A 114,247-nucleotide genomic window follows, 5' to 3' on the forward strand; every position below is an offset into this window, starting at 1 on the left:
ATCTAGGTGGGCCTATGAGTGTCTCACATTCATGAGATTGGTTTACACAGAAAAAAAAGTTAAGAACTAGTGGGTGTTTCTCAACCTTTCAACCAAGTTGATCTGATGTTAGGGGCTAATGAATACCTCTGGAGGTCAAAGTGCCCACAATAATAATGAACTTTTTTCTCTCATGCTGAGTGTTAATATAAATTTTAGCTGGGCATGCAGTGCATACCTGTAATACCAGCTATTTCGGGGGTTGAAGCAGGAGGATCTCAAGTTTGGGACCAGCCTGGACAGCTTAGTGAGACCATATCAAAACAAAAATTAAAAAATAAAAGGGCTGGAGATATAACTTAGTGGTAGAGTGCTTTGCCTAGAATGTGAGAGATCCTGGGTTTAATCCCTAGTACCACAAAAAATTTTATATTGTTTAATGTACTTAAAATATTTTAAATTACTCCAAATAGAAGCAATGGGTGGGGTGAAAAAATCAAAACAATTTATATCTTTTAAGCTGTATTAGAGCCTTTAAGGTCTTTAAAATATTTCATAAATGAACAAAAGGTAGATGTAGGGGGAAGAAGGAATGCTCCTAGTATTCCAATTTTCTCTGTGAATATACTTTTACTGTATGACCTGGAAAACCATGTATGTTTTTAAGATAACAAATATGAGATCCATTAAGCATACAACTAATCAAAAAACCCATCTTTCTTTTTTTCCACATCATGTACAACCACAAGAATTGGATCCTAAATAGACTAAGTTGTACTCCATTTATGCATAGTATGTCAAAATGCACTCTATTGTCATGTATATTTAAAAAGATAAAATTTAAAAAAAAATCTTTCTTAAGCTGGCAACTCCCTATACAGAAAAATATTATCTACTGCTGCTGTTAAAAGAATCAGCTAATACTTGGAGTATTATGTGAGAGTATATAATAAAAAATCTGATGATCAAGCTAAAGAATATCAAATGGTAAAAGAGAGGTAGAAAGAAAATTCCCAGGTGGCATGGATTTCTTCTACATGCTATATAACCAAGAGATTCCAAAATTCATATGCCCACAAAAAGTTGTATGTGGATGTGTATACCAGCATTATATATAATGATCAGAAAGTTGGAATAACCTGAGGGTTCATTAACTAATGAATGAATAACCAAACATGCATGTAATGGAATATTATTCAGCAATGAAAAGAAACATTATTGATATATGCTACAATATGAAGGAACCATTATGCTGAGGGGAAAACAGTCACAAAAGACCACATACTGTATGATTCTATTTATATGAAATATACAGAATAGGCAAATGTATTGAGACAGAAGTTGCTCACCAATCACAGAATTGATGATTATGTGGGACTGAATAGGGAAGCAGCCATTGACTGCAAATGGGCACTTTGGAACTTGGAAAAATGGAATCTTCAAAAATCGGATTGTGATAAGAGTCGTGCAACTCTATACATTTGCTAAACACCATCCATATACACATTTATAATGAGTAAATTGTTATGTAGATTACGTGTCAATACAGTTGTTAAAATTTCAACAAGGGCAAAAATGCCCAAAAGAACCCTCATGAAGCTTGAAATAAAATGAACTCTAAGCATATAGGCATTCACATGCCTCTCTGGCATATTGTCACATAAGACATGTGTACATCTGGTTTGAAATCATGGTTCTGAGGTATTCCAAGCACTTATGTATTCTTCCCGTGTTTGACAAAAGAGATACACTTAACTCATTAACAACATCCTAACAATCATACTGCCAAAGAAAAGGTTGCAGGAAAATTTTAAGGTACTAAAAGATCCTTGTCATGGGTAATATAAATTTGGACTGGTATCAAGGTCTTTTTTTCAACATCATATTATGGTCAACTTCATTATTTACTTTGCTAACATCTAAAAATTTATTGTTAGTTCAGTGATATTATAATTACAGCACTTCCTTTCTATGTTATAAAATACATAAATATACATCATACTAAAGTTTTAGTTTTAGGTCATTTACATCCAACTATTTCTTTCCTCTCAAACCCAGGCATATTATATATGAAAAGTTAGCATATGATAGCTAATTAAATGCCAGACACAAACTTTTATTGGAATATTTTATTTACATTTTATATTTAAAGAGAATCAATACAAATTGGGACATATTTACAGCATTTCAAATCAGTGTACAAGAATGCAATGTTTTCATTCTACATTCTGCAAACAAAAATACATGTCTGTTCTATTTTTGTCTAAATTATGCTGAATTTGCACTGGAAACAAAACTAAAAAGATAAGCCACGCAGAATACAAATAAAGTGCATTTTTAAATAGCTCTATTTAACTTTGGTGGATGAAGCTTCAAACTTTATATTAAGGCACCTGGAAGTCCCCCCCCATCAATTCTTTTTCAAACACCAAGAAAATGCATTCACAAAAATTATAGCTATATGGACAGAATTTTTGTTTAATGTAATTTTAGCCCATTTAGGCCAAATGTAAACTCAATTGTCAAAGTCAATATTGTTTGGAAAACATTTTCTATAGATTAATTTTACAGAACATTTTCTGTAGTCTAATTTATGCACAAAAGTCAATTACCAATATTTGTGTGACTTACTCTGTCATTACCATTTTCAAATAATATGGTGGTTTATATACTGTTCTTTTGAAAATGCCATAAGTTTGAGAAATAGTTATGCAATAGTTTTGTAAGAAACCTTTTGTCTATAATCTTGGGTCAACTGGTGTCACAATATACCAATCAATCAATTCAATCCATATTCTCTGATAAACTATGCTTGATACACTCATGAAGTACAATTAGCTTAATTTTAAAAAGAAGAAAAAGTTAAAATGAATATTTTGCTTTAATTTTGCTCTATCAACTTAATGAGTTTAAACAGACATTTCATGAAGTACTAGCCTAAATTTGCATTGCTTTTTACATTACAATTCCAGATCAATATAAGCACCTGGAGGAAAAACCCTGACACATATAGCCCAAGCTAAAGTAGTATTATTTTTAATTAAGATGCTATCATAAAATAAGGTGATTACAGCTACTCCACATTTTAAAAGCAATATATTTTTATAAGAAAATTGTTATAAATGAAAAACATGACTACTTGAAGACAGGTTTGAATGTTTAAAAATGTTGCTATCACTATTGAGAGGAAACTTGCCTATGAAAAACATTATAATGAGTTTGTGGAAAAAAGTTAACAGGTTAAATATTTTAAGCCATTTAACTATAGTATAATATTAGTCATCTCAGCACTTTCAGTATCATTCTTATTTTATTAGGATTATCCAGTTCATTAATAGTAAACTAGGTCCTGTTTGGCAGTCCTGTTATTACTAAAGATTCAGGTTTCTATTTACACAGATTTTATGATTTAATTTCTCGCACAGCAGTCTCTTGATCAGGAGTTTCATCTTCTTCAAAGGTTGGGTTGTCAACATGAGGAACTACATCCACTGCCACAGAACTGGCTTCATGGTTTACAAGCTGTAGATTTTCATCTTTAAAAAGAAATGATAATTTTAGGACAACTTCATCCATCTCTTAAGACAAAATTCAACATTCTTTTGCAAGAAGACTTTCTTATTTAATTCCATTGTACTCTGGTTATTACATTCACTCTCTGTCCCTTTAACATTATTGATCAATGCTATGTTTTACATAAAGCAAGTATAGCATTATTATATCGATCTATAATTACTTTTTTTGATTCATGTATGTGTGCTTAACTTCTATCTAGATTATAGCCTCTTTAAGAGCAAAAGTAACATCTTTTATTTCTTTACTACACTAAATACAACAGTTCTTAAACCTGATTGCATATTTCTATCAACTAAGTAATATTAAAAATTATCAAGGGCTGATGCTGTAGCTCAGTAGCATAGTACTTGCCTAGCATGAGTAAGTCACTGGGTTTGATCCTCAGCACCACATAAAAATAAATAAAATAAAGGTCTTCTGTCCATCTAAAACTACAAAAAAAAATATCAAATCTTTTTTTTGGTGGTGGTAGTGTAAATCAATTCCATGGCCTCACACACATTAAGCAAGATATCTACCTCTGAACTATACCCCCTGCCACCAATATGTCTTTATATACGTGAAGTAATATAAATTTTTAAATCAACCAGTAAATTGGGGGCTGCCAACAATGGAATATAAAAAGTAACAAATGGACCTAATTGTATTACAAATGAAATATAAAACCATCTAAAGTGGGTGGGAAAGAAAATAACTATACCTAACTACTTTGGTAAAGGGTACTTTGACTTCTTCCTATTAGGCTAAAAACGAAAAGTACTATATACAAGTCAGTGAGTTGTTTTACAGAAGGGTGTAGATTAGCAATGCCGAAACTATTTTATTTGTATTCTAGAATTGAACAAATAAGTAAATACATTTTGAATTAGGAAAGGCTGTCTTTAACTGTCAGAGAAAGTTGTTACAAATAAAGAAATGGTCAGGTTACATGAACCCTGAAGTGTTAGAATGGAATCAGATGTATCAGCATGAGCTCATTGTTTCTTAGACAGATGATAGATAGATACATAGATAGATTTGTGTGTGTGTATTTGTGTGAGTAAATACATGTATTTCTTAGCCTTGTTCAAGGGCCAATAAAAATAACACCCTAGTAGCAATAAGCATGCTTAATGCCCAGAACTTGTCTTTGTAATATTGGTCTCCAATAAAAGGCTCCCTGAAGAAATGGCCAATTCTAGGGCTGGGACAGACAGTGCATGAGAATAACTAAGATTCTAGTCTATGGATCAGAAAACTATAGCCCACAAAGCCAAAAACACAGCTAAGAATGACTTTTAAAAAAGATTTCAAGACCATCCAATACCTTTCCCAAAAATACACACAAAGAAGTATATGCAACAGAGATTTATGGCCTTCAAAGCCTAAAATATTTACTATCTAGCCCTTTACAGAAAAAATGTGCCCATCCCAGATCTAGAACATTCAGAAATAGCAAACAGTAAGGAAGTTCAAAGATCAACGAAGCTAGGGACAGTGGGGCATGCCTGTAATTCCAACTTGAGAGGCTAAGGCAGGATGATGACAAGTTTGGGGCGAGCCTTCACAACTTAGTAGGGCTCTCAGCAACTTAGTAAGACCCTGTCTCAAAATAAAAAATAAACAGAACTGGGGGTGTAACTCAATGGTAAAGTAAGACCCCCTGGGTTCAATACCCAATGCCAAAATAAAATAACTAAAAAAGAAAGGACAATGAACCTAACTTAAACAAGTTCCCAAGGACCAAATCTAGGATGATATGGACAATAGACAAATCATGAGAATAATATAGAATGAAAAAATTTCCTATATGACAGTAGCATAAATAGATGGTTGAATAAATAAATAGAAAAAGAGTAACTCTACTTAATTAGAAGGCTAATTAATAAATCTAGAGTGATGATGAAAATAGAAAATCAGTACTTGACAAACACTTCAGTAATAATTATTGCAAGCAAGAAGGATCAATGATTGCTAAAATTAGTAGGTAAAGGAATCATGAGAAAGAGGATATTTGCACAGTTTCCAGGTGTGTCTCCATAAGATATTAAATAATTACAAAGGGAAAAATAGTAACATTAAAGGGAGAAATTTGGCAGACACCACCCTTAAGCAAAGTTAAAATCATTAGTAATAAGACAAAAATACCATGTGCTTTATAATATGGGTCATTGAGAAGGGAACAACATCAATTCTCTGATGTTCTTGCCAGAAATGGACAATGAATTTAATCATCAGGAAATAGCAGACAAGCCTAAATTGATGGACATTCTGCAAAAAAAACTGATAGGTAGTCTGAAAGTGTCAATGTCATCAAAGACAAAAACAAAGAACCATCACAGACTGGAGATTAAGGAGATAGGACAATTAAATGCAATATGGGATCTTGGGACAGAAAAAGGTCATTTATGGGTCAACTGGTGAAATTTGAGTAAGTAAGGTCTGCAGTTTAGTTAACATTTCATCCTTTATTTTTGTGGATTAGATAATAGTATATACTTTTATAAGATGTTATTATTTGGAGAAACTGGGCATATGGGTGTTCTTCATATGATGTTTGAAACCTTTTTCTTTCTCTCAATCTAAAATTATTTCAAAATTAAAATAAAAAAGAAATAAGCCCAGTGCAGTGCACATGCCTGTAATCCCAGGGGCTTGAGAGGCTAAGGCAGGAGGATCATGAGTTCAAAGCCAGCCTCAGCAAAAGCAAGGCACTAAGCAATTCAGTGAGACATTGTCTCTAAATTAAATATAAAATAGGGCTGGGGATGTGGCTTAGTGGTTGAGTGCCCCTGATCTCAATCCCTGGTACCAAATGAAAACAAAAACAAACAACAAAAACACACTTGTGCTTGGGTTCCATCCCTTATAGATTCTGATTTAACTTCTCTGAGGTATAGAGCCTAGGAACTAATAATGTTTAAAATCTCCAAGTGATTCCTCTGTGTAGCCAAGGTTGAAAACTAGGGACCTTATTCCATAATTCCCAAAGTGTGATCCCTGGACCAGCAATATCAGTATCATCTGGAAACATTAGAAATGCACTCTCAAGTCTCACCCCAGGCCCACTGAGTCAGAAATTCTGGTAATGGGATCTCTTTTTTAACGAGCCCTCCAGGTGACTTGATGAGTACTTAAATTTTAAGATCATTACTTCATTTGTTTGTTTGGAAAAGGGGATTAAACACAGAGGTACTAAGTTGCTGAGGCTGGCCTGGAAATTGAGATCCTTCTGCCACAGCCTCGCCTCCCAAAATGCTGGGATTACAGGTGTATACCACCATGCCTGGCTCCTCCTTACTTCATTATTTTAATAGAACTTAGCCCAATGATGTGATACACAGATAGGAATGAATGTACTTACTAAGTTTTACAAATCAACTATCACAAGAATCAATGGCAAAATCCCCAACCTAGTAATGTGTAACTGTAGACATAATTGAATCTGTTTAAAGTGGTCATTTATTCAACAAAAATCTGTGTGTTTACTATTTCAGCAGGCTGTGCTAAGGTGCTGAACAGACAATGGAGAATATAAGACACTTTGCCTACCCAAAGAAACTTTAAAAATTTGTAATAAAATTCTGTGCAATAAATAAAATGACAGAACTTCTATGAAAACAGTAGGGCCTTGCATACAAATCCAAAGAGGATTCTCAAAGAGGGGCATGCCTTAAGGGGAACAGAAGTCACACTGGGTTTCCCTTATTTATTGGGAGAGGAGTACTAGGGATGGGCAAAGATAGTGGTTCAAACTCTGTGGAATTAAGGTTGGAATTTCAGGAAGAGAATGGAGAAAAAGGATATTGAATCAATAGGAAGGGAGAGCAGAAAGAATCTAGGGTATCTTCAATTTCTTGTTTGGGGCACCTGCATGGTTGTTACCATTATTCATCCAGGAAAAGAATACAGGAGGAACATGGATCATTATTTCATTTGCTTTTGAAATTCTCTGCAAAATCTGTTTTGCTTAACCCATCTCCCACCCCTGACTCACAAGAACAGAACACAAAAATGGGGGTTGGAATTTTTTTTTGAACCTCAGTATAGGTGAAATTATTCTGTTTACTCTTTTATCTTCACTGAATTCTATTACCACACAATTACAGGAACACAAGATCATCTGGACTAATAGACTATAATTCTCAATTATAGGTAGAATAATCTATAGATTATTAAGACTCTTATGACTTCCACTCAAAGAAATGTCTAAAGATTAGATTACAAGAAATATAAGCTTTGCTTTTGCATGGCAGTTTTCCTCATGACTTCTTCAGAAATGATATGTATGGCACTGATAAGCCTACGGAGGCCGAGGGTTTGTGTCAGAGGAAGCTGAAAATTTCAAAAGCCATCTTGACAACTAATTTTTTCTACATTTATGCTAAAATTAGATTATCTCAAAATAAGAAATGTGGAAAAACTTTCAAACCAACAGAAAACATGAAAAAGCCTGAGTTTAAACAAATGGAAAATGGTTTTTATAGGTGTTTTTTTCTTTATAGGGAAAAAAGTAACAAAATTCTCTAAGCTTTCTCCATTGGCATAAAAAACTGCTAAGTAACAATACCAATTCGCATGAATTCTGAAAATAATTAAATTTAGTTTCTAAGTTTATTCATTTCACAGTACACAGTCAACAGGTGGCAGCACATACCATCCTTAAACATAGTTTCCTATCTACAAAGGGTGGATTTCTGAAAAGTTGGGTATAAAAAGAGCTTTGGTAAATCAAGTTCCATTTTATCATTTCAGAATTCCTTCATCATACTTTCTGATTTATCTATAATAAGCAATGGCTTCTATTTTTACTTTTGGTATCTGGGATTGAACCCCCAGATCCTTAACTACTGAGCCACATCCCCGGCCCTTTTAATTTTATTTTTTAACTTAGAGACAGGGTCTCATTAAGCTGCTTAGGGTCTTACTAAGTTGCTGAGGCTGGCCTTGAACTTGTGATCCTCCTGCCTCAGTCTCCCAAGTTGTTGGGATTACAGGCATGTGTCACCATGCCCAGAAGACAATGGCTTCTAAAATTTAGTTTCTCCTTAGCCTCAGTAAGTAGTTAATAAGTACATATTTAAATGGGTCACAGGGAAGCTTCCAATAAATCTTTCTTTTGTAAATAATACTCATTCCTGATGCATTTCATCCATTTCAGGTGCTTTTGAATTTGTATATACATTAAGACAGGAGTGCATCCTTCCTTGCACCATTTTAGGAAGAAAAACCTGAAATTTGTTGAATGAAACAAATGTTAAAACATAGAAGCACTCAGATGAACATATGATACAAAGTGGATTATCCATGAGTCACTTGTTGCCCTGCAGTATGGTGCTTACTTGCTGACTGCACATGTTCCTCCAGGGGTGGTTCATCTGTTCCCTGTACCGAAGCATATCCAGATGAGGCAGTCTCACTACGATTATCCTCTTCATGGGGAGAGGCACTATTGGATGCGTCATTGGATACAGGAACTTGTAAAGACACTGATCCATCTTCAACATCCACCTTCGGAAAGTATTGGAACAAGTTAAAAGATTATCAGAGTACATGCTTTTCTTCATATATCATTACAAAATTTCTTCATAAGTGACTCATTAGAACAATGTTTCGTAACCTTTTAAACCTATAATCCCTTTTCATAATTTTGTGGTTTGGATGTGAGGAGTCCCCCAAAAGCTCACATATGAGACAATGTGAGAGGGTTATTAATGTGAGAGGGTAAATAATCCCTGATGGGATTAATTGAGTGGTAATTGAAGGCAGGTGGAGTGTGGCTGAAAGAGATGGGGCATTGGGGGCATGGCTTTGGTGTTTATATTTGTATCTGGCAGGTGGAGATCTCTCTCTCTCTCTTTCTCTCTCTCTCTCTCACTCACTCTCCCTCCCTCCCTCTCTCTCCTTCCTGATCATCATGTGAGCTGTTTCCCTGTACCACATTCTTTCACCATGTTGTTCTGCCTCACCTGGAAATCTAAGGAATAAAGCCAGTTGTCTATGGATTGAGACCTCTGAAACCATGAGCACTCAAATAAATTTTTCCTCCTCCACAGTTGTGCTGGATGGGTCCTTTTAATCACAGCAGCAAAAAAAGCTGACAAAAACAATAATCACAAAAAAACCCACTCTTGGTGGCCCCAGTCAGAGAAGTTACAGTAGCAATTGGGTCCACGAATGGGCTGCACATCCGATGTTCATTTGGATGATCCCATCACCTTTTAACATAATGCCTGATACAAGACAGGCACTCAAAAAATATCTATGTATCTATATCTATATATGTATCATGCTGTCCCCTAGTGGAAATGAGAATTGCTGTCATCCATGTATCTCCACAAGTTATGAAGATTTTATGGAGCTTGACTTTTATTTTACCTTAAAAACAAGATTTTTCACTTATCAAATATGAAAGTATAATTTAATATCTATTGCAAGTTTTTTTTTCAAATTACACATGTTCATTGAACAAGTTTGGTTACTATGCAATAATATATTGGAAACAGAAAGGGTGATACCAAGTTGTTAGTTTATATGGTCATCACTTCAAATTCTGATCAAATAATAAGTCCATTTGCAAACAGGGAGGAAGAAGGAAAATGGAGGTGGTCAAAGATGCAACCTCACTGTCTCCATGATATAAATATGTCTAGTATTAGGTGTAAACTATATGTCTAAAAAATAAGATTGCTATTTTCCTGAATGTTCACACACATAAATAACATACTTGTTAATATAGATAGTAAAGAGTAATGTTTACCTCAATTCCCAAAGCTTTGAGAATGTCACATTTGCACATGGGGCAAGTCCTGTGTTCTAACAGCCATGGATCAACACATGTCTTATGGAAAATATGGCTAATGAAGGAGAAATGCATAATTTATTAATTATAATATAGCAACAACATTTTGCCTAACATTTATTAGCAGGTGACACCACAACTTAGTCTTTGAATGGATGCTTTATTTCTTTTAAAAAATGCACTGTTAATACAAAGAACAAGCCACAGAAATAAAATTTTGAAATTTCATAATATAGTACTTTTAAATGTAAAGCCATTTTGCTTTAGCTTCAAACAAACTATTTTCTGTACTGATTACTTGAAAATGGCTAATATGCTACCTGAGTTGACTGTTCCATATTTCAAATGTTACACAATTGAAATTGTATATTCCTTCATTGTAAAATGGTATAGTCATTCTTGACAACACAGTACAATATACTACTGAGTACAACATGGTACTGATGTTTTAACCAATGTGATACGTTCCAAGAACATTCTATTTAATAGCTAAAAAAAAGAGTGATAAGAGTATTAAGTACAATCTTCAGGAAAAGATAATTAAAAAAACAAGCAAAAACTTTGAGTGAAGACTTCCAAATAGGTGCTTATGAATTTATTTTATTTTCTCAATGGGATTATTAGAATGCATTTAAAACCAAATAATTCAGTATTGCCTTTGTGTGTGTGTGTGTGTGTGTGTGTGTGTGTGTTCTGCTGACTAATTCTCAGTTTTGTATAATATTTATTTAGAATAAATCATATTGGATTGTGGAAACTATACAATTACACTTATACCAATTTCAGTGTTATTTTTTGTGGTACTGGGGACTGAACCCAGGATTGCTCTACCACTGAGTTGCATCCTTATCCCTTTGTTTTATTTATTTATTTATTTATTTATTTATTTTTTCTTTTTTTTGTGTGTGTGTGTGTGTGGTGCTGGGGATTGAACCCAGGGCCTTGTGCATGCAAGGTAAGCACTCTACCAACTGAGCTATATCCCCAGCCCTGTTTTATTTTTTTTATTTTGAGTCAGGGTCTTGCTAAATTGCCCAATGGGCCTCAAACTTATATTCTTTCCACCTCAGCCTCCTGGGTAGGTGTGATTACAGTGTTTTTAATAAAAAGGATTCCTCTACATACAACACTTTCTCCGCATCAGTTTGGAAACATTCAAAATAATTTACCCCTATCACAACCATTTTTTTGAGTCAGCAGTTTTTATTGATATTATAAAAGAAAGTCAAACTTACTTGCAGGTCAAGATGCGCACCAAATCATTTGGTTTATATAATTCAATACACACAGCACAACTATCTCCATCAGGACCAATTTCCTATGAACAAATAGTTACTGTTACTCTGATAGATAAGAAAAAAGTGAGTCAAACTTTGGAGCAAGATTGGACTGTGTATATATATATTTAACTAGCATAACTTCCTATAGAAGTAGAAGCTTCATATCACTAAGTGACTATGTAAAGTTTCCACAGATGATTTAAATTTATTTGGGCTTAAAAAGGTAAAGGGATAAAGTCAACAAAAAAGGGGAACACAACAAATAAGATCATATTCACTGATTTAAACTATTTTTCCTGATTTTAGACTTCATAAAACATCATTTGTATAAGTTCTATAGCTATGTATTCCCATTTTTAAAAATTAAGGTATAATAATTCACATGCACTCTTTTAGTATATAGTTCTTCAAGTTTTGACAAACATGCACAGTCACTTAGTCCCCACCACAATCAAGATAAGAATAGTGCCATTACTCTAACAAATTCCTCCATACCTCTTAGTAATTAATCCTTTCTCTGACTTCTAGTTCCTGGCAACCACTGATATGTTTTTAGTTCCTACAGTTTTGGCTTTTCCAGAATGTCATATGAATGGAATCACATACTAATCTAGTCTTTGAGTCTTGTTGCTTTCACTTAACATAATATTTCTGAGATTCATCCATGTATGTAGCTGTATATATCAGTAGGGTTCCTATATACTTTTTATTGCAAAATGATATTCCATGATATGGATGGGTCACAGTTTATCCATTTACCATTTGAAGGACATTCAGGTTCTTTTTAGTTTTTGGCAATTACAAATAAGGCTATTATGAACAATTGTTTACAGGAGTTTATGTGAATATAGGGGTTTATCTTCTCCTTTTCAGAAAAAAAATATATATTTTGGTACTGGGGATTAACCCAGGGGTGCTTAACCACTGAGTCATAACCTTAGCCCCTTTTTAAAGATTTTATTTAGAGACAGAGTCTTACCAAGCTGCTTAGGGCCTCACTAAATTGCTGAGGCTGGATTTGAACTCATGATCCTCCTGCCTTAACCTCCCAAGTCGCTGAGATTACGGGTGTGCGTCACCATGCCCTGTTGGTAAGTATATTTTTAATATCGAAAGAATTGCCAAACTGTTTTTCAAAGTGGCTATGCCATTTTGTATTCTCACCAGTAAATGAGTGAAAATTCCAGTTGCTCCAAATGTTGGTCATCTTTTGGCATTTCCAGTTGTATTAATTTTAACAATTCTAATGAATGTGTAGTAGTATCTCATTGTACTTTTAAACTTGCAGTTCCCTAATGAGCAATCACATTGAACATCTTTTTATGTGCTTGCCATCCCTATATTTTCTTTGGTGATGTGTCTGTTCTGCTTGCCTATTTTTTGGGGGGCTGTTTTACTTTCTTGAGAATTCTATATATTTTCTGGATACAATCCTTTGAGAAATATGTGATTTGCAAATATTTTCTTCCAGTTTGTACCTTGTATTTTCTTTATTTAAGTCCCTTTTAGAAAGAGTGGACATTATTTATTTTGATAAAGTCAAACTTCTTCATCTTTTTTCTTTTATGGATTTGTTTTTGATGTCATATCTAAGAGATATTTTTGCAACCCACACCACGAAAACATTTTTCTCTAAAGTTTTCTTCTAAAAATTCCATAGTTCTAGGTTTTATATTTACTCTATAATTCATTTTAGTTCATTTTTACATATGAAGAATGGATTGAGATTCATTTTGTTTTCTTATGGATATCCAATTGTTGCATAAGGCTATTCTTTTTCGTTGAATTGCCTTTGTATGTTTATTGAAAGTAAGTTGACCAAATATGTGTTGGTCTATTTCTGGACTCTTTGCTGGTCCATTAATTTAGGTATCCATCATTCCCCCAATACCATACTATCTTTACTGATGTAACTTTGAAATAATTTTGCAAATCAGGTAGTGTTACTCATCCAAGGTTGTTCTTATTTATCAAAATTGTTTAATTTATTCTAATTCTTTGAATATTCCATGTAAAGTTAAAATCAGTCTCCTAATTTTTACAAAAGATTCCACTAAGCCTTTTTTTTTTTTTTTTGTACTAGGGATTGAACTCAGGGGCACTTGACCACTGAGCCACATCCTCAGTCCTATTTTGTATCTTATTTAGAGTCAGGGTCTCACTGAGTTGTTTAGTGCCTCACTTTTGCTGAGGCTGGCTTTGAACTCATGATCCTTCTGCCTAGCCTCTGGGGCCACTGGGGTAATCCCAATAAGGCATTTATTGAAGCTGCATTGAATCAGTTTGGGCAGAACTACACCTCAGTAAAAGTGAGATTTCTAACCAATGAGCATAATATATCTCTCCATTTCTTTAGATTTTCTTTGATTTCTTTTTTTCATTAGTGCTTTGCAGTTTTTAGTGTATTCTACTTGTACATATTTTGAAGATTGATATCTAAGTATTTAATGTTTGATGTTATTGTAAATTATATGTTTTAATTTTGATAAATTCTACAGATATTCTTATGCCACATATTTTACCCATCAAGGGTTGTTTTCAAGTGTCCTAAATCTGAAAAGAGATGTTCAAGCAAAGTTGCACCAAATCCTTTTATTAGTTTCCTGTTGTTGCCATAGCAAATTACTATAACTTCTCTTACTGTTCCCAATGGCAGAAGTCTAAAATCAAGGTGTTGGCAGTACTATGTTCTTTCTGGAGGCTTCAGAGGAAAATTCCTTACCTTTTCCAGCTTCTCAAGGCTGCCTGAATTCCTTGGCTTATGGCCTCTTTCTTGCATCTCTCCAGTGTCTTGCTTCCAGTCACATCTTCTACTGTGCTATAGTCAAATTTCTCTCTTCCTCTATCTTATAAGGACACTGTGATAATATTTAGGACACATCCAGATAATCTAAAATAATCTCCCTGTCTTAATTTCCTTAAGTTAATCATATCTGCAAAGTCCTTTCTGCCATATAAGGTAACATTCACAGGTTCCAGGGATTAAGACTTAGATATCTTTGGTGGACATTATTTAGCATCAAATAAGTTTTTTAAAAGCCAATAAGGTTTATAAATGGCAATGAAAAGTGTATTGGAAGAACATTTAGTTTGAACAATGGATTGATAGCATTGCTTTAAAACAAACAGCATTTTAAAGTAATAAGTGCACCTTGTCTCCTTGTTTCAGTGTGCGTAGTTGAAGCCTTCCAATAGCTTTTTTAGCATCTGCCTTTAACTGTCTCTGTAATAAAAAATATCAGGTATTAGAAAAAATATATTTAAATGTGTATAGTATAAAAAGGTAGAGTGTATGAATATTTATCAGGTAAAAGTCAATGTACAAATTAATTTTAAAAGATAAAATTTAATAAACCATAACAAATGCCTCATTTATCTGATATCAAGCAGGATTTTTCAAATTATTGAAACTATATTACTTATTATGTTTTCCTATTTTATTAAACAGTGTCTTTGGGATGGTAATGGTAAAGTCCCTATTCCAAATGGATTCAGATGCTATACATTTTCAAACAATTTTTCCTATTTTAAAGCTCAGAGGACCTTAAAGTAAATCTTTTCCAATTTTGTTTTTCCACATTTTTATTGGTACATTATAGTTGTACATAATGGTGGGATTTGTTGTTACATATTCGTACATGCACACAACGACTGTGGATCAAGGACAGCTGGTGCAGAGACACCATGCTCATCTAAATCCCAAAGGTCCTTCTCAGGTGTTAGGTCAAGGTTCTGCTCCTCAAGTGATTCCCTTTCTTTATTCCCACATTTTTATTGGTACATTTTATGTTCTAGTGGGATTCATTTTAACATATTTGTACACACTATAACAATATGATTTGGCCAATATCATTCCCTAGTATTTCTCCTTTCCCTCCCCACCTCCTACCCCTGTTCCCTTTCCTCTAATGATCTCCCTTTTTTTTTATGAGATTCCTGCCCCTGCTTTCTTTTCCTTTTTCCTCTGTAGTTTCCACATAGGAAAGAAAATATACAACCATTGACCTTCTGAGTTTGGTTTATTTTGCTTAACATAATGTTCTCAATTTCCATCCATTTTCCTGCAAATGATACAATTTCATTTTTCTTCATGGCTGAATCAAACTCCATGGGGGTGTTTTGTTTGTTTTAGTACTGGGATTTAACCCAGGGGTGCTTTACCACTGAATCACATCCCTAGCCCTTTTTATTTTTTGAGACAGGGTCTCAGTAAGTTGCTTAGGGCCTAGGTTGCGGAGGATGGCTTTGAACTTGCGATCCTCCTGCCTTAGCCTCCTGAGTCACTGGGATTACAGGTGTGCACTGCCACGCTGAACTCCACTGTGTATATATACCACATTTTGTCTCTCCATTCATCCACTGATGGACACCTCAGCTGGTTCTACAGTTTTTCTATTGGGAATTGTGCTCCTATAAACATGGTTACACATGTGTCACTGTAGTATGATGACTTTAATTCTTTAGGACAAATACCAAGAAGTGTTATACCTGGGTCATATGGTGGTTCCATGCCTAGTCTTTTGAGGAATCTCCATACTGATTTCCATAATAGCTGTACTAATTTACAATCCCACCAATAGTGTAAACTGTTCTTTTTTCTCCACATCCCGTCCAGCATTTATTTCCAAATCCTTTTTTTAAATGTGACATACTTGGTGGGAATTGCATAAGATTTGGATTCAAATCGACCTTGATTAAAAATCTGATTTTGTCACTTACTAAATAAGTAATTCTAGATAGGTTCACATAATAGTTTGAGCTTATTTACTATTGTATAAAATGAGGATAATACCAATTTTGAAAATATTCAGTATAAGGAAAAAAATGCTGTTTATGACCACTATTGCCTAGTAAGGAGGATGCATTCTGAGAATAGCCACCTTTGTTTCACTGGGCACAAATCTAGAAGAGTTTGGAAATTCAAAGTCAAGTCCAAGGCTCAATTAGAGAACTCAGACTAAAACCTTATATATAATTGAATCAGAAGTGAATTTGGGGTGTGGGAGGAATCTAAAAGTTGAGGAAAAGATTATGAAGAAAAAAGAGTCACTGAGAGACTGTCCTATGTGGGGTAAACTGGCCAAATGAAAAAAAAATCCCAGGTAAAATGAGATAATTAGTTTGAATTTGGTGTACTGTTGCAAAGAAATCCTTCCTTTCCTTTTGTTAAATCTACTACATACAAGAATGCCTGAAGTGTAAACTGAACTAGAGGTTAGACTTCACATCTGGGTGGATGCTGTGTAGAATATAAAGATTGTATGTTCAGAATGGCAAGATGATAAGCAATCTTCCTATTTTGAACTGTAAAAAGAACAAACTTACCAGAAATTTAGCAAAAAGTAAGTTCTCAGAATCAGAGGTCACTGTAAGAATATAAGCTGCTTCTTCATCCCCCTGTATAAATCCTCCTCCCTACCAAGGTCCCAGCTGACATCTAGGTTTCATGAAAATTAGAGATAAGGCAAGTGTCTAATTAAATGCCTAACATATAGCAAATGTTCAATCAAATGTTTATTAAATGAAAATATAAGCTACTATTCATAAGTAAGCATTAATGGGTACTTGTAATATGTCTATATGTAGTCATAGCAAACATACTTTGGAAGGATATAATCCATAGTCCAAGTACGTAAGGAATCTCCTTAATGCCCAAACCTGTCTCCTATATAATATATATCATTTTTTGAAAGGCAGTTGGCTTAAAGCTAAGGAAATTACTAGCCAAACTATTTTTTTTGCTGTCACAGGAACAGTAGAAACCTCTCAAATTGTTACCTGAGCAGCAAATAGAGCTTGATAGAAACAATTAATAGGAAGGCCTAAGTTCTAAGTAGGAAAGAGGTGCTAATGAAAGCCCTTTCACTCCCATTTTGGGACTTCATTGTGAGTTTAAATGGGCTGTCTATGATGGCCCTTTTTTGGCACAAGTATTTTCCTTTCTATTTTTGTTACTTGCATTGTAAATAAATAATAGAGAAATGGTGAATGGAGGACACTTAGGATCTTTAGATCACCTGGCCAATATCTAATGTGACAGGTAAGAAAATTGAAGCCCAAAGAGGAAGAGTGCCTTGATTAAAATATCAGAGTTGGTTATTGTCAGCTCTACTGAAGCCAAGAGTTACATAAAGAACCCACCTGTGGCTTGGAGTAGGAAGCTACTACTACTATTTCCTTGTATTTATAGAGTTGATAAATTATTTGGAAATCATTCTTATATCCATTACTTCATTTATTCCTCATGGCAATTCCCTGAAGGAGGTAAGATTCTCATCTAAAGATGAACAACTAGGCCAGGTGTGGTGGTGCACACCTGTAATCCCAGTGGCTCAGGAGGCTGAGGCAGGAGGATCACAAGTTCAAAGTCAGCCTCAGCAACTTAGTGAGGCCCTAAGCAACTTAGTGAGACACTGTTTCAAATAAAAAGGGTTGAGGATGTGGCTCAGTAGTTAAGCACCCCTGGGTTCGATCCTTGGCACACAAGTGTGCGTGCGCTCACACACACACACACACACACACAAGCAACTAGAGGCTTGGAAAAGTAAAATAACTTGTCCAAAAGGTCATGTAGTGATCAAGTAAGGATGGTCCAAAATACACAAATCAATAAATGTAATATACTACATAAATAGAACCTAGGACAAAAATCATATGACTATCTCAACAGATGTAGAAAAGGCTCTCAACAAAATTCAACACCTCTTAATGATAAACACCCTGAAGAAAATAGGGATAGAAGGAACTTATCTCAACATCATAAATTCCTTATATGACAAACCCCAAACCAACACCATACTGAATGTGGAAACTCAAAAGCATATCTTCCAAAAGCAGGATCAAGGAAAGAATGTCCACTCACCACTCCTATTCAATATATTTCTTGAAACTAGCCAGAGCAATCAGGCAAGAGAAGGAAAGTAAAGGGATACAAACAGAAAAACAAGTCAAATTTTCTTTGTTTGCTGATTACATGATCCTCTATCTAAAATACCCCAAAACTCCACCAGAAGACTTCTAGAGCTGATAAACAAATTCAGCAAAGTAGTAAGATACAAGATAAACATACAAAAATCAATAATTTCCCACACTTCAATAATGAATCTGCTGAGAAACAAATCAGGAAAACTATCCCATTCTTAAAAATCTCAAAAAATGAAATACTTGGAAGTTAACCAATGGGTAAAAGACCTCTATAATGACAATTACACAACTTTGAAGAAAGAAATTGTAGAAGACACTAGAAGATGGAAATACCTCCCATGCTCTTGGATACACAGAATTAATATTGTTAAAATTGCCATATTATCAAAAGCATTCTACAGAGTCAATGTAATGCCCATCAAAATACTGATAGTATTGTACATAGAAATGGAAAAAAAAATTTAGATTCATATGGAAGAACAAAATACCAAGAATAGCCAAAACAATGCTGAGCTAAAAGAGCAATGCTTAAGACATCACAGTATCTGATTTTAAATTACAGTAACAAAAAAAAGCAATATAATAGCAAAAAACTAGACAAATAGTCCAATGGAACAGAACAGAAGACACAGAAACAAATCCCCACGGCTATAATGATCTGATTGTTGACAAAGTTGCCAAAAATACAGTGGAGAAAAGACAGCCTCTTTAAATAATGGTGCTGGGAAAACTGGATATCCACATGTAGAAGAAGCAAACCGATCTCTATTTCTCATTCCATATAAAAGTCAACTCAAAATGGATCAAAGATCTAAGTACAAAACCCAAAACTTTGCAACTCTTAGAAAAATAGAGGAAATACTTCAACACATAGGTACAGTTAAACACTTCTTCAATAAAATTCCTATAGCTCACCTGATAAGAGAATCAACAAATGGGATAATGGGATGTTATCAAATTAAATAGCTTCTGCACAGCAAAGTAAACAATTAGCAGTGAGGAGACAACAGATGGAATGGGAGAAAAATCTTTTTTTTTTTTTTGTACTGGGGAATGAACCTGGGGTTACTTTCACATTGAGTTATATTCCCAATCCTTTCTATTTTTTGTTTTGAGACAGGATCTAAGTTGCCAAGGGTCTCAACTAAGTTGCTGAGGTTGGTCTTGAACTTGCTAACCTCCTGCCTTAGCCTCTGAGCCACAGGGATTACAGAAATGCTCCAATTCAGACAGTAGAGAGAAAAATTGTTGGCAGCTACTCTTCCAACAAAGGATTAAAAACTGGAATGTATAAAGAAATCAAAGAGCTCAGAATTATAAAAGCAAGTAACACAATCAATAAATGGGAAAATGAACTGAACAGATAGTTCTCAAAAGGGAAAATACAAGTAGCTGACAATTATATGAAAAAATGTTCAACAGTCTTAGCAATTAGCAGAATGCAAATAAAAACTACACTGAGATTTCATCTCATTCCCGTTAGAATGGCAGTAATCAAGAATACAAATAAAAACACATGCTGGTGAGGATGCAGGAAAAAAGGAACCCTTTCATACTGTTGGTGGGAAAGTAAATCAGTACAACCACTATGAAAATTGGTGTGGAGGTTTCTCTAAAAGCTAAAACTAGATCTACCATATGATACAGCTATAACACTCTTTGGTATTTATCTAAAAGAATTGTCAGCATACTTTAGAGATACATGCATACCTGTGTTTATTGCAGCACAGTTCACAATAACCAAATTATTGAATCAGCTAAGCTGTCCATCAATAGATGAATGAATAAAGAAAATGTGAGACAGACATAGATAGATATGTAATGGAACTTTATTCAGCCATAAAGAAGAATGAAATTATGACATTTAGAGGAAAATGGATGGAATTGAAGACCATAATATTGAGCAAAATTAGTTAGACTCAGAAAAGTATCATATCTTTTCTCTCATATGTATAAGCAGAACAAAAAATCAACAACAGGCTGGCGTGGTGATGCACATCTGTAATCCCAGTGGCTCAGGAGGCTGAGGAAGGAGGATTGTGAGTTCAAAGCCAGCCTCAGCAAAAGTGAGGCACTAAGCAACTCAGTGAGACTCTCTCTCTAAATAAAATACGAAATAGGGCTGGGGATATGGCTCAGGGGTTGAGTGACCCAGTGCTCAATCCCGGGAATCCCCAGTAACCCCCCCCCACACACACAAAAAAAGCACCAACAGCAACAAAAAGAAACTCCATGAAATTAAAAGGAAGACCATAGGATAGAGGAAGAGGTTCAGAGGGAGGGAGGGAGTGAAACTGACCAAATTATGTTGTTGTTTTCCTATTAGGGATTGAACCCCATGGCACTTTAGCATGAACTATATCCCTGGTCCTTTTTATTTTATTTTTTTCAGTATCAGGGATTGAACCCAGGGGCACTTAACCACTGAGCCACATCCCCAGCCCTTTTTCTATATTTTGTATACAGACAGGGTCTTGCTAAATTGCTTAGAGCCTCCCTAAATTGCTGAGGCTGTCTTTGAACTCGTGATCCTCTTGCCTCAGCCTCCCAAGCCGTTGGGATTACAAGCATGCACCAGTGCACATGGCTTTATTTTTTGTTTTGAGACAGGGTCTTGCTAAATTGCTTAGGGCTTTACTAAGATGCAGAGGCTAGCTTCAATCTTGCAATTCCCTCCCTCAGCCTCCCAAATTGCTGGGATTACAGGTATCTCACACCATACCCAGCTCAAATTGTTTTTCTGTTCGTACGAATATGCCACAATAAAATCCACCATTCTGTACACTTATTATGCACCAATAAAAAAAGAAAAAAACTAATAATTAAAAAGGGCATGCAGTCTCTAAATGATAGAACTGGTACTAGAACTCTGATCTTTATATTCTAAGAGGCCATTATAATGTAACTATCCACAATTCAGCTATCTTTTGATGTTTTTCCAGTTTCTTGATTCTATGGTCTGTCAAACTGTGACAATCCTTTCAGTGAACAACCAGTCCTGGCCTGTCCTAGATGGCCAAAGTTCACTACTTCCTTTTCACATATATCATGAGTTACTTAGACACTGAAGGAAAAAATGCAAATGAGGAAAAAAATAGAGCCACCAAGAGAAGATGGATGTGTGTGTGTGTGTAGGCAGTAGTGTATATGATAATATGTCTCTGATAACCATTTTGGACTTTGTCTTTAAAGCACTTCAAATTTAGGCTTAAGCATCAAGTTCTGTAACCCACTTGGGGAACCATCTTGTAATGAAGTGATACCTCTCCAGGGTATTCACTTGATTAAGTCTATACAGTCTGATTTCTCAATCCAAAATATTCAGTTCAACAAAATATAAATGCCTGAGCCTCCACTGCTAATACTTATCAATTTATTAGGATCAAATGTCAAATATATAACTTATTTAATTATACCTAAGATTGTAATGCAAATTAATTTGAGGTGCAGGATGGAAGGCATACCATATGTAATGTCTGAGTCTACTCCCAGAAGAACAGTAAAACTTAAATTAGACGAGTGCTTAAAAAAAGGTGGTACTGGAGGCAGAAAGAATACCAAAAACATATAGGGCAAAATCCAAGATGCCAGAAGATATTAAACAAGAGATTTGAATATAAACAATCTCTAGAGATTTTGCAGTATAGCACAAAACAATGTTTAATGAAGTGTCCTTTAAATAAAACTTTAACAGGAATTCATTGTGGTATATTCCTTCATGCACACAGCATAATTTGGTCAATTTATTTCTGCATTTCCTCCCTTTTCCCTCCTTCTTACCTCCCCCTTGATCCTCTTCTTCTACTCCACTGTTCTCCCTTTCATTTTCATGAGATTCCCTTTATTTATAATTCCTTATAATTCCATGTATGAGAGAAAACATTTGACCCTTGATTTTCTGAGTCTGGCTTTTTTCACTTAGTATGTTCTCTAGTTCCATCCATTTACCAGCAAATGACATACTTTCATTCTTTTTTATGGCTGAGTAAAATTACATTGTGTATATATGTCACATTTTCATTCTCCAATCATCTATTGATGGGCATCTAGGCTGGTTCCACAACTTGTGTACTGTTAATTGTGCTGCTATAAATATTGGTATGCATGTATAACTGTTATATGTTGATTTTAGTTCTTTATGCTATGTGCATGTATGACTATATCACAATGAATTCCACTTTTATGTATAACAATAATATACCAATTAAAAAAAAAAACAATAAATAAATAGAAGGAAGACCAGTAGAGTAGAGGAAGGAAAACGGGAAAAGAAAGAAGGGAGGGTATGAGGAAGTACTGGCAATTGAAATGGAGCAAATTATGTTCTATACATTTGTGCATATGTTAAATGAACCCCATTATTATATACAACTATAATGCTCTAATGAAACCATTTGTAAAAAGAGGAAATTTGGATATTTTCAATAGCTTCTGCTGACTTTGTATAAAGAAATGTCATTTCCTTTAAATATGGATGTGACACAAGTGATTTTGATGAAATTTAAAAATTGTATTTTTTGAGCTTGAATGAAGGCTGCTCATAAAATTGCCATTGGCACTCAAAATATTTCACTGTCACACTGATAGTAAGAGTTCCAAGATATAATCCTCCTTCGAAAACAATGAAATATGAGAGCAACATTAGGACCAAGTAGTTTACTAAATATGATATATTTTCTGGACAATATCATTTAAGTTAACATTTGAATGCCCAAATATATCTCCACATTTAAAGAGAATATTTAGCAAAAATGCAAATGGTAATTTACTTTATTCCTTAAAATTCACAACTTTCTACATTATTACACAAATTAGAGACTTTTCCAATGTTTTGCCATCATATCAGAATTCCCTTCCACCCTATGCGTTTCAGTACCCATGGTTTCCACCTCTTATGTTCTGTAACTTCATTTGCTTTTCTCTCCTCCTAGATTGTGAATAGCTAGAGGACTGGGTCTTGGTATTTTAAAACAATTCCCATAGTGGAGAATAGTTGCTCAAATAATATTTTCTAAATTTAGAAAATATAGAGAGATTTTCAGGGTTTTCTTGTTTTTCCTTTCTTTTTGTTCAAACAAGACTCCTCTCCATTTTACTTATTTGCTTTTCTTTTTCTGGTACTGGGGTTGAACCCAGGGGCACTCCACCACTGTTCTATCCCCAGGCCTTTTATTTTGTGACAGGGTCTTGCTAAATTGCTGAGGTTGGCCTCAAACTTGTGTTCCTCCTGTCTCAGTCTCCTAAGTCACTGGGATTACAGGAAGGCACCATCTCTGACCAATTTTGCTTATTAAAAGCCTCACATCCACTAAATTTGGGGAAAGAAAGGTTTAAAGGAAATTTATTGGGCCCCAACCATGTGTCAGTTTCAACCCCATGATTTTTACATGTGTCATTGTGTGTAATCATTAACAATCTTGTGAAATAGGTATTTTAATATTCAAATTTTATAGGCAAGAAAAGTAAGCTTAGGAAGCTTGACTAAAGTCCAGGCAGCTGGTTAGTTGCAGAGCTGTGATTCAATTCAAGCACAGGTTCTATCTGGCTTTAAAACCCATGATCTCTCCACTATAGTACACTGCTTCCATTGTGCAATAGCAAAGAAGCCTTTTTAAAAGGCTTCACATTCCTTGAGAAGATAAATGAGAGAAATAAGGAGGAAAAATCCCTCAAAGTTAGCTATTACCCAATCTTAAAATTCTTTCTAAATTGGCTACTCATTATAATTTCTGAAAATTTTTAAAATAAGTATATTATACCAACAGTCTCTCTCCTACTTCTCAATCTTAAGAAATACCTGGTGTCAGAAGATTTGGCAGTCAAATTGAAAACTAAGCTGATTTTGGCCAATTTTCCTAACAGGGCTTAATGTCACTATTCTGACTAATCAAAAACTTTGATGGCTCTAGTCATTGTGTGTGTGTGTGTGTGTGTGTGTGTGTGTGTATAGTTGTTGTTTTCATTTTGTTTTGCTTTTGCTTCCAAGTGGAAACTTTGTGGGGCTGAAAATGAAAAATCAGACCAATTCTTATTCTTTATTACAATGTTCAATTTTAAAATTACAGCAAATGCAAAGGTATTCTACTTAGTTCATTTATGTATTTATATCCAATTAGGTAAAATATATGCTTCAGTCTGGTGATTTGTCAGCCTGAATTTTGGTCACAGGGCATTTAGCTTTCAGCTTAATTGAAATTCTCATGAATAACATTAGTTATGCAGGCAAACCTAATTATTTTATAGAGGCAGGGTATGCAAAAGCAAGAAAAGAGGGTAGATACAAGCAAACTAGGTTTTCCTGCACTTAAATCATCTCATTTTAAAAATAAAAATTTTCACAAATTTGGCTTAGAGTTTGTAAAGCAAAATATTTAAAATTAAGAATTATAGTAAGAAGATTCTTTTCCTCAGATACGTTCTCTTTTTTCCCCCTAAGGCACTGGAGATGGAACCCAGGGGTGCTCTACCACTGACCTACATCTCCAATCCTTTTTATTTTTTATTTTGAGCCAGGGTCTCTCTAAGTTGCTTAGGGCCTCACTCACTTGCTGAGGTTGCCCTTGAACTTGATCCTACTGCTTCAGCTTTGGGAGTCACTGAGATTACAGTGTGCAATACTGCACCTGACTTACTCAGATTATATTATTGTGAATGAAATTGAGGTCTGAGCTATGTGATAGTTTAGGTGTATGAGAAATTAAAGAATTCTGTTCTGTTCAAGAAAACCTATGCATAATACTTGAATAAAAGTATTCATACAGGTAAGAGGAGGTACATGCCATAAAACGGCTTCCCACAAATCTGTGGAACCTCAGAGAGGGATAAATAGGAGTGTAGACCATTCCCATAAAGATGAGTACCATAAGCCGTGTAAAGAATGCACTGTGAGGAAAAACTGAGGAGAAAGGGAGAATTTGACTCAGTAGATAGGTTATATCTCAAATTATAGTCTTTTTATAAAGAGAGACAATGAACACCTTTAGAATTAGCAATTTAATTGCAAGCTGGTACACTTTAACCAATCCTAGCCCCTGGCAATTCCTTTTTCCCCACCCTCAGCCTCTGACAATTACCATTCTGCTCCTATGAATTCAACATTTTTATGAAGACAATTAAGTTCTGAGGATCTGATGTACAGCTGGTTCACCTGAAATTTGCCAAGAATAGATCTTTAGTGTCCTCACAACACACAGACACACACACAAACATACACACTGGTAATTATGTATAACTGTGTGGTGATGAATGTGTTAATTTACTATGGTAATGATTTTACTATGCATAATGTATATCATATATATAAATTATATCTTGAATAGATATAATTTTGTATTTGTTAATTATACTGCAATAAAGCTGCAGGGGGTAAAAATTAGCGATAGAAGCCAGGCATGGTGGTGTGAGCCTGTAGACCCAGCCTTCTGGAGGCTGAGGCAGTAGGGTCACTTGACCCCAGAACTTTAAGACCAACCTGGGTAGCTCTTAAGGTTTGAATTTTAAATGTCCCCCAAAGGCTCATAGGGTAAAGGCTTGGTTGCCAGCTTATGGCACCTCAGGTAGACTCTTTAGGAGGTGAAGTCTAGTGAAGGAAGTTGGATCATTGAGGGTGTTCCCTTGAAAAAGACAAGGGGATCTCAGCCCCTTCCTCTTTTTCTTGGCTTCCTGGTTGCCATGAGGTGAACAGCTTTGTTCTACCATGTGTTCCATGCCATGATGTTCTGCTTTGCTACAGGTCCCAAAGTGACAGGGGCCAAGGGACCATGCACTGAAACTTCTGAAACCATGGGCCAAAATTGACCTCTCCTCTTTTAAGATATTTATCTCAGGTATTTTCTCACAGTGATAGAAAGCTGACTAACACAGTAACTTAGTGGGAAAAAAGTTTCAAAAAAGAATTAGTGATATAAATGAAGAATTAAATAAGTAAATCTATAAAAAGTGGAACCCATTATTAGTTTCCTTTTGATTGATGAGAAAGTGAGAAAAAAGATTGTAAAACTAGATCTCCCTTAGACAAGTGTTTAACCTGTTCCATGTAAGAGCCACAATTCCCATGGTTTTGTAAAAGGCCCTGAAAAATGCTCAAATTTAGGCAGGAAAAGACATATATGCAAACACACCAATCACAAATTTGTATATGTTGATAAGAGTACAGTGTGCAGATACCTGATAAATTTCCCAGTTAATTTCATGCACTAGTGGAATAGATAAAAGTAAATGAAATTGGAAATATTTCAGATCATTTTTAATAATGCTTTAAGTTCAAGGACAATTTTCAAGATATTAATGTATCCTAGCCCATACTTATCTAGAATCAGAGTAGTAGTGTTATTCTCTTACATCAAACTACATGGACATGAGTGGCCCCCAAAAACAATATGAGTATTTCAGGATAAGAGACTCAGGGCTGGGGAGATAGCTCAGTCGGTAGAGTGCTTGCCTTGTAAGCACAAGGCCCTGGGTTCGATCCCCAGCACCACAAAAAAAAAAAAAAAAAAAAAAGAAGAAGAAGAAGATGAGAGACTCAGATTTGAGGGCTGGTCTCTACGAGTATCTTATTAGCAACCAGCCATGTTACCTGAAACTCAGAGCCCCAACACTGAAATGTGCATAGCATCAATACTAACTTGTACAAAGCAAACTTGACAAACTGGTACAACATGGTCCATTGCCTCAGGTGTATGTAACATTATCATCAATCACTATCATAGAGAACACTTTGAGGTCTACATTCCCATGGTGACTAAGATCCAATCAGGGCTACCTTGGGGACATGCAGGGAGTAGGCAACTAGTTCTGCTCTGTTATCTCTTTTTTCGAAATCTAGCCTTTTTCCCTTCAAAGTCTTTTTACAACAAAGCAGTCAGTGCAGTGTCAATATAGTATTTATATATAAATACTGTATTTTATATAGCACTTAGTTACTATAGTTACTATTTATATGTGCTGTAGTATCCATACATACATTATACATAATTATAAATACATTACATATAAATAATGCTGATATATATACTATTTATATATACATGCCATACTTCTATTAGTACACTATAGTATTTATATATATATATAGTGTAGTATTTGTATAATATATACACATATGTATATAGATTGAACAACATTATTTAAACCTAATACTTGCCGAAGCAATCAAGGGGTAGAAACGGGTCCCAAAGGAACAATTTCTCCAGTCTACAAGACCATCACAAATATCTTTATATTGTACCAATTTAATTATCTATTTACTCCCATGATCTATGGCCACTTAAAATTTGTGATAAACTTGTGCAAAGCTATTTAATAATGTAAGAAACTACATCATTTTAATTCTTCCTTAGGCTATTCACTCGCCATTGGTATAACTTCCTGAGGAGCTTTTAGTTCAATTAATTAACCCATCTGATTACCATATGATTGATTTATATAAGGGAGTTGAATCTTACTAGCAATACCAGTATTATACCATATCACAGCATGGTTATGATACAGTTTTATTTAGTTACAAAATAAATCAGGAAGTATCAGACAAGTGTTTATTAAACCTTCCTAAAAGCATTGGCCTTTGTCCATTTACCAAATATTAATATGGACAAGTGTTGTTTCTAGTGGCAATGATTCTGTCATTTCTAAGTTCCATGTTAGCTGGGGACAAGGTCAATCATTTTTCTCAATTCATATTATTATTTAGTTTTAGGTTTCTAGTAACTGTTGTACAGCAAGATCATCTATCTCCCGTGGGATTACATAGGTATCATTCAGTATTAGTTCTATACCCAGCAGCTAGTCTTATTTTGGTCCATCCTTCAGTTGAGAGGGGTCAGTGATCAGTAATATAAATTACAATCCCCTTCCCCATGGAAATTTCTGTAAATTTGAGAATTTGTATGTGTCTTTAAGACTCTCTTTCTGAGTTTCCACACCTAAAACTTGAAAGCTATTACCCTAGGGCTACTTGGGCCTTCATTTTAACTAAAATGATTAATAGATTCTATTCTGTTAGAATATATGCTCTTTCTCAGTGTTGAATCCTAGCATTCTCTACCATTATGTGTTGGGTCTGTGTGACCATTTTTATCAATACTTTATTCTTCCCCATTCTTTTCCCTACTTTTGGAAGATGATTCCTTCTAATCTCTCTATCTTAATTACTAAATTTTCTTCTCTCTCTCTCTCTCTCTCTCTCTCTCTCTCTCCCCCCTTGTGTTCGTGAATGCACGCACGCATGCATTTGTATTACTGATGATTGAACCCAGGAGTACTATACCACTGAACTATATCCCTGGGCCTCAAACTTGCAATTCTCCTGCCTCGGTCTCTCAAATTGCTGGGATTATAGCAATCTTTCTCCTATTAAAGTCACTCTTCATTTAAAGTAAATGTCAGACCCTATTTTACCTAGAACCCTCTTTTGGATAATGTTTAATATAATAGATGAATGTCTATTGAGTATCAACTGCTTGAATACAGTTAGGATACATGTACTACAGTCCCCAAATGCTGGGAACCCTATGCTAGATTCAAGTGTTATAGTGGTCAATCCCACATGTAGTTTAGTTTGAGTATGACATAGGTTTCTAAGAATTTTCCTTGTCTCTGGTTAGGACTGTTCCCAGTGGGGACAAAAACTGAATGTGTAAAGTCTAATATGTTATTTTCATTCATAACTCACTGATACTTCTTGTCCTATTTAAAAGTTTCCCATCCCCCAAAACAGGGATGATTTGTGTTCTTACTCATTTTCTATGACATGTCAAGTCATTACATCTGGGGGCTCATTTAAGCTCTCAGTCAACAAAACTTATGGCTATATAGTTATCAGTTTGCTTGAAATTGTATACCATATATCATAATATTCAGAAGAAAGAGGTTCCTGAATACATTATTTTCCCTAATATTCTAATGCAAGTTTTCATAACTCACTCCATCACCACTTCTACCAGTAAATGTAGATAATGGAGTTAAATGTTTAGTGATAGTTATAACCATCATATGTATCAAGTTCTACCTTTTAAAAATAAATCAGAGGTCATTAAAATTAAATATATAAACAATATTATAGGACTCTCAAATATTTATAAGTAAAAGGATTATCAGCCACATATTTAACCATTTTGTCCAGGAATGATAAACTGATATAGTCCATTAAGTTGTAAAATATGCCCTTTCAAAAGCTTCTATAATAGATTAGAAGTTTCATTGCTATTCTAAACCAAGCCTACAGAGGTTAATTTTTCATAAATATATTACAAACTATAAAAATTTCTTAAATGAAAGATGAGATCAGGGCTACGTGTTCAATGAAGCTTGTGCAACACCAAAGATATTTTATAAACTGCTTATTACTTGCTGACTGAGTCAATGTATTTATAATAGCAATTAAATACCAAAACACATACCCTACAGTGAACATACACAAACCGAACACTCTCGTCATTGCTACTATAACCTTTGAATAGTTAGTCATACATGATAGCAGTTTCTTTCCCACCTCAGAGATAAAAAAGCATAATGTACAAATGTGAAATATTAACACAATGTGAAGCTATTAAGTGGCCTAGCAAAGGAATTTGAAACATCCTTTTGACCATAGCTAGTAACAGGCTGAACCTGCCACCAAAATGATAAGTGACTTCTCTGAAAAGGACAGAAGTCAAATGACTTTAAACACTGAGATATTCATCACTTTTTACCATACATAATATCTATCTTTATGAAGTTTTTAAAATTAAATTTCATTTTCTCATTTCTTCTTAAACTCAATTGACATTCTTGCTATATAGAAATCCTCATTGATCCTCCCACCCCCAAATATACTTGGTTGCTCTTTGCTTTTCAGAAAGAGTGCTTAAGATGGCCAGAAATTCATTGCCTTTGGAGGAATTTCTCAGTACATATAAAAATGTATTCTGTTGCATCTACTGGAAGAACATCTGAAAGCCCATCAAACAAAACATTCTGGGGGAGTAGCATACCATTCTGCCATTGTGTTGAGAATACCTGAAGGGAAGAGGAGTAAGTAATGATGATGGTATGGACTAGAACACAAGCAATGGAGGTGTAAGGCATAATTGGATTCCAGAATCCAATTATATATCCAGTATATAATGGAGGTGGAACCAATGGAGATTATGTGGGAAGTGAGGAAAAAGGAGGGAAAAAAATAATGCAAGATTTCTGTTCTTGGATCAAGAAAAAATTCTTTTGAAAATGGGAGCATAATAGTATGTTTCTGTGTTGATGGGAAAAATCTAGAGGAAACATTGTTAGTGGTAGGAGAGTGAGAGAGGACAATTGCTGCAGTAATGTTCTTTAGTATACAAAAGACAAAAAGGATCCTGTACATGAGGGAAAAGCTGACCTTTTCAAGGGAACAGTTCATCCACAGTAACAGAAGACAGAGCAAAGCAATAGGACAAAGACTTAAATGCACTTAGATGGATAGATGTGGAAGTACTTTTTTTTAGGTGGGGTAGGGGATACCAGGGATTGATCTCAGGGGCATTTGACCATGATACGTCCCCAGCCCCAATTTGTATTTTATTTAGAGAGAGATTCTCACTCAGTTGCTTAGCACCTTTTGCTGAGGCTGGCTTTGAACTTGCAATCCTCCTGCCTCAGCCTCCTAACCCACTGAGATCATAGGCCTACACCACCATGACAGGCTTGGAAGTACTTTATAAAAGAATATTTTTAGTTGTAGATGGACACAATACCTTTATTTAATTTTTTTTATTTTTATATGTTGCTGAGGATTGAACCCAGTACCTCATACATGCTAGGGAAAGTGCTCTACCACTGAGCTACAACCCCAGCCTAGAAGTACTTTTTTGATTGCTTCAATTTTTATCAGTGGAATAGTGAGAATAAAGTTGGAGGAGCTGTTGGATGCTTAAGGAGAAAGGAAAAGGTAGGATTACTCACCTAGGAAAGTAGAATAAATGGCTAAGAAAAATACAATATGATTAATGGGCAGTATTAAGGGTAATAAATTTAAAGACAGATCAGTCAGTGTAGCTGTAAATGTTTTCTGCTACTTTAGGTATACAAGGTGCAGACAGAGTAGGTGGCAAGTAGGATTTAACCAGGATTGGATTTTTTTGGCAAGTACAAAGAGCTCTCTATAACCAGGAGTTCTTCATGCTTGAATTCAACCAGGTTTGGATTGAAAATCATCAGAATAAAAAATTATGCCTCTACTGATCCTGTACAGTTGTTTTCTTGCCATTATTTTTATAAAATATAACAACTATTTACACAGCACTTACATTGTATTAGGTATCATAAGTAATTTAGAGATGATTTAAAGTATATGGGAGGATATATGCAGGTTCTCTACAAATACTACACCATTTTATATAAGGGATTGCCCATGTGCAAATTTTGGTATCCATCTGGAGGTCCTGGAACCAATATCCCACAAAGACCAAAGAGAAGACAAAGAGAACAGCCAAGGGAACTGAAGAGTTATGCGTGGGAGTGGCCACACATACATCTGAATAAGGCTGTATGAATAAGGACAGAAGTGAGGCTATCAGAGGGATAACAAAAAGTTTATAGGTGCCAGGATCAATGCCACAGAATCATGGGCACTTCCCTGTTCAATAATACTTTGGTATTTTTGCTCTATTGTTTCTATGTTTTGTACTTTTATGTATCAGTGTTATAATATGGTAGATATTATAAATATGTGATAGTCTGGAGCCTGGCACTATAACATGCACAATTAGATCTTTAAATCTTCCTTCTCATGAAAGTCTGCCTAATCTATTTCTTCAGCCCCAATCTCATATGCAAAGACATATACATGTAAAATAAAAATGTTTGCTTTGGGCAGAGATTACAGATATTTTGTTATGTTGGGTTTTGTGAAGGATTTTTCCCTTTTCCCTTCTAAGGTCTACATTTTCTTTACTGAATATGAAAAGCTGTTATAATTTTTAAAAATGTTTATTTAAAAGAATCTATGTACTTACACCCATTTATAATTAAATTCTGGCTGTGCTCCCTAATGAGGTGTTAAAGACTTAATCAGGCAGGATTAAGTTCCTTGACAAATTACAAAAATAAAAGATTTGAGAAGATGGAGGTTGACATAATTTTAAAGACTACTAGATTTCATAAAACATATGCATAGATCTTTGTCTACCAAGGGAAATATATGAAAATGCATGACACTGAAACTGTAATTAAAACATAAAAATATTTTAAATGGGAAGACAGGAGCATTACAAACCTGCTTCCTGCTTTGAGCTCTTGCATTCCGTAATCTTCGAGCAGAATAAAAGATAAAATAGCCCACGGTTGCTGCCGTAATGATAAAAAAGGACACGGAAACAAAGAAAATTGAATAGTGATTCACCCAAGGGCCATGTTTTTTTCCTACTTCAATGACCATTGTTACTTGTATGCCTCTTTGAATAGATTGTAGAATTTTTGTTCCTTTCAGATTGCCAATCATGATTGCAACAATGTCTCCTGCACCTGTAAAAGAAAAGGAATTCAGTTTTAGTTTGACACTCTTAAGACAAAAATCCAACTGCTAAAATGATTAAAAATGAGACACAGTGAGACAAAAGAAGGTCACTCATTCATTCAATTAACATTCACTGAGCAACTACTATCTACATACAAGTTGTGGGGGAATATAAAATATTCATGAAGCTTGGTTACTGATTCTAACATACAGACAGTTTAGTAAGGAAGCTATTATATACAAGATACTTCCCCTCTCCTCAGATTAATTACCCACAGTTCAAGAGTATCGTCTTTGGGGCCCAATTTACATTTTATATGAAGATTTGTTTAACGACAAATAGACCACTAGCTGCTAGATAATAGGACCTGTGTCCCAGAGAATCTGAGATTTAGGAAATATAAAAATATTCAGCTACACATCTCTCTACTTGCAGGGTGACAGATTATCATAAGTATTCATTACTAACATGTATATGGATTTACATGTCAGGACAGTAATCCGAGAAAAATAATATATATAAACCCAAATGTATGACCTAGTCATGTCCACAATGTGCCATTTGTCTATAACCTCAACAGCAATATAAAATTTGTCCAAAGTAGTCTAAGGTTTTACATTGACATGATCTGGTTAGCAATGAAGATTACACATAGAACTGATGGAAATGTTTATATTCAGTGCTAATTAAGAATGTCTGAAATTAGATTGTTTATTACTAAAGGCATACTTTCTGTAATAATCCCTTTTTCTAGACCCAAATATATATGTTTTTTTGGGAAAAAAGACAATCATTTTTTTCTATATTCCAAGAATGTCAGAATGTTCAGCTATTCCAATGCTTATCAAGATTTATATTCCTTCTAGTTTATATGACCTTGGGTCAATAATCTTAAGCAAAAGAAGAGTTCTTTGAATGTTAGGGTTTTACAGACCAGTGAAACCTCCCACGATATTAGCTTAGGGCACTATTTGAGGTTAATAATCAAACTCCAATCTGGAATAAACAACCACACAAAAACAAGAATCTAAAAGGACCTTTACACAAGAATTTAAACATGTAATTACAACACTATAGTAATATTCACACATTCAATAATAAATTAATAGTACAATCCCAGGGGCTGGGGCTGTAGCTCAGTGGTAGAGTGCTTGCCTAGCATGTGTGAGGAACTGGGTTTGATCCTTAGCACCACATAAAAATAAACACATAAAATAAAGGTATGATGTCCACCTACAAGTACAAAAAATAAAAAAAGAGAGAGTACAAACCCTGTGGAGAATTGGTAGTTTTTCAAGTAAGTGGCTCTTTTTATCATTTATTTGTGGACTTTAAATTTCTAACTAGGATTCTAAAAATGCAGACATCATTTATCTTTTCTCTGTAAGCCATGTCTCAAGAAAATGACTGGTTATAATGTTTCAATTATTTATATAACCTAGCATTTATTTCTGATATTGTAACCTGCATAATCTTGGAAAGCATAAATAAATCTAAGCATAAGATTTGGAATATATTATTTTAAAGATTTCCTTTCAAATCACTGATTGGGCCTTCAAGTAAGCTTTTTTGACTAACAGAAATAAGTTTTTATTCTTTTAGAAGATATGAGGTGGGTGGCAGGGGTGGATGCTCAGGAACATACTGTCTATTGTGGTCAGATGGAGATTAAAAACAAAGATACTCAAGAAATGTACATTGTCTACATATTAGGAACAATGCTGTGCTTCAGTTCTCATAATCCATATTCATACAGGCTATATATAATCCAACAATAAAAAATCTACTGAACTAATTTTCTAATCATATAAAAGACTTGCTTCTAAGCATTAGGATATACCTCATCTTCCCTACACCCTTGCAGTCATCTAAAATGGCTCCTCCTCCAGTGTTCCCAGTCACAACTAATGGCATCACAACCCTTCTGGTCACCTGGTTTAAACCACAGAATCATGTTTGAATGTTTACTGCTTACCTAGTCAGTCCTGTACATCCTACTTACTTCCTTTTTGTCTCCCATGATAGGATCGTTCTTTCCATTTCTGCTGCCTTCGTGTAGGTCTTCATAATTTCCTTGCCTAAAACTATTTCAGTAACCTCCTAACTGGGTGTGCTATAATCAGTATGCCCCTGTTCTTAAAATTTTATCAGAGTTTACCTTCCTTTTACCATTTTTGCCATCACTAGTTTGGATCATATCTCTTTCCTTCCTGCCCAGAAGTGTTTAGTGATTTTTTATTATTCATTAAAGTCTGAATCCTGGGTCTAGCATGTAAAGCATATGTGATCTCAACTGACTTCCAGTTTGATATATCCTCACTACATTCCACCTCATGAAAATTCAGATCCAGTCACATGGGATTGTCTATTGTCATTCAATTTTCATAACTCTCTTTGTTTTTTCTGCTCCCTCAGCCTAAAATGCCCTATGACTGTTCTGACACTCTCTCCTTTTCTGCTTGTCTATGTATTACTCAAGTCCCAGCTTAAATGTTGCCCCTAAATAGTCTTCCCAAATTCTGAGTGAGAAAGTAAGTGTTCCTTGTTGTTCTCATCATTTGTTACTTTTGTTTTAGGTACCAGGGATTGAACTCAGGGTGCTTACCCACTGAGCAACATCTGCAGCCCATTTTTGTATTTTATTTAGAGACAGGGTCTCACTGAGTTGCTTAGGCCCTTGCTAAGTTGCTGAGGCTGGCTTTGAACTTGCCATCCTCCTGCGTCAGTCTCCCAAGCCATTGGGATTACAGGAGTATTCCATCGAACCCAGTCATCACTTGGTTTTAATACCTATCTAGTACTTATTTTGCTTTGCATCTCAATTTGTATGCCTTACTCCCTTTCTAAATTAAGAACATTTTAGGACAGAGAAATTTTTTTTTTTTTTTGGTACCGGAGCTTGAAGTCAGGGGCACTCGACCACTGAGCCACACCCCCAGCCCTATTTTGTATTTTATTTAGAGACAGGGTCTCACTGAGTTGCTTAGTGCCTTGCTTTTGCTGAGGTTGGCTTTGAACACACAATCCTCCTGTCTCAGCATCCCAAGTGGCTGGGATTATAGGTGTACAGCATCACGACTGGCAAGAATCTCTTAATTAACTATGGGAATGCCTTCCCTGTATTGTCAGGAAATTAGATGTTCCACATAAATAAAGTTTACAGGTAACAAATACCTTTACACACATACTTAATTTTAACTATCTTGTAGGCAATCAAATTTTTACTAAGAAAGATACTATTTTTAATGTGGTCACATATACTTTTGAGCTATGTAAATATATTTACATAGCTCAAAAGTACAACCAACTTTCTATAGAACATTCCACAGATTAACAGAAACAAAAATTGAGTACAGGAATTAAAAATATTTAAAGAGAATCTCTAAGCAGCATTTAATTTCTGCAGAAGAGACATATACTAAGTATCTAAAAGTGTTTTTCTTTTACAAAACTCATAATATTCCTAATAGACTTAATTGCCAATGACCTTAATTCTTTCATTTCAATTTGAATGTTTTTTAAGCTAAGTCTTACAAATACAAAAAGTTTTTTGTATTAAGATGTTACCATTTTGATAAAAATGCTTAAAATATATTTCAAGAGAAAATAAGCAATGTAACTTTATAATATATTCTGTGACAGTTTTAATGATTGTGAAGGCTACTTTTTAAAACTGATGATCACTGTTATGTTGCCCAGATGCAGGAAAGCAGAGAAACACTGGTATAAGCGCTTATGTAGCACAACTTCATAAGGACACATCATTTATTTTTTTTCATGTTTTTAATGGTATATTAAAGTTGTACATAATGGTGGAAATGTTATCCATTACATTTTTAATGTGTAAATTTTTTGTACTGGGGAGTGAACCCAAGGGTACTTTACTACTAAGCTACAGTCCCAGTCTTTTTATTTATTTATCTACAGTCCCAGTCTTTTTATTTATTTATTTATTTTATTTTGAGACAGAATCTTGCTAAGTTGCTAAGTTGATGATGATAATACAAAATTGCTGAGGCTGACCTCAAACCTGCAATCCTCCTGTCTCAGCCTCCCAAGCCACTGGGATTACAGTATGTGCCACTGTGTCCATCTAATATAGAATACTTGCTCCAATGGACTGCTGTGAAGTATATAGATATATAAATTAATCTATTTACTACATCTACCGTACTCAGAAATGTTTCATGTTCATTTGTAATAGATTAGATTTTTATTCCATGGCACTCTGTAATGAACAATTTTGAACAGACATCTTAAAAAGTAATCTGATATTGCCCTATTTTCTTAACTAGGATATACTTATTCTGATTTATTATTGACACTGGGTCATCTCTGTGAGCCATTATTTAATGTAGTATTATTTGTCCTTAACCTATTATGATTTTTTACCCAATAAGTACATTTTTGGAGCAAGAATGGACCTTGGAGATCATCTAGTCTCAGTTATTCTTGATTCTCACATTCATCAATGTTTCTTGAGGGAGGAACATTCTCACTCAACTTGTTGCTTCTAGCAGCAGCACTCCTCTTTAATCTTAGGCTTCTAATCTGTTGACTCAGAAAAGACAATCAAGCTTGGTTCTACAGAAAGAGTAAGTAAACCAGAATCAGAAAGAGCTTGGGCAAACTTCAAATGCAAGTACCCTCTGGCATTTATATTGGTTGCTCAGACATTTTTGTTTGCTTCCTGAATCCTGGCTATGTTCTGCAGAATTGAGGTTGTCAGATAAGATTTATCTATAAACTAGGTCTTTAACATATTTAATCATCACATCAACCTTACAAGGTAGACATTGCTATTGTTCCCATTAAAGATGATATTGGCTAGATTGTGTAGGATAATACAAGCTAGTCAATGCAGGAGTGGTATTTGAACCCAAGACAGGTTGGCTTTAGTGTTTCTGCTTTTCACCACTATTCTATATTTGTTCTGTAGTTTCAATGAAACCTAAAATTATTATTTTATTTTAAAAATGAAAATCAATTAGGTACATACAGAGTTATAGTGGTAAAAGTTTAACAATTAGCTTTCAGGGTTACAGGAAGCCCTGATTTGTAGTGTGTACCAAAATCTATGGTGTAAATACCCCCACCGTGGCCACATACATGTGGATTTGGGAAGAAATGGAACAACTGATGGCAAGCTGACTCCAGCTTACCATTGGACATTACAGAATCAACACTTAATGTATAAGTAGTACACAATTCAAAATTTACCTTAAAACAAATTTATGTTGCTTATTCTTTGTACTTATTCATAACTATTTTAAAAGCCAGTCTATGTACAATTTGAAGTTAAGTTTGCTTTTCTATTGCTACACTATTGAAAATCAAAATCACAAAATAAGATAGGTACCCTAAAACTACAAAGAGCAGGTTTATTTTTGGTAGTACAGGGGAAAAAAAAAACTTTTCCTGACAGTTCTATGTTTCTGCTGCTAAAGAAGGCCTTGCTGAGGTTTGTTATTAAGTTTTTCTATGTCCTCAAAATTTTGGAAATGGACTGTTATTTCAGCTGATTATTTCAAATGGTTTGAATTAAAATTAATGACTTTGGGAGTGATTTGTTTTTCATGGTACTGGAAATGGAACCACAGCCTCATGTATGCTAGGCAAGCACTCTACCACTGAGATGTACCACAGTCCTGTGAGTGATTTTGAAAAGGATTAGAAAACATTCTGTACAGAAAATTAGCCATTTATTATAAGGAAAAAATAAAATGAGGGGAATATTTAAAACATGCATAGACAATCTAGAAGATTATTTTTTTCATTTTAAACAAAATTTGGAAAATGTAAAGAATGTCATTTTTTCAAAAATATAATCTTTTTCTATTTTTAAGATGAAGGTACCGATAGTCCCTTCCTAGAAAAAAGATCAAATTAAGTCTTCAGCGCTCATGAAAATTGATCCTCTTTGAAGACAGGAGTTTAAACCCTCAAGAAGGTTTAACAGATAAACAGATATCCAATTAACAGATAACAAATATCATTAAATCTATGTCATTTATGTTGAAGAATTTTGCTTATCTGTTTATTCTTTTACTGTAGAGTCACATATTAAATGCAAACAGTCTTATCACAGTTCATAAAATTATTGCTGAAGATAGACAATACCCCTAACCTCTTCCATTAAGTTTTTTTCTGGTACTCAATTAACCACTGAGCCACATCCCAGCCATGTTTTGTTTTGTTTTAATTTTGAGACAAGGTCTCACTAAGTCCTTAAGGTCTCACTAAATTGCTGAGGTTGGTCTTAAACTTGCAGTCCTCCTGCCTCAGCCTCCCAAGTCACTGGGATTACAGGCAGACACTACACACTCAATCAAATTAAATATTTTTTGAGTATGTACATACATGCTAGGCACTCTGCTAGGTTGTGGTGCTACAAAAAGGAATAAAAGTCCCTGCCCTCTAGGTACTTGCAAATATATTGTATAGATTAGTCAATCACCATTAGGAAGAATATGATTTTAGCCAGTGAAATGAATTTTACATAACTATTATGGCTAGCAGTAGAAAAAATAATTTCCAGATCACATCCCAAACTGGCACTAGGTTAGTAGAATATCTTTCCTTATAAAAACTAAATTTATCTTCCTCCAATGTCCAATTGTAAAATAATGCATTACTTTACAATTGTTCTGATATTACTCAACTTAAAACCAGGTGCCCATTAATAGATGAATGGATAAAGAAAATGTGGTGTATATACACAATGGAGTTTTACTCAGTCATAAAGAATGAAATTATGGCATTTGTTGGAAAATGGATGGAACTGGAGAACATCATACTAAGTGAAATAAGTCACGCTTAGGAATTCACAGGTCAAATATTTTCTCTCATATGTGGAAGCTTGAGCAAAATAAGGAGAAAAGGGGAAGGGATCCCATGGAAGTAGAAGGGAGGTCAGTGGAGTAGAGGAAGGGGATTGAGGGGACGAAAGGAGGGATGGGTAAAGGGAAGTAAACAGTGGAATGAAACTGAACAAATTGTGCTATGTGTATATAGAAATTCCACCATTGTGTACATCTATAAAGCATCAATTAAAAAATTAAATAGAAGGGCTGGGGAGATAGCTCAGCTGGGAGAGTGCTTGTCTTGCAAGCACAAGGCCCTGAGTTTGATCCCCAGTACTGAAAAAAAAAAAAAATTAAATAGAAAACATGGGGCTGGGGTTATGTCTCGGTGGTAGAACACTTGCCTAGTATATGTGAGGCACTGGGTTCAATTCTCAGCACCACATATAAAAAATAAATAAAAGTTCATCAACAACTAAAGTATGTATAAAAGTTAAAAAAAATAGAAAGAAGATCAGTAGAATACAGGAAGGTGAATGGGGTCGGGGGAACAAGGAAGTACTGGAGACTGAAGTGGAGCAAATTATATTCCAAGCATGCATGAATATGTCAAAATGAACCCCAATATTATGTATGACTATAATGCATGAAGAAAACCTTTTTAAAAATCTGGAAAGGGAAGCAGCAATTTGTAGCAAAAATAACACTGAACTGGGAATCAGAAGATTTGGCTGAAGTTTCTGCCTGAAGGATATAGTGTTATGCTAGGTTTCTAAGGTTCTGAAATCACATCTGACAAAAGAACATGACTACATTTCTTCTATCTTTATGGAATATTCAAATCAACTATTAATTTTATCCTAGTTTTCTAAATAAAACATAGCAGCCATCTCAAAGAAAAGAAAAAAATCTTAAATTTGTTGACAATGTATGATGAAGGAAACTGATCATTAATTGGACAATAAACCACTAATGGTCTAAACACTGATCATGCAACAGCTCTCATTTCAGGATTTCACCTCTCTAAATACACACTTTGTTTCAAAGGTGATTGTGAGACCACTTACACCTTTTTAATTCCTGTACTGTTTGGCAAATTCATGAAGATACACACTATAAAAATTATTAGTTAAATGCCTTTCTGATTTGTAGAAATAAGCCAAGAACTTATTTATTAGTGTTAATGTGTTATATCTGATAAATATATTTTCAGGGTTGAACAGCAAAAAAAATGTTATTTTTATAATTCTAGTGTATACCATTTTGTATTTGAAAATTTAATGTTGAAGAACAACTAATCTGGATTCTAATTGTTTAAATAAAAATTTGAGGGTCCAGTATGACTTAAATGACATTTATCTTGAGATTACATTTGTATGCAGTGTTACAGATTCCAATTCTATACAGAACTTAAGCTTCCTAATTCAAAGTCATTAACAATAACAAGAGGTGGTTCAAGTTTTATCACATGTTCACACTGCTATCTAAAGTATTTTAGAAGGACACATTAGAAAGAAATAGCAAATAAGCAGCAGAAGAAATATAAACTCCAATTTCAAATGTTCAACAATGAAAAAAAGTTTTGGTATGTACCTACCTTGGGATCAAAGTTAATGAAATAGGCTGTAGCAACACTTGTTTCTATTACTAAATATCATTCAATTAAAATATTAATAAAAGGAACTATCCTAAGATTTTGGGGGGCAATATAGAATTTTAATCTAAGATCATGCTGGTGATGGCCCCTTTCATTTCTTCTAAAAAGTTAATGATATTATAGTTTTGATCTAATCTTAGTTATCTGTAAGCTCAAATTCATTGAGCAAATATTTATTAAGTACAAATCATGCAGTACGTTCTGTGCCTCTGAGTCTTTCTCCCTTATATTTAATATTAACATGTCAAAATGTGAAACAAACTTTACAAGATATGAAATATTCTAAGCATAGTGATAGCATACTTACATATTTCCCTTGACATTCAAACACAAAACAGAAAGACATGAGGAAAGCTGTGCTAGTATCTCTTTCAACCAATATTCTACTTTTAATATTACTAAAGAGGAAGTGTTCACAATGAGTGACTACAAGTAATAAGGACAACTGAAGGCCAAAGTACTTATTCTAAAACTAAGTTCATATTCAGTACTGCCCAGACATTCTGATAGCACATGGAGTCAACACTTTGGAATTCACTGATATCTAGAATGAACAAGATCTAAGTGTGAAGAGTTTCAACATAACAAATGTTTCCTCCATTAGAAAAACTGGAACCAATTCAAGTGGACTTCTGAATATTCATTTGTCTACTGTAGCCTTTAAAAGCTATTTTTCCCTCTACAGTCCAAATTCTTTGGAAGACTGGGAAAGGCCAACTATTTCAAAGAGGGATACCAAAGCTCAGAATACCAAGAATCTTTAGCGATGTTTTTATAAAACCGACAACAAATTATGTAAACATTTAAGCCAAACTAGTCATTCTTTCTTGAAGGTCCTGTTTTGTGGCATTTTTGTTTCCTTTTGATTATTCTCAGTCAAGATGAACCAAATTTAAGTTTCTTACACTTACTACTTCATAGAAGTTCCCTTGATTAAAAACAATAGGCACATCATTAAGGAAGCAAATATAAAAATGATTTCTTAAAATATCTGGAAACATAGGTCTGTGGCTCACTAGGAACAAAACCAAATCAGTACTGTATGCCCCTTGAAGATGTCAACATGCTTCTAACTAGCCTTTTCTTAAAACCTCATCTGTTTTAGAATAGACATAGTATTGGTAAGCTGTTTTTTAAAACAATGGTTCTTAACCTTCTGTGTTACTGCAGATCATATTTTGGGGGGAAGGGTAATGGCAGAGATGATGACCAAAATCACATTTTACCATTATCATTTTATAAGCCAATTAAAAAAAACACAGGCATATAATCATGTATAGTAAATTGCATTTCTGCCTTGCACTAACAAATACTTCTGTTGTAGGCCCCCTCACTCCTGGTACTGAGGATTGAACCCAGGACACACTACCATTGAGCTATATCCCCAGCCCTTTTCATTTATTTATTTGTTTATTTATTTATATTTTGAGAAAGGGTTTTGATAAATTGCCGAGGCTGGCTTCAAACTTGCAATCTTCCCGCCTCAGCCTCCCAGTCTCTGGGATTAAGGTGTGCACTACTGTGCCCTGCCTAGTTTTGAAGGCAATACTTCATCACGGATTGAATCACAGACTTGATAATAGTATACAAAAAATATCTTTGGTAAATGGAGTCTTCAGGAAACATAAGGAAATATATGTAACAGTGTTCAAAAAGTTACAAGTGAATAACTTGTGCATGATATGTCATACTTACAGGTAAGCAATTCTTAGAATTTTTATTAAAAACACCTAGTGCTTGTTGCCTGAACTATTCTGACATCCACTAGTGGTTATGTTTTAGTCTATCATTAGGAACCCAAGAGCTAGATCAGCAATTCTCCAATTTTCTGGTCTCAGGAACACATTAGGCTCTTTAAAGTTATTGAAGGCCTCAATGACTGCTTATGTAGATTATTTCTATTGATACCAGATTAGAATTTAACACTATGTAATTTTAAAAATAATTCATTCATTTAAATAATCATAGACATACAGCAATATGATTAACATAATTTTATTAAAAATCACTATATTTGCCAAAAAGTACAATAAAGAAGAGTAGTATTGTCATTTGGATAACTTTATTTATTTTTTTTTTATTTTGAGACAGGGTCTCACTAAAGTTGCCTTGCCTAACAAGTTGCTTGCTAAATTACTGAGGCTGACTTTGAACTTGTAATCCTCCTGCCTCATCCTCCCAAGCTGCTGGGATTACAGACATGCACCACTCTCCCTGGCTGGGCAAGAAGACAGGTAAACAAGTCTAGATCTTCATATCTGCTTTTGCTTTAATCCAACTGTGTTATTCTATTTTGTTTGAGGCATATAAAGTAAATTTTTACTCACATATACAATGCAATTGGAAAATTGAGTGGTGTTTTAAAACAATTTTTAGTAGCATAAATATTCTTCTTTCATACTACACTAAAACCCAATATGTGGCAGTTTCTTAAACATTAGGTGCAAGGTAGAATTTGAAGCCATATCAATGAACTTTTTCTACTTAGTTAACTGAAAACCTATTAGTTTACCTTGCAGGCTGAATGGATCTTTTATTCATTCATAGTTTTGTAATACCATGCCTTGGTCATTTGGAAAATATTGGTTCACTGAGTAATGTAGATCTTCCAAGTGGTGACTCATTTCCAGATTATATGATATCAAAAAATATATTGGTGATATATTAATATCACCATTGATCTCATTAGAAAAGTCTAAGTATTGGGAAGTTATCAAGCTCACATGATGGGTAAAAAGTTTTACAAAATTCTAATTTTTGTTTGAAAACTGATATCATGGCCAACAAACACTGTCAGTTGTTTTTCTTGAAATGACAGGCTCATTTTTCATTTTTACAAAAGATCTTCCAAATACTTAAGTCTGAATTGCTGTTGTTTGTCAGTAGGTCTTCAAGTTAAAAGGAGTTGTTTGAAGAAAGCAGCTAGTTCAGCTGACAACTGTGTCACACAATTGCTTTTCCTTCAGAGAAATATATTTTGGTGTGCTATGAAAGTGTATTAGGCCTACTTTCCATTTCATCACACAGAAATGTACATATATATAAGTTGTGCAGGGTAGAGATTTAATAAAATTAAGTATTCTTACTGATTCATCAAGGACATTCCTATGTGAAACTGGCATTTTCTTTTTCCTATAGTGCCTGGGGATAGAGACGACAATTAATACTGTTTGGTGCCCCATCTTAATTGTTTTTAAGATACCAGCAGTTTTAGTCACCATTGCTTTACTTCATCTGTGTAAATATCAACATAGTGAATAAGGTAAATAATGACTAAATAGTGAATAAGGTAAATAATGACTAAATGTTATTATGAAAGTAGTTTTAACATCATGGACCTTTGAGAGAATCTGAGAGACCAGAAGTTCTTAGATCACATTTTAAGAACTTCTGGGCTAGAATTAATGATCCTCAAACTTTAATTTGAATGAGAATTTCCTGAAAAGCTTGTTAAAATATTGAGCTCCCTGGGACCCATTCCCTGTCTCAGTATGTCTGGAGTGGGGCATGAAAATCTATGGGTTTAATAAGTTCTGTGGGTTATTTTGCTGCATGTGGTCTGTGGACCATACTTTGAGAAATATTGAAGTTTAATCATAGTGTGATTTTACAGTCAGAGAATTTCAAGATGGTTGTCCAGTTACTTTGTCCAGACCAATGACTCTGACAATAGAATTATTTTGTTTTCATTAATATGTAATGAACTTTCAAGTAAGAGGTTTGAAAATTAGCCACATTTATGTTTGAAAGTTAATCATATAATAGTCTTTTTCTTTTCCTGTTCTAATAATTTCTATTGTCATTAATATATCTCACCTAATTCTCCATTAATGACCTTCTAATGTGCTCTAAGCTACCAGTCTTAGCCCTTTATTTCATTTTCTTCATGGCCATCATAGAAATTTTTCCAAAAGGGGAAAATATTCTTATTATTCTTTTGCTAAAGACTCTTTAGAAGTTCCACATCACCTACAGAATAAAATTCAACGTCCTTTTATAAGAGCCTGACCCATCTGGTTTAGATGTCCCACTTTTATACTGTTCAACACAGGCTTCCCATGTAGTTATCTGGTTTATTTGTCCTTCACTAAACCATGAACTTCTTCAGGTTAAGAACTATGTCTTTCATAACTGTATCCACAACATCTAACAGAGTAATTGGAATGGAATATATATAAATATTTGTCAAATAAATGTTTGATGAATGTAATTTTAAGTACAGTAGTTCCATCTTACCCATGGTTTCCCTTTCTGCATTTTCAGCTAACTTCCATTCAAATATTACAGGGAAAACACTAGAAATAAATGATACATTTTAAATAACTTTTATTATAATGTTACAATTTTTCTCTTATTATTAGTTATTGTTATTAATCTCTTACTGTGTCTAATTCATAAATTAAATTTTATCATGGGCATGTTTATATAGGAAAACAGACTATAAATAGGGTTTAATACTATCTGAGGTTTAAAGCATAAATGGAACATCTTAGAATATATTCTTCATGGGCTGGGGAGATAGCTCAGTCAGTAGAGTGCTTGCCTTATAAGCACAAGGCCATGGGTTCAATCCCCAGCACCCGCCCCCCCAAAAAAAGAATATATTCTTCAAAGATGGGGGAGGAACCTATAGTATGCTATATTTAGTATAATTTGAATTAATTCAAAATGAAAACAAATTTATACTTTAAAGATAATTGTGGTGGACAGAGTCCAAGGTGCACCTCCTCCCTACATACGAGGATGGCATATCTAAACAGGATATGTCTGACTACAGCAAGGATATACAATATGTAAAGATAAGAAGTTATATACTCATCCTGCTCTTTAGATCTTGTGTTTAGTGTGACGCTTACTGTCACAGTGCTGACTCTGTTGAAATGACCATACACCTCAGTTTCAGATTTATGTTCAGGTACTAGGACATATGCTGTTTTAGCCCTAAGTTCAAATCAGAACAGTCATTCTGGTTCACTAGGAGACTGATGATTTTGGCATTTTGGCACTTAGGAAAATGTTCAAAGGGCATAAATAAGAAGTCTTGAAGCAGTTGGGACAAGTTGCATCTCTATAAAACTTTAAATTGTGTAGATACTGTAAAAAAGAAAGCAATAAAATACTCCATTGCAGAAAGTTATAGAAGGTATATCTCATTAATAATAGGATATTCTGTGAATATATCACAAATTTTTTGCAAACATTTTCTATCTTTCTTTTCTTTTAGTGGTACTGAAAAATGAACCCAGGGATACTCTACCACTGAGCTACATCTCCAGCACATTTTAGTTTTTGAGATGGGGGTCTCACTAAGTTGCTGAGGCTGACCTAGAACTTGTGATCCTCCTGCTTTACCTCCCTGAGAAGGGGGACTACAGTCATGTGACCACATCCTTCTTATGCTAGTTTTCTATTGTCGTTTTGTTTTTTGGTGATAGAGGTCCTAGAAACTAAATCAATAATTTTCTGTTGCTCCTTGTAAATGTTTTCTGGAGGAATGATAGTAAACTCTACATCATTAATGTATTCAATACTTTGGATAATAAATTTTGCAATATCCAGAGCTGTTCAGAATCTGATAAGAATATCTGATGGTGCAAGGTGAAGCAACTACTAACAAGATAAGTACAACAGGCTAAATAATTAGAAAGATATTATTCGTTGGACAGTAAAAAAAAGATAAACAGAAGACATGAATTTCAGGGAAAGAAAACATAAATGAACATTTGGAATTTGGTGATCTTTTTGTCTTGTATTCATCAGTTCTGTTTTCCTATATTACAAAGCCTTGGAAAAGAGAATTACACTGAATAAATTGTTGTTGTATCCAGGGAAAAACATATATGCACAGAATTAGGTCATAGTCTAGACTTATAATGAAACTGGGACATGGCCTCCACCATTTGCTCCTTTACTCTCAACCTTTTAGCCCAGGTAGAACTAGCACAAGAATGCATAGAAGATACATGCACTCTGTACCTGAAATGTTGTCCAACTCTGTACAGTGCCATTTTTGTGTAGATCTGAAAACCCTACTTGATTGCTACTTGAGTGCCAGACTGTGTTAGTCTGCTTTGTGTCACTGTGACAAAACACCTGTGATAAACAAAAGGAGGAATGATTTATCTTGGCTTATGATTCCAGAGGGTTCAGTCCATGACTGTTTGGTCCCATTGTTTGAGGCCTGTGGCAAGGTAGAACTTCACAACAGGGAGTGCATGGTGGAGGAGGCTTCTCACCTTGTGTTGGCCATGCAGCAGAAAGAGACAGGAAGGGGCTGAGGTCTCAAAATCCCTTCAAGGGCATGTCCCAAGTGACCTCACTTCCTTTTATTTGGTCTTATCTCTGAATAGTGACACAGGATGGTGACTAAGCCTTTAGTGATGGCCTTTGGGGGACATTTAAGATCCAAACCATAACACACACGAAAATATCATTATCAAAAATACAATAGAGATTGAAAATGTGAGCTCTTTGGAAGGAAAGGAGTCTACTAGTTTTCTTTATCTATTTGCTCAGTCCTCTCCTCCTAAGAATATCTAGCACAGGATTTTAGTCATAAATGGGATTTGAAACTTTTGTTCATTTTGGAATCTCTTTTTACATGCATCCTATTCAGAAATAATTTGTAAAAGGTGATTAGATTGGAAATTTCATTTACCATTAAAGTTAGGAAGAATATTCTGTTGAGAGATAAGGTCTTCATCTTGTCCTGGCCCACAGGTACAAGAGTTATAGTAGTCCAATTAGTTAGTATTACATTAGGTATCCATAGAGCAAATGAAAATTTGGTGTGCCTCTCTTCACAACTTTTGGTATCATACAAGTTCCAAAAAAAATAAAAATAAAAGTTACTATTGCCAGGTGTGGTGACACACAGCTATAATCCCAGAAACTTTGGAGATTGAGGCAGGAGGATCGCAAGTTCTAGGCCAGCCTGGGCAATTTTGGGAGACTCTATCTTAAAATAAGAAAACAAAAACAAATAAAAAGGGCTGGGATGTAGCTCCATAGTAGAGGGCCCCTGGGTTCAATTTCTAGTTTTGGGGAAAAAATAATATTCTACTACCTGAGTATACTACATTTCTTTCTCTATGAAATATCACAAAAGTTAGTTTCTGCACTCTAGCCCACACACTTAATAATAAAAGCAAACACAAACTTATCTCACTTGTATTTTTATTTTTTTACATTAAATTGTCTCTGAAAGTCAATAAAGAGAATAAACCTTGATTGTAGATCTATGCTTTGAAGTTTTATTAACCTGATATAAAAGGTACAAAGAAATATAACTAAATGTTTGCTATCACAGTTGAAAACATTGTGTTCTTATCATAAATGAGGCAACTCTATTGGTTTAGTCACTTCCTGACACTGACAAATTTTTGATGCTATTAAAATATAGGGTCAGCCTAAATATAAAACAAAATGAAACCAAAAATAAAATATGTTAGAGAAGGAAGAAATTGTCAAGTGAATGGTATCACTACTTCCTAAATTACATTTCAAATGCTAAGTATTTAAATATAAAAGTGGTTCTACAAATAAATAAATTCAGAAATAAAGCATTAAACAAAGTTACACCTGGTTTCTTTAGCTTTTTTTTTTTTTTTTTTTTTTTTTTGCAGTGCTGGGGATTGAACCCAGAGCACTCTACCTACTGAGCTATATTCCCAGCCCTCTTTATTTGAATTTTTTAAATTTATTTTTTCTTTAGCTTTTTAGAGGCTCTGAGAATTACTACAATGATATACATTGCCAAGACTGAACTATAGATGAGGGTAGGAGGAAAGTAAGCTATTCTCTATTGTTATGGTATGAATATGTGGTGTCCCCCAAAAGTTCATATATGAAAACATTCAAGAATGTTCTGAGGTGAAATGATCAAATTATGAGAGCTTCAACCTAACTGATGGATTAATCCACTTGATTGGACTGACTGGGTAGTAAGTGTAGGTAGGTAGGGTGTGGCTGGAGGAGGTAGGTAACTGGGGGTATGACTTTGGGGTTTATATTTTGTCCCTGGTGAGTGAGTTCTGCTTCTTGTTGCCATATCCTGAGTTGTTTCCCTCTGTCACACACTGCTGCCATGATTTTTGGCCTCTTCTTTGGACCAGACCTATGGAGTTGGCTGTCTAAGGACCAAACCTCTGAAACATTGAGTCAAAATAAGCTTTTCTTCCTGTAAGTTGTTCTTCTTAGTTCTTTTGGTCACAGTGATGAAAAACTGACTAAAACATCTATGTACCAGGATATGTACTAAGTGCTTTCCCTATATTATCTAATTTAGCGCTCATCATAATCCTGTAAAGTAGTTGCAATTATCATTCTCCATTCTACATGGGAAGAGACTTGAGTTTTAAAGAGATTAATTTGGCAAGGGTCACAAAGCTATTACATATTCATATTAAAATTCATCTGAGTCCTATGTTCCTTCTCTACCACCATGCTAGCAAAAGGGCCACTGTCATTTGCCATTTCCATTGTTGGAGTATAAAATCTTAATTTTAAGATTTTGCCATTGCTTAAAATGAAAATACACAGGAGAGAAGAAAGATAAGATAGTTCTTTCCATTTCTTGATTATGTGATTTATATCCACATTTCTCAGGAACTTCCAAAAAAAATAGCAATATGGATGTCACAGTTGTTTTCTGCTTCTGCATATAAACAGTTACATATTTCAAAGTGTGGTACTGAATAGCTATAATAACCAAAGGGGAATTATTATGTTTAGTAGTAAAAAAAATTGAGGCTGGGCTGGGGATATAACTTAGTTGGTAAAGTGCTTGCCTTGCATGCACAAGGCCCTGGGTTCAATTCCCAGCACCAAAAAAAAAAAAAAATTAGAAGCAAAGAGTTCAAGAGAACTAACATTCACTCATTGCTCAGTAAAGGCCAAATGTTTTATTGCTAACATCATGGAAAGTAGGTATTATTATTCTACTTTTTATGAACCAGACAAATGAGGTACAGTTACCAACCTGACCAAATCACGTATTTAATTGGCAGTGCTAGAATTCAAGTTAAGCAGTGTGATTCAAGGACACTCATTCTCCCATTGTACTATGACATCTCCCATTTGCAAATGGAACACATCCACCTTTGGTAAAATAGATGGAAATAAAAATAGAGCAATTGTGTAGCTTTCTTTAACTTCAAATGATAATTTGTTGGCCTTTAATCATATTACTCAAGTTAAGTCAATTCCCTTGTCTTGTTTGCCACTTCAACCAAAAGGCACAGTTAGAGAGGAACAGCATAAAAGGAGGAATTTGGGGGTTGGGGCAAGGGTGATTTAACATTGGTCACTTTCCATCTCTCTTACATATCTTGTCCTCTTGTCAAAATGAAATGGTGGTGGTGGTAAACAAGAATTTGACTTAAACACCCTTATGAAAACTTCTTTACAACAGGATTAAATATAGATTGCTCATGGTTCTATGAATAAAAACCTCATACACAGATACTTTCTAGCCTTCAGTCAAGTGGCTGCTAAAATCTGCTAAAATGAGAAAAGATGTACTTAAAAATTTACTGATGGCTAACCAACCACAAATCAAATATTTGTAAAACTTTTAAGATATATTTGTAAAACTTTTAAGAACATTATAAATGTTATTAAAATAAATAATATCTTCTGAAATCATCACTGATTAGGAAAACAAAATGCAGAGTCCTTAAGTTGAAACACATGGAAAACGTTAGGTAGGAAATTGCTCAACATGACAAAGTGACTGAATAACACTGCACCAGTGTAGCCGGAAAGAATATAATGAACTATACTTACCAGGGCTATCATAATGAACAATAACCACAACAGAAATACCAATGGGTCGTGTTTTAAGGATTTATTTGTAAGCTAGTAGTTTGGAACTAGAGAAAACTCACTTTGCCATAGTAAAGTTGCTAAACAGTGTTTGGGTTTCCAAACAGCCCACACATTATTGAATATGAAAATACTTTGAGGACTAAAATTGCAAAGCAAATAGAAATTATTATTTAACCCAAATTTGTAATAAAACATTTCAAAAAACAATATTATAATCCAAAACAAACAAAGACTCTTAATATTTATCTTGAATACTGGAACATAAGAAAATGCATATTTAATGGGGAGGATTACATGGTTGATTCTCGGAGGTTTTTGAGATTATGGGAGTTAGAGATATATTTAGTCATTGATACTGAGGGCAATGGTTTGTCATACTGTTTAATTTCACTTCAAAAGAAGTGGAATCAGCAGGGTATAGTGGTGCATGCCTATAATCTCAGAGACTTGGGAAGGCTGAGGCAGGAGGATCACAATTTCAAGGCCAGCCTCAGCAACTTAGCTAGCCCTGTCTTAAAATAAAAGATAAAAAAGGGCTGGGGATGTAGTTCAGTGGTAGAGACCCAATCACCAGTATCCCTCACCATCAAAAAAAGAAGTGGAATCACAGTGAAGGGAGCACAATATTTTTGATGAAGAAGGGGCTCTGGCAAAGAGAAAAAGACAAACAAGCACACAGAGAGAGACAAACAGAGACAGAGAGAGAAAGTATGTTTGTGTGTATACATGAATGCATGTAAAAGTACATAAGGCAGAATTTACCAAGTAGTGAAAGGCAGAGTAAGGGGGAAAAGGAGGACACAAAGTGCATCTTAAGAGGAAAAGAAGCGGTACCAAAACAACCCTTGAATATGATAGTTTCTTATGTGAACCATCAACTGGTGGAGTTTCATACTAATTTCAAGGGAAATTAATAATCAATTCAATTTTAATGAGCTTATATGTTCAATATATCATTAATAAAGTATAAAATAAAAACACCATGATTCTTCCTGGTGCCCTTATTCTAGTAAAATTTCCTTTTGTTTTCTAGAATGACAAAGCTACTAGTGCCAGGAAAGTTCAGTGTCTCATGAGTAAAAATCACCAACACATTAAATTCTTTATAATAAACTATTAGATTTAGGATTAATCTGAAAAGTATGAAATAGAACGGATATTGAAGGGTGCTAGTGAGGTTAAGTAGGCTTCTTCTGGGAAAGAAACAAAAATACCAAGAAAGGTAAGGTATATTTCTATGTGTGTGAAGGAAGGATAAAAAGAAAAATACAAATAGTGATGCAATGGGTAAATAGAAAAGTTCCACATTAAAATGTGAAGAATCAGTCCTTAAAGTTCTTCAATGTTCAAGGCCCAGTTTACATATGAAGAATCTAAGAAGTGTTAACAAGAAAGGATCACACTAACAATTATATGGGCTAGATATTTCAAAAAGTCAAAGCAATTCTTAAATTTTCATAGTAGTCTGTAAATCATTTCTATTAGCAGATACACTTTGTTCTTGTTGTTGCTATAGTCACATTATTAACACTTTCTTCATGTTTTATCAACACTATTTGAGTATTTGAGTTTTTTTTAAAATAACTGAATTTTCTGATCATAACTATAAAACATTCTAGGAAATCCAGAAAAATACTGAAGAGAAAAATCATCATCCATAATTTTGCCAACAATGTTAGCATTATGGTGTATTTTCTTTTTTCAAAAAAACTAAGACATTATTAGTTGCAGGCAACATTTAACCAAGTCATGTCAATATTTTGTCTGGAATGGTAAATTAATGTCTAGAGAGAATCAAAAACACACCAACAAGTCAATTCTAGTACTGTAATTCTTCAAAAAAGGTCAAAACGAATATAGTTAACTCAAACTCACAGATTTGTACCTAACTTGATCATTCAAGTGTTAAAACCAAGTAATCCACAACCAGATTCTGAACCTAATAACCTCCATCAAGTTTTGTTTCCCACGGTTCAGCATGAATCACCAAACATTTTTGTAAGAAATCAATACTGTAGTAAGCCTATTGGCAAGTTCAAGCACTAGCTATATACCGTGATGCATAAAGGGCAAACACACTGCTAGAAAAGAAAAGAACAGGAAATGGAATAATAACAAAGAGCCCTTGTGTACTGCTTTGCCCATAGAGCTCCAAGGTGGGTGTTGTACAGCCATGTGTGGCAATTCTGAACTGGCTTAGTAACTGCGTCAAAAAAATGCACATGCTCTGTGCTTGATACCAATTCCCTACAGCATGCAGCTGTGGATCACCATTGTAACATAGCCCCAGTGCAGTGAAGGACACTGTTTCTGTGGGCAAATGGGCTTCTATCACAATGCTACAAGAGGTCATTCCCTCAGGAGACAAAGTTGGTAATTGTGCTACATCAAAAATTCTTCACATTGGGGTGCAAGGTTATCTTCTGGGGTTGGTACTTTCTGTTTCTTGAGCTGGGTGCTTGTTATTCAGGTGTTTTCACTTTGTGAAATCCACTGAGCTCTAAACTATTGATTTATGTACTATTTTGCTACATGTAGTACTTCAAAAAATTTACATATGTAGAAATTATTCATTCTCAAAAAATGTGTAATACCCTGACAAATAAACTTTGGGGAAAAACCCAAAAATAGTTTATAGTTCAGTGACCATAATGACTTTTTAAAAAGCTACTTCAGTCAGTGAGGTGCTACTTAAGCAACAGGGAAACTGGTGGCAATCCTCAGTTCTGAAAAAGATATCACTTATGGGAATATTGTGAGAGAAGAGAAAAGAAGCACAATTGGTAATCAAATCTTTCAAAAGACCAGTGCCACAAAGGCAATGCATATGGGATTAGACCAGCCCACATTTATGACTAGTAAGTATATGTATTTTTTTCTTTTTACTGGTTCTTTTTAGTTATACACAACATTAGGATTCATTTTGACAAAATTATAAAAGCTGGGAATATAATTTGTTGTAATTCAGTCCCCAGTATTTCCCCTTCCCCTCTTCTCCTCCCACCCCTTTTCCCTTCTCTCTACTCTGCTGATATCTCTTCTATTTATAATTTTTTAACTAGTGTCTCGTGGACATACAAAGGTCAAATGTTTTCTCTGATATATAGAAGTTAATCCAAAATAAGGGGAGGGATAAAAAATAGTAAGTGTATTTTAATGTAAACTTCTGTGGAGCAAATTTTTGTTTTATATGACCCAATCCATACTACTTCCCATCAAATTGTTGCATTTCCTTTTTGCTAGCTAATGCAAGAGAGGTTCAGTCCCCAACCCCCAGTCAATGGCCATGAGAAACATTTTTCTATTTTTAATCACACAAGGAAGGCTTACAATCAAAAGCACTGGGTGTGATAATGGGGTGCAGTAGATAGAATATATTCAGCTCTTTAAATTATATACACACACAGAAAAATAAGATGACAACAAAACACACTAAAATGCTAAAAAAATGGCTATAGCTACAGATTTGTGGGTCTTTTAATGTTTCTGTATTTTCTTAATACTACATTAATACTTATAAAAAAATCAACCATCATGATAAAAGTAAACTACAAAGCTAGGGCTATGCATGGAAAAATGTTAAGGAATATTAATAATATTTATCTGTATTGTAGAATTAGGGGTAACTTTTATTTATACTTTTTTATATTTTCCAAGTTCTCTACAGAAAATATAAACAATTTTATAATCAGAAGATAACTGAGAAAATGTCCTTGGTACTCCCTTCTCTTTCTTCCATTTGACTGGAAACAGACATTAAATGTAGCATTCTGTATGGGATAACACACATGTTCCAGAGACTGAAGGGGGGAAAAGTTCTTTATATACTGAGACAACAATCTGGTAATCAAGCTACATTTCCCTTTTTTAAATAAAAAAGAGGGTGTTCTCATTTATGTTATGAAATTCAATGCTCACTAACATGTTCAATGGGAGTATACTAATTGGAGACAATCGAAGGCTGGTGTAAATAATTTTAGAAACATCAAAAAACACAGGGAGAATTCAATTTAAAGCTCTAAAAACATATTTGTCACTATTTTCTTGTTATCTAGGTCATTTTGCTATTAAATATCCATAAAACTGGCACATGGTGGTTGTCGTGGTTTGGATGTGAGGTATCCCCTGAAAGCTCACGTGTGGGACGATGCAAGGAGGTTTAGAGGGGAAATGATTGGGTTATGGGAGTCTTATTCTAATCAAAGAATTATTCCTCTGACAGGGATTAATTTAGTGGTAACTGAAGGCAGGTAGGGTGTGGCTGGAGGATGTGGGCATTGAGGGCATGACTTTGAGGTATATATTTTATATCTGGTATGTGGAGTCTCTCTCTGCTTCTTGATCATCAAATGAGCTGCTTCCCTCTACCACACAGTTTCTGCCATAATGTTCTGTCTCACCTCAGGTCCCAAGGAATGAAGCTGGTTATCATGGACTGAGACCTCTGAAACCATGAATCCCCAAATAAATTTTTCCTCCTCTAATTGTTCTTGTCAGGTCTTTTGGTCCTGGCAATTAAAAAGCTGACTAAAACAATGGTGGTCACCACAGAAATTAGGAAGCCCAAGATCTTGAAATATTTGTACACTTTTATTGTATGTTGTTCTTCCTCCTCCTCCTCCTCCTAGATTCTACATTCCTAAACAGGGCAGGTACTTTACCTTAATTATTCTGTATTACTCAAGAAGGAAGCACAATACATTGTACTCAGTAGACCCCTGGTAAATAGTCAGCGGTTTGAATTCCAATCAATTTCCTTAGATACTTTTCTACTGAATCTTATGATCATCTGGCATTAGAGTTCTTGGGTGTTTAAGGCAATTCAACAAGCATTTCTAGAAAACATCCAAAGATCCTTATGGGGATTCTGAAGATTAACCAAACATTAAAATGATTACGTTCAGTATGAAAGTTAAATATGTAAACAAATAACTACCAGTAAATGCATAAAGTACTCTAAGAGATGAAGTGCCATCATGATCAAAAAGACCATTTTGTTTTGGGTGTGAGTTGTACTGGGAAGAGGGAAAAAAAAGAATTGTATAGAAACACCACATACTGTACCCTATAAATGTGTGTATTGTTATGTGTCAATTAAAATAAAATACATCTAAAATTTTTAAATGAAAAAAAGAAAGGATTGTAGATTGTAGGAAGATTTGTTTTGTCAAAAAATGGGTGAATTTTTGAAGAGTACAACTGAAAGAAGGGGATGTATAGGCAATATAGAAGTACAAGCAAAGGAATAATAATATTTAGGGATCAACATGAGAGAAGAGGGACATAAAGCTTAGAGAGCAATTTGTGATCAGATTATTAAGAGTCATGGGTGATATGCTTAGAAATATAGTCTAAACTTGGAGGAAGAACTGTATACAGGGAGAAAATGACTGGAGCAAGGAGACCAATTGAGAATCTAACAATTTTTCCCTCATGAGAAGACACAGGAACTGAAAGCAGGGTGATAATAGTTGCAAGGTAAAAGGGGACAGATGTGAGAATATTTCGAGTGATAGAATCAACTGGATGTGATAGCTGTTTTTTAAGGGGGAGAGTGGTAGTGGCATGGAATGTAAGGGAAAAGTGTTATATGAATGGTTTAATGAAATACCAGAAATGAAACAAAAGAGAGGCCATAGAAGCAAGAAACTGCTTGGGAGAGTTTCAAAGGAGTGACCAATAATGTTAAATACAGTACTGCAGAGATACCAAGAAGGATGCATCTGGAAATGGATTTGTGAATGTTAATTTACATGAGTGAATCATCACCACCCAAGCTCTTTTGATCCTCTTGTGAACCTCTTACTATAGTAAAAAAGGTTCTGTTCAAATTCAACGTCTAGTAGAATTAAAGCTAAGAGTTGAGAAGAGACTCAGGTAGTGATAAAGAAGTGTCAAATACTGTTGCAAAGTCCTTTGTGAATGGAAAGAAGATTGGTCACTTAAGGAAAAGCAGTTATGTAAGAAAAGAATGGCAAACCTTGTAAAAATCTTTTCCTTGTAAAAATTCCATCTACTCAACCTGTTTTTAAAGGGTCCAAGTTATGACTTTGGGTAATGTGGACTTTAAATTACTCTAGTCTATTCGTTTTCAAATTATATTCTCCTGATGTAGGATTCGATTTTCATTTTCTGCAATACTTTTAACTATTTTCACTTTTATTAAAATATTAGCTTCCTATATGCCATACACTGCACTTCACACTTTTCTGCATTATCTCATTTAATCCTAGCAACCTTATGAGGCAAATTTATTATTGTGCCCATCTTAAATAGCAGAAAACCAAGAAGTAAAATCATTGGCCTAAGAGTTTAAAAATACTACATGCTTATTTTATATATTAGCCCACCCCCTTAACTAATCTGCTCTGCTTTCAACAATGTACATAAGTAACTGTTTTATATGTCAAACTGTATCTCATTGGAGACCACCAAATCATTAACTTACACTATTTGTTCATTCACTTTGTTTTTTTCACAGACCTCAGAAATACTTCTCCTGCTACCCCTTTGCATATATTTCAAATTCTTGTAAATGTGTCATGGATTAGGAAGGCTGTATCTTGCATGGGTCTTTCAATAAATTCATGCCTGCACATGTTGACTCAAGGAAAATTGTACAAGCAAGTACACACACCACTTCAACCCCGAGGCTGTGCTCAATTAGACAGCAGGCAAGGCTCAGGCCCATCTGCTTAGAGTAAGAACAGTAGTTGCGCAACAAGAGCATGCTTAATGTGTCTGATCATGACAATCTACATTTTAGATGGCTTTAGTGCTTACTCCAAGTTTTGGCTGCTTTTTATCTAATTTTCATACTTAAGAACTTTGAAGAATAATTAAACTTTGAAACCAAAATTTCCTTCCAGGTTTCTAGATCCATTTGATTCAAAAAATACATATCCAGAGATTCCAAGACACTGTTAACGAATATCTATCATTTGTAATTATCTGTGAGAAGCAGGAGTTGCTGAATACATTGCAATCAAAATGAAACACAGAAATTAATTGCATGGGTTGATGCTAGGTTACAACTACCTTTTGTGAAATTTTGGTATATATAAAAATAGCCTTGCTTTCCAAATTGATTGATATTACACAGTGGAGTTTCTCTCTGCTAAACAAAAAAATCAAAGCAACTGTTCTAAACCAGTTAGTTAGTTCTATTACTTGAAACAAATGTATCTTCATGATCACAGGATTGTGATAAGTGAGAGTGTGGACACTCAGCACAAACTGGAACAAAGGACAAACAATTCAAGCGCTGGCCCCTGTGAGAGTGGGTAAAGAGAGATTTTATAAACAAAGAAGAGAGCAATGGCTTCTCCACATTTGGTGACCCCTGTATAATTCACGAGAATATATAATGAGTTAACACTTAAACCTCAGTCCTACCTCTCTGCCACTACAATCCAAGATAAATTATTTTCAACCAGACATTAAAAGGAAGCCCTAGGCTTACTCTCAGGAGTAAGTAAACAATATAGCACTTTGCAAATAAATATACAACGTGATTTTCCCCCCATGTTGAAAAGTAGTTTCTCCAGGAGTTCAAGGGAGAAACGTGATTCTATACCCCATGTAATTTTCCAGGTTTTTGGCTAGTTAGCTTAATGGCAATATTTGCTATCACCATCATCTTGGATAATAATAAGTTTTTAAAGTATCAAAATACCTTTGTGAATAGTTAAGTGATCAGTATTTAGGGCTTTATTCCTATATGATATCCTGAAATACAATAGCCATAATTAGGTTTCCAGTGCATTCATATCTTCAAATCAATTGAATAATATTTCTGCATTAAATTTTTGCCTGTCAGCATTAGCCTATATAACAATAAACATCTATTGACCATTTATTATCTGCTAGGTGGTTTACATATATTATCTTTAGTAAGCACAGGAACATAAATATTATCTCCATCGCACAGATGGGAAACTGAGACTTAGTAAAGTTAAACGATCCAGCCAAGGACACAAAGTTATTGTGTGATAAATCCAGAATTTAATTTCCAATTTTGACTACAGTGCCTATGCTTTTCCTACTACACCATACTGCCTTTCAATAAAATGTAAAATATATACAGAATGTCTAGCACATAGTAGGAGCTCAGCAAAGGTAAAGTTATTGCCTCCTGAAACTATCAGATAAATGTCCTTAACAGAAGTAAAATGAAAAGGTTCTAAGTAGGAACTCTAATAAAAGAATACACTTCAATTACAAATCATTCATGCAAATGAATCTCATTTGGAGGAGACAAAGTCAAACCCTTGTGTTTTATACTGCCAACTAAAATGTAAAGAGTTTAAAATTTACTAAGCCTTATTCATTTTTACTAGACTTTAAAAAGTAATTTCATCCTAATTGATGGATTATCAACCAAAGACATAGTTTGTTCCTATAATCAACATACTAAATCTTAGAATCACAGCTTTTTAGAGCTGGAAGGGATCTTAGAGTTCATTTAGTTCACTTTTATCTCTGCACACTCTGCCAAACTGGTTACACACCCCTATATTACCATCTGACATGTAAGTAACTTGTGCAAGGTCATGAAGCTGAGAGAGCTAAAAGAACTCAATCTTCTGAGCTCTAGTTCAATGTTCTTTCCATTATACCACTCAATAAGTGCTCTCCAGGCAAATCCCGTCATACTGTTTTTAGAAAAACACGAAACCTCTAGTTGTTAAGTAAGCAGATTCATCTCTTCAGTGACTCCTAGAAGGCTAATCCATATCAGCTAACCTTTACTGAGAATGAATAATCTGTTATACTCTTCTAGACTCAAGTTTTATTACATTTTATTCTCAAGGCAAACCTGTAGATGAACTTCTCCTTATTAATCATTCCTGTCTGAATGATGAGTGCATCCAGATTCAAAAGACTTCTAATAAGTTACCCAAGGTCAGAGGACTAGTAAGCAATGAGCAGAAATTTGAATCAAGGTCTGACCTGAGGCCCAGCTTTTAAACACCACCATATACTGCTGTTGCATGTCTCCTCCTTTTTCTCTCCCAATATTTTTTTTATTTGTCCTTCGGGGCCTAGGATCATTATATACATATAGCATATTTGTGAGTACCTAATCACAAATAGGGAAGTTTCTGGAAGGATAACTAAAGGGGAAAATCAGTAACCCACACCAGCTCCACAAATTTATGAACTACCTGGACTACTTTACAAAGTCTAGGCCTTTGCTATCCTCATGCATAACAAACCTCTTTCTCAGTAACCTTAATCACCTGTTTTGGAACGCAATAATCGACATCAGATTTTTCAAAGACAAACAAAAACAATGATACCAACAATCTCTTTGGGATCTAAGACCACCGGACAGGGAATCCAAGAGCTAAGCAAAGTTTCTACCAAAATTGCAATGGGGTTAACAGGGCACAATAACACAATCTTGTACCTGATACCTAGAAAACATGGAGAGAAAAATAGGAAGAGGTGAGGAAATCTGTTGTACAGCAAAGAGTGAGAAAGGGATTTCCAGATGATCTTCTCCACAGCAGTTTAAAAGCCAATGCCCACGGTCACTTAATCCAAGGCAAGGCACCGGTGTGAAACACCAGCAAAAGGGCAATGCAAAGAGAGCAAACAGTCCTCAATTCGCCTGCCTCCGCACCTCATTTTCCACCTGAGAGGCAAATTCTGAAGGATTTTTTTTCCGCCCAACCCCCACGCCTGGTGAATCTCGGGGAGGACCCTGCCCCACTCAGAGGGGGCAAAGGGGACACTCATTTTCCTTTGGAGCAAGGAGATAGGGAAAGGAGGGCACTGAGGAAAATAGGAGAAACTGGCCATGGCAAAGGTTTGAAGGGGTGCAATTTAGTAGCTGCACTCACCCGGGTGAGACATGGGGATGACCTCATTGCGGGTCCCCGGGAAGTTAAAGATGACGGCTCCAGACGCCCCTCTTTCATAAGCCAGATGGATCTTGTCTGCGAAGGTGCAGCCCCCGCCACGTTGGATGAGGGCCAACCAAGAGACTTGCACGGTGCTTCCCCAAACCGTGGGCACTGTGAAATTCGTGTGCGGGTTACAGGCGTTGAGCGCCCCGGGCCCGTCGGGAGGTACCAGGACCCCAGCCACAGGCTCCAGCGGCGAGTCCTGGCCGTACACGCCCTCCTCGCTCAGCTCCCACACTGTGCGGTTCACTCCGGTGTGCGGAACCCGCCAGGACACGTTGAGGTACGCGGTCCACACAGCTTCGGCCCCCCGGGAGCCTGGGGCATGCGGACTCAGAGCCAGTAGGAAGCACCAAGCCAGCAATCGCGAAGAGCCGCAGCCACCACGGCAGGAGACCCCGGCCCCGGGTGGCGGCCCCATGGCGCGCGCGAGCTCCACGGTTCCCTAGGGCCCCTGGCACGCGCCCTCCGGGCGCTTGGCAGGACCCCGGCCTTGGCCAGGTACTAGCCAGGTGGGGGACGGGCGAAGTGGGACTGGCGCACCACGAGCGAGGTCGGAGCCCAGAGGCACGTAGCGTCAGCAAAGAGGTTGCAGCAGACGCAGCTCCTGGAAGCTCCAGTCCTCTTCGCTACTGCCGCGGCCGCGTCGGGCTCTGGGGCTTTAGCATGAAGCTCCGCCCAGCCGACTGGGGGTAGAGGTGGCTGGGAGGGAGGAAAGGACACTGCGGGATCCGCCTCTTAAAAGGGTAACAGGATGGGAAGGTATTACAGTGGGCTCTGAGCTTGTGTGGCCAGGTGTGTCGCGTCGTTTTATGAAAAATGCACAGAAGAGGAACTACAGAATCTGCAAACATACAATCTTTCTGGTAGGATTCCAGTGAGTTTTAAACTGCAGTAATACCTCTTTCCCTCCAAACATTTGCTAAAGGGCATTTTGGGATTATGGATCCAGAATATGAGCATACTACTCAAAAGAGGCAGATTCCAAGGGTCTGAGTTGTATTCAAGAGAATTTGGGTAGGTAGGTGGTGCTGGGGGGACAGTGTTTGCTGATTCCCTAGGGTAAGGGCAGAAAAAGGCACTTCGTTACCCAATTTTACTGGCCTCCAATGGCACCTTTCTCCTATCCTTCTCCTAACAGGCGTCATACGTGTGTATTTCCTTCCTATCCTTACCCCACACTAAATATACTGCATCTAAAAGTAATCTTGGTCCTCGCAAAAGAATTACTGTTTTCACATACCTCAAAACCAAGCCTTTTTTTCTGCCACATCCACAAATTAAGTTTACCCCAACCATTATCCCTATACCATTCATGACCTTAACAAACATCATCTTTTCTCCTTTTCCCACTCTCAGAAAGGAGCCTGACCTACCTACGCAATTCACCCATGTCATTATTGCATTATGATTTATCCTTAAGTGTGCAATGTCTGTTTACTGTGTCAATTATTACATTTACTAGGCACTCAATAAATATGCACTGAAGCAGAATTAATACATCTTGTGTCTGGCCACTATGAATAACTTTTGACTTTGGGAAACTTGGTTCTTTGTGCCTCAATTTTCTCATCAGCTGTAAAATGGGAATAATAATAAGGACCTACTTTATACAGTGGTTCAAATAATTGAATTCATACATGTAAAGCATTTAGAACAGTACTAAGCACAGTGTAAAATGCTATGTTAGTATCAAACAGGTTTAGGGACACAATAGTTTTAAAATAAAATCGTTACTTTGAGGCAATAATCAGAGAAAATGATGTTTAGAATGTTTGGTTTTAGCCACTTTTTCAGTTTAAGGAAATGTAATCTTCTTTACCTACCCCAACATTTGTTAAATTTCCAGTGAATCACTTCCATCAATCCCTGACCCACCCTCTACTTGATTAATATTATTCCCCAAGGTTAAGCATGAGACAATTCTGCACTTGACATTCTTATGACTTGAGAGAAACCTAGAAGAAAAGCAACACCATACACTAAACAGTAACTAGAATATAAATAAATGGGCATTTTTGTGAAACATGAACCCTGGCTATTGAAAGGGACTTTAGAGGTCAAGGAATGGTAGGTATGGAGTCAATAGAACAGTACACCTAAATATTGATGATATTAATATCTGAGATTAAAATTAACTAGAAGAAAAGAAATGAGCAGAATAAACTATCTCTAGGAAATGATACTATTCCAGAAATTGTGTGAATTTGTTGATGAAAAACGCCAAAAATTAAATCAAGCAATATTACCTGAATGATAATCAACTACATTGTAATTTGTAGAAGCAATGTATTCAAAAGAAAGGAAGTATTTTATAAAGTAATCTATAAAAATGAAATTTGGAGCAATGTCCATCCATTCATTTCTTTTAAACAAATATGTATTGCATATCTGTATCTGTTATATCTTATGAGCTAAACATTGCGATTCAAAATCAAACAAAACTTCCACTTATTTGCTCTCAAAAGTTCATAGATTAGTTTTGATGAAAAAGACAAATAAAATGATAACTTTATGCATATAATGTAAGCACTATGATAAATGTATGCACAGGGCAGTAGTGGAAAATAGAGAAGAGTCACTCAACTCAGACTGAGAAATAAGAGAAACATTCCAGAGGAGGTTACATTTGTGCTGCAAGGATTACTCTTTCTAGGCAGAGAACAATGCAAGGAAAGGCACTGAGACATGAAACAGAAAATGTTGGGAAAGTACAATTACAACAGGCCTTGTGATTGCAAAATGGTTGGAACCTGGAGTACAAGAGGAAGGGTGGTAAGAGAGAAAGTTGGAGAAGTCATAAGGTCAGTTTTGGAAAGTCCTTTGGGTAAAGCTAGAAGTTTGGACTTTATCCTGAATCAAAATATAATATAATCAGGATACACATACACACACACACACACATATGAGGATAATATATATATATATATGTACATATATATGTATATGTAGGGAGTAATATCAGTATATACATATGTATGTACGTATATATGTATATATGCAGGGAGTCATATCAGATCTGAAATTTAGAAATCACTATGGTTTTACCATGGATAATAGATCAGGGGGAAAATAGTAGCAGAAGGAAATCCAGATAGAAGATTGTTGGCAGTGCTCCAGGTGGGAGATGAAGGTGGCCTGGACTAAATAGGTAATAGAGATGAAGAGAAGTGGTATATTGGAGATAAAGTCAACAGGATTTGGTTTGAGGGAAGAAAGAGATGGAAGATTTATAGAGCACTCTGAGGTTTTTAGCTCTGAACACTAGATGACATTTAATCAAGGCATTTGGGGTGGTTAAAAGTATACAATGGGTAGGAGGAGAGATGAGTTCACTTTAGGCATGTTGATCTTGAGATGCTTATGATGTATCTGGGTAAAAACTGTGTTGTAGGCAGTTGGATAGTCTGATTACTGAATTCCTACTAAGTGCAAGGCACTGTTGAGGCAGGGAAACAAAGGAACCAGTTTCTGCTCTCAATGAGTTCACAGTTTAGAGAGACAGAGGTAAGGGGACAATAACAGTACAGAGTAATAAATGTTATGATTGAGAAAAGCATAGGATATTATGGCAACATAGTTGTGACTGAATCTTTAGAAATAATAAGGGTTATCAAAACAAAGAAGGTAAAGATATTCAGGCATAAGCAATCATATGAGAATGCCAGATGACATTCAGGGAACTAATATTCAGTGGTGAGTTATGACTGGGATGTAAATTGCCAAAGGGGAGCCAAGAAAAGTCAAGCCAGTCAAGAAGGTTGGACAAGAACATGAAGAGTTTAGAAACTATTAAAGACTGTTGAGTCACATGTACACACACATACATAAAGCAAATATGGCAAAATTTAACTATTGTTGGATCTTGATGGTGAATATATGGATGACCATTGTATTAGTTTTCAACTTTTCAGTATATTTTACAATTTTTTAATAATGAGTTTGAAATAAATTTATATTGAAGCCACCAGAGCAAATGAATGATATGATCAGATCCAGGTATACATAGATGATTCTGATTATACAAGAGCCAGACTGGTGACAAAGAGAGTGATGGAGAAGCTAACATCCCCAGATCTATTCTGGAGGTCTAGCCCAATTGTGGAATGGGATATCAGACTATCTTAGTTTGATGATGTGAACCATTAAAACGTCCTGTGAACTCCCCTTTCTCTTGAGTGCATCTTCACCAGGCAACCTTCTTATTATCATTTAGCAGCTCATGTAAATATGCCTACTGGGAGATAATGCACTGATCAGCGAACACTAGTATCTGGTTCATTTGGAAGTTATACTTCTCATTATAAATTAATCAATTGGCATTCTGGCTCATATATTGGTCTCTTGTGAATTTGGTTAAGTGTGAGTCAGTTCCCAGGAGCCCAGACTCTGGTTATGCTACCAATCAAATTTCAAAGCTGAGGACCAGATTGTAGATCATGATTGCATCAAAGTCTTTCCACTCTGCGTAATTCACTGGCTTTCCCCACCATATCCTTCTGAGTCACTGAGTTGTTTTCGAACTACAAGAGTAGCCTTGCTACTAAGCGTGAGGTTATTGACCAGGAATATCAATGTTCATCATCAGGGAACTGGTTAGAAATGCAGAATCACAGGTCCCAACCCAGTCCAACTGAATCAGAATCTGCATTTTACAAGATCCCCAGGTGACTTTTATGTACATATAAATTGCAGAATTCCTGGAGTAGACTAGAGTATTCCTGACAGGTTGTCAGTACCCAGCCTCGGCTTGTACACTTCCAGTGGAAGGGCTCTCCACCTCACAAAGCATCACACTGAGTAGGACTACACTTTTCTTGTCAGAGTGTTCTTGTATATATAGTTTGACCTTGTTTAAGTCCATTCTCTTCCTCTCGCTCCCTTCTAACTCCAGACACTCAGAGTTTTCATGCTACTCTGACTGTACCCTCAGTCTACCAAGGCCTTTTCTCTGAGCAGTGCTCCTGTACCAGACCTCACCTGGTTCTTGACAAACCAAATGTACTAGTTCTAAATATATATCCTCAGGGTACTACTCTCCATAAGGTTAATACCAGCTGTTGTTCATTGAGCATTTACTATGTGCTTTACATCCTTATTTCATTTATTCCTCACAGCCATCTATTATTAACTCTATGTTTTTGCAGAACAGAAAACAGGCTCAAAGAGAATCAGCAACCTGCCTAAGAATTCCAATGTAGTTCTGACTGTTAATCACTGATAATGACTCAATGTCTTCTCTCTGGAGACTAGCATTCACAATTTAACATTGCTTTATATCAAAGAAAGAACGTTCAAGTGAAGTGTTTCTTGTGTGCATTTCAGGCACTGTGACCATTGAGGGAGATATATTTGGGCCAGGAGCATTTTTAAAATCCTCAAATCCTACCACAAAGGCTAACCCTGCCAAATATTCGTATCAGCAATACCAGTATGAAAGCTGCCCTGAGCAGTGCACTGTCTAACGATGAACTGATAAACAGAGCAGCATCCTGCAGGAGCAACAGCAGGGCACCACTGTGGCAGATTAAGTTTCCCATCATACTGAGTTTCTGCAGAGGCAAAGAGATGGTCGATAGTGTTCAGCCTTTAATATGTCTGCAAAAAAATGAGACATCACCTTTGGCTTCTTACCATTAAATAAATGACAAAGCACAGTCTGGGACAACTAGTGCCCTGGCATCTCAGTGATGCTATGGCTACACAGCTTAACAACATAGGTGTACAGGATATATCAAGAAGGGATGGCAACAAATCTCTACTCTAGGCAGCTGCTGTGAGTAGGAAGAAGAAAATGGTAGGGGTGTAGAGAGAGGGAGCAGCCGAACAAAACAAAATAAAACACCAAAATGTGATGCTGCAGCATATTTCCAAATGATATGATATCACTTGTAAATGCAGATAAACATCAATCAGCTCACATTGCTATACAGGGATTAGAAACGGGGGATATTTCTTTTTAAAAAACAGAGACTTCATGTACCCAAAGCGGGGGAAAACAGAATTTCAGACAGGAATTGCAGAGAGTAGGTATGCTAAATCTGAAACTAAGAACAGTCTATTTATATCCATCATTAATAGCTACAATTGAAAGCCTACTATGGCCAAGCCCTTTATACCTGTAAGTATTACATGCTACATCTTACAGAAGGAACTCAGACTCAGGTCAACTAAGTTGATGAGGTCACTGATGATAACCAAATGACAGAATTGTAATTTGACCCCATATATGAGTGCAAAACTACATTCTTCCTATTATATCACTTTCTGCCCCATATAACACTGCCTTCATAAAAAAAGGTAGGAAAGGAGGATCCAAGATGGTGGACTAGAGGGTGACTGCATCTCCCGTCACTCCAGAACCCAGAATACAAGAAGGAGAGGCATTGAGAGACTCGGACTACCATAGAGCCATGGGGTGAGTCTCCCCTACCGGGTGAAGCTCGGCCCGGGTGGCAGGCATGGACAGGGGCAGCTTCTTGGAGCAGGGCAGGGCAGCTAGAGTCTTCCCCAGGCAGCCCTGCTCCCTCGGCGGTGGGCTGCTTCCACAGTCAGCTTCTCGAAGCAGGCTGCCCAGTGAGAGCCTTTCCGCACAGAGCCAGCTCCAAGCCCTGAAACCAGTAGCGGGCTAGGGGCAGCTTTATTCGGAAGCACTGCATTATCAAGTTTCTCCAAGACTTCAGGCTACTGAAGGCTGGGAGGTGATACACTGGAAATCTACAGGGACACTATAAGCCAATAGAGGAAATCTGCAATATCTCAGAGTCCCACAGATAGCTGACCAATATGAGAAAACAAGGGAAGAAAATGTCCCAAACAAACCTAGATACTATATGAATAAAACCCAATGACAGCACAACAGAAGAAATGTCAGAAAGGGAGTTCAGAATGTACATAATTAAAACAATCAGGGAAGCAAACGAGGAGATGAAAGAGCAAATGCAGGCATTGAAGGAGGGGATGAAAGAGCAAATGGAGGCATTAAATGATTGCACCAATCAACAGTTAAAAGAGCAAATACAGGAAGCAAGAGATCATTTCAATAAAGAGTTAGAGATACTGAAAAAAACAAACAGAAATCCTTGAAATGAAGGAAACAATAAACGAAATTAAGAATTCCATAGAAAGCATAATCAATAGGATAGAACACCTGGAAAACAGAATCTCAGACATTGAGGACAAAATATTTAATCTTGAAACAAAAGTTGACCAAACAGAGAAGATGGTAAGAAATCATGAACAGAATCTACAAGAATTATGGGAAATCATGAAAAGGCCAAATTTAAGAATTATTGGGATTGAGGAAGACTTAGAGAAACAAACCAAAGGAATGAACAATCTATTCAATGAAATAATATCAGAAAATTTCCCAAATCTGAAGAATGAAATGGAAAACCAAGTAAAGAGGCTTATAGGACTCCAAATATAGAAAATTACAACAGACCCACACCAAGGCACATTATTAGGAAAATAACTAACATACAAAATAAAGACAGGATTTTAAAGGCCACGAGAGAAAAGAATCAAATTACATTCAGGGGGAAACCAATAAGAATATCAGCAGATTTTTCAATCCAGACCCTAAAAGCTAGAAGGGCCTGGAACAACATTTACCAAGCCCTGAAAGAAAACAGATGCCAACCAAGAATCTTATACCCAGCAAAACTTACTTTCAGATTTGATGATGAAATAAGATCCTTCCATGATAAACAAAAGCTAAAGAAATTTACAAAAAGAAAGCCAGCATTGCAGAACATTTTCGGCAAAATATCCCATGAGGAAGAGATGAAAAACAATGATGCAAATCAGAAACAGGAGGAACTAGCCTAAAGGAATAACCAAATAAAGGAGAAACCAAATCATGTCAAAAAACAAAAATGAGTCAAATGACTGGGAATACAAATCATATCACAATAATAACCCTGAATGTTAATGGCCTGAACTCATCAATCAAAAGACATAGACTGGCAGAATGGATTAAAAAGAAAAATCCAACAATTTGCTGCCTGCAAGAGACTCATCTCATAGAAAGAGATACCCATAGACTAAAGGTGAAAGGATGGGAAAAAACATACCATGCACATGAACACAGCCAAAAAGCTGGAGTATCCATGCTCATTCAGATAATGTGGACTTCAAGCCAAAACTAGTCAGAAGGGATAAAGAAGGACATTACATACTGCTTAAGGGAAGCATAAATCAGCAAGACATAACAATCAAATATCTATGCCCTGAATATTGGCTCATGCATGTACGCCAAACAAATCCTTCTCAATTCCAGAAATCAAATAGACCACAACACAATAATACTAGGCGATTTTTTTTTCTTTTTCTTTTTCTTTTTATTGTAAACAAATGGGATACATGTTGTTTCTCTGTTTGTACATGGCGTAAAGGCATACCATTTGTGCAATCATAAATTTACATAGAGTAATGTTGTTTGATTCATTCTGTTATTTTTTCCCTTCCCCCCACCCCTCCCACCCCTCTTTACCCTCTATACAGTAGTTCCTTCCTCCATACTTGCCCCCCTCCCTAACCCTAACTCTAACCCTAACACTAACCCTTCCCTCCCCCCCATTATGTGTCATCCTCCACTTATTAGTGATATCATTCGTCCTTTCGCTTTTTGAGATTGGCTTATCTCACTTAGCATGATATTCTCCAATTTCATCCATTTGCCTGCAAATGCCATAATTTTATCATTCTTTATGGCTGAGTAATATTCCATTGTATATATATACCATAGTTTCTTTATCCACTCATCAATTGAAGGGCATCTAGGTTGGTTCCACAGTCTGGCTATTGTGAATTGAGCAGCTATGAACATTGATGTGGCTGTATCTCTGTAGTATGCAGATTTTAAGTCCTTTGGGTATAGGCCAAGGAGTGGGATAGCTGGGTCAAATGGAGGGTCCATTCCAAGTTTTCTAAGGAATCTCCACACTGCTTTCCAGAGTGGCTGCACTAATTTGCAGCCCCACCAGCAATGTATGAGTGTACCTTTCTCCCCACATCCTCGCCAACACCTAATACTAGGCGATTTTAACACACCTCTCTCACCACTGGATAGGTCTTCCAAACAAAAATTGAATAATAACCATAGATCTCAATAACACAATCAACAATTTAGACTTAACGGACCTATATAGAATATACCATCCAACAAAGAACGAATACACTTTCTTCTCAGCAGCACATGGATCCTTCTCTAAAATAGACCATATTTTATGCCACAAAGCTGCTGTTAGCAAATACAAGAAGATAGAGATACTACCTTGTATTCTATCAGATCATAATGGATTGAAATTAGAAATAAATGACAGAATAAAAAACAGAAACTTCTCAAATACCTGGACATTAAATAATACACAATTATATGATGAATGGATAACAGAAGACATCAGGAGGGAAATTAAAAAATTCTTAGAAGTAAATGAGAACAAAGACACATCATATCAAAATCTCTGGGACACTATGAAAGCAGTACTTAGAGGAAGATTTATTTCATGGGGCGCATTCAACAAAAGAAGTACAAATCAACAAATAAACGACTTACCACTACAGCTCAAAGCCCTAGAAAAAGAAGAGCAGACCAACACCAAAAGTAGTAGAAGACAGGAAATAGTTAAAATCAGAGCCAAAATCAATGAAATTGAAACAAAAGAAACAATCAGAAAAATTAACAAAATAAATAGTTGGTTCTTTGATAAAATAAACAAAATTGATAAACCCTTAGCCACTCTAACAAAGAGAAGACGAGAGAAAACCCAAATCACCAAAATTCGTAATGAACAAGGAAATATCACAACAGACATGAGTGAAATACAAAACATAATTAGAAGCTATTTTGAAAATCTATATTCCAACAAAACAGAAAGCCTCGAAGACATCAACAAGTTTCTAGAGACATATGAATTACCTAAACTGAACGAGGAGGACATACACAACTTAAATAAATCAATTTTAAGCAATGAAATAGAAGAGGTCATCAAAAGCCTACCAACAAAGTAAAGTCCGGGACCAGATGGGTTCTCAGCCAAGTTCTACAAAACCTTTAAAGAAGAGCTCATTCCAATACTTCTCAAAGTATTCCATAAAATAGAAGAGGAGGGAACCCTCCCAAACTCATTCTATGAAGCCAATATCACACTGATACCTAAACCAGACAGAGACTCATCAAGGAAAGAAAATTTCAGACCAATATCCTTAGTGAACATTGATGCAAAAATTCTCAACAAAATTTTAGCAAATCGCATCCAAAAATATATTAAAAAGGTAGTGCACCACGATCAAGTGGGTTTTATCCCAGGGATGCAAATTTGGTTCAACATCTGGAAATCAATAAATGTCATTCACCATATCAACAGACTTAAAGTTAAGAATCACATGATTATTTCAATAGATGGAGAAAAAGCATTTGATAAAATACAGCACCCCTTCTTGCTCAAAACTCTAGAAAAAATTGGGGTAGTGGGAACATTCCTTAACATTGTAAAGGCCATCTATGCTAAGCCCATTGCTAATATCATTCTAAATGGTGAAAAACTGAAAGCATTCCCCCTAAAAACTGGAACAAGGCAGGGATGCCCTCTTTCACCACTTCTATTCAACATCGTTCTTGAGACTCTGGCCAGAGCAATTAGACAAACCAAAGAGATTAAAGGGATACGAATTGAAAAAGAGGAACTCAAACTATCCCTGTTCACTGATGACATGATTATATATTTAGAGGAACCTGGAAATTCCACCAGAAAACTCTTAGAACTCATAGGTGAATTCAGTAAAGTAGCAGGTTACAAGATCAATTCTCATAAATCTTATGCATTTTTATACATAAGTGATGAATCTTCAGAAAGAGATGTTAGGTAAACTACCCCATTCACAATAGCATCAAAAAAAATAAAATACTTGGAAATCATTCTCACAAAAGAGGTGAAAGACCTCTACAATGAGAACTACAGAACACTAAAGGAAGAAATTAAAGAACACCTTAGAAGATGGAAAGATCTCCCATGTTCTTGGATAGGCAGAATTAATATTGTCAAAATGGCCATACTGCCTAAAGTGCTATACAGATTCAATGCAATTCCAATTAAAATCTCAATGATGTACCTTACAGAAATAGAGCAAGCAATTATGAGATTCATCTGGAAGAAGAAGAAACCCAGAACAGATAAAGCAATCCTCAGTAGAAAGAGCGAAGCAGGGGGTATTGCAATACCAGATCTTCAACTCTACTACAAAGCAATAGTTACAAAAACGGCATGGTATTGGTACCAAAATAGACAGATCAATGGTACAGAATAGAGGACGTGGATACAAACCCAAATAAATACAATTTTCTCACACTAGACAAAGGGGCCAAAAACATACAATAGAGAAAAGGTAGCCTCTTCCACAAATGGTGCTGGGAAAACTGGAAAACCACATGCAACAGAATGAAATTAAACCCCTACCTCTCACCCTCCACGAAACTCAACTCAAAATGGATCAAGGACCTCGGAATCAGACCACAGACCCTGCATCTTACAGAAGAAAAAGTAGGTCCAAACCTTCAACTTGTTGGCTTAGGATCAGACTTCCTTAACAGGACTCCCATGGCACAAGTAATAAAAGCAAGAATCAACAACTGGGATGGATTCAAACTAAAAAGCTTTCTCTCAGCAAAGGAAACTATCAGTAATGTGAAGAGAGAGCCTACAGAGTGGGAGAATATCTTTGCCACTCATACTTCAGCTAGAGTGCTAATTTCCAGAATATATAAAGAACTCAAAAAACTCTGCACAAAGAATACAAATAATTCAATCAACAAATGGGCTAAGGAAATGAACAGACACTTCACAGAAGAAAATGTACAAGCAATCAACGAACATATGGAAAAATGTTCAACATCTCTAGTAATAAGAGAAATGCAAATCAAAACTACCCTAAGATTCCATCTCACCCCAATCAGAATGGCAATTATCAAGAACACAGCAACAATAGGTGTTGGAGAGGATGTGGGGAAAAAGGTACAGTCATATATTGCTGGTGGGGCTGCAAATTAGTGCAGCCACTCTGGAAAGCGGTATGGAGATTCCTCAGAAAGCTTGGAATGGACCACCATTTGACCCAGCTATCCCACTGCTTGGCCTATACCCAAAGGACTTAAAATCAGCATACTACAGAGATACATCCACATGAATGATCATTGCTGCTCAATTCACCATAGCCAGATTGTGGAACCAACCTAGATGTCCTTCAATTGATGAATGGATAAAGAAACTGTGGCATATATATACAATGGAATATTACTCCGCCATGAAGAATGATAAAATTATGGCATTTGCAGGCAAATGGATGAAATTGGAGAATATCATGCTAAGTGAGATAAGCCAATCTCACAAAACCAAAGGACGAATGATCTCGCTGATAAGCAGATGATGACATATAATGGGGGGTGGGAGGGATTAGCGTTAGGGTTAGGGTTAGCTTTAGGGTTAGGGTTAAGGAGGGTGACAAGAATGGAGGAAGGAAGGAGTGTATAGAGGGAAAAGAGGGGAGGGAGGGATTGGGGATAAGGAAAAAAATAACAGAATGAATCAAACAAGATTATGGTATGTAAATTTATGATTACACAAATGGTATGCCTTTACTCCATGTACAAACAGAGAAACAACATGTATCCCATTTGTTTACAATAAAAAATAAATAAATAAAAAAGTAGGAAAATTCTTGTTTTTTTTTGAAAACCTACAATGTTTCAAACATTTAAAAAGAATTAATTTAATCTTTTGGTTCTCACAGCAGATAATATGCTATTATAGTTCCCATTTTTCAGATGAGGAAATTGAAGTGCAGAAAGGTGAATTATCTTGCTAACAGTTACACAACTTGTAAGTGGCAGTTGGAATTCATATGGGGTATTTATGACTCCCAATTACATGCATTATCATTCCACTGTACTACCTCTCCACATACATGTAGATTATATCATAACAATATGGAAAGAATGAATGCATCCAGTAGCACATTTAGCATACCATTTGACCAGAGTATCCTGATGTCCTGCTTATTAGCCCCAGAAATCCTACATAATAAAAATTACAGGAGTGCATGTAGTTGAGTGTTCGTAATTATTAAAAATGTCTATATATTTATGTGTACATGCTCACTCACATGAATATATGGAGAGGAATGCCTGAACACACGTGCAGAAAGGGTATTTTGCACCCACCGATGAAAACCGGCACAGAAAGGATGTTTTGGTGGATGATATTGGAGGAAACTTCAGCCATATTGTGTCTACTTGATTGTCACTAGACAATCAGATTAGTTATGTTGAATTTAGGGAAGTGACTAAGAGGATCACTAATTGTAGAAGAGGGATTAGTAGTGAGAAAGGGATCAAGACATGGGGACAGGGGTGTCCTCTGAGGAAAGCTGGTCAGAAGAGGTGCTGAAAGTAACTATGGAGATATGTGGTCTTTCCTGTCCACTGTGGTATCAGGCCAACCTTCTTGGGAAATTCTTCTGGTCCCATGCAGTCTCCTATTTTTCCTTTTCAGGTTTCCAGTAAAATGAAGATTACAAAAAATTAAATCTGTGACCACTAGAGGATTTAGAAATATGTTATCAAAAGAAAGACAATTACCAGGGAAAAAATGGGAGAAGCCAGGCACAGTGGCACACTGGTAATCCCAGTGGCTCAGGAGGCTAAGGAAGGAGGATCACAAGTTCAAAGCCAGCCTCAGCAACAGTGAGGCCCTAAGCAACTCAGGGAGGCCCTGTCTCTAAATAAAATACAAAATAGGACTGGAGATGTGACTCAGTGGTTGAGTGCCCCTGAGTTCAATCCCCAGTACTGCCCCTCCCAAATGGGAGAATAAATTATTTTGATGGATTGTGCCCTACGGAAATGATCACATATTTGAGGTTTATTTCTGGCCCATTCATCAGATTTCAATAAACTACTCTGTGGACTAGTTCCACAAAAACTCACTCCAGTCACTTTTTATTTTTAACTTCGTTGTTGATTATGGGATATCAAATAAATATCCATTTCCTCTTTCTCAGCTACAAAATAGTAACACTAATAATGAAAAATTGAATAAATACCCATTAATATTCCATTAGATTAAAGCCTAAGAAATCAGGTAGTACAATCATATTTTGCTTGACTATAGTGATCTATTCTGAGAAACTCATCGTTAGGTGATTTTATCATCGTGTGGTCATCACAGAGTGTACTTACACAAACTCAGATTGTATAAGACTTCTCCACACCTGGGCTATATGGTATGGACTGTTAAAACTAGAGTACAAACTTGTACTGAATTCACTACAAACTGTAGTGAATACTATAGAAAATCATAAACAAATGATAAACACTTGTGTATCTAACCCTATCTAAACATAAAAAAGGTAGAGTAAAAATAAATTATAAAAGATAAAAATGGCACATCTGTATGAAAAACTCACCATGGAGCATGCAAGACTAGAAGTTATTCTGGATGAGTCAGTGGGGGCTGGTAAGTGAATATGAAGGTCTACAAATTACTGTAGACTTCATAAACACTGGTACACTGAGTTTATAAAAATATTTTCTTCAATTATAAATTAACTTTGACTTATGGTACCATTTTTCTTATAAACCTTAATTTTTAAAAATTAATTTAATTTTTGAAAATTAATTTTTTAGACTTTTTATAATAACAGCTTAAAATACAAGCACATTGAATAGCTCTACAAAATATTCTTTCTTTATAACTTTTCTATAAGTTTGATTTCTATTTTTAAGCTTTTTTTAAAGTTTTTAACCTTTTTTCTCAAAAAAATGAGACATACATGCTTTAATCTAGGCCTACATAGGGTTAGGATCACCAGTATCTCCGTCTTCTACCTCTACATCTTGTCCTACTAGAAAGTCTTAAGGGACAAAAACATGTATATAGCTGTGAACTCTTATGATAACACTGGGTTCTTCTGGAATTCTTCTTGAATTCCTTCTGGAATTCCTCCTGAAGGAACTCAGACTTTTCTTGAAGAGATGTCACTCTTTGTGAAATATACCTATGGTGGTTTGCTTGGTTTGTTTTCTTAGTTGTTTCATCCTAGATTTGCTTGTAAACAAATAATGCAGCATGAACATTCTTCCCTTTTGATGAGAACTGTTCAGTGTTGGGGTCCTTGCTTCAAAACTCCTTTTTAAAAATATTTTTAGTCGTAGATGGACACAATACTTTGTTTTAATTATTTATTTATATGTGATGCTGAGAATCAAGCCCAGTGCCTCACTTGTGCCAGGCGACACTACCTGAGCTACAACCTCAGCCCTCAAAACTCTAAGAGGAACCTTTTGAGGCCTGCAAAGGTATCTGCCAACCCTTTCATTGGTGGGTTTTTTTTCTTCTTCAGTTTCTTTTTAATTCACCTCTTTTTTAGCTATGCATTCACTAAATGATAGGAATTTTGTAGCTCTAGTATATTCTTATGGAAAGTTCATCATAAAAGTGATCCATTATTGACCAAAACTTATATAGCACATGACTGTTTATTTAAATATCTGTGACCTTGCTACTGAATAGGACAAATGACAGAAGAACCTTTGAAGGGAATAGACTTGGCAGGCATAGATAGGATTAGTTAAGTAAATTACAGAGGAGTTAAGCTCTTAAAAATGCATATAGGCAATAAATACTTTTAGTCTATAAACCGAATGTGATTATTTTCCAATAGTAACCTCGTTTGTTAATTCCTAGTAAGATTGGGGCTTCTGAAAACAATTTGAGAATAAATAAGAGGGCTGGGGGTACAACTCAATGTTAGAGCTCTTTCCTAACATGTATAAGGCTCTGTGTTCAGTTGTCAATACTTCAAGAAAACAAAACAAAACAAAACAAAACATAAACATCCCTTTATTCCCAATGATCAAGTGTGATTTATCCCTGGGATGCAAGAATGGTTCGACATACACTTATCAATAAGTGTAATATACCACATTAACAGAATGAAAGAAAAAATTATAGTTGTCTCAATAGATGCAGAAAAAGCATTTGACAAAATTCAATATCCTTTCATGATAAAAACCCTCAACAAATTAGGTAAAGGACTGGGATGTAATTCAGTGGGAGAGCCCTCGTTTAGCATGTGTGAGGCCCTGAATTCAATTCCCAGTACTACATCAATGTTCAAATTACCTAGAAGGAATGTTCCTCAATAAAATAAAGGTCACACATGATGAGCCCTCAGCTAACTTCATAATCAGTGGTGAAAAGTTGAAAGCTATTCTTCTGAGATCTGGAACAAGACAAAAAGATATCCACTATAACCACTTATGTGTGACAGTACTAGAAGTTCTAGTCAGAGCAATTATGTAAGAAAAAAATAAAAGGCATATGAATAGGCAGAGAAGTTGTGAACATGACAAAACAACAAGTTTTCTGACAACATGATCTCATACATAGAAAACCCTAAAATCTCCAGGAAAAAAACTTTTAGAATGGATGAATGAATTCAGTAGGGCTGTATGACACAAAATCATCTTACAATAGCAGTAGTATATCTACACACTAATAAAATACTATCTAAAAAGAAATTAAGAAAATCATACTTAAAATAACATCAAAAAAAGTAAATTAAATAGGAGTAAATTTAGCCAAGGAGGTGAACTAGTCCTACACTGAAAGCTACAACATTTTAATGAAACAAATCGAAGACAATACAAATAGAATGGAAAATTCTTCTGTGTTCCTGAATAGGAAGAATATTGTTAAAAATGCGTCATAATACCCTAAGTGATCTACAGATTCAATGCAACCCCTCTTAAAATTTCTAATGTCATTTTTCAATGAAAGAGGAAAAAATCCTGAAATTTGTATGGAACTACAAAGGACCCCAAATTGGCAAAGCAAAAAATTTTAAACAGATACAACATTTTTATACCTTTATCTAAATTCATTTTTATGTGGTGCTGAGGATGGAATCCAGTGCCTCACACATGCTAAGCCAGTGCTCTTCCACTGAGCCTCAACCGCAGCCAGTGGCAAAGCAATTTTGAAAGAAAAATAATGAGCAAAGCTGAAGGTATCACAGTAATGGATTTTAAAGTATATTACAAAGCTATTATAATTAAAATAACATGATGCTGGCATTAAAACATACAGTGATCAAGGAATAAGATTGAGTCCAGAAATCAACCTATGAAACTATGACCATTTTTTTTGAAAAAGGTGCCAAGAATGCACAATGGGGAAACGATGACTTTTTAAAAAAATGATGCTGGTAAAAATGGACATCCACGTGCATTAGAATTAAAATGAATCTGTATCTCACCCCTTATTAAAGAAGCAACTCAAAATGGATTACAGACTTCAATGTAAGAGCTGAATCTGTAAAACTTCTAGAAGAAAACATAGTGAAAAAGTTTCATGACATTAACATGGGAAAATGTTCTTGCATAGAACTCTAAAAGCACAGACAATGAAAGCAAAAATAGGCAATTGGGATTGCATAAAGTTGAACAGCTTATTCACAGCAAAGGAAACAATGGAGTGGAGAGATAACCCACAGCGTGGAAGAAAATATTTGCAAATTGTACCTCATATAAAGGGCTAATATCCAAAATATGCACGAAATTCAAACATCAAGAAAACAACCCCATTAAAATGCACAAAGGACCTGAATAGCCATTCCTCAAAAGATAGACAAATGGCCAAGAAATAAATGAAAAATGTTCAAAACCGCTAATCATCAGAGAAATGCAAATCAAAACCACAATGAGTTATCACTTCACACCTGTTAGATCGGCCATTTTCAAAAAGAAAACAGGTAAATTTACAAAGATGTAGCGAAAAGGGAACCCTTCTACACTGTTTATGGGAATGTAAATTAACACAGCCATTATAGAAAACAGAGTGGGAGATTGTCAAACCACTAAAAACAGAACTACTGTATGATCCAGCAATCCCCTCATTGGACATGCACTCCAAGAACATGAAATCAGAATGTTGAAAAGATGGCTGTTCATTGCAGTACTACTCACAATAACCAAAACATGAAAACAACTGAAGTGCTCATTAATGTATGCTCGGGTCAAGAAAATGTAGTACATATATACAACGAAATATAAGTCAGTCTTTAAGAAGCCAAAATTCAACTGGGCATGGTGGTGCATGCTTGTAATCCCAGTGGCTCAAGGAACTGAGGCAGGAGGATAACAAGCTTAAAGCCAGCCTCAGCAGCTTAGTGAGGCCTCAAGAAACTCAGAGAGACCCTGTCTTAAAAAAAGGTCTGGGGTTGTGCTCAGTAGTTAAGCACCCATATGTTCAGTCTCCAGTACCCAAAAAAAAAAAAAAAAAAAAAAACTTTCTTCAATAAAAAGCCAAAAATGCTGTCATTTTTTGCAACACAGATGAGTCAAGAGAACATTATGATACATGAAATAAGCTAAGCATAGAGAGACAAATATCACATGATCCATGAATATTTGGAATATAAAAAGTCAAACTCATAGAAATAGAAAGGAGAATGGTGATTTTCAGAGGCTGGGATGGGGACAGTATGGATGGGGGAAGAGAGATTGTCAAAGGGTACAAAGTTTCAGTTAGGAAGAATAGTTTCTGGTGACCAATCACACAGCATGGTGACTATTTTTAATAACAACATACTATATATTTAAAAATGGGTAAAATAATGGATTTTAAATATTCTTACCACAAAGAAATGATAAATATTCAAAGTGATGTTTATGTTAACCCACCCAATTTGATCATTCCACAATATAAGCAGGTATTGAAACATCATATTGTACTCCATACATCTATATAATTATTATTTTTCAATTAAAAATAATATTGAACTTTATATAGATATCCAATTTGGGGAGAAATAAAAACTTCAAAAATAAAAAGAGAAACTATTCTTTCATAGTAGTGCATAATCACAATCACCTATTAAGGCTAAGATTTGTCCTTTAGAAGCTAAAGTCTGCATGAGTATGGGCAAAGACAGCCTTTGTATTCCAAGGTGCAAAGTCACAAATTCACAGCTGCCAACTATATGCATTAGGATTAGCTGCAGCTGCCCAGGGCTCAAAATTGATCAATAACTTGGAGTAAACAAGTATCTGGCAATAAGTGACCAAGTGCCAGCACAAAGTTGAAACAACTGAAATTGGCTAGCTTACCATTCATGATCCACACGGTAATTAAGTTTGGTCACCACAGAATTAAATAAACATTAAGTTTATGTTGGTAGCAAGAAACAGGCAAAGGATAAGCAGGCCTTCAACAAAGGGTATTTTATGGTTGTAATGTTAGTTTTTATTTCACCACAAATTATGTGCTATAAAGTATAGGAACTTTAATGGGAAAAATACTGACAGGAATATCAAAAGGAAAATATACCCAGATATACTGAGCCACAGCACACTGTGGCATCCATGAAATCACTTCTCCCATTTCTGATAATCTTCCGATTAGCAGAGGGGTAGGTACATTTTTTTGAAGATGTCTCCATAACTTTAGGTGCAGATAGTGCATAATATTTTATATTCTTTATAGCAAACTAATTCAAACACGGAAATCAGTGACTGCTTAATATTCTGTGTGTTGTCAACTCTAGAGCCGCGGAAAACCTTTTACCAAAGGCAGTGAAGTGGTTCAGCAATGTTTGCTTTAGGTGGAAAAAAAAGAGAGACCAGAAATTGAAAACTCAAAGCACTTGCTTGTTTGAAGAAGAGTCTCATTCAAGTTTACCTTCAATGATTCCACCAGTTCATTAAACATGTTAGTTTTTCTTAGGTGATGGCTGAAGTATTTGGAGACCAGACGACAGCCCATGTTTGAGCTCTACACAGGGTTTAGGGCACCACACTGCTGGTGAGCAGGACTTCTATTTGGTGAGATTCAGGATAGAATGAAACTTTTCAGCACACACACTGTAGGAAGCAGGCTAACTTATATCAGTGCTTTCAACATGCCCCACATTTGGTATTTTAGGCAAAGGTTTTCAAGTTCCAAGAATGAGGCAACTGTCAATTGCTCCACAGTAGTACACCTGAGAGTGGAATTAAACTGCTTGCTATTCTCCAGTTTTCTTTGCAACAGAATCTTTACCTTGTCACTCACTGCAAATTGTGTTATCAATGGAACAAGTGAAAAACAAGCAGACTTTCAATTAAAAAAATATTGCTGGGAAAAAGTGTGCAAAACTTATCCCACTTATCACTGCAGTAAGTTTACAAATTTAGAAATATTATTTTTTTTACTGACCTTGAAACTCTGGGCTGTCTGAAACACAAAATTATATATAGTAATCATCTTTGGTCATACAGGAATTATAATTTTTGATTCTGGAGTTTCAGTGATCTAAAAGAAATTTCACCCATTCTCTAATTTTTCATTAGAATAATAAACATTTGTAGAGTTTCTACTGTCTACAAAGTTCCATTATACTTACTGGGGAAGATAAAAAGATTAATGTAACAAGGTCCCGCATTACATATCTTACTTTACAGGGGTAAAGTTGTATTGAAAATATTTTGTGGGCCTTTGCTTTGTTTCAGACTACATGCATCTAGATTATCAACAATATCAGCTTTCTTTGAAAGCATAGTCTAATGTCAATTGTCATACTATTGGAGAACTTTTGTAGATTTTTTCAATAGCCTTGTAATTGATTTCCTTGTCTTTAGTCTCTCCTCCATTCCAAATCATTCTTTATATTACAGCTGGATTATAACTTCTAAAACCTAGCTGTGACTACAAAATAAAACTATGATTATATAGTAATTTCTCATAAAATATTAAATAAAATATAAATATCTTAACATGGAATTCTAGATCCTCAATCTGGGCCCTAGTTTGCTAGGTTGATTTGACCACTGCCTCTTTTACATCTGTACTGTGTATTATTTTCTTTTTCTTTTGCAGCATGAGGGATTGAGCCCATATCTTCTTGATGGCTTCTTGCATCCTAGGCAGATTCTACCACTGAGTCATATACTTGCTTGTATCCAGGACTTACCCTAGCACATGAAAATATATTTAAAGGGCAAATTAGTGGATGTCAACAACTCAAGGGCAGGCTGTCTAGTTTGCTGCCTAACTGCTATGAAGTTTTTTCCACTGGTTTTGTTAACATATAATTTACATAATGTAAAATTCACCATATTTAGTGTAACAGTTCTATACATATGATGAACATAGGCAATTTCATAACCACCACCACAATCAATATATACAATGATTTTATCACCCCCAAACTCACTCATGCCATGCCTTTATTATTCAGCCCCCTCTCCCATCCTAAATCCTGGCAACCATTCATCTGTTTTCTTTCCCTATGGTTTTGCCTTTTTCCAGAAGTTCATATAAATGGAATCATTCAGTATGTAGCCTTTTGTGTCTGACTTCTTTACTTAGCAAAATGCATTTGAGATTAGTTCATGTTATTGCGTTGGCATGGCATTTAAACAAAAGAGTAGTCAGAGAGATAAGTGCTGTGAGGGGGTACATAGTCCTATGTGAGTATAGAGGCAGGAATGTTTGCCTCTGACTCAAGGAATTAAGGGATGTTTCATGGAGAAAGTAACATATGAGCAGGGCCTTAAGGGATAGGTGGGGTTTTGATAGGCACACAAGGTAAGGGAAGGTGTTTTTGTAAAGAATACAGCAGGAACAAAAGCTCAGAGTCAGTATTTCACTTTGGCTAGAGCACAAGAGGAGGAGGAGATTAGAGAGGAAAAGTAAGTTTGGGATTTGTTGCCTTCAATTATATATTTAGGAGTTGGTCTTGATCCATTAGGCAGTAGAAAGCCTTTGAAAGTTTTTATTTGAACTCTTTTTTGAGGAGAGTAACAGTTTTGCCTGCAGGTTATTCAACTGCCCTGTCTGAGGTGAAGTAGCCTGCTCTCTATCCAAGTGAGCATATAACTGTGTCTCTTAAAACAAGGCAACAAACTACATCTAACTATATCCTAAATAGTACTGGACATAAACTATCTGCACTACAGGTACTTGCTAGAAAGTGCATTCATGAAATGATTCAATGTAATACCTGCCAAGGGCTTTCTTTTTTTCTCCATTCATTTGTATTCTTTCAATTATCGCTGCAGTCAAGTAAGCCAAGTATTTTTCCTGGATCCTATTTTCTTAGTTCTCTGTGAAATGTCTTCACTGGGGCAAGAGTTAATGTTAGAATATCTGTCTTAGCAGATGGCCACTTGTAAAAATCCCAGTTGAACAACATTCCTTTCTTTTGAAAAAAAAATTACCCTGTGATATTACTCAAATTCCTATGTAAAAGAACCCATTCCTTTTTTGGATTTTTTTTTCAGATTATATGATATGAATAGACATTTCATTAAAGATTATATATAGATGGGAAATCATTAGCCATTTGAGAAATGCAAATTAAACCCACAATGTGATACCACTGCATAGCTACCACAATGGTTAAAATTAGCCAGAACAAGAAAAAAGTGGTAACAAAATAATGGTGAGGATTGCAAAAACTAAATCATACATACATTTTTTTTTGGAATGTAAAATGGCACATCCAATTTGGAAAACAACCTGGAGTTTCTTATAGAACTAAACATGAGACTAACATGCAACTCAGGAATTTTAGTCATGGACCTTTATCTCAAATCAATGAAAAATGACATTTGCAAAAAGAAAAAACTTTACAAATTTTCATAGCTGATTTATTCATAATCACCAAAAACTGGAACCAACTCAAATGCCCTTTAATGAGTGATGATAAAACAAATGGTCATACATCTGTGCCATAGACTACCATTAATTAATAAAAAGAGAAGAACTACTAGTATATGAAACAATCTGTATGAAACTCCAGAGAATCATAGACTGTAAACCAATCCCGAAAGGTCATATACTATAATTCCATGTATGTAACATTTTGAAATGACAAAATTATATTAATGGAGAACAGATTAGTGATTTCTCAGAGTTAAGAAGTGGTTGTGCCAGAGCAATTAGGCAGACTAAAGAAATTAAAGGGATATGAATAGGAAAAGAGGAACTTAAGCTGTCACTATTTGCTGATGACATGATTCTATATTTAGAGGATCCAAAAAACTCCTCCACCAAACTTCTAGACCTCATCAGTGAATTCAGCAAAATAGCAGGCTATAAAATCAACACGAATAAATCTACAGCATTTTTGTACGCAAGCGATGAAACAGCTGAAAGGGAAATGAGGGAAACAACTCCATTTACAATAGCCTAAAAAAAAAATATACATGGGAATCAATCTAACAAAAGAGGTAAAAGATCTCTACAATGAAAACTACAAAACATTGAAGAAAGAAATTGAGGAAGACCTTGGAAGATGGAAAGATTTCCCATGTTCTTAGATAGGCAGAATTAATATTTTCAAAATGGCCATACTACCAAAAGTGCTATACAGACTCAATGCAATTCCAATTAAAATCCCAATGACGTACCTCACAGAAATAGAGCAAGCAATCATGAAATTCATCTGGAAGAATAAGAAACCCAGAATAGCTAAAGCAATCCTTAGCAGGAAGAATGAAACAGGGGGTATCTCAATACCAGAACTTCAACTATACTACAAAGCAATAGTAACAAAAACAGCATGGTATTGGCACCAAAATAGACAGGAAGATCAGTGGTACAGAATAGAGGACACGGACACAAACCCAAATAAATAAAACTTTCTCATACTAGACAAAGGTGCCAAAAATATGCAATGGAGAAAAGATTGCCTCTTTTACAAATGGTGCTGGGAAAACTGGAAATACATATGCAACAGAATGAAAATAAACCCCTATCTCTCAACCTGCACAAAACTCAACTCACAATGGATCAAGGACCTTGAAATCAGACCAGAGACCCTGCATCTTATAGAAGAAAAAGTAGGTCCAAACCTTCAACATGTTGGCTTAGGATCAGACTTCCTTAACATGACTCCCATAGCACAAGAAATAAAAGCAAGAATCAATAACTGGGACAGATTCAAACTAAATAGCTTTCTCTCAGCAAAGGAAACTATCAGCAATGAGACGAGAGAGCCTACAGAGTGGGAGAATATCTTTGCCACTCATACTTCAGATAGAGCACTAGTTTCCAGAATATATAAAGAACTCAAAAAACTCTACACGAAGAATACAAATAATCCAATCAACAAATGGGTTAAGGAAATGAACAGATGCTTCACAGAAGAAGATCTACAAGCAATCAACAAACATATGAAAAAAAATGTTCACCATCTTTAGTAATAAGAGAAATGCAAATCAAAACTAAACTAAGATTTCATCTCACCAAAATTAGAATGGCGATTATCAAGAACACAAGCAACAATAGGTGTTGGAGAGGATGTGGGGAGAAAGGTACACTCACACATTGCTGGTGGGGTTGCAAATTAGTGCAGCCACTCTGGTAAGCAGTGTGGAGATTCCTTAGAAAACTTGGAATGGACCCACCATTTGACCCAGCTATCCCACTCCTAGGCCTATACCCAAAGAACTTAAAATCAGCATACTACAGAGATACAGCCACATTAATGTTCATAGCTGCTCAATTCACAATAGCCAGACTGTGGAACCAACCTAGATGTCCTTCAATTGATGAATGGATAAAGAAACTGTGCATATATATACAATGGAGTATTACTCAGCTATAAAGAATAATAAAATTATGGCATTTGCAGGCAAATGGATGAAATTGGAGAATATCATGCTAGGTGAGATAAGCCAATCTCAAAAAACCAAAGGATGAATGATCTCGCTGATAAGCGGATGATGACACATAATGGGGATGGGAGGGGGGCAAGAATGGAGGAAGGAGCGACTGTATAGAGGGAAAAGAGGGGTGGGAGAGGTGGGGGGGAAGGAAAAAATAACAGAATGAATCAAACATCATTACCCTAGGTAAATGTATTATTACGCAAATGGTATGCTGTTAGTCCATGTACAAACAGAAACAACATGTATCCCATTTGTTTACGATTAAAATAAATTAAAATTAAAAAAGAATATAAATACAAAAAAAAAGAAGTGGTTGTGGGGCTGAGAATGTGGCTCAGTGTAGTGTTTGCTCACATGTGTGAGGCACTGGGTTCAATTCTCAGCACTACATATAAATAAATGAATGAAATAAAGGTTCAAGAACAACAACAACAAAAAAAGAAGTGGTCGTGGAGTGGATAATGTGGCTATAAATACTCAACAAAAGGAAACTCTGCCCCAATGGAATCATTCTGCATCTGGACTATGGTGGTGGTCAATGAAAGTACACATATGATAAAAATTTCATAGAACATGAGTGCACGTAAAACTAGTGACATCCAAGTAAGGTGGGTTGATTGTATGAATGTTTATTTCCTGGTTATGATATTGTACTATATTTATGCAAGGTGATAGCATTGGGGGAAATTGGGTAAAGAGTATACAGGATCTATTTATTGTAACTACATGTGAATCAACAGTTTTTTCAAAATAAAAGCTTACAGAAAGAGGAAAACACATTAGTTGCAAAATGTATACTATATTATTTGAATTTTCCTTTAGGGAATTATTTTTATTATCTTAAATTGGGAATTTAGATGTCAATGACATAAAAAGACCAAACAATAAAATTCACTGTTCTAGTTTTAACTTTGTTGTAAGGAAACAGAGAGCCCAAATGGGCAACCACTTATGCTTCTCTAGTGGTTTTTCAATTTTCTGAGTTCAGATTACACGTGAAAATTTGATGAAACCTATGTAACGAATAAATAAACACACAATTTCATGCACAATTTCAAGGAGGAGTTCTTCTATGGCCTCATGAAGCTATGAAAAGGTCCCATGTTAACATTCATCTACTGCTCCAGTGTTCATTATGGTAGTCAGTGGCTGCATTTGGTGATTTAAATTAAATACAATTAAAAATTCAGTTCTTCAGTCGCATTAGCCACATTAGTCACATTTCAAGCATGCAATAGCCACAGGACATATTAGCCACAGAGATAAAATATTTTACCATCACAAAATGTTCTAAAAATTTGTTCTAAAACATTTAGGATAAGATTTTTTAATTTTAAAAATCAACTTTATGTACTTATAATTTCAATAATAATTTAATTGCACCAAGACTGTAAATGGCCCATCTACACATTCCCGAGGACACCTAAGAACCCCCCCTTCAGATGACTGTATGTATTTTTTATACATAAATGTCTTATTTTGCATTGAGTTTAACCAAGGGACTAACTTGAATCTTCTTTGAGGGAGGCTACAGATCCCAAGTTTTTATACTTTCAATACAGAATGACAGAAGAGTACAGGGCTGGTACTTTCAAATAGGAAGAATGATTTCAAGTGCATAGTTTTAGAGAACCTAGATGCTTAATAGAAACGGGGAGATAGTTAAGATTCAGACTTATCTAAACAACACCTAAACAACTGATTTAAAATAGAGCATCCAGTTGTTTTTTTAAACTGGCATATTTTATTTATTTTAGCACATGTAAGCATGTATGACATTAATGGTGGCAAAGGGCAATTAAGATGGAAGGAGAAGAGCAAGATTTTAAATGCTGCAATGGAAAAATAAATAGCCAATTCGAATAAGATTTTAGGACAGAAAAAAGGTGGAGAAAATGTAAGGGAACTTAAGTTTTGTAATAAGTAGCTTTCTGGTTCACTGCAGTTTCTGGTTCACTGTAGTTTGTCAAATGTTTAAGAATGGAAGGCATTCATGCTTAAAATGGTAGTCACCTAAGCTCTGATGATCTCTGTCTTAGAGGATCATAGTCTTAAACCATAAATAATACCTTTCACTTCTTGGCTTTTTCCTTCTGTTTTGAAATCAATGTTTTTCTTTTTCGAATTGAATTTTATTTGCTACCTAAAACAAGGTGTAGTTTTCTGACTCACTGTTTATTTATCCCTTAAAAAGGAATTTGACTCAGATCTCAATTATAGATACCAGGAGATGGGAAACAGTGATATACATAATACAAAAAGCAGATAATCAAAAAGACATTTGGAGTTGGCTTTGAAATGCATTTTTCAGCACATTTTCATCTTAGATTCTATGCAGGCCCATATTCCCTTCAGACCCATAAGGTGACTCTAAAGTATGCTGAGTGATGTAAGTTAGCCTAAGATTTTTTTTTTTGTACTGGGGATTGAACTCAGAGGCACTTTACCATTGAGCTACATACTCAGTACTTGTTAAAATTTTTATTTTCCATATTTTATTGGTGCATTAAAGTCATACATAATCATGGGATTCATTGTTACATATTTGTATGTGTACCCAATATAATAATATAATTTGACCAATATCCTTTTTAATTTTTATTTTGAAAAAGGGTATCACTAAATTCCTGAGACTGGCCTTGAACTTTGTGATCCTCATGCCTCAGTCTCCCAAGTCGCTGGGATTATAGGTGAGTGCCACCACACAAGGCTAGCCTAAGATTTAAATACTGCCACCAGACCAGCCACACTCAGATAGCTAAAATAATGGCATAAATTAGCATATTTATATTCTGTATATTGCTTTACTCCTATAAGTATGTAACTTCAAAAGAGAGTCTATGTACTCACTGCTCTTACTTATTCTGGGAAATTATTTGCATCAAGATTTCTGGCTTTAAAATAATCAATTAGATTGATTTTTGTTTTATTCAAATCTTTTTGGCTGACCTTGGCTAAATGTCTTGGTGTTCTCTAAATCAAAAGATTTGCCATATGGTGTCAGAAGACATTGGATATTTCACTTCAGATGCCAATCTGACAAGTTAACATTTAAATATGCTTGAGACAAGCTTCGATGTTTGGTATTTGCATTAGCTATAAAAATGCTCAACATGCCCTCTGCTGGGCCTTTCATTAATAAGATTGGAACGACAAAAAAAAATGCTGTGTCATTCCGCTGTACATGGGTTGAGAAAGAAATTCCAGTTTAACTATGATATATGATGGATAAACTAAAAAATGAATTAACAAATCCTCCTGGCACGTTTAAGTCTGGTTTACTTAGCTGGTTTCAGAAGGAAGATTTAAAATACCATCTAGGCTGAAATCAATGAAAACTTTGTTATACATTTAGGAATTTCCCTGTGTTTTATGAAACAAGATGATCTTATTGTCAAGTAAACTCTCCATACATATGTAAACCAATTAAAGAATTCTGCAATCCACAAGAGGGTGAAGGAGTGGATGTTAATTCAAGATTTTTGCAGGGGTTGCAAAGATGTCTTTCTATTCCCATGCTGGTCCCTTTTGGGGGTCGGTATCTAAGACATATTTACTCTTAATTAAGTGGGGGTTTGCTTATGGAGGAAAACAAGGAATTAGAATCAGTGGTTTGTTTTTGTTTTTGTTTTTGTTTTAGCAAACCTTATTCACATCTTTGTCATGGATCTAAATATTTTTCAACATCCTGTATGATAAAGAAGCAAATATCCAACAAGTGTCTTTCCTACAACTTCTTTTTGTTGTTGTTGTGCTGGGGATTTGAACCCAGGGCCTTATGCTTGCAAGGCAAGCATTCTGCCAGGTGAGCTATATCCCCAGTCCCCTACAACTTCTTTCACATTAAAATGGGATTTTATGTAGTTTAGTTGTAGAAATTTTCACACCAGCCACATATGAGTTGACCACATATTCCTGCTTAATGCTTCAGAAGAAGCAATTCATGAAATGAGACTGAACCTGGAGAGACTACTGCTACTATGCTCCTCAGTGCCAAGTGACTCAAAAAATTATATTGGCCAAAATATAGTTGGCTATTTTCTTATGAATTTCTCCCAAAGGCACCCAGATTAGCTTTTAATACCCCTGAGAGTGAAAAGGGTTTTAATTTTATCAAATTGAAAATTTTTTTGGACTTATTTAAGTCAATTCCCTCAATTAAATCATAGGTCTCTTCATTTCCAAAATCATCATTCTCAAATGCTTATGCCATTTTAACAATAAATAATAGCAGATGCAAATGCATTTAGAACACTAGAAATTTGCCTTTTGTTGTATATTAATCATTGCCGCTTTCCTTTGGATATGAATGTTAGTGCACGTCAAAGATTTGGATAAAACTGACTCAGGAACATGGAAAATAACCATATTAAAGGAATTGGGATTATTTTTTATATTTCAGTAGAACATGGTATTTTACTGTTTAGCTTCTTGAAATCAGAATACAACTTCTGTGGTAATTAAATTTATCTGAAAGTAATTTTAGGACAGCAGGATTTTTCTTTGTCATTTTATTTGGCAGTAGGCAAAAAGGCTCGAATTACCTTCTACTCTGAGTAATATTTCCTTTCTCTAAGGTAAAAATAAGGTACGTTATGGTTTGGATCTTAAGAGTCCCCAAAGGCCTGTGTGTAAGAGCCTTGGTCTCCAGGATGCTCTTGGGCAGTAGTGGAAACTTTAAGAGCAGGACCTAATGGGAGGTCTTTGGTTATTAGGGGACTACCCTCAAAGGGAATTGTGGGATCCTAGTCTATTCCTATTCCTCTCTTTTGCATTCAGGCTGTGAGGTGACCAACTTTGATCTACTATGTGCTTGACGCCATGATGTGCTGCCCGGCCACAAAAGCAATGTGATCATAGGCTGAAACCTCTGAAACCATGAGCCAAAATAAACCTTTTCTCTTTATAAGTTATTTTCTCAGATATTTGTTATAGCAATGGAAAGGTGACTAACAGTATATGTGATCTTAGAAGACTTTTTAAAAACTACATTGGTAGAGCATTTGCCTGGCATGTGTGAGGCCCTAGGTTTGATACTCAGCTCCATATGTAAATAAATAAAAGATCCAATGACCAGTAAAAACATATGCATATAAAAAAGAAACACCTTTCTTAAAACAAAACAAAGCAAAACAAAACAAAAACTACATTATCTCCAAGATCTTACTATAAGGAAATAGAAATATTCTCATAATATGTTATAGCAGAAAATGTCCCAAATGAATGTAAAGCAAAACAAAATATCACCATCATGTTTTCAAAATGTAATTATAGGTAAAGGGCACAGTTAAGTGGAAGCTTAAAGTAGCAGATTTATAAAGTATCACTGCTTGACAGAGACAAGTTTTATCAACATTTACCACTCTACAAAAATTTTACACTTCACAGAATAAATATTAATGGGCTGTGGATATCTACTCAGAGAAGCATTTGTAGGATATTCAATAATTTGAGTAATTTCTACAAGTGAGAAATGGGGATATTCTTTCAGATTTAATTATTTCCGTTTTCCAAGCATAGCAAATAAAAAATAGAACTCTACTTTCACTATGAAATTGTTTTAAAATAGAGTAAAATTTTTACTAAGTCAGAGTTGCTTGAAGTTGGCAAGTTCTATAATTAGAACTACAGAATATAGTAATATTTCATTATTTTGGAGAAAGGCTAGGATTTATTTCATGATGAAAGGAATTTTATATTGTATATAAGTGCTTCACTAGGAACAGTTACTGTGTACAAGAAAACAAAATTTTCTAGTGCTTTAGGATGTACTCATTTGCATAATTGCAATTGGACAATCAAATTCAAATAATTAACATTGTTCTTTGAAGCAGATTTCTATATTTCAGTGGCTTTGGTTACCTTACTGTATATATCTGAAAATTGTCTGTCTCTCTCTCTCTGTATGTATACACACACACACACACACACACACACACACACACACACACACACACATATATGTATATATACATATTTAAAAATCCACCATAATCCAGAAGTCTGCAGTTGAATAGGCCTTCCCCTTAGATTTTCAACAAAATACAAAATGGAGTATTGTTATTTTCAAGTAATACAATGACACAAATGAGTTTCTATTAAAACTGTGCCAAAGAGGAGCACTGCTGAATCTGCTTTAATGAATAAGCAAAGATTGCTGGCAGGAAACAGTTACTTCTATATACTGCTTTGAAGAAGTCTCTGTCTCTGAAGGTACTTAATCATCTCCTCTGTCCTTTAAGTGCTAACTTCCCATTTTTAACTTAAACACTGATGAGAACTAATGAGGTTTTTAATATGCTACCCAAATTCATGTATGATACAGATCACTGCATCAACAATAGCTTATATAGATAAGTGGAAGGCTAACATTAACTCTACAATATCATGCATTGAAACAAGATCGGAGCTGCAATCTGGTTCCTTCATTCCATGACCCTGTGTGGGTGCAAGCATTCTACATAGCTGTGTGAATCACTGGTGGTAATCTAGGCAGTTCCTATTGCCAGAGCTTTATATAGAAACAGCCTAACAAAGAAGTCATGTCCCCAACTGCCAGCTAAAGATGAGACACCAAGTAACTGTAGAGAGAGGAGATAGAGATAAAAAGAACACTGTTAATAGCCAGGAAAGCATCATTAAATTGAGGAACCCTCACACTTTCAGGTGTTACAGCACTCTAATGTCTACACATAGAATTGTGAGGTAGGTAGAGGTGGGGTGAGAAGACACTCCCCCTATTGCCTCCCCCATTCATTCTTGTTTTGTTTTGTTTGTTTGTTTGGCTAGTACTGGTAATCGAACCCAGGGCGTCACACATGCTAGGCAAGTGCTCAAGCTGTCACTGAGCTACACCCCCAGCCCCTCATTCATTCATTTTCAAAGTCTCATTTATTTATTCATCAATGAGGGCCAACTCTGAGTCAGTCACTGCACTCAGAGCTAGATATACTGAGATAACTGAAACAAGGTCTCTGCATCTCGAGCAGTGTAATACTGTTTCTGGGTCACTTAACCAATCTGTTTTTATTTATTTATTTATTTTTATTGTAAACAAATGGGATACATGTTGTTTCTCTATTTGTACACGGAGTCAAGGCATACCATTTGTGTAATCGTAAATTTACATAGGGTAATGTTGTTTGATTCATTCTGTTATTTTTTCCCTTCCTCCCACCCCTCCCACCCCTCTTTTCCCTCTATACAGTCCTTCCTTCCTCCATTCTTGCCCCCCTCCCTAACCCTAACTCTAACCCTAACACTAACCCCTTCCACCCCCCCATTGTGTGTCATCATCCACTTATCAGCGAGATCATTCGTCCTTTGGTATTTTGAGATTGGCTTATCTCACTTAGCATGGTATTCTCCAATTTCATCCATTTGCCTGCAATGCCATAATTTTATCATTCTTTATACCTGAGTAATATTCCATTGTGTGTGTGTGTGTATATATATATATATATATATATATATATATATATATATATATGCCACAGTTTCTTTATCCACTCATCAGTTGAGGGGCATCTAGGTTGGTTCCACAATCTGGCTATTGTGAATTGAGCAGCTATGAACATTGATGTGGCTGTATCTCTGTAGTATGCTGATTTTAAGTCCTTTGGGTATAGGCCTAGGAGTGGGATAGCTGGGTCAAAAGGTGGGTCCATTCCAAGTTTTCTAAGGAATCTCCACACTGCTTTCCAGAGTGGCTGCACTAATTTTCAGCCCCACCAGCAATGTATGAGTGTACCTTTCTCCCCACATCCTCGCCAACACCTATTGTTGCTTGTATTCTTGATAATCGCCATTCTAATTGGGGTGAGATGGAATCTTAGGGTAGTTTTGATTTGCATTTCTCTTATTACTAGAGATGTTGAACATTTTTCCATGTGTTTGTTTAACCAATCTGTTTTTAAACGCAAATAGCTATCAGTGAGTTAATCCCTGATATGGTATCAATTGTTATAGTTAGGAAGGTATCTTTCCTCCATGTGCCTTTTAAACAGGGACTAAAAGACCCCATAGCTTTTAAAACCCACAGGATTTTATGATCCTATTAGTCTATGACAAGTAGTAATCCAGGAGTGCTATGTGAATAACTGAAAATATGTAAAAATAGGCAGAAAAACAAATTAACATGACCTAAACTATGTATACAAGTGTTGAATAGGTGCCAAATACAAGAGAGAGCAAGATAAATTGTTAGTCAAAAAGACTTCTCGTAGGATATTAAACTTTGCCCAAGATTTTAAAGGAGAAAGGGAAGAAAAGAGGAAGAATAATTTAAGAAGGCATATTACTTCATCAGCATCATCTTACTGCTGCCATATTTTTAGTTTCTACTATTGAATAGACTGTGTGAAGCACTTTTTCCCCTCTTTTTTTCACTGCTGGGGATCAAAACCAGGGCCTTACACCAGTATGCCTGAGATGAGAAGACTGAAATTCAGAGGGGTTAAGTAACTTGTCCAGACCACACAGCTACAAAACTGAGTCACCACTACATTCCTCTGCTTCTGGTAGAAGCATGATGCATGCTTGTGGTCTCAGAGATAGAACTACGAGATGCATAACTTGGAAGAACAGTGTTTGATGAATCACTCAACCTTTGCTTTTTGGATTTAAAAAGATACAGTTTTGTCTTCTAGTCCTATGTTAGAAAACTCAATTGTCAGCCAGAACTTGCTCTCCCTAAGAGAATTCCTCCTAACCACCCTTGGTCCTGTCTATGGATAGGTAAACAAGAATGAAGGGCACCCCAGGGCCTAACCCTCTAGGGTTTGTCTTTACCTCTTAGCCTCCCACGTGGGATACGTATCTGTGGTAATATGCATCAGGTTAGAGCCTTAGGATTCCTCCTTAGACCTTCTTTAAATTGCCCTTCTGGAGACAATGGATTGCAGCTTTCAGGTTAGAAAAATGTGTTCTTTGTGAAATGGCCCAACCTTGCATCTTCCTTTAACCTCTCTCCACCTGAATTCAATTCCAAAAAGTTCTTACAAGGGTTTTTGGTAAATATGACCTTTTTATATATCCTGGGTTTTTTTGAGGACTAATTACTAAGAACATTTGCCTGCCTGAATGGTTGAAATGGTACTGAATTTCTTAGAATTAACCACCATGGCCTGCACCTGCAACTAATGTTGCTCTACACAAGTTAGTGAACATTTAGATACTGGCTGCATCCAGTATGAGGCTAAAAATCAGTTGAAAATTTATTTCTGAAAAATAGTTATTTAGTCCATGCTAACATTTTTAGAGTTAAAATAATTTTAAACATTCTAGTTGACTGATTCTACACTCCCTTTCCTCTGCTGAATAGACTGCTTTGAGGAAAAGAACTCAATCTACATTTCCATTTAAAAGTTAAAAATATACACAAGTAAATGTAGATTGGATTTAATTCAATTCTGGTATGCAGAGTATCCAGGCATTTAATGATCGCAATTTTGATAACCTGCAGTCTTGACTAAGTTTCTACCAGGTTTTACTAAAATTCAAATCTCCTCATTGCAGAGATAGGTAATTACCATTAGTCATAACAAACACTATAATTTCCCAGAATATTTAGATTTATTAAAATGACCTGAAATAATTTTGTCATGTGCTCATTCTTTATAATCATTTCCTATTTTTACAAACATCCTCCACATGCCCAGGTAGCACTCCAGTCAAGGCCTGACTTGTACCTAGATCAAGGTTTTAAAGTAGTTCCATTTGGAACCTTGGGGCAGGTTAGTTTCATTCAGATCATTCGGCACATTCTACCCTCCATTGAACCCTCGCTCCTTCCCGCATTAACATGCTTCTCCTTCATCCCTGTGATCTATGATCACAGCTCTAGGAAAACCCCTTGTGATTTAAATTCTTTTATATTTTCATCTCTAACCTGTTCAGTTCTGCCCTTCTCAGCTCCTTCCAAAGTGCCTGCTCTTTTGAGAATAATTCTCTTATGTTTTATACACACTGCCTGGCTTTTACACTGACAAGCCAAGTCCTGTACTTGCCTGAGACAGCTTAATTCCAGAATTTCATTAGAAATCTTTATCCTGATGCTCACTGGTCTCCCGTTCATTTCATCCTTGGTTACTGCCTCAAATGGAGGCTAATTGGCTTAATGCTCTGAAGTGCTCCCCTTTCCACACTGCTTATTACTTTGTTCTGTGATTCTACTGCATGCTTACAAATGAAACCGCTGCTTCTTGGAGCATTGGCATTTGGTTTTACTACCCTTTATTGCTTTCCTCCCTGTTCAATCATAGACCAACGTACCATTCTCCCACCTCAAGTTCTTCCATCCTCCAACATTCTAGCCTCAGTGTGATTCAACTTCAGGGATTTTTGCCTCCATTCTATTTGAGTCACCCCACTGCTGTGGCTATAACCTGGACATTATCCTGATTTGCTCAACCTCTGAATTTTTTTTTGTTTTAATGTTTTAAGTTGTAAATGAATGCAATATCTTTATTTTATTTATTTATTTTTATGTGGTGTTGAGAATCAAACCCAGTGCCTTGTCCATGCTAGGCAAGTGATCTACCACTGAGCTACAACCCCTGCCCTCATCCTGTGAAATTTTAACAGAAGTATTCTACTTTCTAATTCCATATCCTATAATTCTTTGACTTTCATATCACCAGAACTGATCTTTGACTTCACTACTATGATGTATAATTTATATCCATGTGGACACAACCCTTCCAACACTCTGACCTCCCAATTTCTTAATCTCTTTGGTTCCCTAAATCTTAACACTTCTATTATAGATCTTTTCAAATTCTGCCTTCTAGTAGTTGTGTAAATATCAGCCTTCCCTACTACATTTTCCTACTTGAGAGCAAAGATGATATTTTTGTATCATTTTTTTACAGTGCCTTGCACAGTACATGCTTACTAGAGAGGTAGTATTGTGTACTGATTAGAAGCATAGACTCTGGAGTCAGGGTACCAGTTTTCAAGCCTTAGCTTTGAAATTTATTAGCTCTATAACCATGAGGAATTTAACTAACCTCTCTGTACTTCAGTTTCCTTATATATAAAATGGAGATATTAATACTGTGTATTTTGTGGAGTTGTTGAGATTGTTACATTTCCAAGAAAGTTTGGCCTAGAGCTAACATAGTACTCGATATTAACAATTACCTTCACCAGGGGGAAGGTAAAACAGATTTTCACTGGCGTGATAATGAAAGAAATTAAGAACTCCAATTATTATGAGTAATGATATTGAGAGATAGTCATTTAAAATATAAATGAAGGGCTGGGATTGTGGCTCAGTGGTAGAGCACTTGCCTAGCACATGTGAAATCCTGGCACCACATAAAGATAAATAAATAAAGTTATTGTGTCCATCTACAAGTAAAATTTTTAAAAAAATTCTAAATGGGAAGCAAGTGATTTTAAAGGGAGTTTTTCCATTTCCCTATAATTTGTTTTTTTTACCAAGATGTCATTGTATTGATTATTGCTAGAGACTAGTTTATTTGACCACATTGTGTCACTATCATTGTATAGTGATGTCATTAGATAGGTCATGTTGAGAATATATATTATTAAACATTTTGATAAACTATGGTATACATATAAAAATCTAAAAAGTTATTATTAATATTACTTTGTTGTTAAACATTTTTGTGCTCAAACCAGGTCCTGAGCATAGGTAGACTAGGTTGTTGCTTATATGGTACAATGAGGAATGATATGAAATACCATTACCCCAAATACACTCTTCCACAGTCTATCAAAGCTCCTGATATTACACCAGTTTAAAAATTTTTTTCTTCCCTTAAGGCATAGCCTTTCCAGGTGCTACAATTAAAATACCCACCTCTATCTGGGCTGCTTTATCAAAATAGCACCTGTATAGCTTAAGGAGTTAGGGGATAGGACTTGCAAGTTTAGATGAAAATGGATATAATTTATGTACACAAAGTCCTTGCTGCCCAGAGTAGGTAAAGTTGAAGGATGAAAGAGAGGTAGCTGGGGTATGGGCACTTATGAACCAACAATTACTGAAAAGAGAGGGATAGAGTACTTAAGAGCAACTAGCCTATACTTTGTACAATCTTGTTCAGGCTTTGTTCTGTGTGTATTTACACACACACACACACACACACACACACATGCACATATTCTTTCCTATTAATTATCAGTAATTCTTGGAGAAATCAATGTTCTAGCAGCAAATCACAATATAACAAAAGAAACAATAAAAGTTTGGGAAAACTGGACCCAGTGGCACACTCCTGTAATCTCAGAGGCTTGGGAGGTTGAGGCAGGAGGATTATAAATTCAAAGCCAGCCTCAGCAATTTAGCGAGGCCCTAAGCAATTTAGCAAGATCCTTTCTCAAACTCGAAAATAAAAAGGACTGGGGATGTGGCTCAGTGGTTAAGCATCTCTGCCTTCAATCCCCCATACTAAACAAACCAACCAACCAAAAATAGGACAAAGAGATCAAGAGTTAAGAAAAGAATATATTGATGAACAAAAAGCACATGGTTGGGCTCTTTCAAAATATTTCTTGATTTGTTGATTTTAAAATGGAATAAAGGAAGATAAAATGTACTTTAAAGGACTCAGATTCAGTTTACTCATTTTGTTTTTTTCTGGACATCAGTGTTCAGAAGTCTCTATCTTTATTTTTTGATAAATACATACATTTTTATGCATTTATGTTTCTATGTGCCTGTACCCAGGCAAAATAGGGAGCACTTGGGCACTTGTGTGAAAGTACGAGAAGGGTACTAAACTTTCGTTATTTTAAGCAAGGTTATACAAAGGCTTATGATGTTTACAAAGATTCATGAATTCCAAGTATAGTTATTTGTTATACCTAACATGTTAGGAACTTGCTAGTACATTCCCTGGTCACATCAGCTTTTTAAAATGACTGTTCTGGTTTATTTAACTTGTGGGTATAATGTGATTGTCAAATAATTTGCTTGTAAACTTGTGGGTTTTCTTGGCCATGTTTTTCTATTTTACATTTGTCATGATATTTATTACTCTTCATTATCTGTTAAGGTACTCAATCTTGTTTTTAATAAACAATTTTTCTAATTGTCAAGATGCTTTTAAATTTTGTTTGTCTTACAACTTGACACTCAATTTGGGTTGATATGAAAAGCAATACATTTTTTTAGTTCCTTTTTATGGAACTGCAATAAAATGATATTTGAAAAACAAGAAAAATAAACTATCCTTTTTATCTATTGTTTCTATATACAATTTTATTTGTCCCCCAGGCTGACAGTTAATGATTGGATTTCCCCTTTGGGTCATATTCCACAATGGTGAATATATTTAATATCCATATCTATCAGCACATGTACATATATATGTATATATGCATATATTCATATTGTTTCCCTGAGAAGAATAGCAAGAATTGAAAGTCTCACTGAAGTTCTGAAACTTGATAAATAATATCTCACTGAAAGTTCTATGAAACAACATATCTAATGCTAGCACTTCTTAATGTATCCAGGAACAACTCAAGGATGTACATGCGATAGTTAAGAATGAATTAGATTGTAATATGAATTTACTGATATTAAAAAACTCCAATTCTTATACTGAGTGGCTAAAGCAAGACATAGAATAACTTCGTTAATGTTAAAATAAAACACAAAATAATTGTTTTCTATAGGTATGTATGTGAAAATTACTAGAAAAAGTCTGAAAGGTTACAATACTAAGTGAAAAACAATAATTATCTCTTGAAAGGGAACTAGGATTAGGACTGGTAGTCAAGTGAGGACTTTTATTGGATCTTTAGTAATTTTTACCAGGAGAAGGTATTCATTATTGATTGTACCACTAAAAGGAAAAAACAATTTCAAAATGCAATAGTTTGATGAATTCACATAATCAATTTTAACTTGTCCATCTTTTCATATATAAAAGGGAACTGATTTCCAGTTTCTTAAACTTTTTTTATTGAACAACTAGAGAAGACCATGTAGTATGCTCTGTACAATGAAACAGTGGCAAGTATGACTGACATCGTCTCTATTCTCCTGGAACTTACAATGTAGTGGGAGTGACAGATAATAAGCAAACAAAAAACTAATTACACTTTATAAGAGATTCAAATAGAAATTAGCACACCACAGTGAATCTCATCTTTATTTATATCCACAAGGCACTTATTAAAAGATATAAGGAAACAGCAGAAAGATCACTAGAATAGAGGGAGGGTCATAGGGGGAGGGAGGAGGGGAAGGAAAGGGGAAATACTGGGGACTGAATTGGAGCAAATTATATTCCATTGTATAATTATGTAAAAGTGAACCCTAATGTAATGTATAACTAAAAAGAATCAATTTTAAAAAAGAATAAGCAGTAGGGTTTTTTTTTGTTTCTTTGTTTTTTGTTGTTGTTTGTTTTTGGTGGTTGTACTGGGGATTGACCCAGGGCCTACCAGTATGCTAAGCAAGCTCTCTACCACTGAGCTACACCCCCAGCCCAGGTAGAAGGTTTTTATGGAAAATAATGTGGGTATGGCTGAGGGAGACCTCTTAGAAAAAGAGACATCACTTAAACTGAAATTTACAGTAATGGTAGTGATAAGGAGAAAAACAAGCAAAACAGGTCTCATGCAGAAAAATCTTCATGTGTTGGAGAAATCATTTGAAGGACAGAGTGAGAGAAGGATTGTGTGAGGGTCAGGGAGAGTGGATGGCTAGGGTGGAGAGGTAGACAGAGGTAAGTCCAGCAAGTCCTTTGAGGTATGCTAATATCTAGATTTTATTGAAAGAATCATAGAAAGTCACAGGGGGGCTTTGAGAAGGTAAGTGATGTGGTTAACTCATAGTTTTTGAAGATCACTCTGGCCGTGGTGCAGAGAACATATTGTTGTGATGCATAGGGTAGCAAGTATAGAAGCAGGGAGTCCAGTTTGGAGGCTATCTGCCATAGTCAATGTGAGAGATAAAGTAACCTGAACTAGACTAGTGGTAGCAGACATTTTGAAGGCAGCATTGTATGAAAAAAAGAAGGAGAAATAACTCAAATAGTGGGAACAGAGTGCAAACTTTCACATATTTCTCTTGATTAAGCAACAGAAAAAAAAAAACTGGTTGTAGGAGCACATTCCTATAATTCCAGTGACTTTGGAGACTGAGGCAAGGCAGATCACACGTTCCAGACCAGCCTCAGAAACTTAGCAAGACCCTGTCTCAAAAAAAAATTGTAACAAAAGGACTGGGGATGTAACTTTGTGCTAAAGTGCCCCTGGGTTCAACTCCCAGTACCAAAGAAAAGGAACAGAGTGAATGTGGAGAGAAAGGTCTTATCATATAGTGCCCTGTAGGCCTGGGCACTAAGCCTGGATTTTGCTCTAATTGGGACTGAATTACATTTTTCACAGCATCTGTCTAGATCTCTATGGAAGACAGACTCTGTAGAAGGGTGAGGGTAGCAGGGAGTGCATTTGGGAGGCTGTGGAGTGGTCCGGGTGAGAGAGGAGGATGACCCGGGCTTGAACGGAAGCAGCAGGGGTAGAAAAAGAAGATGGACTTAAGAAATGCTTGGAGAGGGAATCAACAGGACTTTATGTTTATTGAGATGTGGGAGTGAAGATGAGGACAGTATCGTGGATTACTTCCAGGCTGTAGGGCAGGGAAGGATTTCATGGGATTGAGGGACTGCAAGGAAGACAGTGTAGCTCAGGCTGCAAGAGTGGTGAAGGGGACAGTATGAGGACGTCAGATCCCAGTGGTCAGAAGGAGTCAGGTGATTCAGAGATGGGTAAACTCGTGAAAAGACATTTGAAATTACTCTGAGTTTTGTGGGAAGCCACAGAAGGATTTTAAACAGTGCCAGATTTATCTTTTCTGTCACTTTGGCTGCAGTGTGGCCATTGGGCTTGGAAGAGGACAAGATGTGAAGGGATATCAGTTAGAAAGCAATTGTAGAAGCCTAAGAGAACAGAAGGTTTTAGTGCACTGAACTAGACAAATTTGAGGTTTGTTTGAAGTGGAACTGATTGGTCTTCTTGAATTAAGTTCTTTATGCATATATCTGAGTCCAAGTCTTATTGGAGTGTTTTTATTATCCTTTTACTTCATTTATATAGGATCCCTGTACTTCCTCTTTCAATTCTAGGAAAACATTTTTATAAAGCATGTGAGTTTGCCACTGTGATTAAACTCTTCCTTTCCATGCATTCAGTTGCTCTGGAATTGGTGAGTGGTGTGGATTTTGAAATACTGCAAGCCTCATCACAGTCAAAAAGATTGAAAATATAAACTATTCTATCCTTCCCAAGTTATTGACTTTGCTGACATAAACTACATTCAAATATAAGCATTTCATAAGGCATTTTACCTATAAATAGCATATTTAACTTTCAAAAACTGTCTGCTCAGCAAGAAAGTACTTAAATGTTCTGAATTTTCTGCTTGGATAGCTCAGGATTCCTGACTTTTCTTGCACATCTGGGATAGAATTTGATCACATTCTCTACAGCATTTGGAAAGTAATGAGAACAAAAAGTGGGCAGGGAATCCCATGAAAATAGAACAGAGATCAGTGGAGTAGAAGAAGGGGATTGAGGGTGAAGGAGGAAAGATGGGAAAAGGGAGGAACAGTGGAATGAAACTGACCAAACTATCCTGTGTACATATATGAATATACCACAGTGAATTTCACCATTATATATTCCAAAATCATTAATTAAAAGTACTATAATAAATATAAGGAAGACCAGTAAAGCAGAGGAAGGGAAACAGGGGGAGGGAGGAGGGGAGGGAAAGAGGAAGTACGGGGGACTGAAGTGGAGCAAATTATATTCTATGCTTGTATAATTATGTCAAAATGAATCCCAGTAATATGTAAAACTAATAAAAACATGAAATATTAAAAATAAAAATATTCATAATAGTCAATAACAATTTCAATTAAAAATAATTGTTTAAATGAACAAAATGAAGTTGTTACTTAAAGGCATGTGAAGCATATAATTTTATTTCCAACCCCATCAAAATGCCAAATCAACCTGGGTGAGGTGGTGCATGCCTGTAATCCCAGTGGCTTTGGGAGCCTGAGGCAGGAGGATCATGAGTTCTAAGCCAGCCTCAGCAAAAGCAAGGCACTAAGCAGCTCAGTGAGACCCTGTCTCTAAATAAAATATAAAATCGGGCTGGGGATGTGGCTCAGTGGTTGAGTGTCCCTGAGTTCAAACCCTGGTACCCCCCCCCCCCAAAATGCTAAATCAAAACACATAGCAGATTGGGAAACATTGAAAGTTTACCTCCAAGTATTAGACTATACACCATTCTTCTTCAAGGCAGGTCTCTTCACACTGAAGCTATCACTTTCAGAAAAATAATAACTGCTATTGAAAAGGCTATAAATAGACTGGGTACAGGATGAAGGACTTTCAGTATGTACACTATGAAACCATGAGAAAAAGGATATGCAGGAGCATCCTTTAGGCTTATTGGGGCCTTTAGAAGCAACCTAGAGGGGAAGGGGAAGCAAAGAAATGCACTAAGGCATATGTGGAGAAACTATTTTCATATCAGTAAGGGAGAGGGCAAAGTGGATTGTCACTGAGAAGGAAACAAGTAGGCTCTTATATCCAGGACCTGGTCTGGCACTATCAGTTGGACCTTGGTATTTACTTGTTGAACATAAACCACCTCACAGAATATCAGCAATAGTGAAGGTCATTCTATGACCATGATGGATCAAGACAGAAACAAGACACTCTGTAATCATTTTTGAACACAGACAAAATACGAATAGTGTCTAAGCCACAAAAATGAGCAAATATTCCCCTATCCTGGCAAATACAAGTGACTACTGCCTCTTTACTGATTATAGCTCTAGCCATAGGCTACTCTTCACCATATATAACAAATTATTTAGAAGCAATCATGTAATTGCCCCTATCTCCTGACAGCATCCCAAACCAGAACAAAGCCAGTTTATACAGGAACTTCTGCATTTAGAAATGAAAGTCCCAAGTCCTGGAAAACCCCTTAATCTCAAGCAAAGTAGGATGGTTGATCAAGAACGTGTTTCTTTAAACCCTCCCCCAAATTACCTAAAGCAAACTCAATCTTACTGAATGCTTGGTGGTTTCCCAGGGGTGGCATTGTCCCTTTGGTGCAGCAAGTAATAAATCTACCTTTTCCAACCACATATTTATTGTTAGTGGTCTTTGGTTTGAGGACATTGAAATCAGTGAGAAGTAAAGACACACAAAACTGTGAAAGGGCTAGTAAGGCCTACCAGAGGAAAATGGGATGGAAGGCCTGAAGACACAGGGGAAGCCAGGGAAAAGTGAAAGGGTGCATGTGACTGAGGGGAGTCCACTGTGGCTTTCTGAAAATGTGTCTTCAGGAGTGATAAAAGATGAGATGATATAAGGTGAAGCTATGAACTTTTGTAGGAGAATGTGTTGTTGTCCCCATTCTCTGTGTCAATAAAACAAAACACTGATGAAAAGACAGCAACCACAAACACAATTTTGGCTTGTGTTATAAACTACTGATTCAGTCTTTCATGAACTATAGGCTGATCATATAATTTTCATCTCCACACTTACTTAATTATATTTGTCATTTGCATTACAGAAAACAGTTTCTATATAAAGGAAATCGCTGGCAAGAAAGAAATCCAATGATTCACTAGTCGAGAGTACGAATAACTGCAAAACTCTAAAGTTACGATTTTAATTCTTTGGAGTTGAGATCATTCAATGTAAAGAACAATATTCATTAAATAAAATAGAGGCCTTAAAATGGTTCCTGATCTATAATAAATCCAATAAATGTTAACTATTATAGTCATTATCATTGTGCTTTCTTTTCCTTCTTTAATTTAAATTGAATTTTAACTGATACATAAAAATGTAAACATTATACACATTAATGGGATACCAAAGTGATGTTTGGGTATTGTATACATTGCAAAGTTCAAATCAGGGAAAATATACCTATCTCAAATATTTATAATTTGTTTAGGTGAAAACATTCAAAAATTCCTTTTGTAAATTTAAAAAACATTTTTCTTTTTAGTTATATATGACAGTAGAACCTATTTTGATATATTTACATAAATATAGACTGTATCATATTCTAATTAAGGCCCCAGTCTTGTGGGTGTACATGAGGATGTTATGAATTGCTGTATATGTATATAGGGAAGCTGAGTCAGATTCATTCCTATTCCCATCCCCTATCCCTTCCCTTTATTCTCTTTTGAAATATATACAGTGGCTTATTGTTATCTCTAGTCACCCCACTGGGTAATAGCATACCAGAATTTCTTACTCTGATATAACTTTAATTTAGTACCCATTGATTATCATTTCTCCATCTCTCTCTCCCCTCCATAATTATGCTACATTTTTCAATGTGTTTATTGTAATTTTAGCCTGGCATTTCACCCGGTTGATCCCACTGGCCTCAAACTCATGATCCTCCTGTCTCAGTCTCCTGAGTGATTGGATTCTGAACATGTGGCACCCTTCCTGGCTCAATGTGATTATTTATTTATTTATTTAATTTGGTAATTGGGATTGAATCCAGGGGTGCTTAATCACTGAGCAACGTCTCCAGTCCTTTTTATTTTTTACTTAGAGACAGGGTCTCACTTAGCTGCTTAGGGCCTTGCTAAGTTGATGAGGCTGGCTTTGAACTCGAGATCCTCCTGCCTCAGCCTCCCCAGTCACTAGGATTATAGGCATGTGCCACCATGCCCAGCCTATTGGGCTTATTTTAATACAGGGGTAATGGTGTAGTTTTAAAAATATGTTTTGTTCACCTGTCTTTGATTATATTGAAGGTATATATTGAATGATAAGTCTAACTATCTTCTTTTTAAGACTATGGTCAGGGGTATATATTCAAATGATGGTTCACATACTTTTTGGAGAGATTTACTGTGAGGGATCTTTTGTAAATATTTAAAATTCATCAGTGGAATACCTGCATCCCATTAGATGTTGACCCTGCCTGCAGGTTGCAAGTCATGTTTTGAAAAGAGGACTACTAATTAGTTTGATAATGTTTATAGTTTAAAAAGAGCAGAAGAGCAACTATGTAGAATATGATTGTGTATTCAAAAAGAAACCTAGAGCACTTAGTATCTCTGCCTAGGATGGGAGTAGTTTCCTTAAGACAGTTTTAATTTCCATTTGCCATCAGAAATTTGCATTGCTTATTTCTACAGATATAAAAGTCACTTGTGAAAACAGGAACATTCAGGGAAAGCTTATGAAAAGTTTTTGGCTTGAAAATAAAAAAATGTGAATACTTGAGCTCTGGAAAAATCCAGAATGTGTTACAAAAGGTAGCAAGTAGAGTTTTGGTTTTTACAATAAGCTTGTACTACTGAAAGACCATACCTGGCTTTTAAATACTCAGAGAAACCAGCAGCTTGTTTTTCAAACATTAGTACTAAAGTGTCATCTTATATGTATACAACTTGTAATATTCCAAGTACTCTTCTCCTGTTAACACAAATTTGATATTTTCCTTTTTGCATTTCTGAAATGTGTTTAATTTGCATTAACTTTCTTGCAGGTCACATTTGATGGTGATGACACCCATTATCAAAACATTGTGTTCATTAACTGTCAGCTCTTGTCTTGTTCAAAATTATTCCCCTTTAGTCCCTTGTGCTAAATCTGGAGTAAAAGACACACATGCCCAACCACATTGTAGAAAACTTGGGGTAGGAGTTTACTTCATTGGTTTAAAAAACCATTTACCTAGAAAATGATTTTTTTTACAAAATAAAATAGAATAAAAATAGTAATTTTCAGAAGTAAATTCCTTTATAAAGTTAATAAATTAGATTGTCCTGTTTACTAAAGAAGTTATCAGTAAACATCTCTAAGGCAAATCTTTATTTTTGATGTGAATTACTATGTTAACCTATTTCTGCCATACCTTTTTAAATGGATAACATTTCTTGCTGAGTAGTTTTGTATATATTAATCCCACAGATATTTTAGTCTTGTATGCCTACAGTATAATCTAATTCTCATTTCTGTAACATTTTGCACTTTTGCAGTATGCTATTCTTTAATCATAATAATCAGTTTTGCAGTTTAATATACTTGAATATATACAATCTTTTTTGGAGGAGAAAATGAATCAAACTAAAAAGCACAGATAATAATTAAAATATTATATTTCAATGTTTAGAGGTAAATATAGGACTTGTTAAAAAGCAATTATAAAATGCGTGGTGAAAAAATTCATAGAACTAAAAAAAAACTGAAAGTAAACAGGAACCACTTCATGGATTGCTATTGTCCTTGGGACAAATTAATTACAAATACTGAATAATAATTCCAAGTTTTGTCCATGTAAGTATAAATTTAAAATAAGAGTATTTTATAACTTCATTGCCAGGTCCTAGAGTAATTGTAGATGGAAATACCACTATAAGATATACAAAGACGTTAACTGTTTTGGGGAATCTATTCTTACTTACCAAAATTTGCCATCTGTATTGTCTGGTTGCCGGTCTCTGGAGCGTTGTAAATCACAACAGCATCAGCATTTCTTCTACCCGCTGTTTGAATTTTTTCTGAAAATGTACAATTTCCTCTTTCTATCAGTGCGATCCAGGGCTTCTTAGTATTAGTAAATTCAGTGTTGAAGTCACAAGCTTGGTAGTTATTGTTCTTGGGGATGCCCACAACCCCCATAGCATTAGCCACTGGTGAGGCCAATCCATAAACACCACATTCACATGTCTCTGTTGCAGTGTAGTTGCTGGTTTCATTATAATAAGTCACAGTTACATAGGCATTCATTGAAAAAGTTGCTGTATTTTTAAGTAAAAAGGTAAAAATTACAAGCAGCCAGGAAAAACTGGGCTTATTGTCCTGGTTCATTGCTCATTCATTTGAGCATAAAACTTAAGATGTCTGCTGATATTTCCAACTATCAGTCACCATTGTCCACTCATTTCCCTTCTAAACAGAAGTTTGAAATTTCAGTTGCAGGCAGGTAACTGATCTCGCCTCTAGCAACATAAGCTCTGAATACATCAGCTCTTTTTTCACTTTAGTTATCTACATTCACCTTTGCCTGTCCCTCCTCCAACTGTACACATGCACATAACCCTTATCCTGACTACCTTAGAAATAAATAACACCATCAACTTTATTCTACATGTCAACTTATCAGGATTGGATGACTTCCTGCGGTGAATTTTTTTTTCTTCTTACTGTTCCAGCTAATGCACTTTCATAAACACGGAGTGGATTGGAATGAGGAACTGGACTCTTGGGAATCACACGTGACAAAGCTGAAAGTCACCTCTCAGAATATCTACAACACTGAACTGGTTTTCCAAGCCCTGCTGAAATATGTTATCAACCAGTTCAGCTAGGAGTAAGTTAAGATCTGTAATTTTAATTGTCCTGGCTTTGTAGAAAGAATTTTACTACTTTTTTTATCCTCTGATTTCTTTGTGAATTTTTTCTTAGCAGGCTCCCCAAGGAATATCCTTTGCTACATTGTTTATTTGTTAGAAACTAAAAGTAATTCAATGGCTAGAGATCCTTTCACACACAGTGTGTTGCCCATGGTAGGCACTCAAATATTTGTTGATTGATACTATGAGCTGCTGCATTTCGTTAATTTCCTCCCCCACATTTTATACTCTAAAAAGGCTGTTCAAGGTTTCATCTTTAACATTTAGAGTCTGTAATTTTCATTCCTCCAAGCATATAGACAGCTTTTAAAAACTGCTTTATGTTTTTTAAGCTCTATGTTAAATCAAGAGTATGCTGGATCCTAGCAGCAGTTGGACTTACATTGCTAGAGGGTCATCTAGTCTGGGCAATTTTTCTGGGATGGAGAGATTGCAACATGTGCTAAGGGCTGCTGAAGGAATAGATGAAAAAACAAGAAGACAAACAGAGATAACAGGAGTCTCATTGGGTCAAGAGCAATCTAGACAAACAAGAATGAGGCTTTCAGAGAAGCAGAAAGCCACTGGGTCAAAAGGAAGGCAGACAGTGATAGTTCAAAGTCCAAGGCAAATAGTCAGGAATCAGAAGACTACCAGAATCAAGGGGATAGGACAACAGAAAAGAGGAAAATAAGAGATACTGTTGATGGAGATGATTAATTAATTTACTTCTTCCCTCTTGTCTGTTCATAGGCATGTTAGATATTTACATTATTAGTAGACCCTGCAGGTAGGAATTGACAATCAATACCACCCAGCAGAGGGGAGGAGTTATGGGAATCAGCAGTAGAACCTGCTGAATAAATTCCAACAGGTGAATAATAAAAATATTAACTTTTCTATCATATCATAGCTGCCAATGATTCATCTGTGTATCTCTACACAGTAGCCAGTATTAGTAGCATCTTACACATAGTAATTATTTAATAATTTATGTAATTAAACTGAAAAGCGTAAAGGCTTTGTGTATTAGCTTATGGTCTGTTTCAGAATAAACACAAATAGTTTATCATCTTGCAAGCAGCATTATCACTTTGACGTGTTAAAGAAAATCAGGCTGAAAACAAATATTGTTTTGAAAATATTATTGTCAAAACATTAGCTTGTTGATTGCTGATGGGCAGTCATTTGTGATAAATTCAATACCAGAATTCAGCATGCAAGTAATTAGTGAAGTCCCAGAAGTTTGATATAATCATTTCTACCATTTGTTACATTGTTCCTAAAGGGAAAACTACTTATGAAATAGTTTAAAAACAGATCAATGAGAAGTTAGCTAAATACAATAAAAGCTAGGTTTTGTTAAATAATCTTAAAATACTAGTTTCAGATCTTCACATTATATCTTGATAAATGTTGCATCATTATGTGCCTTAAAAATGAAAACTTTCCCATAACACTTTGTGGCAGTGCTGGAGTGTTAAAGAGAACTTCACTGAACTTTTAGGTTAAATTATCCTGGAGGTTGAAGCACATGATTTCATATGGTAGCCAGCATTGTATAACTTGTACATGTGTTATGTTTTCCTTTTATGAGTTTTAGAAAGAGTTATTATATCCAAAGATACTTTTAAATTGCTTTTAAATATCTGCAATTAAGTAAAATTAACTCTTTTAACTTCAAAGTAGTTTTCTAGAGGGTGAGTTGTCTAAGTGCTTATTCAATATTTTTAAAGTTTTGTCTGTGAGGCACCTACATTATAATCCCTTGGAGGTTTATTAAAATGAAGGTTCCTGGGTACCATTCTCCATCACCATGAATCAGAATCTAAGGAAAATCTTGAAACTCTCATTTAAAATAAGATCTCCAGGGCTGGGGATATAGCTCAGTAGGTAGAGTGCCTGCCTCGCAAGCACAAGGCCCTGGGTTCAATCCCCAACACCGCCAAAAAAAAAAAAAAAAAAAAAAAAAGAACTCCAGGTAATTCCTATGTACTGTCCAGTTCAAGAACTTTAGATCTCTCACTGTGCATAAAACTCAAATCAAAGTCGATCAAGGACTTAGACATTAGAACAGAGAACCTGCACCTAATAGAAGAAAATATAGGTCCAAATCTGTATCATGTCAGCTTAGGAACTTACTTCCTTAACTAGAGTCCTAAAGTGTTGTAAGTAAAATCAAGAATCAATAAATGGGGAGCTGGGTTGTGACTCAGTGGTAGAATGCCTACCTAGCACACATGAGACCCTGAGTTTGATCCTCAGCACTATATAAAAATAAAATAAAGGTATTGTGTCCAAGTACAATTAAAAACATTATATTAAAAAATTAAAAAAGAATCAATAAATGGGATGGAATCAAACTAAAAATCTTCTTCACAGCAAAGGAAACAAAGAACACGAAGAGGGAACCTATGAAATGGGAGAAAAATCTTTGCCACCTGCACCTCAGATAGAGCATTAATCTCTAGGATATATAAAGAACTCAAAAAACTTAGCACTAAACAAACAAACAAACAAAAAACAACCCAGGAGTTTTTCAAGATGGTGGAATACATCAGGTCACTTTCCTGGTTGCTCCTTGGAGTGAAACCAAGAAAGCAGACAAGCAGGTTCTCAGCAAGGTGGGTGAATTAAAAACAACCGTAAGACTTTATTGGATTTTAAAGCTGAACATTCAAAGCAGATCAGGGACTCGGGAGGATGGATATTATAAAATAAGGAGGAAATTCCCAGTGGCACAGCCTCTGCTGAGGCCAGGCCAGAAGTAACAGTGAGAGTGGTTCCTCCATGAGCATAGTGGAGGGATAAGGGAATTAAAAGAACCCGCAGTTTTGAGAGGACATTACCTGGCAAACCTGAAAGGTGCCCTGTGTAATATCTGTGCATGGGGAAAGAAGATGCCATCTCTCTAGGTAGCATATGGAGGACAAAGAAGGAAACATTTTGCAGTCACTGCACAGGGACTGGCAGCTGAAGGGGACCATTCCTGGCAAACGTGAGTTTGGCCTGAAATACAGACCCAATAAGCACACACTGCATGACATAGAGTGTGCTTAAGTGACCAGGAGAAATTCAAACATGGACAGAGATTTACATAGGGGACAACTGGTCATGGAAACCCATCTGGATCTCCCCCTCCCCCTGTAATCTGATAGCTTGCAGGAATGACTGGGAGAGATGCATCTCTGAACAGAACTTCCACGAACTATGGGATAACATAAAAAGACCAAATTTAAGATTTATCACGATAGAAGAAGGCACAGAGATACAAACCAAAGGAATGCGCTATCTTTTCAATGAAATAATATCAGAAAATTTCCCAACCTTAAAGAATGAAATGGATAATCAAATACAAGAGGCTTACAGGACCCCAAATGTACAAAATTACAACAGACCCACACCAATGCACATTACAATGAAAATGCCTAGTGTACTGAATAAGGATGGAACTTGAAAAGCCTCAAGGAAAAACTATCAGATTACATATGGAGAAAACCAATTCGGATCACAGCTGATTTCTCAACCCATACCCTCAAAGCTAGGAGGTCCTAGAATAACATATACCAAGCTCTGAAAGAAAATGGATGCCAATGAAAAATCTTATATCCAGCAAAATTAAGCTTCAGAATTGAAGATGGAATAAAAACTTTCCATAATAAACAACAGTTAAAAGAATTTGTGACTAGAAACCCTGCACTACAGAACATTCTCAACAAACTATTCCATGAAGATGAAATGAAAAACAAAGTGAAAACCAGGAAAGGGAGGAACTACACTAAAGGAGTAGTCAATCAAAGGAAAAACTAAGTCAAATTAAAAATTAAAAATAAACCAAAATGACCAGGAATACAAATCATATCCCAATAGTAACCTTGAATATTAGTGGCCTAAACTAATCAATCAAAAGAAAAAGACTGGCAGATCGGATTACAAAACAAGACCCAACAAAATGCTGTCACCAAGAGACTCACCTGACTGAAGGTGATGGATGGGAAAAATGTATCACTCACATGGACTGTGTAATAATGAAGGGTTTTTTATCCTCATATCAGATAAAGTGAACTTCAAGTCAAAGTAAGTCAGAAGGGACAAAGAAGGTCATTTCATACTGCTTATAGGGGAATTGTATGTCGAGACATAACAATCATAAATATTTATGCCCCAATCAATGGGGCATCTCCATATATCAGATGAACCCTTCTCAATTTCAATAATCAAATAGACCACACTAATAATACTGGGAAACTTTAACATGACTCTCTTACCACTGGATAGATCCTCCAAACAAAAACTAAATAAAGAAGCTGTAGAAGTAAAAAATATAATTGACAATTTAGACTTAACAGACATATGTAGAATATTTCATCTATCAATGAATACACTTTCTTCTCAGCAGCACACAAATCCTTCTCTAACATAGACCATGTTATGTAAGCTATCACATATGTTGGCATACAATTGTAATATTGCCTTTATATATTTTTAGCATCTGGAGAGTTATTTTGATAGCTCCCTTTACATTGATATTAATTTTTGTGTTCTTGCTTTTTTCTTGATCAGATGTTTCTTTTTTATCAAATTTCAGCTGTATTATTTCTTCTCTATTTCATATATTCCTGCTCCTACTCTTATATTTTCCCTCCTAATGCATAATTTGAAAATAATTTGTTATTCTAGCTTCCTTCTGATACAAGTACTTTAAGTTATAAATGTTCATCTGAGTACTGTTTCATCCTAGAGATCTTGATATTTTAAGCTTTTATTATCACTTAGTTCAAAGCACTTTTTATTTACTTTCTTCCTTGACCTGTGAGGTGTTTATAAGTGTGCCATTCAATTTTGAAATAGTTGACATGTGGAGGTGGGGTTCTATATATCTTAAGGTGATTCATTTCTAATGTAATAAATCATGCAGGAAACACAGGCTGCATGATTTCAAATTTCAAAAAATCATGGAAATGCTTTTTGTATTGATTGTATTGGTTACATACATGTCAAAACTGATCAAATTGCATACTTCAACTATGTGCATTTTATTGTACTTCAATTTTACCTCAATAAAGCTGTGGAAAAAATAAAATAAGAAGAATCGTAGTGAGAAATAAACCCCAGATAACCCAATCAATAAATGAACTAAGGAACTGAACGGGCACTTCACCGAAGAAGAAACACAGTCAACAAAGATATGAAAAAATGTTCAAACTCTCTATCAGTTAGAGAAATGCAAATTAAAACTACACTGAGATTTCATCTCACTCCAATCAGAATGGCAATTATCAAGAATAAAGCAACATTAAATATTCATTAGGATGTGGAGAAAAAGGTACACTCATATGTTGCTGGTGGGACTGCAAATTAGTGGAACCACTATGGAAAGTAGTATGGAGATTCCTCTGAAAACTTGGAAGGAACCACAATTTGACCCAGTTATTCCACTTCTTGGTTTATACTCAAAGGATTTAAAATCATTATACTACAGTGATTCAGTCACATCAGTATTTACAGCAGCTCAATTCACAATAGCTAAACTATGGAACCTTCCAACAGATGAACGAATAAAGAAAATGTCGTATATATACACAACAGAGTATTACTCAGCTATAAAGAAGAATGAAATTATGACATTTGCAGGTAAATGGATGGAACTGGAGAATATCATGCTAAGTGAAATAAGTCAGTCCCCAAAAATCAAAGGTTTAATGTTTTCTCTGATATGTGGATGCTCATTCACAACAAGTAGGGTATTAGGGAAGAATAGAAGTACTTTGGATTACACAAAGGCAGTGAAGGTAAAGGGAGGGGGAATGGGAATAGGAAAGATAGTAGAATGAATGGGACATTACCATCCTATGTGCATTTGTGATTGATTACACAACCAATGTAATTCTGCATCATGTATAATCAGAATAATGAGAAGTTTTACTT

General features: G+C 35.5%; 1 protein-coding gene across 2 annotated transcripts; it reads right to left on the minus strand.

Annotated features, from left to right (window-relative positions):
* Positions 1–2,087: 2,087 nt before the first annotated feature.
* Positions 2,088–108,056, minus strand: RNF128 (ring finger protein 128). Of its 2 annotated transcripts, none has more exons than XM_079124957.1 (7): positions 107,390–108,056; positions 32,777–33,024; positions 14,768–14,839; positions 11,572–11,654; positions 10,295–10,391; positions 8,877–9,045; positions 2,088–3,515 (listed from the first exon to the last, which is right to left on the minus strand). In XM_079124957.1, exons 1-7 carry the CDS (start codon positions 107,793–107,795, stop codon positions 3,382–3,384), a joined length of 1,209 nt encoding a protein of 402 aa, XP_078981083.1. In that variant the 5' UTR covers positions 107,796–108,056; the 3' UTR covers positions 2,088–3,381. The 2 variants fall into 2 exon arrangements, with proteins under 2 accessions (XP_078981083.1, XP_078981082.1); XM_079124956.1 differs by lacking the exon at positions 107,390–108,056 and adding an exon at positions 61,154–61,866.
* Between the last annotated feature and the right edge of the window lie 6,191 nt (positions 108,057–114,247).

This window comes from Sciurus vulgaris (assembly GCF_902686455.1).
Source record: "Sciurus vulgaris genome assembly, chromosome: X".
NCBI lineage: Eukaryota > Metazoa > Chordata > Mammalia > Rodentia > Sciuridae > Sciurus > Sciurus vulgaris.

Bases quoted from the DNA above. Each gene is read 5' to 3' on its own strand.
- RNF128 (XM_079124956.1), bottom strand. From the start codon at position 61,637: ATGGGGCCGCCACCCGGGGCCGGGGTCTCCTGCCGTGGTGGCTGCGGC. The intron at 11,655-14,767 runs GTGCACTTATTA...ATTTGTTCATAG, and splicing joins CACTGAAACAAGGAGACAAG to GAAATTGGTCCTGATGGAGA. The intron at 9,046-10,294 runs GTAAACATTACT...TACTTTCCGAAG, and splicing joins TCAAAGCTTTGGGAATTGAG to GTGGATGTTGAAGATGGATC.